Below are 144,179 nucleotides of genomic sequence, written 5' to 3' on the forward strand. Positions count from 1 at the left end.
TTTCTACTATATACACCGCACCTGTCATGAAAGAAGCCCCAAGAACCATTGTGCTTTTCCAATTACAATTTACACAGGTTCACACAACTAGGTCTAAGGGTTAGTCCTGGAGATACACCATTTCAGTGGGGCGAGGCAGAATGCTGAAGATGGTGAGGTTCCTTTGAAGTGAGATGCTCTCTTGTCAAACTCCTATGGTACTCCTCAGCATCAAAAGCTTGGAACAGGGCAAAGCATAATTTCATAGCTGCTGATAGAGCTTTATCATTGAGATGAATTCCTTGCCTCATCCCAAGCCCAAGTTCTATATTCAGACTAACAGGATATTTAGACTCTGGCCGACAGCCGTCTACTCAATAGATCTGCAGAGGCCATGACCAATATTGCCCTGATGGAGTACTGCCCACCGTGTCCCTGCCAGTAAAAGAAAAGCAGTTACATGTAATTTAAGTGGTCTGAATAATCCCCGAACAACACACCAAGTACAGGACTACTTGGACTGCCATGGCACAGCTGTAGCTTTATTACAAGAGACTCACTTGCAACCACATTATTTCTATAACATTGAGCTTCCTGCGAGCATGATCAACACTTTTCTTCCTAATCAACATAAGCTAGAAGCATATTTACAATGATTCGTAAGTCACTCAAATGAGGTTTTGCAATTGTTCATGTGGCATTTTCTTTTTAACAAAGTAAATGTAAATTAAACAGGTTTGGGGCATTTTTTTAAAACTGCATTTTACTTATTTCATGAAAAATTAAATTTGTTAGCTTTTTAAAATGTAATATTTAACGTGTCCCACTAATATACATCATGCACTAAAACCACATGGGTTCATAGAGCACATGTGGGGGTTTCCTAGCAAGGCTAAAGTTGTGTTTCTGAAGCAATACTTATCTAGTAATATATGTGGGTGGTGTAGACATACACTGCAGCCTACATGTGACATTTAACTTCCTCACCACTGATGCATTTCTTGTGCCCACTTACCAAGACCTTATTGGAGATCTAAACAAGTCACTTGGGTGTAACGGTGTAACCAGTGATCCTGGATGTGTGACTCTGAAAATCATTCTGAGCCTGGTGTCAAGTAGGGCTTTTACACTGCTCCTACTCTTCTTAGAATTCCGTTCGTTTTTTTTCAACTATATGGCTTGTCTTGGATTTGAGGAAGTAATTTCTAGACATACAATGCAGTTGACCCCTGCAACCTACTGGGAAAGTGTAAATCTCTCCCTATTAGAACAATGATCCCGATGAATGAACTAGACTAGTATGGCTATGAAAGAGGTAGATGTGAAAAATAGTAAGCACCTCCACTTTTGATTATCTTTCTAAACTTGTACTAAGCATTCAAAGATAAAGATTTGTTTGTGATTTCTAACACACCATTCTAGAATGTTCAGTAGCATCACCCTATCAAGTGGTAGCCCACCTCTTCACGACACAGAGCATACTAAGTCATGGGTAGCTCACCAACACAGAGCTAATTGCCCTCACTCCTTTTGGGAGTTTTGGAGATCAGAAGTGAGTGTTTGGCTAAAAAATTGTCTTTCTATTTTCATTTGTGTCCACTCCATCAATGACACACAGAGGATGGAATTATATAGTTTCCTACCCTACATACTGCACTTGAGGATCACACATTACATATCCTATCAGCCTAGGAAGGACTAAAACCAGAAGTGTATGAGGACTCATAAAGGTAGTAGAAGAAATGGACAGACCATATTTCACATCAAGGTCAAAACGGTGGACTGAGTCACATACCCAGGTTCTTGTTTTTTACTATTTTGAAAATAGGTATCACGGGTTCATATGTTTTTCATCCCTCGCTGTTTTGTATTTTGTAGGTTTTCAAGACAGTCATTGGCTGTATAAATGATTTATTTTTAGAGTCCTTGTAAGAAGATTAATCTGGTGTGGATATCTGGAAAATATGGCATGCACAAGATACTTGAGGATCAACATTGTACAACCCATACAGTGAAATGTAACTGCTTCTCTGTATGTATAACTGCCAGGATCCTTTCAATTTGATGTCTCTCTCTCCTCCCCCCCTCTCTCTCTCTCTGTCTGTCTCTCTCTATCAATCTCTCTATCTCTCTCCCTCACTGCATGTCTCTTCAGGTACAGGCCAAAAAGCAGAAAAAACAGCACTTTGTTTCCTTCTCATGGGTTGGATCATTTTCTTTGTCATATGTTGGTATAATGGGTATTGTAACACAAAGTGGGTTAGATAATATTCTTTTACTTTCAACCATTGGTCTCTATCAGCCTTTTCTTCTTGACAGAGTGGGGTTAAAAGCAAACTGCTACTTTTGGTCTAAAGCAAACATTCTACTCTTCTGAGGATTCACTGCAAAGAACACATGCTTGTGCAGAAATGGCAATACATTCTTTGTGTCTGTTCATGATAGCATTCCAATGTTGAACATTTTGGTTGTGTGTACATCCTTCCAATGATTATACCATTTGAGATCTTAATACTACTATTGTTATCTACTGCTAATTAGATGTTACGGTTTGGCCATTGTCCACAAAGTTATGATGGATTTTTTTTCATGCTCTGTAGGACAACATCAGTTGCCGAATTTGCAGCAGGAGGGATTATCAAAACTACATTTTTCATGATGGTGATGAAGGGAGTGGTAGCTTCTATTTTATTCTTTCTCTTAAGATTAATTTGAACAATGTAATGAAACCTAAGAAAAAGACTTATATAACTGCCTACATTTGACCTCACTAGTCTTCAGAATACTGTGACTAAAAACACAAGATCCATAGTAAATAAGCCTCAGTGAATTTTTTGTTTCCTCTTACCCCATCCCCCACCAAACTCCCAATAGACAATTCAGCCACAGTTTACGTATCAAATCAAAATTAAATCCTTTGATTTCATAGGAAAATAATTTTTACCTGTCCTTAAGTCCCTTCCACTGCACCTCCAATAATGTGAGGGTTTTATCTTCTGATTTTCAATTTAACAAAAGGAGCTGGAGTAAATCTCTTACAATTTTCAGGAGGAGAATGACATCCAAAAATCCTTTTCAATACTATCAAACAAATACATTTGTAAGTCTTTGCTAAAGTTTATGCTATTCACTGTCCCTGGGATATGTTTTACCCACACAAGAAGCATAAATAAACATTTTTCCAAATATAAAACTACATGTTTTGAATAGTAAATATTGCTTCACACTTATATAAAAAAAGATTATTACAAGTTGAACTGACAAATACAATTAATTCTGTAAATTGGGCTATGGAGACAATATCGCCTGTGGGATTTTGCTTGATCTGAGAGAGCCCTTTTAGGTCGAGCCTACAGTCAGCATATAGGCTGCTCTGCAAGGCATGCTGTAATCCCTCTGAGGTCTTTGGACACACTCACCACTGTTTCATTGGTTGCTTGGTCTGCCTTTACAGATTTAATGTATTTCCTTTGTGAATAGTGTACATTTGTACCGCCTGTGGCTGTTTTGTTCCTGCCCTGGCGACTGCCTGGATGCTTTCGCTAGAGGCCATATGTTTTGTTTCAGTGCACTACTTTTACGCTCCACCCTCTCCTTGCAGCTCACGTGTTTTTTTAAGGCACTGGGGGAGCCTACACCGAGGCTTGGACTCTGTTCTCCAGTTTTGAAGTCAGCAGCTCTAGATGTTATGCCACATCCTGCCTCAAAGAGGATTGGAATATTTTTGGCTTTTAGCTACGTCTCTCTCAGTGAGTCAACCTCCCAGTGCACCCAACCTTAACCCTTTCCTCCAGTTTGTTCCCTGTTTGTACAATGCACACTGACACGGTTTTGCGCTATTTTCAATGCAGCCCTGCGGTACTTTGAAAAGGGAGCAAGAATGGGAGGGCATTTTTTATGCAATGGAAGCTTCAGCTAGAGCAGAGGAGTAGAAGTGTGAGGAGGGGCTGAGATGGGGATCCAAGCCTGTAAACTCATTTCTCGTGCTTGTGTTGATCTCCACCTGCGTTGCTTCTCTTACTCATCAACAAAAGACTGTAAGGCCGCTCTGGATGTGAATTGTTGTTTTGTTCACCTCCCCCACAGCTTATGGTAAATCTTCGACTTAGAGACATCTGTTTTCTCTTGCTCTGTTGTCATGTTTCGATCTGAGCGGCAGGGGGTGCAGGCCTATTTTATTATGTAGTGCTCCAAGGAAACTCGTTTACAATGTTGTTAGCATGTGAGAGATTTAAGAGGGGAGCTGCGAATCGAAGCTAGTGAGCACAGCCTGGAGGAAAGGGTATGTAAGCAGGTTAATGAAATCAGGTGACTGTTACACTTTTGTATCATTTTTATATGCCTTCATTGTTTCAAGTTCTTAAATAGTCTAATGATATTTTTGAATTTCTCAGTCTCAACGTATCTCTTTTGGCAAGGTTGAGATAGTGACCAGTTTACGCATTCTTCATGCCCGTTGTTTTTAAAAGACCTGTAGAGTGTATATATGTGTGTTTATATAGAGAAACATAGTGCGCAACGTAATTCATTTTAGCTTAAAAGTGTAATTAATACTTAAGCCTAAATATGGTGGATGCAAACAAATCAGTTGTTAAAATTCACAGACGGTACATGATGTAGTATCTAACGTACACATAGCTCCTCATACTTGCTGGCATTCTCTGACCATAAATAGATTGTTTTAAGTTTAGAACCTCGAATTTGCATACTGATGAGAACACCAGACACAATTTAGTATTTTATGACTTTAGACCTAACAACGTGATCACAGGCAATTACATAACATAAATGTTTGCGAGAGAATCTAGGTGAAGAGTGGAAATGGAAAGGGACCTTTAGAGCAAAAAATCTAAAAGGACATACAAACCGAAATTAAAACATTCTCCAAGAATGTAGGTAATGTGCACAGTTTTTAATACTAGTGTGCACTGAGATATTGCAAATCATAAAACAGATTTATTAGTCTTTTTCTTCTAACAGGATGGCGACAACGCCATCACCCCAAAATAAGCAGGGTGGGTCAGTGACATGCCCAGTTAGTGTTGACATGCATTTACCTGCTGGTACTGTGTTGGAGTAAATTGGACTCGGCCTTCCACCATTCTGAAGTTGATAAATTCACTTAATGTAGCACCTATTATTCACAGCTTCTCAAAGTGTGGTAAGGAGCGCTTCATAAAAAGAAACAGGCAACTATAAACAGGAAGGATTGATCAACGGACTTGGAACCTGATGCAGGGATGGGGTGGGTTCATACATGTGCATGCATGCAGGGGCACACATGTCAACAGACCTCATCCAGGCAGAAGACATACGATGTTTAATCAAAAATGGCTTTATTTAATCTGTCTTCTGCCTGAAATTGAGTCTGAATCAATCATTATACGACAGAGATTGAGAATGGATTCCCATTAATGGTTGTGCAAAATTTCTCACTTTCCACTTGTAAAATGTTAGCATGTATGTGCATGTAAGGAGGCAGACATAGGTCTGAACCTTATTGGAGTGAACGTTTAAACTAAAGAGGGCGAACCAGGGGGCATATTAACAAGGAACAGGGAAAATTAACGCTAAGGGCGCTTAGCGTAAAACATTTTAACTCCCGCTATCGCTGGATTATATCGCCTGGTTATCACGTTATTAACAACGCAAACCGCCTAGGCGATAAAAAATCCAGCGATAGCGCCATTTTGGGAGGTTATCGCTGGTAATGCAGCAATAAAACTACAAGGATAGGGATATCCTTGTTGATAGCCCATGCTGGATTTAGCCATGTAATCCACCTCCCATTGGATTACATGGCTAAGTCTGAAAATTAGCAGACGTAAAAAAGCAGCGTTAACCGTGGTTAGCGCTGCTTTTTTTGTCTCTAACATGGTTAGCGGGAAGCTTGATAATAGGAGAAATGTCGCTTAGAGACATTTCTCCTATTATTTTGCTCTGGAAGGCCCACTTTGCATCTCATTAGAGATGCAAATGGAAGCGTAGTGAAAAAGGGTGCTAACATGCTATTTTGCATGTTAGCACCCAGTTGTTGATAGGGCGATATTTTTATCTCTGCTTCTTTGGCTTTTAAAGCCAAAAAAGCGGAGATAAAGCCCTTGTTAATATGCCCCCAACAAATTAACAGTGAGAGCTGAACCACGACTGAGCCAATGGCCTAGCTTGGCTCTGGGAGCCTGTGCACGATGGCTTTTCTTATGTTTCCTGCTAGCACTTAGAGAGTTGTCAGCCACAGGTGGTTGCCAGCAAAGTGCTGTGACACAACCATTAGATGTTGTAGAACCCAGGATAATGTGCTGCATGGCTAAACATGTATAAGGTCCCAAATTCGAGACCTATTGGCATTGTCAATGCTTGTTACAAGGTTGCACCAACATGCTACTTATAGAAAAGGCTAACACTGGCATAGTTTGTTAATTAGTCGATAAGTGGATTACTCAGCCCATTTAGCAGTGTTTGATAATGTGACATTTGTCTCATATTTTTCTACTTGTTAGCCTCATTTGAGAGATGTCAGGTAGGGTGATAAACATAACTTCTGGCTCCCTGGTAATCAGATTTTACGCACACCTTCAGGCCACAAATTATTTGAAGCCCCCTTGTTCCTTCTGTTGTGTTGGCTACAGTACATTTTGAGATATGCAGGTAACCTGAAACGTTCCAGACTTTTGCTGTCTAGTTGCCTCCATTTGTAACATTTCATATCCATAATGAACTTTCATCAGGTCAGGTACCTCCATGAAAATAGAAATCCAACCAAAATGTTTTCTCAGCCTTTATATTCTGATCCACTTCTTTCCCTATAAATATTTGATTTGCCCCTCGTTTACGACATGCTTCCCGTTTGAGGATTATAATTCCGAATCGCATTTCAGGATGCCTTTAATTGTGTTATCTTCCTACACTGAGGGTCTAATTTATGGCATTTTGGCATAGGACAGCACACCCAGGCACCTTGCGGCGCTTCCCTACACCAAAGTGAAAGGGCACGAATGAAGCATATTTAAGCAATATGGTGCATGACTGTCCTCTCTGCCTGTGCAGTGCCTTTTTGGCAACCTAACACCAATGTAGGGACCGTTGCACCATGTTTCAAAGGTGCTTTTTTTGTAGGCAGGATTGTTTTTGTGCAGGAAGGGGCACCTTCTTGCGCAGAACAATCCTAAAAGGAATTTTCCTCTTTTCATGTGTGCTGCAGAATGCAGCACACATGGGAGGAGGAAAAAAGGGGGAGAAATTAAGTTATTTGTCCTCATTATGCCTCGCCTCAGGAGGCATATTTATTTGGCACTTCTCCAGTCTTACATGTTTTTGTTAATCTGGGGCACTGTCAAGTTTCATGGGTGTTGTGTGAGAAAACCCACCCTAATCCCCATGGAATGACTCCTGGGCGCAGATTAAGGTGACACAGCGATTTATGATGTGTTGCCTTACTCATGATTTATGAGGCCACTCAAAGCCATACAAATGGCTTTAAGTGGCTTCATTACTCTCTATGAGAGCCCTGCCTCATGCATATACCACTTTATGTGGTGCAAAAGTGAAGCAGGGATCTCAGAAAAAAAACCCTGAGTATTCAAACGGACTCCACGCTTTACAAAGTTAATACTATTTCCTCTAGCTAGAGACATATAGGCATATTTTAATTCTAAGGAGCCCAACCATCTCTCCCACTGCTTTACTCTTGCTCCCCTTTTCAAAAGGGATTTGATGTCTGGAGCATGTATCTACTTCTCCGACCCTTTCATTGATCTCTTATGGGCTGGTAAATCCCATGTTTGTGTTATGGCAGTCCAGAAATCCATAAAGTCATACTACATCTGAATGGGCACATCTGGCTTTTAATGGAAATATGGCATTCCCCTTAAATTTCCTTGTTAAATTAATGAGTCCCCAATTACTCTCTCATTAGGTGAGTTACTAGGTGCCTTGGTGTTGGTCGAGGGGTGCCAATTATATTAAAAGATGATTTGATTCTTGGGCGGAGTCTCCACACCTCATGTAAGGTTTGAATCTCTTACAGTAGTATGTCTAAATTCGTCTAAGAGTATTAAAAATTGCTAGCTGATGTATCACCTCTTGATGTAAGATGGAAATGCAGAATTCTTTAATTATGGAACAACCAGTTCCTTAGTCAAAAGAAGTACGTTTGCATTTTAATATCCCTATGATGTCTGACCTTTCCTGGACTCACTCAGTTAATCAACAACATCACTCACCCACTAGAACTATGGAACTTATTTCATTTGTAAAACGTTAACATTGAGGACACTAAATATTGGGTATTACTCAGATCTAACAGGAGACATTTATTGGCAAGGTTTTTCTTCCAAGTCCCAATGCAAATGAACCCACAAATCAAATTCACTAAAACAAGCCTATTGTAGGGTAAAATGAATGTGGTATAAGAAATGCAATTGCCTCAATCTCTTGGACTAATAAAATCACTTAAAATAGGCCATAACTTGGTAAGGACTCAGGTATAAAAATTATTACCATTTAACTTTGCTAAAGCTAAGTAATCGTCAACTCATTTAAAACTTGATAAATCCCACTGTTTCCGCTGGCATCCCATAACTCTCACACAAACTGTGTGATCCTGTGGCTCAATTAAAAAAAAAAATGTGTGTGTTCAAGACATTGCTCCACTGCAGTTGTTGCTTCCCTGATTATGTCTTCTTCTCCTGACTCTTAAAGGCAAGTTGAGGTTACAGCCAACCTAGAGCACATCAGTCTTACTCCAACGTTAAGATTTGTTATGACATCCCATTTTGCTACTTCTTATGTCAAAAACAATGGATTCAACTGTGACCGAACGTGAGGATGCAATTTTCTGGACATCTTCATTTCTCTTATTGCTGGCAATCCTACTTAGCTGGACAGTGTGATTGTTTTCCCCTACTAAGCATGTCATCACACCTATTCAAAAAGACTCAACCAACCATTCCTAATAATGACATACCTATTGCAATTCTACTGCTTGTAAGGAAATTACTGGAGAAAATACTTACCGGCCAACTTCAGGCACATCTCAGTCATTTTGATCATTAAAACAAGAAGCAAGCAGGCTTACACCTTGGTCACAACACCAAGACCACCTTGGTTGAGGTTGTGAATAACCACATGGCTAACATTAAGAAGTCAGTTTGAATTTCTTTGTTCCTGATGAACTCTCTGTTGTTTTTGATACGGTTGACAACAATCTGCTGGGTGGCTGGCTTATTATAGTTGAGAGGACAAATACGTTGTTTTCTTTCTACAAGAAATATGTGAATTGAACGGTCTCTTTCATCTATACTAACCTTATTGGTGATGTTCCTCATGGCTCTCCTTTGTCTTTGTTTGTGATCAACATTGATATGAAATTGTTGATAGGTTGTATTAAAGAATACCATCAGTGTTGTCATATATATGAAGCCAACGCTTAGATCATGTTTAAGATTAACTGCCTTCAACTAATATTATTTGTTGCCTGAAAGATATTAAAACATGAATGTCACATACTGAGCTCCAACTCAACAGGGACTAAATGGAGTTCATAAAAAGTTCACAATTAATACCACAAGAGCAATGGAAATACATTATTGCTCTCCTTTTCTCTCTCTCATCATGTTTGCACATTTTACTCTTGTTAAATCCGAAGTCCAAAAGGGGTTTCCTTTGATAACAGTCACTAAGTCATTAACTTGAGGAAGAACATTTTGATCCATCTTTCATGACATCATAAGTAATTGAGGTTGCTCTACCTCAGCACAGGCTCATCTTTATAGGCACATTAATCAATGCCAACATTGACTTCAGTACATGTCTAAAGTCAGACTTGCCTGGTTGGAGATGGCTTGAAACACATGAGTCGGAAATATATAGAGATTGGTGGGAGACTATGTCCCTTTGGTCAGCCGTGGTCCATGCAGGTAACAGCGGTAGGGCGGTGGGGCCATGTAAGGGGTAATTTTGAGGGACGATGCAGAGGGAACATTAATTATTTATTTCATTTTCCCGCGGCATTGTCCCTTGAAATCCCCCCTTACCCGGCCCCACCGCTGTTACTTGCACAGACCGGGGCTGCCTTTGGTGAGAACAGCTATGCACTGACTTCCATTGAAAGCAAGATTTCCCTTTCAGTATTTTTAATCAATTAATCAATTTAAAATCAAGTTGGTCCACAAATATCGGATTCACAAGACTGTCAGTTGTATCCTGATAGATACCTTTGGCAGCAGGTTACAGTCTACTCTGTCAAGATAATTAAAAACAGACAATCTTGGAAGTGTGCTATTGGAGGCCCTCGGATTGGCGATCATGGGAATCCCTGCTAAAAAAATACTCTATAAATGTGCTTAATCTAATTGGACCAATGCTTATTCTGTTGCCAATCACTCCATATCTTGTATTGTTTTTATTCTTTGTAGGGTGCTTCATTGCATCATGTCTTTATGTGAGAAGTTGGCCTGGCATATGCTGTCCACTAGTTATAGGGGACACCTTGCACCAGCCCAATTCGACTCTTATGGTAGTAGGTTAAAAGACAACCTTTAAAGAAAGCTATCCTAGTGGTAGCTGTGGAGAGCAGCCTTCATGCTAAGTCTTGAAGGAGTGTTAAGCTTATTGTTTTACCATAGATAACCTCTTGAATAACCAAATGAAAGAGTAGTACACACAGGTATATATATAAATATATATGTATTTATTCTAAGAATAATCCCACTAGTCTCTTTATGAAACTGGAGGTAAAGATACAATTCAAACAAGCATTGATAGTTACAATAAATAGCACTGGAATCATAGGGCCCCAGGGGGGGACCAAACCATATATTAAAAAAGTGGTATAAGAACCACGACAATTCTACAGAGCACTTCGGGTCGCTGGCCTCTTAAGAAATCACCCAAGGTAGTGAGAAAGGGGGCCCACGGGAGACGCGCGCAGTGGTATAAACTACTGTCGGGATCTCTATTAAACCCTATGGAGAATGTCGCGGTTGGAAATTGCAAGAATTAAAACACTTCTAGCAGGAGTTCAAGTTCAGCAGCTTAGAGTTAAGCTCTTGGAGGGCCCACACCCACGAAAGTACTGAGGTACCACTGTTACCTGCCCCAGGGAAGCCGGGTGCATAGGTCGTTTTCGATGTCGGGTCGCGATCTCGTTTTCAATGGAAAAAGGTGAATAACTGCTGCTGGCGTGAACCGTCGTCGATCTCGTGCAGATTGAAGATGTAGATCTTGAAGGTAAGGACCTGAAAGCAGAGGGGACAGAGTCTGGGTCACGGCACAGTGACCAGGGGGCTCAGGAGAAAGAGCCCTTCAATGTCGGGTGCTTCCAGGTGGAAGATGGGTAGCTTGGATTGGCAGCCACGGGGTCCAGGAGGCATAAAGGAAGGCCAGCTTCTGGAGGACGACTATCCCACAAAGGATGAAGGCCGCTGCGGTGTTAGTGTCTGGATTGGATCCACTAAGCCTTGGCAACCGCAACCTACGCAAGGATCACAAAACAGCTACGGTGCAAACATACGAGGTCTGAGCAAGGTCTCCAGCAAGGAGACTTTAGAGCAGGCCTGGAGCAACCAGGGGAGCCCTTTAAAGTGAAGGTTGACCTCCGCTAGGGCCCACCAGTCGAGAGACAAGGGACCGCGGGAGGCAGCAATTTGGCGTGCGTAAAGATGCGCCCCCAGATCGCCGGAGCAGGCTAGGGTGTCGATCTTTGGCACAGATGATGCTGAGAGGTTGACTCAATAATGGGCCAAAGCACAACTTCCCCACTGGTTGGGTCGTGTGCTATGCAAGAGGTGGCCGGTGTCCTGGGGTATTGGGGATCTCGGCACCCACGGGGTCCATGGTGCTGAGCTTTGCTGTGCACACTCACTGGCGTCTGGGATGCGTGGAAACCCACCTCAAGGTTGGCAGAAGTCTTCGATGTCCGTAGGAGCAGCGTAGTTCCAACTGGGTCACTTGCAGTGTTTCAGGTGCCTGCCAAGCAGGGGGGTAACTCCTTTACCCCAAGGGAGATTTCTTCATTCAGCTGTGCGGCAGCAAGTCGAAGGTTCAATTCTGTGAAGTCCAAGATTAATCTGAGGCTCTGGGGACCCTGCATTCACCTTTATCCAAGGAATAGGGAAGTGTCTAAATCAGAGCCCACCAATGAGAGTTCAGGCGGGAAAGGGTGGCTACACCCTCTCCCCTTTGTGTGTTTTCCCGACTGGGCAGGGGACAGGATGCCCCTGAACCGGTTTGCGGTGGTGTATGCAGAAGTAGGCACTGGAGAAGCCTACGTGCAAGTCTGAAAGACATCCTATGGTGCACCCACCCAGTTCCAATCCACATAATCTGTCTGGGGAGGTGGGAGCAGCTCCCTGCAACAAGATCCCTATTGTCCAGCTGCTGTGGCTGGAGTTCTGCCCAGCAACAGGCGGCCAGAGTCGTGTGGGTGGCGGGTAGCATCCATTTTGTACTACGTGTGCACTTTTAAATTGGTGTCTAAAATCTGCCGCTTTTACCATATTGCCCCTATAGCAGGGGGGAATCATGCCCTCACTCCCATGGTTGGATTGGGGGTATGATTCCTACATGTTTGACACCAAACACGACATGGTTCTGTGCAGCCACTCTCAAGGTATCACGCTATCGCGATTTACTTATAATGCGGTTAAGAGTATATGGTATGGCTGCACTACAAACAACCCAGCAATAGTTTTATGAAGGTTGCAGAGGGGCCCTACTCAGGTAGGGGTTCCCCCTCACCCATATCTCTGCACCCTTCCTTGTAGGATTAGCAAGGCCTGCCTTAGGGGTGACCTATGAGGATATATGTATTGTATTAAGTGGGATACAGGATACCTATATCCCTGTAAGGGGTGCAAGCACCACCTTACCCAGACTACAGTAGTGGTCTGGGGGTGTCAGTTTGTATGGCTGTCCCAGGGGTGGCACAATAAGTGCCCACGTCGCCTTCGACCACACCTCCGAACCCCACTGGACCGACCACCGCTGCATCCACTTCACCTTTAAAAAACCAACCACACACCACCGCACCCAACAGCTGCCGTGCCGCTGCTGCAGCAAAGTCACCGAAGACCAGCTGACCAACACCCTTGCCCAGAACCTACCTATCAACCCCACCTGCCCTGACGCCGCAGCCCGCAACCTCAAACAGTGGATCGACGACTGCGCCAACTCCCTCTCCCCACTCAAGAGACCATCCAACAGCCACGCCAGCAGGAGAGCCACCTGGTTCACCGACGAGCTCCTGACCTCCAAACGCGCCTGCCGTAAGCTGGAGAAGAAATGGCTCCACAAATGAACGCCAGAAAACGACGCAGCCCACAAGGACGCCACCCGCAGACATCACCACCTCATCAGACTTGCCAAGAGATCCTCCCTCAAAGACGGCCTGGATAACAACGCACACGACAGCAAAGAGCTTTTCCGCATCGTGAAAGAACTCTCCAATCCCGACGCCAGCGCCAACGTCATCCCGCCCTCACAAGAACTGTGCGACTCACTGGCCACCTTCTTCCAACACAAGATCGCTGACATCCACGACAGCTTCAACTCCACGACCGCACCAACGACGCACAACTCCACCCACCCCGCGATCACCAACAGCGCCAACCGCCTGACCTCCTGGGCCAACACCAAGGACGACGAGACACGCAAGATCATGAACTCCATCCACTCAGGATCTCCGTCAGACCCATGCCCACACCACGTATTCAACAAAGCAGACGCGGCCATCGCACCCCAGCTACGGAAGGTCATCAACATCTCCTTTGAAAAAGCGACATTTCCGGAAAGCTGGAAGCACACCGAAATCAATGCCCTCCTCAAAAAGCCCAAGGCGAACCCCAAGGACCTCAAGAACTTCCGACCCATCTCCCTGCTCTCGTTCCCGGCAAAGGTCATCGAGAAAATTGTCAACATTCAACTGTCTCGCCACCTCGAAGACAACAACATCCTGGACCCGTCCCAATCCGGATTCAGACGTAACCACAGCACCGAGACAGCCCTCATCGCTGCCACAGATGACATCAGACGCCAACTGGACAACGGCGAAACATCAGCCCTTATCCTCCTGGACCTGTCAGCCGCATTCGACACGGTCTGCCACCGCACCCTAAAGACACGCCTCCAAGAAGCCGGAATCCAAGAGAAGGCCCTTGACTGGACCTCATCCTTCCTCTCTGGCAGAACCCAGAGCGTCCGCCTCCCACCTTTCCGGTCAGAAGCCACTGACATCATCTGCGGCGTCCCCCAGGGCTCATCCCTCAGCCCGACGCTGCAACATCTACATGGCCCCCCTCGCACAAGTGGCCCGCCACCACAACCTCAACATCATCTCCTATGCCGACGACACCCAGCTCATCCTCTCCCTCACCAAGGACCCTCACAGCATCAAAACCAACATTCACGAGGGCATGAAGGCCATCGCCGACTGGATGAGGAGCAGCCGTCTGAAACTGAATTCGGACAAGACAGAGGTCCTAGTCCTCTGACCCACCCCCTCAGCCTGGGACAACTCCTGGTGGCTGACCGCTCTGGGGACAGCACCAACACCAGCCGACCACGCACGCAACCTAGGATTCATCCTCGACTCCTCCCTCTCCATGTCCAAGCAAGTCAACGCCGTCTCCTCCTCCTGCTACAACACCCTACACATGCTCCGCCGGATCTACAAATGGATCCCGACCGAAACAAGAAGAACAGTGACACAGGCCCTCGTCAGCAGCAGACTGGACTACGGCAACGCACTCTACGCAGGAATCCCAGCCAAACACCAACGGCGGCTACAACGCATCCAAAACGCCTCCGCCCGATTGATCGTCAACGCCCCCGCCGAAGCCACATCACCCCCGTCCTGAGAGACCTGCACTGGCTCCCCATCGACTAGAGGATCACCTTCAAGCTCCTCACCCACGCACACAAAGCACTCCACAACGCCGGACCAGCCTACCTGAACAGCAGACTCAGCTTCTAAACCCCCACCCGCCAGCTCCGCTCCGCCAACCTTGCCCTCGCAATGTCCCCCGCATCCAACGTACGACCGCCGGCGGCAGATCCTTCTCTTACCTTGCCGCCAAAACCTGGAACACCCTCCCAACCCACCTACGACAGACCCAAGACCTACTCGCCTTCAGAAGACTCCTCAAGACCTTGTTCTTCGAGCAGTAGCGGCACCCCACCCACCCCCCCACCCCTCAGCGCCTTGAGACCCTCACGGGTAAGTAGCGCACTTTACAAGTACCCTGATTGATTGATTGATTGATTGCTGCAGCCCCTGGTAGGCCTCTGAGGGACCCATGCCCTGGGTACCTAGGGTACCATTTACAAGGGGCTGACAGGGTATCCTCAGTATCAAATTGGTATGTACCTAGGGTACTCACATCAGTTTAGAGAGGAAGCAGATAGGCTGGGGTCCTGGATATCAGGATCCCAGCCAGACTAGTCAAAAACCATTCAAATACCAGGCAAAAAGTTGGGGGCAACCATATAGTCAGATTCCACCTTTCTACATAACCCCCCCCCCAAACGAAAGGAGATAAGGCTAACCTTGTCCAGATAAGCCTTTATTTCCTGAGTGGCCATATAAGGAAGAACCTGCACTAGCATGGTTGCTCCCTGTCTCATGGTCCACTTGGGAAATCCTACCCCAAGGGGTTTTAAAGTGTCTCCAAAGTCTAGGGGAATTACCTGCATTGAGTTTTGGTACAGAAGCAGGCTGGTGGGGTGTCTGAGTCTGGAAGTGAGGCCCTATTTGGGGTGGTGTCAACCTCCTCAGGCCACTGGTCACCAGGGAAGCCTTTCTGTCCATGACTGTGTCATATCTGGCCCTAAGGGTCACCCTCTGGCTGCCTACAGCTGGGGGTAGGGTCCCTCTGGTTGGAATAGTGGAGGGCACTGCAAGGTTTGGGGCAAATATGCCCCAGGCTTCCCTGTGCCCAACAAAGTCCATCTGGGGGGTACCTGTACCTAGGGGTAAGGGGGATCCCTTAGTTTGTAGAGGAATTTTCACCTGGCTAGAACTACTCTGCTGGGTGTCCCCAATCTGCTGATGAGGGGGTTCCTCTGGACAGGGTCTCACTAAGGGACCACTGACCTTCCTGTTCTCTGCAGCCCTGGACTGACTGAGGCAGGGTAGAGAGGGGCAGGATACCCGCTCCAGACTGGGTACCACCTTGGAAGGACCCCCTGCCATCAGAGCTGTGGCCAGGACAGGCCTGACCACTTCTGGGGCAGTTACTTCACAAGGGGCAGGATCAGTTACCTTAGAAAGCTGACCCTTACCTTTATTCTGGTGGGGTAGGACTGTTCCTCACCCCCTATGCTCTCTGTTTGGGTGGAGTGATCCATTGTTTCAGGCTTCACTCCCTTTAATTCTTCCTGGGGTGGAGGTCAGGGTCCCATCCACTCTCTCAGGGATGCCTAACATTCTTAAATGGGCAGTGTGGTCTACCTCAGGCTGAGATTTCCAGGTCATTCCCCAGTAGACAATCTACAGGTAAGGTTGGGGACACTGCCACTCTCTTTGGGCCAGTGACCCCTCCCCAGCTGAGATTTACCACGGCCATGGGATGGTCTGTCCTAATTCCATCAATATTGGTCACCTGGTATCTAAACTCAGGTAAAAGCTGTTCTAGGGGCACTAGTCTTCTTGTCACCATGGTGACACTAGCCCCTGTGTTCCTGTAGGCCACAGCCTTCTGACCATTGATCATGGGCTCTTATCTGTACCTGCCCAAAATATTGGGACTCATGGTAAAGTTGGCAAACCCCATGCCACTATTGTGGTACTGTAAATTTCGGAACCATGTTGGAGGCATGGTCCCACCATGCCGATTTTGGTATCAGCGAACCGCAAATGACTATTGCGGTATGTATGAGTGTTTTCGTCACGTTTCACTGATGAATTCACCGTGTATACGATACTACATATCGAACCCTCGGGTTCCATTTTAGAACGGTAACCATTCTGTGGTTGCCCTCACAAAGGCAGCGAATTAAGGCCATGCCTAGGCCTAAAGGACACGCACACCTTCTGTGCCTTCTTGGTGACCTGTGCAACCTGACTCCACTGCCCGAGGTCAGTCCTGTTCGGCCGGTTCCTTTTACTGCGGCCAAATGGGATTAGCACCAGGGCTTGACACACCATAAAGTCGTTCTTCCCACACGAACCCTGACTAATCTCTTTCACACCTGACTCTGTTTCCTACTTTATGGCTTGCTTTACGAGGAGGAGGTGCCCGTTTTATTGGGGTCCGCTGAAATCCGATGAAGGTTCTGAGTCTCGCTGGGTAGATAATTATGTGCTGACCGAGCTGAAATGTGGGATTATCATCATGACTTTGCTGTTTCTTTGAAGCGAAAATATGTGAACGACCACTTGTAAAATAGGGGCGGTGTTGCCCAGAGCGTAATATTTTGTATATAAGAAAAGACTGGTTTTCGGACAGGAGCAGTCTCCTGAGAACATACATCGTGGTGTACTTCTCGGATACCTGTGATTGGTCTGCAGCCAATAAATATAATCTTTGACTTCACCTAGAAGACTCTGTGTTTCTGTGGTCTGAGACAGGAAGAACTCAAAGTCTTCGGGTGTGTTCCCTGGCACCACTGGGTTGGTTCTGAAAAACCCAGTACTTCAGTTGGCGCCCAACTCGGGGCAATTTCAGCGGTACCGGTCCAAGCAGAGGTTTGTAAGGAGCTTTGTATGAAAATTCTGGAGGAAGGCCGCCATTTCATCGACCTCTGCATGTCGACGTGGTCCGAAAGTCTTTACTGCAAGGTTCTCCCCGTCCCGACGGCTAGAAAGGACTGCTGCCCTGACTATCGCCCTGTTTTGGACCCTTGATAATTTGGTAGAGTGAAACGATCTAACGAGTCTTCTGGTGACGTCATCGATACCTCAGTTAAGTATAAGTGGAGCGTCTCCCAGTTCTTAGTTTGGTTCTTAGTTTGATATCCCTTCGGGATCGCTTTGATTTGGAACTTGCAAGTGCCAAAGCCGAAGGTCTCGTGTATTCACGAGACTATCGTATTCAATAATCCTTTGAAGTTTGAAACTAGACTAGTGAGCGACGATGCCTGGTTCTAGTATATTTGGAAATTTGTTTTGTTTGGGTTGTAATAGGGACTCCCGATTAGAGGATTCGTGTCCGGTTACTCCAATTGGAACTCCAACGTATGAGCTTTATGTGAAACATGGCGTGGGCCCCATTGCGTATAATGAAGTATGGATCCGATACACCAGGAAGGATGGTGTTTTAAAATGGCCCCAAAATGGTAGTTTCGACACAGAAATCCTAGATAACTTAGAAGTTAAATTATTTAAAAAGAAAGCCCGGCCGGCGATGTTTGATTCTTTCCGCCTATGGCGAAAGGAAGCCAAACAGAAAGAAATTAAATTAGCGAAGAAAAATAAAAGAGAGAAAGGTATGTCGATAATGCAAGCAGCCTTACAGTTTAAAGATAATGAAGAAGAACAAATGAATGAGCAGCTGCACAGGCAACGTAAACTAGTGATTGATAAATGCTACCCAGTTTTGCCTCCCCTTCAGCAAGATGCGTCAAAAGAAAAGGAGAAAGATCCCCTAATGTCACATTTGCTGAGTTCACCACCCCCGTATGCGCAGAGTGCTACAGCACCTCCGCAACCCTTAAATGTACAGCCTCTAGTTAATTTGCCGCAAGCCTTCCCGCAGCCGCCAGCTTCCCCTCAGCCGGCTCCTATCCCTACGGCGCAGCCCTCTCAAGGGCCGCCGGTTTCGCTGCCTATCTCTTCTGCGCTTCCTGCGACTTTACCTAGTACATCAGCTGCCTCCCTCGGCGCTCTTCCTGATACGACCCCTGTACCTGTATCTGCACCCATTTTTCTTCCCTCTGTCTTTCCCCCTGTTCTTGCCTCAACTACTCCTTCTACACGACAACGAATAGCTAGTGCGGTCACTAGTTTTATGTCGACTCTCTTCGGGTCATCTAGTACGACCCCTGGTTCACAACGTACGCAGTTGCGTAGTCAGCTGCCAGGTTCTGAAGAGAAAGAAGTATTAGACCGCATGGCACATAAATGGATTGTTTTTCCTTCAAGATATGATGTGGAATCTGTTGTAAATGTTTTTCATCAATGGGAAGCACCAAAACAGAGATACGTTTTCGAGAAAATTTGTGAATTCCTCTGTGAGGAATTGGAAGATCATGGTCTAGATTCAAGCCCGCAGGAGTTGTGTCATGTACGGTTCGATTTTGAGAAAGGCACGATTGTGGGACGCGATGTTGATAGAGCAGTTACGACATTGTTGTCCTTCAGGAATGGGGATTGTCATCAGTCATTGTTCGAACAGGAGTTCCCTGTAGGGAAAAAGGTAAAAGCGCGCCAATATCCGATGCGTGAGGTTCCTCCAGTTTGGAGACCTGCTGATTTAAATGCTAATCCACCTGTTCAGCCACATTTTCAGCGTGTTTGGGTACACGTGCCATGGAAGCGAGGTGAAGTAATAGCGCTTAAGCAGACATTGCCTGACCCCCATAAAAACCCTGCAGGATATTATAAGGAGTTATCACAAACCGCAGAATCGTGTTCATGAATTTAGCTGACATTGATATGTTGTTCGGGAATGTTGTTCCGCAGCCTTTGTGGGGATTGATTCGTAATAAAGATCATGCTGCAGAACTAGGTGGCACATTGGCTAATATCATTGCTACAGACACTAGACAAGTTGGTGGTGCGAAACCTGAGCCCTTAGTAGCAGAACTCCCTGGTAGAATTATTACCTACATGAAGACGTTAATGCCGGCGATGCATGTGAATTGGGATAAATTATCCGCATGCAAACAAAAGAAGGACGAAACAGTGTCTGATTTCTTCACCAGGTTTGAAGAAACATTTATCGACCACAGTGGTCAAGACATGAGTACAGAAGGTGGTCAACGGTTATTTGTTGATAAATTTGTGCATAATTTGCTTCCCGAGTTGTGTAAGAAATTAAAAGATTCAGAGAGTTCTTGGGCTGTTTCCTCATCAGCGCAAATACTGGCTACTGCACAGTATTACGAAAATAGGGATAAAGATGAGAAGGATAGAGCAGACAAGAAAACAAAAAAATTAAAGATGAAGGTTCTTTTACAGCAGGCTTACCTGCCACGTGGAGATCAGAATAACTATAAGCAAGGTCAGAGTAACTATCAACAACCCCAACAGTTTCAGAGTAACTCGCAAAGGTTCGGGTATTCCCAACCGCGTGTTCCTGTGGGTCCCAATCAGTGTTCGTATTGCAAACAAGAAGGTCACTTTAAGTATAGTTGTCCTACATTGTTGCAGTGCACGAATAATGCTTATGGCGCGAGAGGTAGAGGTGGTCAGCAAGCTCCTAGAGGTAGAGGGCGTGGGAATGTTCCCCAGAACGCGCGTCCTCTTCCGCATCAAAATACGATGAACAGTTTTGATCAGCAGGCCAATGTAACTGGTGGGACAGCTCAACTTGGCACTGGAGGGGGTTCCTGGGCGGAATGAGGGCACGGGAGGCTAGGGGCTAAGGGCTAAAAGCTTGCTGGAACAAAAGAGTCTTAAGAGCCTTACGGAACTCCATATAAGAGGGGGAGAGGCGAATGGAGAGCGGGAGGGTGTTCCAAAAGGTGGGCGCGAGGACTGAAAATTTCAGGCCTCCCAAACGACTATTATGCAGAAGATGGAAATGCGGAAGGTAATGATTACTAGGACAGCCGTAGACAAAGAGAGGGAGTTGTTTCAGTGCCAGTGGATCAGAGTGGACTGTATGTTAAGGTGACTACAGCGGGTGTGTCAGAGCCTTTTCTGTTGGATACTGGTGCTGCAAAGAGTTCAATTATGCACTCAAAACTCCCTGGCGCGGCTTTGTCTGGCGAAATGAATGTTTCAGTAGGTTTTTCTGGCGCCCCGGTTAGGAACCCGATCTCTAGTCCTATGCCCCTTTCTGTTGGACCTTGTGAGCTGAAAGCACCCCTTATCCTAACGACAGGATGTGGTGAAAACCTGTTAGGATTGGATTTGTTAAAGAGATTACATGCGACATTATATTGTTCCCCCTCGGGAGTACAACTTACACTGGGTAGGGAAGTGATTTCTCCAATGTATTTGTCGAAGAATAAACTGCCAGCTGAATTGTCATCCCTTCCGGATGTCCTTTGGGCTTCTGGTCCTAATGATGTGGGTCTCTTAGAAATACCGCCATACGTGGTCACTTTGAAAGCCAATGTTAAATTGCCATGCATTCCCCAGTACAAGATCTCTAATGAAGGTGAGAAAGCGTTGTTAGCTATCATCTATGACTTGATTGAAAAGGATGCAATCGAAGAGACAAGAGGCAACGTTTGCAATAGTCCTGTTTTGCCTGTTTTAAAACGTACTGACCCCTCTCAGCCACCTGTTTACAGATTTGTGATCGATCTTAGAGAGGTCAATAAGATAGTTGTGCCACAGTTTCCAGTTGTCCCTGATATAACTGCCTTGTTAACTATGATCCCAGATTCCGCTGCTTGGTTCTCAGTGATTGATTTAAAGAATGCTTTCTTTAGCATTCCGATTGCAGAGGAAAGCAGGGATATTTTTGGTTTTAGTTTAGGAGGTCGCAGCTTCCGCTTTAAACGCGCTCCACAGGGCTACTGTGAAAGTCCATCAATATACAGTCAGGCTTTAAAAGCGCAGCTTGATGCAATTGTCTTGCCTAGTGGTGCTACCCTTATTCAGTATGTTGATGATTTACTAATCGCCGCGGATACTGAGGAGATTTGTAAAGAAGCTACATTGTCATCGTTGCGTCATTTGTCTGCCTTTCATCACAAAGTGTCTCTCTCAAAACTGCAATATTGTTGACAAGAAGTGACCTACTTAGGTCATCTCTTGTCGAAGGAGGGAAGGAAACTGACCCCAGAAAGAATTCAGGCCATTGCACAATTGAGCGTGCCAAGAACACAGAGAGAAGTGCGTGCTTTCTTTGGTATTACTTCATACTGTAGGCAGTGGATCCTGAGTTTTTCTCTGCTGGCAAAACCTTTGATAGCATTAACATGCAAAGATACACCGAATCCCATCCCATGGTCTGAAGAGTGTCAGAAAAGTTTTTCGGAATTACGTAAGGCATTATGTTCGGCTCCTGTGTTGGGTACCCCCGACTACAGTAAACCTTTTACATTGTATGTTCACGAGAAAGAAGGTTGTGCGTTGTCAGTGCTGACACAGTCTTTTGGAGACAGACAGCGTCCATGCTCGTATTTTTCGTCGACTTTGGATCCAGTAGCTAAGGCATTGCCAAGTTGCTTGAGATCCACAGCGGCAGCAGCTGTGTCTATTCGACAGTCTGCTGGGTTAGTAATGAATAACACGTTGATTGTAATGGTTCCACATGCAGTGGACACATTGTTAAATAGGACCAAGACACAGCACTTAACTAGTGCTCGATTGTCAGGGTACGAGTTGACACTGCTAGCGAGTCATGTGCACATAAAGAGGTGCAATACGTTGAATCCAGCTACATTATTACCGATTTCAGCAGACACAGATGAGATTGAACAGCATGATTGTCTGTTCAGAACAGAAGAAGAAACAAAAGGGATAGTGGATCTTAAAGATACTCCCCTGGTTGAGTGTGATGGTACCTTATGGGTGGATGGCTCGCCAAGCTTCCGAATGGTGATACGACTGCTGCATATGCTGTCACGACTTTGCACACGATTGTTGAAACTGCACGTATACCACATAATTCGGCTCAAGCAGCAGAATTAATTGCACTTACAAGAGCATGCGTGTTGTCGAAAGGAATGAAAGTGAACATATATACTGACAGTCAGTATGCCTTTGGCGTGGCCCATAGTTTTGGGCGCTTGTGGAAAGAACGTGGGTTCCTGACTCCGCATGGAACTAAGATTCAGAATGGTCAGTTGGTGAATGATCTCCTTGAATCACTGACCTTACCGTTACAAGTCGCGATTGTGAAATGCAGTGCCCACAAGAAGATTATTGATGATGTTGGTCGTGGTAATGCGTTTGCTGACGAAATCGCGAAAGAAACAGCAAAAGATGTGACGAATCGAATGTATGTTGCAGGCCCTGCAAGATGGGTTGGTGATGTTGGAATGTGGGAAGACACAATAGAGAGTGTGAAGTCCATTCAAGCTGAAGCCACAGAGAAAGAATTGAGCATGTGGAAAGAAAGTAAGGGAAAATTGGATGAAAATGGTTGTTGGATTGATTTGTCAGAGCACCGGCGATGGTTGTTACCTGATGCATATGTGCTTCCAGTGGTCACGATGGCACATGGAATGGCGCATATCAGTGTGAAAGGGATTTGTAAGTTGTTAGCTCTAGTATGGCAGAATGCTGGAATTCCCAAGTGTGCAGAGAATGTGGTCAAAAATTGCATGGTATGTTTGAAATACAATCCTGGTAGGGGAACCCCAACTCCAGCAGGTCATTTTGCGCCTCCAACGTATCCGTTTGAGGTTTTGCAGCTAGATTTCATCCACATGGAAAGGTGCAACAATTTGAAATATGTCCTTGTTGTTGTCTGCGCTTTTTCAAGATGGATAGAAGCATATCCCCTAAAAGACAATACTGCCTTACCCACAGCTAAAGCCCTTGTCAAGGAATTTTTCCCTAGGTTTGGAATGCCAAGAATGGTATGGAGTGATAATGGGAGTGAATTTGTGGGACGAGTGATGAAGAGTGTATGTGAGGGACTAGGTATAAAGCAGAAATTCCACGCTGCAAATCACCCCCAATCAGCTGGACTAGTAGAGTGTTACAATGGCACTTTGAAACTTAAGTTGGCTAAGATTCAAGCAAGTTCTGGTCTTAAATGGCCTGATGCCCTGCCCTTAGCACTCCTATCAACAAGAATGACTGTGGATTCACGAGTGGGACTTAGTCCCTACGAAATCGTGTTTGGCCGCCCGGCCAATATATGGGGAGTGCCAAGGCCTACAAAATTCAGTGAGATCGAACATATAGTACTGCTCGATTATTTGTATGAATTGACGGCTAAATTGCGTGTTTTACACCAACAGGTGCATGATACTCTGCCTCAGGTCTCTGAAGCTCCAGGACATCCTATCAATCCTGGATCATGGGTGCTGGTCAAAAACTTCAAAAGGACGAAGAATGATGAGCCCCGTTGGACCGGCCCCCATCTCGTCCTTCTTTCCACGAGATCGGCTGTTCGAGTAAAAGGGAAAAAGAACTGGATACGCGGCGTTCACTGCAAGAGGGTCCCTTTGCCTTTGCCTTACGACCAGTGGGTCCAGAAAGGGATCGCTGACTCAGAGACTGAGACTGTGCCTTGTTTTCTGCCGTTTAGCGATGCATGAGTAAAAGGAACGCTTTCTAAGAAGAAAGGCGATGACATCTTGCAAGAAACTGTGCCACCGTCAATTCAATTGGACACTACAGAGCCTGAACTCTTGTTTCAAGACCAAACAGTAGGGGTGGGCGGAATTTACGTAATCGCGTTACGCAAATCTCTGCGAAACGGTAAAAAATCTCCGCAAACATGCAGAAATTCAGCGAACACGCGGAATTGCTTGTTCGCGATGCTTTTTTCCTGTTCACAGTTGCTGTTTGCGTGCTCGGGGAGAAATATCTCGCGAACACGTATTTTGAGAACGCGAACAAGAAAAAATTTCGCGAAGTCGCGGAAAGCAGATTTTTGGGCAATTTCGCGTTCTCCGCGGAACGCAAAATTACCAAAATTCCGCAAATTCCGCGAGCGGAACGGAATTTACCGCCCAGGCCTACCAAACAGTACCTACAAGAAGTCGCTACAATTTGAGGCCGAGAACTATGGACAGATAAAAATATTTTTCTTTGATATTTTTTTTTGAGAAGTGCAGCTCTCTCTTCCATCTGAGAAACTTTCTTATTTTTGCTTTTTCGAACCGCCATCCGGGTTCAGCTGCAGGGTCGCGGTGCCAAGACTTTGGGGTACAAGCCGGAGACATTAGGTCAACGGTCTGGTTGATCTAGGGCGTTCCCTGGACTGACAGGTGTACTCCTTAGCAGAAGACACTCATCCGCCGCGAACAGCACGATTAGAGGATGGAGTTTTTCGAGATGAAGAGACCCGCTGAGGAAATAAATTTTAAGAGCAGAATATGTATAGTAATGAATAGCAAACGTTTTGTAATATTATGTCTGTCCTATTTAGCATGATGATGTTTTCTGTAGGTTATGTATTATTGTCTTTTCAAGTGCCGTTTGCACCCACTATACAGCCCATACCTCCTTCTACTGTTTCCTCACACTCTTTCCACCCTCTGCCTGAACACGAACAAGCTAGACGTTCTGAGTTCGTAAACAATTCGTTTATTCAACTTCTGCACCAGCACCAACTAGTTATGAATACGACAAATTGCTAGGTGTGTGGTTTGATGCCGCATACCATTAATAAGGGTATCCCATATCTAGTGCTGCCGTTTAGCTATAATGGGTCATCATGGGCATTCCAGACTATGTTTCTTTTTGCACTTGAGACCTATTCCCCACGACCACCGCGTTCCATTAGACCTAGCACGAACAATAAGGCCTTGATGAAAGGAGTTGCTGGTATGAGCAGAGATATCGATGCATATTCATCTATTCCCAAGGATGAGTTGCGAGCTTATGTGGGTTGGAACGCGACGGGGTATAGCATTAGTCTGGGCGAGAAACAGCGTAAAAGTTCATCCCCAAGTTGGGTCGTACCCCACGTAGGTCGGTTCTGTTTACAAGGTAATGGTCAGAATCCAAGAGCTCATTTAGGGAAGAGTGACTGTACTGAAACATACATTTTTCCGTCACAGTTTTCCCCTGCGTTTTTGGCTGCCAAGGGTACATACTTTGTTTGTAATGATCGAGCATATACATGGTTGCCCCCTGATTTCTCGGGCACGTGTTATGTTGCAAATTTGCTACCGCCGACATTTACTGCCGCCTCTGATTATCACAAGACCAGAGTTGTGAGAGGCGTTGTTAGTAAGGAGGATACTGCCGGTCAGGAAACGGGAGACTTTTTCCTCGGTTTCCTGCCGTTTTAGAGACCAATGGTCAATAGTAGGAACCTGAGACAACTGACTCGTGTAGTTGAAACCACTGTTAATGTAACGGCTGGTGCCCTTGGTAACTTGACAGCTGAGCTCCAAGCGGATCGCCTCATGACGTTGCAGAACCATATGGTTCTAGATGTCATATTTGCAGACCGTGGTGGGGTATGTAAGGTTATCCAATCAAGCTGCTGTATTTTCATACCAGATAACGCTCCGACAGTCTTTCAAGCCATCTCCAAACTGCATAAGATTTCCGAATCCATTCACGTGGATAAAGGAGATTGGTCGATGATGGGGTGGTTCTGGGGACAGATATCAGCTTGGGGATGGAAGATTCTAATAGTCACTGGGAGGATCTTAGCCATTCTTTTCCTCTTCTGTCTATGTGTACAGTGTGCTCCTGTAATGTGTAGCCTCTGTGTTACATCATGTGTAAGGAGACCTGTATCAAGGGATGAGCTGAGCAATAGGATGATGCTACAGCAACACCTCCATGGCCTTATGAATATAGACCTGGACTCAGATTAGTATGAGTATAGTTATTGCCTATGTAAGGGCAAAAGGAGGGTCTGTGGTACTGTAAATTTCGGAACCATGTTGGAGGCATGGTCCCACCATGCCGATTTTGGTATCAGCGAACCGCAAATGACTAATGCGGTATGTATGGGTGTTTTCGTCACGTTTCACCGATGAATTCACCGTGTATACGATACTACATATCGAACCCTCGGGTTCCATTTTAGAACGGTAACCATTCTGTGGTTGCCCTCACATAGGCAGCGAATTAAGGCCATGCCTAGGCCTAAAGGACACGCACACCTTCTGTGCCTTCTTGGTGACCTGTGCAACCTGACTCCACTGCCCGAGGTCAGTACTGTTCGGCCGGTTCCTTTTACTGCGGCCAAATGGGATTAGCCCCAGGGCTTGACACACCATAAAGTCATTCTTCCCACACAAACCCTGAGTAATCTCTTTCACACCTGACTCTGTTTCCTACTTTATGGCTTGCTTTACGAGGAGCAGGTGCCCGTTTTATTGGGGTCCGCTGCAATCCGATGAAGGTTCTGAGTCTCGCTGGGTAGATAATTATGTGCTGACCGAGCTGAAATGTGGGATTATCATCATGACTTTGCTGTTTCTTTGAAGCGAAAATATGTGAATGACCACTTGTAAAATAGGGGCGGTGTTGCCCAGAGCGTAATATTTTGTATATAAGAAAAGACTGGTTTTCGGACAGGAGCAGTCTCCTGAGAACATACATCGTGGTGTACTTCTCGGATACCTGTGATTGGTCTGCAGCCAATAAATACGATCTTTGACTTCACCTAGAAGACTCTGTGTTTCTGTGGTCTGAGACAGGAAGAACTCAAAGTCTTCGGGTGTGTTCCCTGGCACCGCTGGGTTGGTTCTGAAAAACCCCGTACTTCACCATCACAGACTAGAGTTGCTTGTGTAGGGGATCTGGTTAGGCCAGAGTCCACCTGAGTTCCCCAAGAAAGCCCAACTAAGTTTTTGGGTGCACTCCCACCACCTGGGGGATTACTACCAGTAGTAACAGGAGGTGTTGGAGCTGCAATGGGAGGAACATTTTCTTTATTGTCTTTCTTTGGACAACTGGAGTCAGTTTTCCAGTGGCCAGGTTGCGTGCATACATGGCAATATGGTTTCTTATTGGAAGAGGAAGGATTTTGGGACCCACTCCCAGAACTGGATTTTGGGGGCCCTTCAGAGGACTGTTTTATTATCCCCACCTTTCTCTTTGGGCTTTGTGGAATCTTTCTTCTGGTCACCACCTTGGTTCTTGGGCCTAACCCTGGTTCTGACCCATTTGTCTGCCTTCTTTCCCAATTCTTGAGGAGAGGTCAGATCAGAGTTGAAGACATCAAAAACTCCTTCTCCTTGTTAAACTAACAAAAAGATGTTGGCACAGAAACTGAAATATAAAAGAATATCTTTATTAAACTCAAAATGAGTGTGACTACGTCACCCAGAAGCCGCAGCAACTGAATGAAGCAGTCCAAAGAGAGCAGAACACTGGGGCCGTATATATGTGAGGGTTACATACTCAGCATAAAAGAAAGGGGCAGTCCTGGCTCCTGCAAGCATGAAAAATGCCAATATGGACATACAAGATCTGCCAAATATTAGCCAATAGGAAAACATTCAAAACAAGGCAGCATGTAACCAGAACATCCCCCTTGAGTCGTGTTTTTGCCCAACCCCATGAGTCAATCAATGACAGCACCTATAGGTCAATCAGTAACGGCAGGACATGTTTGTGTGCTTCAAAGGACAACTTGCAAAATAGGATAATGCAGAGAAAGAATACCGATACCGATGGCCAACAGATAGTTGGGACAAGGATTAGTCAGTCTAGACAGTTCCTGGAATTGGCTTCACAAGGAAGGGAAGGTTATTTGACACGTGGCAGTACAAAGGGCAAAAACACTCGGTTTACCAAGCTGCCTGAGTGAGGGCAACGAAATGGCGACAGAATACAGAGTGGAGTTAAAACTGAATTACCTCAGAGTCCACCAGGTAAGAGTTGGTTTTGACAATTATTAAGGATCTGCTCCCTCATGATGAGATTGTATAATCCCTGATAATCATTTACTTTAATGCCATTTAACCAACCCTCCAGAGCCTTGGTAGCACAATCTACCCAATCTTGATTTGGTGCTTTCTGGGTATCTCTGAACTTTAACCTGTATTGATCAGTGGTTAGACCAAACCCATCTATCAAAGCATTTTTCAAGATATAATAATCATCTGCATCCTCTTCCCTAACAGACAGGAGCTTGTCTCTTCCTTTGTCAGCAAAGGAGAGCCATAAGATTGCTGCCCGCTGATCTACTGGGACGCTCTGAACTTTACAGGCCCTTTCAAGTGCAGTGATCCATTTATGGATGTCATCCCACCGCTGCCACCAATGTGAGAAGTTGGCCTGGCATATGCTGTCCACTAGTTATAGGGGACACCTTGCACCAGTCCACCTCGACTCTTATGGTGATAGTTTAAAAGACAACCTTTAAAGAAAGCTATCCTAGTGGTAGCTGTGGAGAGCAGCCTTCAGGCTAAGTCTTGAAGGAGTGTTAAACTTATTGTTTTACCATAGATAACCTCTTGAATAACCAAATGAAAGAGTAGTCCACACAGGTATATATATAAAATATATGTATTTATGCTAAGAATAATCCCACTAGTCTCTTTATGAAACTGAAGGTAAAGATACAATTCAAACAAGCATTTCTATTTCTATTTCTATTTCGGGAGTTTTGTAAAGCGCTTGGTGACGCACAGCGGCGTGTCCCCGCGCTAAGGAGCGGCTGCTAACTGGAACCTACAGATGTGGATACTTTACTGTTCGAATAGTGCAGTTTTGAGCTTGGCTCTAAAAATTAGTTCAGATGGTTCAAGACGCAGAGTTAAGGGTAATGTGTTCCATCTGACGGCTGCAAGGTACCTAAAGGATCTTCCGCCCATCCGTGCTCTAGATACCTTGGGGACAACAAGGCGTCCTGAGCCAGAAGATCTGAGGGAGCGTGACGGTTCATAAGGCGTCAGCAGTCCTTTCAAAGGGAGAGGAGACCTCCCGTTGATGATCCGATGGCACATGCAGAGTGCTTTGAAATCAACCCTACTTCTGATCGGGAGCCAGTGCAAGGACCGAAGGGCCACCGAAGATGCGGCTCTTCTGGGTAGTCTAAGTACTAGCCTAGCGGCGGCATTCTGTAGTACCTGTAAACGGCTCAAATTCTTTTTCAAAGTCCCTAGATAGAGGAGGTTGCAATAATCCATCTTTGAGGTGACTAATGCATGCACAAGGGTTTGACGGGCCTTTACCGGTAGAAACTTCAGTGCCTTCCTGAGACTTTTGAGGGTCCCAAAGCATGATCCGACCACCCGGTTGATCTGAGGGCCGAAGGTTAGGTCGGAGTCGAACCAGATGCCCAAGTTCTTTGCTTTCAGGCACGGGATAGGTGTTGAACCTAGGCATGGAGGCCACCATGCCGACGTCCACGCCGACCGGTCTCCCCCTACGACAAGCACCTCGGTCTTATTTCCGTTAAGCTTAAGGCAGTTAGCGGACATCCAGGCAGCTAGATCTTGCATGCAGGCTCTGAATGTGTCCGCCGAAAGATCGGGTGCGCGCGACAGGGAGATCACCAGCTGCGTGTCGTCGGCTTAGGATACCATTCGAAGGCCGTAGCTCTCTACCAAGGAGGCAATCGGGGCTACATAAAGGTTAAAAAGTGTTGGCACCCCCTGGTCCAGAGCGATTCGCTCAGAGTAATAGTCACCCTGCCTCACTTGGAAGCCACGGCCTACAAGAAATGAATAAATCCATTTCAACGCTGCCCCTCTTACCCCACCTTTGCTCAGACACTGTAGCAAGATGGAATGTGCCACAGTGTCGAACGCCGCGCTAAGATCTAAAAGGATGAGAGCCATGGTTTGACCCTCGTCAGCGCCCTGCCTGAGGGTTTCGGAAGCCCTAAGAAGGGCGGACTCCGTGGAATGGCGTGGCCGAAACCCGAATTGAGTCGAATGAAGGAGGTTACTGTCCTCCACATATTTCATTAGCTGCTTATTTACCACCTTCTCTGCCACCTTCGAAAAATAAGGCAGGAGAGAGATGGGGCGTAGGTTATCCAGCTTATCGAAGCCAATATTGGGCTTCTTCCGGAGAGGAAGCACCACAGCCTGTTTCCAGTCCTCAGGTAAAGAACTGGAACGAAAGGAGACATCTAGCAAATGCCTGATGTAGGGTTCTAGTGTCTCTAGGCTGTCATTCAACCTTTTTGGGGAAGCAGGATCGCGAGGGGAGCCAGATCTGACGGATCTGCAGATTTTGACAAGATCCTCTGAGGGAGGAGTGGTGAAGTGAAGTAGCAGATCTAGATCGACTTCAGCTCCTGCTGAGTCTGCAGGTTCTTCCGCTAGGGGTGGCGTGTCGGGAAAAGCGGAGTAAATCTTACGCACTTTGTCTCCAAAGTAATTGGCAATACGATTACATGCTGTTACTGAGTAATCTTCATCTCCAGTAACGGTTTTTGGGGTGGATAGGGATTTATATATACTAAACAATTCTCTGGCCGAGTTTTCTGCCCCATGAATTTTATCTGCATAGTAGGTGGCTTTTTCTATCCGGATTTTATTATGATAGAATCGTCTCTTTGTGAGGTAGGCCTCCTTCGTCCGATCATCATAAGTCATTCTCCATTGTCTTTCTGCTAGTTTGCAGTCCCTTTTGGCACAGCGCAGCGCCTCGCTGAACCAGGGAGCAGTTCTTTGTCTGTGGACAGCTTTAGTTGACCAACCCAATGGGGCTGTGTGGTCCAGAGCAGCCGTGATACGGTCAATGAGCAATTTATTTGCCGTTGTCACGTCATTTCCTCCTGGGGGCCCTTCCACCGTGAGAGCCTTATTAAATTCTCGCAAGGAGAATCTTGCCCACCTACGTCGAGGGTAGTTAAGTGGGGTGGGAGAGCTAGCTTTATCCTTGGACAAGTCAATAGTGAACGGAACGAGAAAATGATCTGTCCAGGGCAGGGGCACTGGGGAAGCGGCTAAAACACCCTCCCAGTTGGCGAATATTGGGTCTAACAGGTGCCCACGATTGTGTGTTGGCAGCTGACCTTTTGGTTCTAGCTGTAGGGTGTGAAGTTCTTCCCGGAACTCCACCGCCCCTTTATCTAGTGCGTCTAGCAGGTGGATATTTAAATCTCCCAACAGCAAAAACTTGTCTCTCCTAATCGCTGTTTCTGAAACCCACTCTAAGAGATTTCCTTTAAAACTGGCCATAGGTCCCGGTGGGCGATAAATTAGCAGGCCCTTTACAGTCATGCTCCCATCGATTGTTATGGAGAAAACACCCGCTTCACATCCCGCCAGGTCAACTAGTTCTAGTTTGCAAGGCCATCGTTGTTTAAAGGCGATCGCAATCCCGCCTCCTCTGCCTATCGGTCTGTCCAAGCGCACCATCTGATAGTCATCAGGTAAAGCCTGGATGATATCAGGATCAGAATTGGCGTCTAGCCACGTTTCAGTAATAAACAGCAGATCATAGTGTTTATCAATGAGAAGGTCATATATGTCATATTTGTGACAGCTAAGCGACCTCACATTAACGAGGCCGCAGGACAGCGAGGGATTGCTTGCCCTGGTGTCTGGTAGGGCTGTGCTGAAGCGGAATTGACAATGGCTACATCCTTCATTCTCCCCTACCCTTACCCTATGGTGACCTAGGGTGCACACAATCGAGGAAAAACTTACTAAGTCACTCCTATTCCAGATCCACTTACGATTAGGGCCAAGGGTTGGGGCCCTAGGCCGTTTCCGGTCGCGGACGGGCGCAGACGGGCTTGGCTTTGGCGCGGCTTCGGCACGCATCCGGCGCGCCCGCTGCGCCAGCCCGCTGCGCCGTCTGGCCGGGATGCACATTATATGGGGTGTGAGGAGGGTGGGAGGGCGGCGCGACAAGAGCGCACCCCCAGCCCTACCTAAAATGGCGCCCACCGCCTCCAGCAACAAATAACACAAGACGGCTGGGCGAGGCAGAGAGAGGAAGATCAGCGTCTTGGAGAAATGTCAGTGTGCCTAACTCAATTCCCCAGCTAACTGTTCAATTTAAAACCCCCAGGTAAAAAGTTATAAAAACGATCTATTTACAGTTTTAAATCACAGTTTTCACAAATACATATGCCAGCAGGTAGGTTCCAGGTAAGAACGCTCGCAGCCCTAGCGACTCTCCCTAGGGAGAGCTCTAATTAGGCAACGAGGGCTTCAAAGAACCACTCTAAATAGCCTGGGAGGGCGGGAGGGCGGCGCGACTAGAGCACACCCCCAGCCCTACCTAAAATGGCGCCCACCGCCTCCAGCAACAAATAACACAAGACGGCTGGGCGAGGCAGAGAGAGGAAGATCAGCGTCTTGGAGAAATGTCAGTGTGCCTAACTCAATTCCCCAGCTAACTGTTCAATTTAAAACCCCCAGGTAAAAAGTTATAAAAACGATCTATTTACAGTTTTAAATCACAGTTTTCACAAATACATATGCCAGCAAGTAGGTTCCAGGTAAGAACGCTCGCAGCCATAGCGACTCTCACTAGGGAGAGCTCTAATTAGGCAACGAGGGCTTCAAAGAACAACTCTAAATAGCCTGGGAGGGCGGGAGGGCGGCGCGACTAGAGCGCACCCCCAGCCCTACCTAAAATGGCGCCCACCGCCTCCAACAACAAATAACACAAGACGGCTGGGCGAGGCAGAGAGAGGAAGATCAGCGTCTTGGAGAAATGTCAGTGTGCCTAACTCAATTCCCCAGCTAACTGTTCAATTTAAAACCCCCAGGTAAAAAGTTATAAAAACGATCTATTTACAGTTTTAAATCACAGTTTTCACAAATACATATGCCAGCAGGTAGGTTCCAGGTAAGAACGCTCGCAGCCCTAGCGACTCTCACTAGGGAGAGCTCTAATTAGGCAACGAGGACTTCAAAGAACCACTCTAAATAGCCTGGGAGGGCGGGAGGGCCCTGATAGTTACAATAAATAGCACTGGTATAAGAACCACGACAATTCTACAGACAGTGCCTAGGGCACTTAGGGTTGCTGGCCCCTTAAGAAACCACCCAAGGTAATGAGAAAGGGGGCCCACGGGAGACGCGTGAAGTGGTATAAACTACTGTCGGGATCTCCATTAAACCCTATGGAGAATGTCGCGGTTGGAAATTGCAAGAATTAAAACACTTCTAGCAGGAGTTCAAGTTCAGCAGCTTTGAGTTAAGCTCTTGGAGGGCCCACACCCACGACAGCTCCGAGGTACCACTGTTACCTGCCCCAGGGAAGCCGGGTGCATAGGTCGTTTTCGATGTCGGGTCGCGATCTCGTTTTCAATGGAAAAAGGTAAATAACTGCTGCTGGCGTGAAGCGTCGTCGATGTCGTGCAGATTGAAGATGTAGATCTTGAAGGTAAGGACCTGAAAGCAGAGGGGACAGAGTCTGGGTCACGGCACAGTGACCAGGGGGCTCAGGATAAAGAGCCCTTCAATGTCGGGTGCTTCCAGGTGGAAGATGGGTAGCTTGGATTGGCAGCCACAGGGTCCAGGAGACATCAAGGAAGGCCAGCTGCTGGAGGGCGACTGTCCCACAAAGGATGAAGGCCGCTGCGGTGTTAGTGTCCGGGTTGGATCCACTAAGCCTTGGCAACCGCAACCCACGCAAGGATCACAAAACAGCTGCGGTGCAGACCCATGAGGTTGGAGCAAGGTCTCCAGCAAGGAGACTGTAGAGCAGGCCTGAAGCAACCAGAGGAGCCCTTTAAAGTGAAGATTGACGCACCAGTTGAGAGACAAGGGACCGCAGGAGACAGCAATTTGGCATGCGTAAAGATGCACCCACGGATCACCGGAGCGGGCTAGGGCGTCGATCATTGGCACAGATGATGCTGAGAGGTTGGCTCAATAATGAGCCAAAGCACAACTTTCCCACTGGTCGGGATCGTGTGCTATGCAAGAGGTGGCCGGTATCCTGGGGTATTGGGGATCTCGGCACCCACGGGGTCCACGGTGCTGAGCTTTGCTACGCACACTCACTGGCCTCTGGGATGCGTGGAAACCCACATCAAGGTAGGCAGAAGTCTTCGATGTCTGTAGGAGCAGCTGAGTTCCAACCGGGTCACTTGCAGTGTTTCAGGTGCCTGCCAAGCAGGGGGGTAACTCCTTTACCCCAAGGGAGATTTCTTCATTCAGTTGTGCGGCAGCAAGTCGAAGGTTCAAGTCTGTGAAGTCCAAGATTAATCTGAGGCTCTGGGGACCCTGCATTCACCTTTATCCAAGGATTATGGGAGTGTCTAAATCAGAGCCCACCAATGAGAGTTTAGGCGGGAAAGGGTGGCTACACCCTCTCCCCTTTGTGTGTTTTCTCACCTGGGCAGGGGACAGGATGCCCCTGAACCGGTTTGAGGTGGTGTATGCAGAAGTAGGCACTGGAGAAGCCTACGTGCAAGTCTGAAAGACATCCTATGGTGCACCCACCCAGTTCCAATCCACATAGTCTGTCTGGGGAGGTGGGAGCACCTCCCTGCAACAAGAACCCTATTGTCCAGCTGCCGTGGCTGGAGTTCTGCCCAGCAACAGGCAGCCAGAGTCGTGTGGGTGGCGGGTAGCATCCATTTTGTACTACGTGTGCACTTTTAAATTGGTGTAAAAAATCTGACGTTTTTACCATATCGCCCTTATAGGAGGGGGGAATCATGCCCTCACTCCCATGGTTGGATTGGGCGTATGATTCCTACATGTTTGACACCAAACACAACATGGTTCTGTGCAGCCACTCTCAAGTTATCACGCTATTGCGATTTACTTATAATGCGGTTAAGAGCATATGGTATGGCTGCACTACAAACAACCCAGCAATAGTTTTACGAAGGTTGCAGAGGGGCCCTACTCAGGTAGGGGTTCCCCCTCACACATATCTCAGCACCCTGCCTTGTAGGATTAGCAAGGCCTGCCTTAGGGGTGACCTATGAGGATATATGTGTTGTATTAAGTGGGATACAGGATACCTATATCCCTGTAAGGGGTGCAAGCACCACCTTACCCAGACTACAGTAGTGGTCTGGGGGTGTCAGTTTGTATGGCTGTCCCAGGGGTGGGACAATAAGTGCTGCAGCCCCTGGTAGGCCTCTGAGGGACCCATGCCCTGGGTACCTAGGGTACCATCTACAAGGGGCTGACAGGCTGTTCTCAGTATCCAATTGGTATGTACCTAGGGTACTCACATCAGTTTAGAGAGGAAGCAGATAGGCTGGGGTCCTGGATAGCAGGATCCCAGCCAGACTAGTCAAAAACCATTCAAATACCAGGCAAAAAGTTGGGGGCAACCATATAGTCAGATTCCACCTTCCTACACTTGTAGACCCTATTTGTCAGAGCTCCTTTGTATTCAGATTAATTTAGGTTTGGGTTATGAGCTGTGGGACTCTGTCCTTACTGTGAGAAAGATGTATGAATTGTTTTGACAACTATTGGATTAGTTGCACTGTTTGCAAAGCCTTCAGCTGGCAGCCTAGCCTGGAGTAAGTAGAGGTGTCTGCAGTAACATGATTTGTGTGTTGAGAGTTGCTGAGAGCCTTCAGCCAGTCATCAGCCGAGCCTGAAGTCAGTAACAATGTCTGCAGTAAAATGATTTGTGTGCAGGGCCGGCTCCAGTGTGGTGCGACCGGTGCCACCGCAACAGGTGCTGACTTCGCATAGGGGCGCCTGTTTGTTGGTTTATATTGTGCTTAAAAGCACCTGCTGCCGTGTTCCTGGCCTCCAGCAATTTTCAGGCAACAATTAATATGTCAAGAAAACTCCACTGATTAATGTTGTTCCATGTGAGAGATCGGAGTTTTGTCTAGTAGAAGTTTTGACTTGTGGAAGTTTTGATTCATGGTAAGGTAGTTCAGAGGGTTAATATGCCTGCTGCAAATAACATGTACCATGCAGATCACGAAGTGAATGTAATGTAAACAAGTCAGTAGGTTACTTCTTTTGTCAGAGACTTCCTTTTGTTAGGCGCAGTTTACAGTGAGCTATTAAGTTTCAAGGACCTGCGTGCAGACTTCAAGGTATATATTAGAGCATATGCAGTTGTTCCCCAGACTTTCATCATTCTTACGTTGCAAAAGGGTTAATTTGGGTACAAATCAGTTCTTGTTATTAAAGAGAGCCCCAATCCATTGTGTTACATTTTAAATTCCAAGTTTGTGCTTCTCCAGACCAAGTCCTCTTCAACTATACTGCCTACCTGTATGGATATTATGTGAATCCACCCCTTGTTGTCCTCTGCCTTATGTAACATTTCCTAAACACTGATTTACACACCTATGATTGATAGTCTCTGTGTAATGTGTGTGTTATGTAAAGTGCTCTGACACCCTTCACTTTTATGAGTGACGCTAACAAATTAATTAAATGCATCTGATAGAGAGTGGTTATGGAGATTGTTAAAGGGTGATGTAGAGAGAATCCATAGTGGAGGTGGTAATTGGGGGGCATCCAAAAACATTGTCACACTGGGCACCACCAGTGCTAAAGCCGGCCCTGTTTGTGTTTTTCTGAGGTGCTCAGAGCCTTCATCCAGTCATCAGCTGAGCCTGGAGTAAGAAGCAGTGTCTGCAGTAATATGATTTGTGTTTTGAGAGTTGCTGACACCTGAATGTATGGAAGGTCTGAATGTTTTCAAAGAGTTCAAGAGATAATTATAAAGGAAGTGCTCTAAGGGACGCAGAACGAAGGGCATCCCTGGCTAGCCTCTGCCTTCCCCTGATTGGCATGCAGAGGAATAGGTAACCGAGGATCTCCTCATGCCAGGACCTCAGTCAAGTGTTGTTTCCTTCCTGGAGATTGGACCAAAACACTCTGGGAGCAAGGACTTCAAAAATATGAGTGCTAGTGAATCTGGTTGGCAGATACTATGAGCAACTGTGTCAGAGCCCATCATAAACAACTGTAAAGCACAAAGAATGAAGAGAAGTTGCTAAAAACAGTCTGACTAGATATTGTGCTGACAGTAAATGGCTGAAGATGTATTGGTTACCAATGTTGGGGCTACAATTCTAGGTGACACACCAGGTAGAATCCTGCCAGGGAATAACGCACACTTACTTTAGCCCACAAACATGCCAGATGCCTCAGATATTCTAATAGAAAGGAATTCCATGAATTCCAGTGAAAGTTCATCAATTAGCTGAACCTTTTGGGGAGTTTAGGATGAATAGGCCTCACACCTGCTCGAAATTCCTGATGCAGTTTCGCTCTACTTAGGCCCTCATTGAGCCTTATTTTGATGTAGTAAAACCATACATGGCAAACAACGTGTCATGAGCTGCATTATTAGCACACCATTCTACACCTCAGAATAGGGCATACCATACTACTGTACATCAGAACAGTGTTTTCCTGTTCTGAGGTGTGAAACAGGACATTTTGAGATTTTTCTCTCCATAAATTCCCTGTTTTTCCTGGCAAACTATTTGTGGTAAAAAGTGCTGCGTGCAGTGATTCCTGCTAATCTTGGAATTCTGTCTTCACAAAGGGTCCTGTTTGCACTCAAATTAGAATGTTCATGGCCTGTGGAACGCAGGTGTTATTGGTCACCTTCCCAGAATAATTACATGGCCTTTCTGTGCTATGTGCCACCACAAAGGGAGTAGTAGTCCATGTCTTCAGTGATGAGACCTGTCAAGAATGTAACCCTAAAACAGTGAAACCCGCATATTTAAGGAGGAACCACTTTTTTACTATGCATAGGGCCTACTGGACTCCACGAAGGCTTTCAACATTTGGATCAGGTGGAGTGTTGGTCAGAGGCGTAGCTAGAGCTTGTGGCGCCCGGGGCTATCCCTCAGATTGCCGCCCCAGAGGGGCGGGGGGGGGGGGGTTTGCTTGGGAAAAAGGACGGCAAGCACTTGAAAGAGGACCGAGCGACACGTAGTTTCACCACTAATAGTTACCTCAATCATGCAAGTTACATGCACATACATGACACAGTCCAAGGCTACACAGTTGAATACACCGGTGACTGGCAGTGACTGGCATTACAAAAGAGAACACACAGACTACATGATCTATCTGGGGACTCAGAAAAAGCGCATGTGACATCCATCAGAGATCTGCGTGAACAATTACTCGGTAATCCCCTCAGCACAATGCAAACATGCACATACATGACACTGTTCAGGGATCCATCATCTACAGCTGACATTAAATGACCATTCATCATGGTCCCCCCATTAAAGCAGTGCACTTTGTGATCTGCATGGTACATGTTCTTTGCAGCAGGCACATTAACCCTCTGTGCTACCTTTCCAGGAGTCAACCCTTCCACTAGACAAAACTTGGATCTCTCTCTAGGAAGAACATTAATCACCGAAGTTATCATGACATTTTTATTGTTTCTGAAAATTGCTGGAGGCCAGGAAGGAGGCAGCAAGTTTTTTTTAAACCATAATATACTTGCAAACACTAGCACCCACCCGAAATAGGTACCCAGTGCGGTCACACCGTTCGCACCGACCTAACCTGCTCAAGGTTCATGTGACCTCAGTGACAGAGTCACAGCGACTGGATCACTGTTGCTCTAGGGTGTGCTGCTTCGTAGGCCTGCCCGCAAGACTGCAGATGAACTTCAGTATGGATTGTGGTGGATAGGCCTTCAAGGTTAACCCACAATTGACACCACTAGGGTACACCTGCTTGTGCTAAGACATCAAGCCTTCTAAGGTCTAGTGGGGGCTTCTAAGGTCTAGCATGGGAATATGCTCCCTCAGTAGAGTGATCTGGTGGACTCGTCATGAAGGCTGAACCCAGTTCCCCAGTTCCAAATTCGACAGCTCTGGCCATAGTGTCACATCCTCTTCCCCACTGAACACCATACTGCCCCACTGAGAGAAACTCGCACTGCCTTCAGCTACAACCTAATTGAGCCCGCTATAAACACTTGGATGTGGCTCAATTCAAATTATGCACTTGATAAGAGTAATATGCTGCCTAAAAAAAAAGTAAAAGCAAACACTCATAGGGAATGCAAGATTAAGTAAAGCATGTGAAATGTAAGCAGAAACAACATGGTTACCTTAACGTTCTCTCACTCACTATTCAGAAATTAGCGAGTGGTTTTACCTGAAAAGTTAAGGACATAACTACAGGGCCCTGAAGGGAACCGTTTCAATGTCCAATGCTTATATCCTTACAAAACGTAAGCAGTATGGTTTAAGAAGACCACATCCATAAACACAGAGCCATGGTACACATTTTGTTTTCCAATCCACCCATCAACCAGGTATTGCAGTCCCTCCAGGAATGGTGCACTTCCCCACCTGGGGACAAAAATGCTGTTCAAAGAAAGACGAGAAAACGAAAGTAGCGCTTCACTGCAAAGTCTGTAAAGTGAGTCTGATGTGTTTGGATATGAATAAAACCAATCTGGCCACTTTGCAACCACTCTGTCTTGCTTTATTTAGTTATGTATTTATTTTTCATATTTAAAACCTTCTATTTCTCTCCATCCCGCTGCACTTTGCAATAGAAAAATGTCAGAAAAAGTGCATTTCCCGCAAGAGTGTTTTTCTTTTTTGGATCCATTTCACAGGGAAGCAACTAAATTAAAGAAGGAAAGAGAGGTTGTGAACCGTTTCTTCAAGTTACGGTTTTCAGTAAGTGAGGAGCAAGACAGAAAGAGAGGGAACACAGCTGCCAGCACAAAAAAGAAGAGGACATTGCCCGAGTCCTATTCCTTTTCTGCCCGTCCCCGAACGTCCACGAAAGCAAGCCGAGCCTTATCGGAATGCCTTTGTCCGCCCCCAAAATAGTGCCTCCTGGGGTGGACCGCCCCCACCGCCCCCCTTAAGTACGCCACTGGTGGTGGTGTGTCCCAAGTGCAGAAGCCCGAATGAAGATGATTTGCACATGTTTCTGCAGTGCCCGAAGATTCAGTCCTTTTAGGAGGCCGTGGGTAGCTGTTTAACAAGAGTTCTAGGCTTGCAGATATAGGTAAGCCCTGAGTTGGTTATATGTGGAAGATTAGAGCTGCACGGTAAGGTCATGAGGGACAATGCAAAGCTTATATTTGATGCAGTATTGTTGGCTCGAAGAGAGCTATGCAAACTCTGGGTCTCCCCTGCCAGTCCTACGGAGGGTGGTTGGTTACAATCAATGAGATTTGCTGTTTTAAAGATTGCAGTAAAATAGCACCAAAAAACACAAAATGCCAACAGTGGATATCTTGTTGCGTTGGACTCAGACAAAGTCAAATGTTTAGGCCGAACGTGATGGAGCTTGGTACAGCTACAGGGACCGAATTAGGGCAACTGAACAAGAGTACCTTAAATCCTGGTTACGTGGCATTACGAGGTGCCAAGGATGCATCGTGCAGCGGAGGGAATACATCAGTCCTGAGGAGCTGCAATGTGAGGTCATGCATCATCATTGAGGATCTCATGGACAAGAGTTTGTGAAGTCCGGCATTGAGGGTGCATCGGTTCCGAAGAGCTGTAAGGCTGTGATGCAACAACCTGCGTCATCGTCGAGGCTGCCGTCAATAACAGTTTTGCAATGCAGAGGCTTGCGTCGGGGTTCCGATGCAGGCTGCAAGGTTGATGCATAGTCATTTCACTGAGAGAATCCTTGCAGCAGAGGTGATGCGCAGGTTCTGCTCAGGTATGCACAGTGCAGCAGAGGAGAGGCATCGGTTCTGCTGAATCCACAGATGGGCTGACAAAGAACTTTCAGGCTCACTTCCAAGAGTCCAGGACTGAGGTTGCACCACTTGGCAGGGTAGGACTCACAGATGGTAGAGTCCAGGTGCTGAGTTCAAGGTTGTTGGAGCCTTCTTCTCCTGAGGCGCTAGGCAAGAGGCCAGCAAACGTGCCGTTGGAGTCCACACAACAGCAGAACTGGGTGTTGGTAGGATGGGCCATCCAAGCAAGATGGGTGGTGGAGCTGTGCCCATATGCAATTGCACTTCAAAGGCACTGCCTCAGCACACACACAAAGAACTTCACACCAGAATATTGTGACTGCAGACAGACTGGGACTAGAGCATGGAGGTAGGAAATTCCAGACGCTTCTGTGGGGGGGACTTCAGAACTTTGTTCCACTTCAAATGTGGCACCAGGTATTAAGATAGGACCCTTGGACCAACTCCTCAGTTCAGGTCTTGATTTGCAGAAGGACTCTCAGAAGATTGCCCTGCTGTCTTTAGTCTGCTGTGTACTTAAGAGGACTGCATTGCTTCTCCAAAAGGACTGCCCTGTTTCCTGAAGCCTGCCGTGTTCCCTGAGAGGACTGTCCTGCTGCTTGAGACCTTCTTTCATGCTTGAACCCAAGACTTCCACAATGACTCCAAGGGCTAATTGGCTCTCTACCTGAACAGAGCTGACAGAAAAGGCTCCAACCATCTTGAACCTGCAGCCGGACCAAGCCAGAGTGAGTCCTGATCCTCCCAGTGGTGCCCGTCCAGTCCTGGACCCTTGGAAGTTGTGCTAAGGTGGTCAGAAAGCCCAAAACCAAAACTTTGGACTTAAAAGATTTTCTGCCAAAAATTGCTCTGAAAAACAAGAGGAGACTGGGACCTACGTTCTTGCTGATCCACCCAAGGTACATTGCCAGTCAGCCTGACTTCACAGGGGCTCCTGCTGCGCAGATCTCCACAGCATCAAATCCAGTTCAAAGGTTCCTTGTAGAAGGGGCATCTGGCCTTGTGGGACCCCACTGGCTACAGCCTGCAGCTTTGTCCCCGTGGACATTTCTGACTTCCATAAAAGAGACTAGGTCCAAAAGTAGAAATTTTCAATATGACTTCGTCCATCGGCTCCCAGATGATGACATTGTATGATTATATAGCCTATTCGGAAGTGGAGGAGTTGTCTCTGTTCAGCCTCCCTTCCTCTTCCACCTTGCCTAATAGTTCTGATACATTTACCACCCTTCACAAAGTTTGTCACCATGTTGTTCTTGGACTAGGTTTTTGTCTGTTATAGCAAGACAAGCAAATCTTGACTTTCATTTGAATAGAACTCCTCTTGCTTCAGCTCACCAGATTTTTATCTTTATACTCACATGGAATGAACACCTTACTAAGGAAGTTGTGTATTTGTGACTGATTTAGCTACAGCTATATGTCAATCCATCGATCAAGTAGGAGTTTATGTAGCATGGCTATTCACCCATGAGGGTCCCAAGGAGCTGAGGGGGGGGGGGGCTGCTGATCCGTCTGGGCGTGGAGGTTCAGTCAAAAAGCCGGTCTTGAGGTCCTTCTTGAATTGTGTCAGTGACGCGGATTGCCTGAGGTGTGGGGACTGCGTATTCCAGGTCTTGGCGGCGAGGGAGAAAAAGGATCATCATCTGGTTCTGGTCTTGTGGATCACCTGGGACGAAGGCCAGGGCAAGTTGTGCAGGGTGGAGTTATCTGGCTGGTATGAGGAATGCGAAGTGGTGGTTCAGATATTCTGGTCCTGCATCATGGAGAGCTCTGTAGGCATGTGTGAGGAGCTTGAAAGTGATGCTTTTGTTGATTGGGAGCCAGTGGAATTGTCGTAGGTGTTGTGTTATGTGGCAATGGCAGGGGATGTCTGACGACCAGTCTGGCTGCGACGTTTTAGATGTTCTGTAGTTTCCTGAGCTGGCTCTGGGTGGTGATGCTGTAAAGTGCATTGCTGTAGTCAAGTCTGCTGGTGATGAGTGCATGGGTGACCATCTTTTTGGATTCTGGGGGGATCCTTCTGAATGTCTTTCGCAGCAGGCTAAGCATGTGAAGCAGGATGAGGATACTGCGTTGATTTGATGGTTCATTGTGAGCGAGGATTCCAGTATGATGCCGAGCTTTCGTCTGTGGTCCATTTGGTTGGGAGTGGTTATTAGTGCGGCAAGCCACCAGGAGGCTGAGGGTGCAGGTCCCAGGAGGAGTACTTCGGTATTGTCCAAGTTGAGCTTGAGGCAGCTGTCTTTCATCCAGGTAGAAACAGCCTTCATTCTGCTGTGAAAATTGATTCTGGCTGCTGTTGGTTCCTTGTTGAGGGAGAGGATCAACTTGGTGCTGTCCCATGTTGAGTCCGTGGTTTCTGATGATGGCTGCGAGGGGGGCTATGTAGATGTTGAAGAGGGTGAGGCTCACGGAGGAGCCTTGGGAAACTCCGCAGATGAGGAATGGCGGTAGTCTGACTGGCTGTGTTTGGCCGGTAAGGAAGGAGTGGATCCAGTCCAGTGCCTTGTCGTGGATGCCGGTGCTGTGGAGTCTCATGATTAGGGTGTGGTGGAAAACGGTGTTGAAGGCGGCTGGGAGTCCAGTAGGATAAGGGCTGCAGTTTCTCCCTAGTCAAGGAGGGAGCAGATGTCGTCGGTGGCCGGAGTAGTGCTGTCTCTGCTGTGGTTGATTCGGAAGCCGCCTTGGGAGTAGTACAGGACCTGTCCTCATCCTTGCTGCTTTGAGGGGCACTTGCTTTTCTTTTCCTGTCTTTTTTCTGCCCTCTCCATAATCAAGGATGCTCATTCTCTCAGTGCCTTTTAATTGTAATTGCAACATTTTGGTCTCGTTATCATTTTTGAGGCTCACTCCTTTCTTCCTACTTTCCTTCATTTTGGGACACTTTAAAAATGCTACATGGAGGAACTGTGTGGCATGGTAGTGACCACTGACACAACAACCTAGATACACTCTTATACAAATGCCTCTGGTGAATGTTTTGGATGGAGGATTGAGATAGAAGTCTGGGTTTGTGAAGTAAAGCTTAGAAACTTAAGGGTAAATCCAGGCATCTCTGTTTCATCAATTTTGAAAATTTTCGGCATTTTCAGTGTTAATTTTGACAAAGGTTGCTGAAATTCCTCATCCTCTAATTTTCCCTTTGCACACATGCATGCCCCCAGTGGCTTCCTTACTGATTCAGCATGTTACATCTAGATCAAGATCAAGATCAAGAGAATTTATATTGCGCACATATCACTCAACATGGGTCTCATGGTGCTTGCAGATTGCTCGAGTGGACGAATCATGCTAATTGACATAGAGCCAGGTTTTCAGCTCTTTACGGAATTTACCATGTTCTCAAATGCTACGGAGATGGAAAGGCATTTTGTTCCAGAGCGATGGTGCCAGAAAGGAAAATGAACGGCCTCCTTGTCTGACGGTGTTAATTCTTAACAGAGTTAGCAATGCCGCATCACTGGAACGTAGCATTCTGGACGGGCGATTCCACTGCAGCTTTTTATGCCAATATTTTGGCCCAATTCCATGCATGGACTTATGCGTAAGACACAGCACTTTAAAGCGGACTCGCTTTTTGATCGGGAGCCAGTGGAGAGTGTTAAGACAAGCTGCAGAAGGTGATCTATATGGACGGTCAAGAACCAGTCTTGCAGCTGTGTTCTGTAGAACCTGGAGTTTGTCTATAAGATCTTCATTTATTGACAACAGTAGTGCGTTTCCATAGTCCATTCTATTTGTTATCAGACCTTGTGTCAAGGGTTTACGCGCCTCCATCGGGAGCCATCTAAAAACCTTTCTGAGACTGCGCATGACACCAAAACAGGTGCCAATAACGTGTTTAACATGGCTACGCATGGATAGACAGTCATCCATGTGAAAACCCAGATTGCGGACTGTGTTCTTTGGAGCAGGACAGAGTCCAAGCTCAGAAGGCCACCAGTCATGTGACCAATGGTTGATAGCTTTTCCAAAAAGCATAATCTCCGATTTGGCCCCATTTAGTTGGAGATGATTGAATCTCATCCATTCGTCAACATTTATAAGACAGTCTTTAAAACGCTTTTTGGTATCGCTTGGGTCTGGACCTAGGGTGATCAGAATCTGCGTGTCATCAGCGTAGGATATGACATCAAAACCGTGCGATCTGATCACCCCAGCCAAAGGGGTCATATAAAGGTTGAAAAGCGTGGGGCTCAAAATAGAGCCTTGTGGGACGCCCATTTTTACTGATCTTACACAGGAAACAAAATTTCCCATCTGGACAGTAGTGGTGCGTTCGGACAGGTAACTGATAAACCATTTCAGGGCATTCCCCCTGACACCAACCTCCCATAGCCTTTGCTAAAGGATTTTATGGGAGATGGTGTCAAAGGCAGCAGATAGGTCAAGCAGGACAAGGATAGCCGATTGGTGTTTATCTAGGGTTAATCTGATATTATCAGTAACCTCAACCAATGTACTGTGTGCTGCTCTAAAACCGGATTGAGAGGGGTCCAGAAGATCATGCCTCTCCAGATGGCCCACCAGTTGCTGATTTATAATAGATTCCAATATTTTTCCAAAATAGGGAAGCAGTAAAATTGGACAATAATTCAGGAGCACCTTAGGGTCAGAAGTTGGCTTCTTTAGAATTGGTCTAACACTAGCTACCTTCCAAACAGAAGGGAAGACCGCATCAGACAGAGATTGATTAAAAAGTGCAATCAAGCTGTCTAGGACAGTTGGTGCCATTAAAGAGAAATATTTAGAAGGAAAAGGGTCGGCCGGAGAGCCGGATTTTATTTTTAACATAGCTGAGGTGACGGATTTATAGTCACATTCGATAAATGTATCTAAAAGACCCAAAGGGTTTGATAAAAAACAGGGTGATTCTAGTAAATGACTATGATTGGGTATAGGGGCGAAAGTCTTGTGAATAGTCATAACTTTTTTCTCGAAAAAATTTGACAGCGAATCGGTCCAATCTTGGGATGTGGGTATAATGGGTGAATTTGTAGAAGTAGTAACATCTCTTAAAATATGAAAAAGTTCTCTTGAAGAGTTCTCTGCCATAGTTATCCGGCTTAGCAAATAGGATTTTTTTGCCTGTTTTATTTTGTTCATATAGGAGTGATGCTGTTTTTTATAGCCTTCGTCATTTGCAGGGCTTCTGTTTTTCCGCCATAGTCTTTCGGCCCTTCTACATCGATTTTTAGCAGTTTTTAATTGATCAGTAAAGCAGGGAGCGATTCTGGTCTTAGGGTTTACCCTCTTCAAAGTAGCGATTTTATCTAGAGTAGCCAGGATATCTTTATTGAATTGTAACGCCCTTTGGTTAGTGCTAGTTTCCAAGACCTTATGATCAGAACAAAAGAGTTTTTGAAAAAGATCGGGGGTAACCTTACGCCAAGATCTGCGCAGGACAGTTTCATTATCTGAATTATTTTTCCCTATTAAGGCCGTAGAGATAGCAAATTTCAATAAATAATGGTCAGTCCATATCAATGCTTCTGGGGGTTCCATAGTAATTTCAGAAATATTCGTAAACAAGAGGTCTAGCGTATGCCCGGCCATCTACTCAGAAGTAAAAGGAGTAGAGACGAAAAAAGTAACAGGAAGTGACAGAAAAGTAGAAACATAAGATATGTAAGATAAAGGTGTTGTTCACCACCTTTCACCACACGCTGTCAACTCTCTTGCGACTCCCGAAGAACACTCACCACTACACTACTGCTTATTCAAGATTAGCGTGGCAAAGATGTGGCCACACCAAATAACAGCTCAGCAGAAACCTGCAGAGCCACCAGCCCTAAGCACTTGTGTATATTGTACCGAGGTTCTGGAGTGCAAACTGGATCCCTGCAGGCCACGCTGTGCAAAGCAACCCATCACTGAATGCAAAGCGCTATCAACCTAAGGTGCTCCAACAAATGTCAGCGGCCTGACTTACTTACTGCTCGATAGTTGCACTGGAGTAGACACATTGCATAATGTTTTGTGGGCCCTCACCAAAGTTATGGTCATTTTTGGTGTGCCACTATTTTGGTGACATCCTTTGCTTTTTGTTTTATAAAAATTGAGGAGATTTCTGCCCCGTAAATCTATTGGTAGTCAGTAGTAAGCACACAGGATTTTTTTCCTGTAAAGAAACACATCGTTAAGTCACCTGCTTTCGCATGTCTTTCAGAGGAATTTATTTTGAATTCAGAGAATGCTACCTTTGCAATCGTTCGTTCCCCTTTCTGTGTTCCAATGCTTCTTACAGTTGCTGCAGTCAGCCTTCATGTTGCACAGGGGTCTGTTATGAAGTTCCAGACATCCCTCCTCTCTTTTTCTTGTTGCCCTGAACCTAATTTTCGGCAGGAAAGTTGTGTTATTAATTTGAAGCAAGCAACATTTACATGCTGAATTATGCATTGACAAGGAATTTATTAATTCATGTTCCGAATACATGAATGCCTCATGCACTCTCTGTTCTTGCATTGTAGAGTCTGAGCGAGAGAGATAGTCCCTAGTGCATGCTGGGGAGGCGCATCATTATACCACACAACTGCTGAGAAGAGTCACGGTGCCTGCTGGGGACAAATCTATTGAACTTATGTGCTGCATCACTGGTTACAATTACCGCAGCAATAGGTTGACGAACCACTCATAAGATGTCCATGATGTCAGGACCACAGGCCCTAAAACTCAGCGAAGATAAAAGTCTTCAGGGATAGATAATTGAGATGGCAATCGATATCTTTTTTTGTTATAGTAACTTATTGCAAATCACTTTTAAAAGCAATTCTTATGAATTTATTACGACCTGGGACCTGCACTGCAATTTTCAAGATAGGCGTATGACTATTTAACATACTACAGTAGAGGCCTACATGCTACTTTTTTTTACTAACAAAACTTTGGTCACTTAGGGGCATATTTATGAGCCCCTTTGCGTCGCTCTTGCATCACGCAACGTGGTGCAGGAGCGACGTAACTTAAAAATTACATTTATGAAGCCACACATGGCTACCTTGTGTGGCCCTTAGTGGCTTTATAAATCTAGTGTTGGAATGGGTGAATACGATGTCAATGAATACCATGATATGTGCAGGCCTGACAATGGCAATACCAATAAACATTCTGTCTAGACTCTCCTGCTGCTGTCTTTAATTAAACCAACTTGTTCCTGTTTTGCTAAACAGCTCTTGTCTTTTCATTTTTTTTAAGGTAAATTCATATCCGATCAGCACTCCAAAAATGCAACGCAGCTCAAATTGCTGCTTTGCATTCCTGTCTGCCAAGTAGGAGTTTCCATGGGTGTTGAGTGGATGCTCCTTCACAACGTCCATGGATTTTGACTCATTACCAGATTTACCAGAAGTGGCAGACCTGGGAACATGCTGAAAACCTATGCCTCCCCAAGTGAGATGTAATCAGAAGTATGTTTATTTCTACTCGTTTTTCCCTGTTTCTGTGTGTGGTGCATTCAGCACGTGAAAAGAGGAAAAAGCCTTGGAGGATTGTTTTGTGTAGAAAGGTGTCCCTTCCTGTACAAAATCAATCCTGAATACAACACAGGCACCCTTGCACCATGGTGTAAGAGTGCCTGCATTGGCACTAAGCAGTTGAAAGGGCACTAGCGCAGTGGAAAAGGTAGGAATGCATCGTATTGTCTTAATTACTGCCCATCCCTGTCTTTTCTCTTTCACATAGTACAGCACAACAAGGTAACTTTCTGTGCTGAGCTGCACTGCGTGACTAGCCCATAAATATGGCCCAGAGTATCTATGCTCATAGCCAGGAGACTGTGTGATACTTGGAAGTCCTGACTTGGTCTCTGCTGTACATGGGCAGAGCAATGGATTAAGAAAGAAGCTGCTGCCTGATTTTTAAAAGGTGGAATGCATACATTGATGTACTGAAACACACATTGCTAATTACTTTTATATGCAGGCACGGCCCGCAGAGGTTAACGCGGTGAGGCGGGTGCTGGGCAGGGCGAGGGGGAGTTGACAGACAACAGGATAGGGAAAGTAAAATAGAAAATAAATAAAACCATTTACCTTGAGCTCACGCACCGCTGACCCAGCGTTGCGGCGAGTGGTTTTATTTATTTATTGTTTTTACTTTCCCTATCCCATTGTCTGTCGACTTCCTCTACCCCCACGCTCTTACCTGTGTCACCGTGTATGTTTATGTGAATAAATGTGAAATGTACGTTTCCACAGATGTTTTTTCTACTCGTATCAGTGTGATATATATAGAAAATATTAGTGAACTATAGCAAATATTTCATGAAAGTTTCTTATAAATACGAAGCAATACAAGAGCATGTAAATACTTATAATCATTTTATATTAAGTGTATCTAATTTGCGGAGACATATACAAGAACACCCTGCTTTAATATGCACATATCTCTAGGCAGAACAATTGCACTATCAGATTATTTCATACCTAAACTGGCCCTCGCGTTGATCGAATAATTCAGTCATCCTCCTCATGGGCAATTTTAAAAGGGAGCAGTTAGAGAATGAATTCAGTTACACAAGAATGCATCATTGTGGATAGGTGATAGACAGGGACTGAAATTAGGAAAAGAAATAACAGATTTAGTAGTGTCGGATATTCCTATAGTTGGCAGCAATAACTGTCCATCACCAAGAGATAATTTACCAATTGAAAAAGTCTCACTTGTCCGCCATTGCGGATGTACTATGTTGACAGTAGAATCATCCATTGCTGTGGTTACATGATGCAGCCGTTTCCAGATACAAAGATGTTGTTGAATGTCATCTATGAAAATTGGTGTAATGTTTCCTGATATTTGATATTTAACTCTCATCCTCTAAAATTCTCTGACCGTTAAACTGAAAATATTGAAACGTTTTAATGGTACTGTTTGTGGGTTTTTTTAATGCACACTTTCTGTTGAATTGCATATATGTGCTTGGGTGAGGGTGCTGGATTGAGGCCAGTGGAGGACGAAGTATTGTAGAGCAGTGATAAATTCTTACTCTCCCATTTAAGTTCCATGTATGATGGTAGTGAGTTCTAAATAAACCTTGTTGAAATTTTAATTATGCCAGCATAATTGGTATAACTTTGGTAATCTCGAGTAATAAAAGTTATGCGTAACTACCAAGATTATGCCAGTATACCACATTGTGTATTTAGACCCCTGTTCAGGGAGAAATTGTAATGCGATTGGCATCTTCCCAAAGCAAGCTGCAGAACAAGGGCGGTAAACAAACACTTTACGTACAATTTTTACCTGAGAGGATAATGTTTGAGCAAAAAACTGAAAATCCAAATGCAAGCAGCAGTGTTGAATACGAGCAGCAGTTCCTTTAAAGATAAAGATCACAAACACTTCAGGTAGATCTTTTACCCAAGTGGAGCATTCAGCTAATTTGTGAGTGCAGAATTACAAATTCGAACATGAATGGCAGGGTTTTGAACATGAGAAAATGGAAATCAATTAAAAATCAATTTTGTTTAGTTGTATTTTTACCCCAACACACCATTTGGGTAGTTTTTGGAGCGCAACACGCATCTCACAGAATTCTGCTAACTTTTGGGTCATTTTGTGATAATATTGCGTAGTAACTCTAGAGCAAATTATGCAAGTTACGCACAACCTGAGTTCTAAATGTAATATAAGAAATGGTACAGAGCAATTTAAAGACTAAGGGCATAAATATGAGTTGTCTGTTATTGTGGGAGAAAATATAGCACCTGTTGACTACCCACATTATGTACATGGTGAGGTGTGAATTCTGCATTATGAGGTCAAACTTCCAATTGGATAATCAAGATCCCTTTTTATATGCTCAACACTGCAAGCGGAGTGATAGCAAACAGTCAGTCTTTCCCCTCCGAGGTGGTAAGGAGACTGAAACTCAGATACAGTATGGCAAAGTAATCTCACTTAATAAAGTCAATGCCTGGTTAGATCTATATGCCATATAGAGACCAGGGGCCTAAGTGGGCGCAGTGTGGTTTAGAATTAATCCTTAAAAAACATTAGGTGACTCATAATCCACCCAATGAACATTTCCTTCCACTCCCGCCTTATTCAACCTCTGCCAACATTAATAGGTCACACCCAAAAGCGTACTGTTTAGCTCCTATAAAAATGTTTGTGATACCAATGGTATACACTATCAATCACCCTCCCCAGCATTATTCTGTACTTTCTCACTAATGTGGAAATTCTTCACCTAAATACATTCTGTATTCACTCTTACCTACCTCTCTAGCATTTGGTGCTGGTAACTCAATGTTGTGATACAATCCTTTGTTTTTATTAGAAATCATTAAAATACGATCCTCCTACTTTTCCCTTAGTGTTTGATGTAAAAAAATGTACCGCTTCCTTCCTCCAACATGTGTATTTAGAGGCAGATATAGGTATGGATGAATGATCAGTGATGAACTGTAGTGCCTGTTACTCGAGTCACTTAATCAGAGAACTTGTAATATGTTAAGGTGTGAGTCCAACATTGCCCAGGTATTTGGTCTGTAATGGTTGTGCTTTTAACACTTTCATGACCACCTCATAATTACTCAAGGCAAAGTAGCTTGTGAGTCGGTACTCCCCATTGACAGCTGTTATAAGTATGAATCCCAACAAGTCTTACTGAGCCTTTAATTTTTCCATTGTGGTTGAAATATGTACTGCTTAAGTAGTTAGAGTTTGCACAACATTTTCAATACATGTTGTTAATAACATGCTTCTGCAGTGCCCCAGTTGATAGCTTTTCTTGGGCGGGACACCATTGGAATACTCAGGGTGGGAAATATGTGGGGGACCTCATGAAGCAACACATTCATTTGATTACAGGATGAATTTGGGTTACACAAATCACAATTCTTTCAAATATTTACATATTCACCATGCCCTCGAAATCTCCCAAAAACAAATAATGGCCTTCCTGGAATTTGACCCGCTCGAACTGAAGCTTTTTTTGGAGCAGATGGAGAAAAAAGCTATATCTTGTCTGTACAAAACTCTACTTGTGAATATACCCACCTTATTCTAAACCGCAAGGAGAAATGGAAAGCTGTTACCTTTACAGAAGGGGGAGTGGATTGAGGTGAAGATGGCCTCCAGAGAACACGTAATTTCGGTCACACTCGATCTCATCCAATTCACTTACTTCCATAGAGCTTACTTCACTCCTGAAAGTCTTCATAAAATGGGTAGAAGCTACTTCCCGATGTGCCCCTGCAACACAACATAATTGGATTTTCCTTCATGTGGTGTGGGAATGCTCCACACTTCTGTCATAACAGCATCGGATACATGATGCTCTAGCTTTAGTTCAAGTGCTCAGGAGTCTAGTACCAAGAAGTCCTAAGATGACACTACTGGGGAAAATGTCAGATTGGGATGGGGTATGGGCATGATAGAAGTTGGTGGCTAATTGCTAAAAGGGAAATCTCCTGTACATGATGGGCATTGACTGCTCCTCAGCTGCATGGCTGGTTTAGAGGGGCCAGGCAGTGTCCCGGTGGACCTGCATAAAACAAATATAATCAGGGTTGCCATATCAGGAAAGCTAGTACCTTCATGGAAGGAGGCAGTGGTTTCGCCCATTTTTTAAAAATGGAATAGACGTTCCCCATGTTGTCACCACCCTATCCCCCCCACCCCCAGATAGTTCCCTTAAAATAGTAGGTAGTGGTTTTGCCACAAAAATCGTGGTTTGGTCAGAGGGTAAGCAGATTCAGATTCTCTCGAGAACACAGTATGTTTTCTGTCCAGGGTTTAGTACTGTAGAAGATTGCCTTAACCTTCCGTTAATGACGGGGAAATATGTCAAGGCCAGGAAAGTTCCTTCCATTTACCTTTTACGGACATCTCCTGTGCTTTTGCATGGTTAACCGAACCAAATGATGGGTTATCATGGAGAAGATGGAGATAGAACAAACATTGATTAACCTTTTACACAGGAAACATTGGAGACTTTGTCCAGAATTAGATACAGAGTGAATGGGTAACTTTCACCTCCAATGAAATCCTCCTCATGGTATGCCAAGGCTGCACAATGGTGTTTATATATATATACATGTATCTTCACAAACTTCCCAAGGAATAATTCTACTCGCACTCACGGGTTGAAATTGTCTTTCATTTATTGAGACAACAACGTTTTAACAGCTCAACAGCTCAACAGCCCAACGTTTCGGTCTGACCTCAGACCTTGATCACGGGTACAAAGCGTTTGATCTTATTTTCACATTTTTAAAGGGACATGCAATTGATATTACGTCATATCCTATTGCAGAACGCTTTGCATTATGGACATTGTAGTATCTCTTTACAGTGCAAATGAAAGGTGCAAAAAATAAACCTGATATTGTCAGTACTCATCTTGAAAAATTCAACTCATTGCATCTTATATGGCCATATATTGTTATTATTGTGGTCATCTTAGTGATCATTTTTACATTCTTGCGTTTTTTACAATTTTTTTTCATTTTTTCCCCGTTATTTACAACTTAGTTGAATTGATTCCCTTTCAATATTTTATATATATATATATATATATATATATATATATATATATATATATATTATATAATATCCTTTCATATCAGCTTGTGTGTATTACCCTCTGGTGCGTGAAAGTTGCAAATTAAAAAATTGGAAAATTAAAAGATTCCAAGATCCTAAAGTTTGAAAATTATACCCTCCGGTGGGTGTAATTCTTTCAAAAAACAATTGGAATAACGTTTCGGTGTATATATATCCACCCATAGATGGAGTCTATTATGTTATTTATGGCCTATACACTATTTTTATTTGTGAATGCAACTCTGTTACTGACTAATTAATTTGCTAGGGGCCTAAAAAATGTGAACGGTGAAATACCTAAAAGGTGAAAGAATAATAAAGTTAATCAAAATAATAAAACTCATTAATCAAATTGGAATCCCTGTCTTTCAGATGATGATTCTTTGCAATCCCATTATCATTCTGATATTTACTGTTAACGTATATTAGATTCCCCCTATCTAAGAAGGTGTAATACATTTTGGTTCTTTTGCATAATTACAGATACTGATTATAAATGTGAGTACATTTACTCATCCTTGTTGAGTCCATCCGGAGTTAGAGTTCTAAAAGACAATATGTGGCGAGATTCTTTCTGTCTAAGAGTTCTTTCCGGTTGCCTCCTCTCACATGGCGTTCAACCATCTCAACTCCATAAAATTTCAACTTTTTCCAGTCCCCCTCATGATGTTTCTCCATATGTTGTAATAAAGCACTTCCCTCATGGGCTGTGTCCCCCTTGGGCACTACTTTGTGGTACTTTTTATCAATTTTTATTGTCGAAATAAACAAAGTTAAATATCAGTTTCTGTTTTTTATTCTTCGTACTTCATTGTGAAGTTCAATCATTAGTTTGGTAACTCATGATGTACGGACTATTTTTTATCCAATGCATTTCGGGTTATTCAAAAAAAACCTTCATCAGGGATTAGTCCTAGGATAAATATTAAATAATAACATGAGGAATTGTCATTCATTCTGTGTTAACGAAACTAGATTTTGTCTATTATACATGTATGCAATACATTTACATTTTAGTAGTTCAAATCATTGTGTTCTGCATTCGAGTTTAAATAAAGCTCTAAGTAAAGATTTGAGGTAGTTGAAAAAGTTTGGTGATGTGGCGATGGTTGTGATTTAGATCAAATGGTTAGGTGGAGATTGGTAGTTGGTGACTCAAATAAAGCTTTTAAGTGCTCATAAGAGAAGTTCGTGATGGAAATTGTGGTTGTGCTCGCATGCCAAGACGGTATCTAAAAAGGTTTTATAAAGTTTAAATAAAAAAAATAATCATGCTCAGGTGACGGTATAAACCGGAAAAACATGCAAAGGCAGGATTTTAATCTAAAGTAGTCATAAGAGTAAGTGGAGTTAAGACGATAGTGACATGAAGAGTAAGTGAAATTGAATGCGTGAGAAATAATATTCGTACCTCATTCGGTTACGGTCATTTCGTGTGTCGCTTTGCCGAACTTTGGTTGCAGTGCAAGCGTTTCAAGTGAAGTTAGTGTCAGCGCGTTGAGGGTGAAGATAGAAATAGGACTGTGTATGTTAATTGGAAGTCGAAAAGGAGACTGGATGTTTGAAACAAAGGTGGCCATTTTGTAATGAGTTTTAAACATAAAACATGGGCATATATAAACATGTTTAAGCCATAGTACAGTCACAAGGTATAAATTATAAATAACATGATAATTCGATGCGTTCATTCATCCCAAACGGGTGAATGCTCTCCAGTCTTTTGATCCAATGATTTTCACGTTGAAGTAAATGTTTTTTATGATCACGGCCTTCTTGTTGTGTTGACTTATATGGTGATTGTTTGATGTAAAATGATTAGCCACAGTTGATTTCATATTTTTTGTGCGAATGTTTGATTTGTGTTCATTGATTCTTATTTTTATTTTTCTCTCTGTTTTTCCCACGTAGACCATGCCACACGAGCATTTTAGTAGGTACACCACATTCATAGTGTCACATGTGGCTGTGACATTGAGTTTGATGTTATGACCTTTTCTGGGGTGTGTTATGTTGGCTCCAGGAATGATATTGTGACAATTGTTGCAGTTTAAACACGCAATGGTTCCTTTGAATGTTTTTATATCTTTGGTGGTCTTGTGTTTTAGCATTTCCCCCAGGTGTTTATTCCTGGTGTACGCAAAAATTGGCATGTTTTTGAAAAGGTTTTTAAAATCTGGTTCCATTGTTAGGATCAGCCTAACAATAGAGCTTGCCGTGGAAAATTTAGACACCATCGTGATACGGTTTTGTTGGTAATGGTTGGTTTTGATAGTAGTTGTTGTCTGTTTTTTGTGAACTTCGTTTTTCTTCCTCTTTCAAGCACTTGTTTGGGGTAGCCTCTTTGTAGGAATCGTTCCTGTATTTCGTTCAATCTAATGGTTGATGTTTGTGGATCAGATACAATTCGTTTAGCCAGTAACATTTGTGAGTAAGGTAAATGTCGTTTCAAAGAGTCCTGATGGAAACTTGCATAATGTAATGTGTTGTTTCGATCTGTGGGTTTGCTATAGATGTCTGTTACAAAGATATTGTTGGACAAATTTTTGAGTACATCCAAAAATGTAATTTGCTGTTTTTGTACATCATATGTGAATTGTATTCTGTTGTCAATGAAATTCAAGTTATTTAAAGCTTCAATTAATATGGTTTCAGGGCCATTCCATATGATAAAAATGTCATCTATGTACCTCAAAAAAAGTTTGCAGCATTTCTTCCATGTGTTCTTATTTAAGATGTGGTCTTGTTCAAATTTGTCCATGAACAGGTTCGCGTACGCCGGTGCGGCGCAATTTCCCATGGAAGTGCCTGTAGTTTGTAAAAACCATTGGTTTCTCCAGGTGAAGTAGCTTTGGAACAAGGTGAAATGTAGTAGTTCCATTAGGAAGACTTGCATTTCTAGATTTATTTCTGAATGTAATAGTGCCATCTCGACGGCTTCTATACCTAGATTGTGTGGTATTGAGGTGGACAGCGCTTTTACATCTATGGTACACATAAGTATCGTGTCTTCTTTATCGATGTTGAGGTTGTGGAGTTTGTTTAGGAAATCAGTGGTGTCTTTTATGAATGTTTGAGTTTTCACCCGTTTGGGATGAATGAACGCATCGAATTATCATGTTATTTATAATTTATACCTTGTGTCTGTACTATGGCTTAAACATGTTTATATATGCCCATGTTTTAAAACTCATTACAAAATGGCCACCTTTGTTTCAAACATCCAGTCCCCTTTTCGACTTCCAATTAACATACACAGTCCTATTTCTATCTTCTATCTAAAATCTTTACTTAGAGCTTTATTTAAACTCGAATACAGAACACAATGATTTGAACTACTAAAATGTAAATGTATTGCATGCATGTATAATAGCCAAAATCTAGTTTCGTTAACACAGAATGAATGACAATTCATGTTATTATTTAATATTTATCCTAGGACTTAGCCCTGATGAAGGGTTTTTTTGAATAACCCGAAATGCATTGGATAAAAAATAGTCCGTACATCATGAGTTACCAAACTAATGAATGAACTTCACAATGAAGTACGAAGAATAAAAAACAGAAACTGATATTTAAGTTTGTTTATTTCGACAATACAAATTGATAAAAAGTACCGCAAAGTAGTGCCCAAGGGGGACACAACCCATGAGGGAAGTGCTTTATTACAAATTAGTCATATTGACGTCCGAATGAAGACGCCACCCCTGGAGCACACACAAATATCTACAAACTCAGGAAAACATCTATGAACCAAGATTGTAGCGCGTATCTCCACCCCATTGTTATCTCCATATGTTCTGCCACCGCATAGCTCCGATCTCTGTTTATTGTTGCTCTTACATGTTCCAGTATCCGTTTTTTAGTGCACACACTGTGCTCCCTACATATTTTAATTTGCAGGGGCATTCAATTATGTAAATTACATATTGGCTTTTGCAATTTATTAGTTGGTTAATTTTCCACATTTTTTTGTTTGCCATTGGTGTTTCTTTTATATTTTGTGCAATCTGGCATACTATCCATCCCATATTATCAAGAGATCGTCTATATATCTCAGCCAAGATCTTGTTTTTTCCACATATTTGTCATTTTCTGAGTTCCAGGCTACCTTCTGTTCCCACCATCCCATGGTGAGACAGGCGTAGCTCGGACTAAAGGAAAAACCCATCGCTGTGCCTTCCTTTTGCAAATATATCTCCTCTCCAAACATGAATACATTCTGTGTCGGACATAGTTTAATCATTTCCATTACCATCGCATTTTGCTTAGAGAAGTGAATATTTCGTTCTCTTAGGTAATATTCGCATGCTTTCATAACCACTGAATTCTGTATGTTGGTGTATAGCGAGATCACATCCATAGTGATTCGTTTGTAAGTTGGTTCCCATGTGATATCTTGTAGTATTTGTAATAAATCACTTGTGTCTCGTAGGTATGATGTCAAACTTTTTACGTATGGCAGCAAATAACCATCTATGTAGTTTGCGATTGGTTCTAGGAGAGACCCCTTGGTGGAGATTATTGGTCTGCCTGGGGGTCTGGTTGGATGTTTGTGTATTTTTGGGAGGAAGTAAATTGTTGCAGTAACTGGAAAATCTGTAGTTAAATATTTTTTCTCTTCACAGTCTAGGAGTTTTTTCTCAAACCAATTTTGTAATTTCATGTCCAGATTTTCTTTATATTGAGGTGTTGGATTCTCTGATAAACGTTGATAATGCTTCGTATTTGTTAGTTGTGAGTGGGCCTCCTGGATGTAGTTCTCTCTATCCTGTATGATGATGTTTCCAGCTTTATCAGCCATTTTTATTATTATGTTTTCATCTTTTTTAAGCATTTTCAAAGCATTCAGTTTTTCCACAGTGAGGTTATGTTTTCTTTTTCAGGTTTTCAGGTTGTATAGGTCCTTGACTATTGCTTCATGGAATATATCAATTTTATTTCCACTTTGTAACTGGGGATAAAATTTAGATTTACATTTCTTCCCACTGGTTCCTTCTCCCAATTGTGGGCAATATTCCTGTAGATCATGACTTTGTTCATTTACACTTTGATCTAGTTCCATTAGTGTTACAAAGTGTTCTGCATCTTTTATTTGTAATTCCATTGTGGGTGTTTCTTTTTGTTTCTCCGAGGCATTCAGTTTCCATTTCTCTTCATAGACTTTAGCAAGTTTTAATTTTCTAATGTATTTGTAGATGTCTATCCTAGTTTGTGCTATATCCATTTCATTGGTGGGACAAAACGACAACCCTCGTTTAAGGACTTTGATCTCCATTTCATATACTGTTCTTTTTGATAGATTGATAACTTCAAGTTCCTAGTCATCGTTGTCTAAGGCCTCTTCTGTCTCATACTCCTTGTTGCTGTTCCGGGTTTTAAGGGGTCTGCTGTTGCGCTTGCCTCTCCTTGTTGGTTTGTCCTTGGGCGACCCCTTCCTCTGCCCCGTCCTCTGTTTGTTGCCGGCTGTGCCCCCATGCTTTTTTCCCAATTCCTTTGTTGTAAGGCCAGCCTCATTTCTCCTAAAAAATTACATTTAGGACGTGCCCCTCCTTGTTCCGATTCATTTTAGTTTGCCTCAGTTGATGTTAGTGATGACATACTTCCTGATACATTGGTAACCAAATCCAACTTATCCTGTTGTTTTAGGATATCGAATTTCCTAGCATATGTAAAGATGCGTCCTTCGGAGTAGTCGTCCTTGTCCCTTTGGAATTTGGTCTGTTTTCACAATTGAACTGATTCCTCGTGTTTGTCTACTTGACGTTCCAATTCTTGTTTAAATTTTAACAGGTCCCCACTTAGTTCAATTTTGTCAAGTTCCTCCTCCAATTCCCTTAATTGCGTGGTTGTTTTTTCTAGTGCTATTGTGATGTGCTTAATTAATATTTCTATCAGTCCCATTGAGGATGCCAGAATATGCTCCCCCCATTCATGTAGCATTTCATTGCTGGTGTCCTGGTGATTAGGCATCAAGTTTATACGTAGCCACCTTGGGACTCTCTTCACGTCTAAATATTTTTTCAGTGAGGTGACTTCCCACCATTTGTTTATTTCTTTTTCGATAGCCTCTCCCAAAGTCTGATTGCACTCCATTACCTGTATTATTAGCCGCTTGTTCTTCGAAAAATGATTCCAAAATTTCATTTCTTTTGGCCCCTCTTTTATCCATCATTGAGCCTGGTAACGTTGTCTTTATATAATGTTTGTTATTTCCATCAATTAAATTTGTACGTTACATTGATACAATTTCAACAAATGAAAGACAATTTCAACCTGTGAGTGCGAGTAGAATTATTCCTTGGGACGATTGTAAAGATTTGAAAACGGCTTAGCTCCGCCGTGTCTACATTACCGCACCGCCGAGAGATCGCCATATGCCTTGGAAAGGGAGCCAAAACCTGAGCGTATATATACATATATATATCACCTCGGACTCGTGACACCTCCCTCTGCTTCGCGCAGATATAACGAGTGCAGACCAACAATAGTGCAATTATTTATTCCAGCATTTGTCTTGACGCGTTTCGGCCGTACAGGCGGCCTTGATCACATGATATATATATATTCTGGAGGTGTTAGGCAGGGAAAGATTTGCTGCAAATGAGTAACATGTGCAATACCGGTGTTAGTTTATGCAGATGATGCCGTTTTAATTTCTAGAACAGCTAATGGTTTGCAACTCCTCCTGGATGCTTTTAATACTTTTTTGAGAAATTTGGACCTTTAAAGTAATCTTTATAAATCTTTTATTATGAAAATCGGTCCACAAAATTCTAAAACAAGGAAATTCCAATTAGGAATGCTAAAGTTATAAAAGTGTTACATTTGAAGCACCTGGGAATCCCTTTGGCACTAACTTAAATTGGAACCTTTTACTCAACTCCAGGGCAAAACAATGTCAGAATGCTATAGTGTCTATTTTTAGCTTTGCACGCGGACTAGCACACAAACTGATGAAGGAGAGTTTGAACATTTTTAATAGCAAGTTCTTCTCACTGGTGGTCTATGGAGCAGGGGTATGGGGTTATAAATCTGTGGACCAAATAAATCCTCCAGAGGTTGTTGTATGTTTCCTAATTCTCACTCTTTTTTATGTGCCTTTCTGAGGTGGAGCTATATTAGATGATAGATGGGATCAAATTAGGCCCCTTACTTCTCTGGCTTAGGATCTGGGAAATCAAGAGGAAGTTTTTTCAAGGAAAATATTGTCTGATTGTCTTTACTCATAAAATGTTTTGAGGAGCCAATGGATAAATTAAGTAAAAAATTGCTTTGTTGATTTGGGTATGCCAGAGATATTAGATAAACCAGAGGATGTAAAAGCACGAGAAAACCAGAGAATCTAAAAGAATGAGATAGGTAAGAGATTAATTCCTGGAGGGGCGTGCTTACGGCACCTACCAAGATGGTGGCACCGTTCTGAGCTCCGTGGACGCTGAAGCTCTATTCTCTCACGGGGCGGTTTCAACACTCCCCAGGGCAGTGAGGTAAACATGTGTCTCACGCGGTTGCTAAGGTGAGTCACCAGAACCCTTTTGAAGGCTCTGTGCTTCCTGCTCTGCTCCCAGCTGGCTCCAGGGGATTCCCACACGCTAGTAGAGGTTGCGCCCTCCATTTTGAAATGCGGAGGGCGTGCTTTCAGTCAGACTGAATTTTCCCCTCAGGGGAATCAATTTCTTCAATTATATTACTTTAGGAGCAATATTTTCAACACTCATTATTTTAAATGGCTCCTAAGTTATTCAAATGTGTGTAGCATTAACTAAGTATTGCTCACATATTTTTATTTTACTCTATTTTCTATTTGAAGTGAGCAATTGCTTTTCATCATTTTTCTTCTACATACTCAATATTTACTTCACACTGAGCAGCTATTCAATATTTGTTGTGGGCTCTATGACCATTCCCTTAGTGGATTACTCTCCTCCCAAGGAATATATTTTGGGAAGTTGTATTGGCTTTTCTCTCATCTTCCTTTAATGGGAAAAATACGGAATATTAAGCTTTTAGGTGCTTCAAATTATCACTTATTGTCAGATTTGGATCTCATCCACAGAGACATGAATGACGCTATTTCACATAAATCTGACTCTCCTTCAGGTACTCGCCCTAAATCTTTTTCTTCTGCCAAACGGACAGTTGGTACAAACAAAAGGCCTAAAAAGATCCTCCCTCACCAACAAAACCAACGCCAGCTTTTATGGATTTTCTCCTTGACGAAATCCGAGCACTGCAACCATTTATGGAAGAGATCACTAAAACACTGCAACAGCTAGACAACAAATGGTCCTCTTTGGAGTCTTGTGTTTTGTTAGTGGAAAAAAATACTGAAAATCTACAACATGAATCTCTGCGTATCTCACACCTGTAGTCCAAAGTATGTATGCTCAAAAAACACACTGAAGACCTTGAAAATCAAAATCGCTGAAATAATTTACGCATTTGTGGGCTTTCAGAAAATGTGGAGGGATCTAATCAACAACCTACTTTCAAACATTTCTGCCAAAACTTCTTTGTATCTCTACATCCACTCCTCTTAACATCCAAAGAGCTCATAGACTCGGTCCTAAGGTTTTTGTGAAACCAAGAGGAGTCATTCTATTTTTCCTGCAGTATACTGATTTCTTACAAGTACTATGTGCCATTAAATAAAAAAAACAAATCATCTGGCATGGCCATAAGTTGTTCTTTTCTTAGGATGTTGCTAAAGGTACTGCAGACCGTTGGAAACTATTTGTGGATTTGCAACTCCAGTGAGAGCCATGAATGCACGTTGTGGTCTAATTCATCCCTGCATATTTTAGGTGACATATAAGGATAAGACAACTACTTTTGAAGGTCCTGCTGCACCCAAGATGTTTCTTCAGCTGCATGGAGGAGATGATATGGACACTTCGATGATTACTTGATATCTTTTTGCATTCTTTGTTCATGTAATCTGCTTAAGGATTCTATATTGTTTGTCTCTATTTTCTTTTCTTATGATGCTGTTTATCTTTCTCTTTTGCATTTCCTAATTTGGTGTTGTTTTTCTTTCAATACAGGTCAGTTGTCCTTGCATTATGTCCCCATATCATTCTACTCTTGTGTGTTCTTCCCGCCTATGTCAAATTTGTCCTGTCATCCTATTGAGTTAGGCTGTTGTTGTTGTTGTCGTCGTCTTTTGGTGTCACCAACCCTTCTCACGTTTACCTGTTTTATAGGTATGTTCCTCAGTTGTCATTTGTATGATTTGTACTGTTTTTTTGTTTCTTGTTTCTCTTTTTTCCTGTCACTACTACATTTTATCCTCCTACTCAATTTCCTTTATCCTCCCCATCTTCCCTCCCTCTTTATTGAGCGTTCTCTACTCTTCCCTTTTTTTCATCTACTATATGTTATTACTTTATCCCTCTTACAATTCTGCTCTTTTCCCATTTGAGTATGATACTATAGGTGAGATACTTGTAAGTTCTATTGCTTTAATATTCCATTTCGGGTCACGTCATGGAATATTAAATGGTTAAATAACCCTGTTAAGCGGCAGGGAGTCTTAGCTCATTTATCCAGACTCAATACAGATTTTGCCTTATTACAAGAAATATATCTTTCAGAGACAGGAGCAGCTAAGTTGAGAAAATGTTGGGTGGGAAATGTATTTGTTGCTCTTGCCAAAGGGAAAACAATGGTGTACTTATGCTTGGTCAAAAGAGGCTTTATATCATTGTTGTTTCCTAAGAGCCCGATTCTGAGGGTCTTGGATTCTTGTTAAACTCCTGCTTGATAATATACCTTTAACAATCTTTAATGTTTACGGTCCAGTTTCAGTTGATAATGCCTTTTGGACTCATATATCTGATAAGTTAATAATGTATGATGATGATTATATTATACTTGGTGGTGATTGCAATCAAATTCATCCTTCTGTATTAGGCAGGAACTCAAATGTTAAATTTATTCATACTAAAATGTACTCGCAATTTCATTCCGTTATTCATCATAAATCACTAGTTGACAGTTGGAGGTTATGTCACCCTGACCTCCGAGAGTACACTTTCTACTCAAATTCACATCACTTACAATCCCATATAGATTTTATCTTTCTTAGTAAATCCTTGGCTCAACATATCATTTGTTCTGAAATAGGATTCATACTCATTTCTGATAATGCACCAGTATGTACAGATCTTGATTTTATTCCTTTCTCCCCTCATACAGGCATATGGTTTTTCAATAATTTACTTCTTTTAGATAATGCATTCACCTCTCAGTTTGAAGCTTTTACTTCAGAATTCTTTCTTTTAACAATACCTCAGAAGCTTCTTTTGTAATGGTTTGGGATTCCTTTAAAACAGCGGCCAGACTATATATAATTAATATTGTTTCACAAAAGACAAAGCATATGCAATCCCAATCGGATCAATTCCTTGCTAACATTAAATAGGGAGAGGATGTAACCTTATGGCTAGAGCTGTCGACGTTTTGGAGCTGGAGAAAAAGGTTTGAGCCTTGGTGTCGGCTCAGCATCCTGTGATTCTGGGAAAATCACCTAATATCCCTGCACCTACCAAAACAATGTATGTTTCCTTGTATAAGGTAACTGGTGCTCATTTAAAGCACTCCAATATCTTCGGTTCAAGTTTGCCTTATAGAAATCTATAAAAGAAGAAAAAAAATCTTTGGAACATGCTTACTATAAATCCAAGAAAGAAAACTCCTTGACATAATTAATCGAAGCTAAAATGCAATTTAATAGGTTGACGACTAATGCTGCTTCCAATTTCTTACTGAAATGCAGTACAAGTTACTATGGTGGTCAAAACAAGATGGGGAAATTGCTTGCAAATTATTTAAAAATTAGGAAATATAGAACCTCAATTGAGGTTATCCGGAGCGATGCTTGGACTACTCTCTTTAATTTTTATACTATATTAAATTCTCCAGAATCACAACCTACAGAATCCGATCTGTCTAATTATTTTCAGTGCATTCCTTCTCTTCCTTTCCATCATAATTATTTTGATTAGTGAGAAGCTGATATTACACTCTCAGAAATATCTCATGCAGTCTCTGTCTTACATAGATTGAAGGCTCCTGGCCCATATGGCATTACTATAGAATTTTATAGTCATTTCTCTAAACTTCTTTTTCCAGATCTCGTACTTCTTTATACCTTTTTTTTGCTAATGAAGGGGCTGTCATGGCCCCTTCCAAGATGCTATGATCTGTTTAATCTCTAAAGAAAATAAAGTCCCCTCACTATGAAAAAATTATCATTCTATCTCTTTAGTTAACACCACACAAAATCTTTGCTAAGATCTTGGCCTTACGCATTGATTCTATTTTACCTGATTTAATAGGATCTGAACAATCAGGTTTTATTAAGGGTCATTTGGCTTAAGATAATTCTAGGCTTCTTTTCAAAGTCCGCAGCAAAGCTTCAGCGCTAGATCATTATTTTGCTGTCATTGCCTTAGAAGCGGAGAAGGCTTTGGATCACCTTGGTTGGGATTTTATGTTCCAGGACTAAAATGGATTGGTTTTCCTCCCAAATTGATTGCTGTAATTTCATTGCTTCACACAGGTCCTAGAGCTGCTATTTTCATAAATGGTATTTCTTTCAGCTTATTTGACCTTGTACAGAGGTGTTCGTCAAGGTTATCCTCTATCCCTTCTTTTGTTTATCATAGCACTTGAATCTTTTTTAAACAAAGGTAAGGCAGGATAATCTCAATGGAGGTTTATCCCTGGCATCACAACAAATTAAAATCTCAGTGTATGCTGATGATATTCTTTATACTGTGATGATCCCATCACTTCTCATCCGCCCATTTTTCAACAAGTATCTACCTTTTCTCAGCTGTCAGGGTATCGGCTTAATGATGATCAGTGCAAAGTGCTACCCTTAAACGTTTTGTGTAATAAGCAACATTTTGCCCACACAGGGTTTACGTGGCAAGTTAAAATACTTAGGAGTATGGTTCTCTAACAATACACTATATTCTTAACTCATTGGATGATAGCATTGATCGTTGGAATACACAGTTTTTTTTATCTTGGTGGGTTAGAATGGACTTTATTAAAATGATGCTTATTCCCCATATTTGATATATTCTTGCACTTATTCCTATTTCTATACCTGGTTATTATTTTCAGAGAATATATTTCCTCTTATTAAAGTTCTTATGGAAAAGCAAACCTTCTCTTATTGCCTTATCTGTATTAAAAAAAGATAAATCTAACGGGGCCTTACATTTTCAAATTCTAAACAATATCATTATGCTTTCTCTCTAAAACAGGCAAAAAGGTGGATCTCTTCTGATCTCCCCACACATCTTCTTTATGGTTACAACTAGAAAAATCCGTTATTGCTCCCTTTGCTTTTGAAGAGATCTTGCCTTCACATCACCTATAGTTTAATTACATTCTCCTGTTATTCGCCATTCTTATAAATTCTTGAAACCTCTTTTACCCTTATCATATCCTGCATATACCAACTATAAACAATTACCCATTTGGCATAATAAAGCCTTATGTATGAAGAGTCGCCCCTTTTGCAAAAAATCTTGGCATTCCAAGGTTTTATGTTGGATTTCTCAGCTATTTTCAAACTATTTTCTTTCTCTGAACTTCAATCATAATTTTCTTTATCACTCTCTTCTAAAAAACAATATTCTGGTCTATGAAATTCCCTTAACCAATACATTTACACTCTTCCATCTACTGCTTCTCCTTTGTTAATCTCTTAGATGCTCTTTCCCTTACTTACTACCAACACATCAGCATCTACCATTTATAAATCCCTGCAGTTTACTCCAGATAGACTCAAATCAAAAGTTGAACTTACTTGGGAGCAGGTTTTGGTGGAATGCTGGGCTGCCATTTTTGGGACAAGATGTGAATTAAACACAAAAGTACATGAGCTGCCAACACTACTCAGACTCTTTACTGTTTAATGCCGTTTACATTTTACTCCTGCTGTCTTAAAATCCTTTGCTCCAAATAATACTTCTTCATGCTGGTCCTGCTCTTGTCCCATTGCAAATCTTAAACATATATTGTTTGAATACCCAGCTATCCCTCATTTCTGGAAATTAGTCTGGTCTCAAATTAACAAGATTTTTAGGGTCACCATTTCCTTTACCTTTACTAACATTTTCTTAGGTAGCTTGTCACCTCATTGGCCTCACTCAAATCCTGGTTTTCGATTAATAGATTTGTTATTGGCTGTTGCATTTGACTTAATTACATTACATTGGAAACAAGCTCATAACGTTACTTTTAGGTCTTGGTGGAATGACATTTGTTTCCCTCATAGATTAGATACAAATTACGTCACCCCTATTTCCCTTGCCGTTAAAAGCGATCTTTTATGGCTTCCACTAACCACATATTTATCCCTTTGTGCCTCTTCCAATAGGATTAATGTCTCTGTTCCAGATGAAGTACACAAACCACATTGAATTTAGTTCTCACTCTGCCTGTGCCCAATTTTGTTATTGTATTATTTCAAATGACAAAATTGACAAACGTTGACTTAGATCTTTTTGCCTTAGGGTCTACAGTTTATTAAGTTATGTTTCATTTTCTGATTTGATATAACAAGTTACAATTTGCTCTCTCCTTTCTCCTCCCCCCATTCTTTATGATGTGGAGTTCTGTATCTTTTATTACTCTGTTCGCATATCATTTTTCTCTAAGAGCGCTTTATACATATAACTTTTAAATGATATATGCGTTTAATAATTGTTGAATCTCCACGCTTTCTATAATAAACGTAAATTTTTAAATAAAGAGGTTATTTCATTTATATCTACAGCCAAACCCCCCCTACCGCTAAGCAAAGTCATGCCTAGCCCTCCTCAACAGGTGGGGGCAGCTCCCCCAACAGACACATCGAACGCATTACAGGCACCCCCCGATCTTTCTCTCATTTCTACGCCTAAAGAGAAGGTGGGGAGGCCAGTAAAGATTAAGACAGCCAAGAAGGCCACAGTTAGTAACAATAGGGGTCTTAATCAAGAGCTAAATAAACAACATGCAAAATTTACCCCTACAATGTCATTAGAACAAGATCCGCCTACAGGAACAGTCCTCTCCAATAGATTCTCAGTGCTAGAGGTTCAAGAGGAGGACCAAGAGGAGGAAGTCCATAATAAGGATCAAGAACAAGGTGAAATGGAAAATGGATCAGCGATCAATCAGAGAGAATCAAGCTGTCCGACCTCAGATACCTCAACATCAGATCCACGCTCATTAGCAGATCTGTTGTTAGCAATGAAGGAAGAAATGACATCCAGGTTTACTATTTCAGAGACAAACCAAGCGGAGATGGCTACGCGGTTCTCCGTCTCAGAGGCAAACCAGGCAGCTATCCGGGTCTCATGTGATGCTCTGGCTAAAAAACTGGAAGAGATCACGGCTAGAACCGAGACACTTGAGGAAGAGATACCAAAACTGAAAGATTCCTTAGAGACTACCACAGCAAGGTTAGATTCCCTCTCTGTTGAGAACAAAGAACTGAAGGACGACCTGGAACGTCTAGAGAATCACTCGAGGCGAAATAATCTAAAAATTTTAAATGTCCCTGAGGCACTTGAAGGGGACGATTTGAAAGGTTTTCTGATCACTCTGTTAAAGGCTACTATCCTTAAAAACTTGCCGAATATCGATCTCAATCATGAGATTCAAAGGATTCACAGAGACCCCTTCAAAAGAAAGATTGGGAAACAGAAGCCACGTAAAATACTGGTGAATTTCTTAACCTATTCCGTCAAAGAGTTAATCCTTTCAGCAGCATTAAAAGAAGGGACACTATCTTCGCCACCAACGGTAAACCCCACATTTTCCTTCACTATAAGATCCGATATCTCCCACATAACAGCCACAAGACAGTGGGAGATGGGGAAGAGGCTAGAAGAGATAAATAGCTTGGGGGCAAAAGCACAATTAAGATTTCCAGCCACCCTTCGGGTCATGTGGAAGAACCATATGCACATGTTGCGGACACTGGAAGATGTCGATACATTCATTGCCAAAATCCAGCAAGAGAAAAAGGGTGGGTAACAAAACAGGAGGGAGACATAGTTACTAAACCGGAAGGTTCCGCCCACAGTATATATCTCAGTTTTTTTAGATAGGGGAGAGCACGAGAGGAAAGCACCCGAACAGGCTTAGATCAGCCTAATAGAAGGGAGGGTTACTCAAGGGTTAGGGAATAATGGGAGGGTAAAGGGTCACGTGGGGGAGACTAAGGGGTTAAGAGTGGGAGGGGAGATGAGAGGGGGGGTAACACTAGGTGGAGGGCAGAGTAAGGGGAGGAAAAATAAAAATAAAAATACCTCATCGCACCAAGATTTAGGTCTAGTTAACAGTAATAAAGCAATAAGGAAGAATGTTTACTCTAAAGAAAACTCATGGCAACAACCAGTAGAATGAATAAAGTCCATAAAATCCAATATATCTCCTGGAACTTAAACGGCCTGAGGTGCGAGAGTAGGCGTAGATTGAGATTAAAATATTTAGAGCTCACACCTGCACAGATATGTCTACTGCAAGAGACACACTTAAACCCAGCTGAATTTCAAGCGGTCTTTTTAAAGACCCCATGGGTACAATGTTTTTGTGCCTCACAACAAGTAACGAACATCCGAGGGGTAGCAATCGTCGTAAAAAAGGGGTTCCCATGTAGGATCAAGTCGGTCCAAACGGACCAATCAGGTAGATGGATCATTGCCCTCCTAGATATCGGGGGAGTCGAAATGACTTGTTCATCCTACTATGGACCAAATTCAGATGACCCCTCATACTTAGCTAAATTACAAGGTAGCCTAATGTTAGTAAATCCCCCCCGATAGTAGGAGGGGATTTTAATGTAAAACTCGATCCAGTAAAAGACAGTTCCCACGCAAGTCACACAATAGCAACTCCAAAATCACGAAGGGTCTTGACAAACTTAATTTCAAACTTAAACTTAGTCGATCTATGGAGAGCCAAGGTAAGCAACACCCAGGGTTTCACCTATTATAGTAAAAAATATAATCATTCCTCACGGATCGATTATATATTGGTGAATAAAGAAGCGTTAAAAAGTTTTACAAGCATTATGGTTTTGCCGACAAATTTATCAGACCATGCACCTTTACTAGTAGCTTATGCGATCAGCGATAAATGTTCCCAAACCCGATGGACCCTGAATAGAGCAATGTTATTGAACCCAGAAATAATTCAATCTATTAGTAGCTCTTCTTCAGAATTCTTTTCTATTAACCTGGGATCAACCTCCATAGATCACGTATGGGATGCCTATAAGGCTAACTTAAGAGGTTTAATACAAGCACAAATAAGTTTAAAAAATCGAATAAAGACCCAGGAACTGAATACCCTTGAGGGAAAGATTGCTACGTTGGAGACTGAGATGAGAGAGGCTCCAATCGGAGCTGCGCGGGAACTAGATTTGATAAATAGTAAACTGGAGGAGGCAAGACAAAACGTTAGGCTCTTTTTAGATGAGAAGTGTAAGGTGCAATGGCAGACTAGAAACATGGAGGTCTTCAAATACGGGGAGAAAGCGGGGGCAATTCTGGCCTGGAAGGCAAGATTAGATAGGGCAAAGAACGATATCCATGAGTTATATATTGACAGTAGCGGAAATAAATCTAGTAACCCAGAAGAAATACAGAAGACTTTGTTAACACTATTTTCAGACCTATACAAGGAAGACCTTGAACCCTCCCAAGCCCAGATATCTAATTGGTTAAAAGATAAGTCTCTTCCAGTCTTAACGGAGGCCTCCAAGATGGCTCTGGATGCTCCCATTACTACAGAGGAGATATCGATTCAAATAAAGCGGTTAAAAAACAAAAAAGCAGCAGGGCTTGATGCCCTCCCCAACGAAATATACAAATTACTTCAAGATGACCTTTTACCAATACTCCACGCCCTTTTCAACTCAATCTACTGTCCCAATGGGGTGATGCCTAGATCATGGAGTGAGGCCACGTTGGTGTTAATTTTAAAACCCGGGAAGGACCCTTTGGCGGCGGATTCCTACCGTCCAATTTCTCTGCTCAATGCAGATTATAAAATCTTCATGGGTATTTTAGCAGAGAGACTGGCGAAGTTAGCTCCTAGTTTAATTAACTCTGACCAGAAAGGCTTCATACAAGGGAGGGTTATTCAAGATCAAACCCAACTTTTGATTGGAAACATAGATCTGGCAGAAGCAAGAAAAGACCCCCTGGCAGTAGTGGCAGTAGATGCCGCCAAAGCATTCGATCGCGTTTGTTGGAGATATCTGTGGCAAGTTTTGGAGGTCATGGGAATAGGCCCTGTATTTATACATACTATTAAGCACTGTTACTCAGGCGCCTCGGCTAGTTCACTAACTCCTAGCTTTCCTATTCAGAGAGGGACAAGGCAGGGATGTCCCCTGTCCCCAATTTTGTTCAACCTCTATATAGAGCCCCTAGCCCAAACAATCAGACTGAATAATGACATTACCCCTTTTAAATCATTAAGCTATGAATGTAAATTGGCACTTTACGCTGATGACGTGATTGTTTACACTAACGATCCTGAGAATGCAATCCCTCAATTGGAATTCACGTTAAGGGAATTTGGTAAGGTATCGGGCCAACTCAGATAAAACCGAGATAATGTGCTGGAACACCACATACAATAGTGGCCCCCTGAGTAAGGAATTTAGATATCTTGGAATAAAAATCGTCAAAGATTTAAATAAAATTACATTAATAATTCTTGGGAAAATCGAAAAGGACATAGATTATTTATTTGCCAAATGGAAGAACCTCCCTTTTACCATCTTTGGAAGGGTAAACTTGCTCAAAATGTCTGTGCTCCCTAAATTAACCTATATTTTCAATGCTATTCCATTAACCTTTCCTGGTAAAACCATAGCCAAGATACAGGGTAAAATAGGTAGCTTTATTTGGGGCCAAAAAACATCTAGGATGTCGTGGAAGAAGCTTAGGAGGAAGTTACTTAAAGGAGGATTAGCCTTGCCTGACATCAACTGGTATCTAATGTCCTTCCAGTTTAAAGCTGTTAGAATGCTATTAACCTACCCAGATACAACTGCATGGGGGAGAGTACTGGGGTAAATGGTGTTAGTTGAGGGCGGCAGCCGGCAAGGCGGGTTTTTGTACAAATATGGTGCACCAAGGTTTTTTAAAAGGGTCCGGCTAAAGGTATTGAAATCTGCCTTATTAAATTGGTATCAAATGAGGAAGATATAGGGTATTGGCTATTTTTCGAATTTTGCTCCAATTTGGGATTCTCTGGGGACCCCCCCTTGTATGTGTGACAGTTTGGCAATACCAATTAAAAACTCAGGTATGGAGAGGTGGTCAGAACTGGTTGACTCAGAGGGTATCCTTCCTTGGGAAGTACTCTCAGTTAAAGTAGGCCCTCACCTCTCAAGGTTTAAATATCTACAACTAAAAAGTTGGTACGAGTCAGAAAAACATAACATCGTCGGAAACTGGGAACTAGAGCAATTATTACAAGATACATCCCCGAGGAAGAAGGAGATAGCCTTATGGTATGCTCGAATTCAGGAAGCAGAGGAAATCAAGACCTCCTCTCCCTCCTCAGTTTGGAATGGATCACCTTTAGACACCTGCATTGAGTAGCTATTTTATCCATCATTAAAATTATTGTATAAATATATAAAGCCGGCATCCCTGAAGAAAAATCATTTTTTTGTAATAAACAGACTATACTATACCCCAGCCAAAATTGCAAAATTTGCACCAATCCCGCCCCCAAGCTGCCCAAGATGTAGTCTTGTACAAGCCAATGATCTACACATTTTCTTCCAGTGCCCTGAATTATCAACATATTGGAAAGGCTTGAAAGATATCCTCTCATCCATATTAGAAGTAGACATAGTTGTAAACCTATCCCTGGTGTTTTTTAGTAAGAACGATTCTACCAATGGCGTGCTCCCACAGGATCACATGATCCTCGTTCTATATCTGATCCTCCTGGCAAGAAGAGAAATTTGTATCAAGTGGAAGGATAACATCGCTCCGGGCAAGGAAGAATGGTTGAGAGCCGCCATAAGAATGGCGAGATTAGACCAAGACACCAGGGATGACATTCATCATAACATTTGGCAACCCCTGACAAGTTGGGCACGGCAGAGATATCTGATTTGATTCAATCTACCAACGAATCAAAAAAACAAAAAAAAAATAATCTCCACTTAAAAGGTCCTATGATTACACCAGTCCTCAAATACGAGAGGAAGGCCATGGGGCCTAGACAGAAACAGCGAGCCAAAGAGGCCCCCAGGAACGAGACAATGTTGGCTTGTCAAATCTGTGGAAGTCTTTGGTGAGATGAGGATAAAAAAGAAAAAAAAAAAAACAAGTTACAATTTGCTCTCTCCTTTCTCCTCCCCCCATTCTTTATGATGTGGAGTTCTGTATCTTTTATTACTCTGTTCGCATATCATTTTTCTCTAAGAGCGCTTTATACATATAACTTTTAAATGATATATGCGTTTAATAATTGTTGTATCTCCACGCTTTCTATAATAAACGTAAATTTTAAAATAAAGAGAGATTTATTCCTGCAGAGGCATGCCAAAACCCGCTTAGAGGCTTTCAGAAAGCTAAGTTCTGGTTTTAGCTAAAGTTTTATTAAGCAGTCATTAGGGTGTGAGTTTTATCTTTTTGCCATTTTAAATTACAAGTATAGATTTTAGCTTCTGAGACTCCGTTTTAACATTATACATTTTTAGCAGTGTTTCCTATGAAGGGTGTTTGGTCTCCAATTCTTCAGAATTGTCCCTGTGACAACGTTTCAATTCAAAGCACATCACACGTTATGCTTTTCTGTAAGCTCTACTTCTGTCCACAAAAACATTTTTAGGTTCCAATTTTGCGAGGAATAGACAGTATAAGATAGCTCTCCCTTTTCTACAGTAGTTAAGTAGCATAAATACCCGTATTGCAGTGCTTAACTTTTTCTGCTGTGCTCTGGTTATTAGAAAAAGATATGGGACATCCTAATAATGTTTTTATTCTGTTTTGGTAATGGAGTAGGCATTGATATTCAATGAACTAGAAACAGTCTGTTCTTGTCTATGTACATAAATGAAATGTTTTTAACTTTTTATGTGATAATAATTCCTTTTTTTAAAGCGTAAACATATAACCTCTTAAGGTTTCAATAGGCCAGGAGCCGTCAGGGAGATTAAGGGCCATATTATCAAGAACGGCGATAACATTATCGCAGCTTTAGCGGCAGGAAACTGCCGCTAAAGCGGCGATAAGGGGCTTAATAATATGCCCTAGAGAATTCCAATAGAAGCCCTGGTTCTGGTGTGAAGGACCACAAACATGGGCTTCTATTGGAATTCTCTAGGGCATATTATCAACCCCATTATTGCCGCTTTAGCGGCAGTTTCCTGCCGCTAAAGCGGCGATAATGTTATCGCCGTTCTTGATAATATGGCCCTTCGTGAGCTATTGCCCAGAGTCACATGATGCTGAGCTGAGCTGCCGCTGGCGATATCACCATCAGCCGCGCTCCAGACTCTACCTCTCTGGCCGCTACGCCACACCTCTCCTGGATATTTGTATTTTTTTTTCGCCGAATATGGTTTGATTGGTGATGATAGTGACTAGTTCAGAGATATGGACTTTTGCACCACCACAGAAGAAAGAGTATAGAGGGCGAGGGGATGCCTCAAGAAACTCAGTAAAATTTGGGGTACATGGTTGGAAAGGCTCCATCAAGAGCAGCTCTAGTGTCAAAGTGGGGAAGACTCTACGACCAAGCAGGCTGATGGTTAAAGTTCAGGCATGCATAGGAATTGTTACAAATGGTTCTAAAGACTCTGTTTTGGATGGATTCTTTGTGTACTGCTGCATTTATTTTGTTACATTATTGCCTGTTTATAAAATACTAATAAAAAGATTTCCAAAAACATATTTCTATTATTCTTGTTTTCGCACTTGCAGTAGTAGTTAAAACAGTGCTAACATGTTCCTTTTAGTTTACACATCACTTTCCATTTCCTAAAACGATGAGTATTTTCAATTTAAGAGTGTTATCCGTTATTTCTATCCTACATCCAAGCAGTTAAGAGAAATTATCTGTCGCCTTTTAATCAATCAAACGTTTTTTTGTCCGCCTACAGAAAATGCCCTAGGGTTAGGCGAGCAAAACGTACAGATGAATTACCTACAACCTATAGTGTTTTAAAAAAAAATTATTCTCATAAAGTAACTTAACATGCAACGTATCACGTTCACATGCAAACCGCGCTACTCTCAGGCAGGCTCTAATTATAATTGCTACTTTTAAAACAGTCATTAGTTCATGAGTGATTTAAATGTTCTGTAATTATGCTTTCAATGGTCTGGCTCAGTAAATACTTCACTTAATTGTGAAGTTTTCTGAAAGCCCCGGTGCCAACAAAAAGGTCAAGATATTTTCAAAGCTGTTTACAACATGTCAATGAGATTTTCTGTTTTCTGATGTCTTTTTCCTTTATATTTTTGGAGGTCGTGGCAGGACAACACATTTATGTGGTTCTATAGTTTACTGTGGGGATTGGTCCATCATCAGCAAAAATAATTATCAAACCATTATGTTTGCAATCAATTCTCAATGTCAGAACAGGGAGCCAGAAATGGGCAGCATTCAATTGGTGTTTACCTCCATAGAGGGAGGCCTGGCAGCTTACTGCTTTAACATTCCATTGAAGCCATGTGGATAGCAGATGGTAGCCATTCCTATATATTGAAATAAAAGAAAGAATACTGGGCTAGGTGTATGAATTAGGCATATTGCAAACAGTGAGTGAAAACTGTACACCGACTTTTTGCGACCTGCTTCTTATTATGTGATGGGAACTATGTACTACTAGGTCTATTCCAAAATTGCAATTTTCAGTGGTCGCAGAAAGACCTGCCAATGAATTTTAATTATGAAGGTTGGTATTTGTGATCCCTTGCAAATGGCTACAAACGCAGGGATGGTAGCCTGCAAGGAGCTGCAGACCTACATCCCTGCCTTTGCATTCCGAAAAAGCAAACAATTTAGTTTTTTTAGAGAAGCCCATATTCTTAAATGAACTGGTGCTGCTTTAAAAAAATAAATAAGACACCAGTGAAGAAAAGAGCGGTTCCCCAGACCACTGCACTGAAATCAGCCCCCTGCTTGGCAGCACACCTAAACGCCCAGTAGCCAGTCCGGCCCTGGCCCTGTGGGACAGCTTCCTCTTTGCAACTCACTTGTAATCCATCTCCTTAGAGGAGTCAATAACTTTTCAATTAATTAAAAAAACAAATTGCATTCACAAAACATTGATACATTTCATTGTAAATCCCGATTAGGAGGATTTACTCTTTCAGCCCCCTCCCAATTACATTTCTGAATGAGTTGGAAGATCCCTTTTGCCAGTCAGAAAAGTCCTTTGAACTTACAAAAAGGTGTTTAGAAAATGGTTAAGCTTGATTTTGCAGTCACATAACATATGATTTTGTGAATTGACGGGTTTGCCAATGCAACATCTTTTTGTACATCTAGCCCATAGTTATTATTGAACTGTTAAATAGCAGAACTTCATTATTTTTACTATGTTTAGAATGGGAATCAGGAAGAGAGATATTTAGAAAAACCTGCAGCGGCCTTTTTTCTCTGTAAGTCTATAATGGAGACTTTGCCTCGACCAGAGAGGTTTAAAAAGTTAAGAAGCTGTAGTTCGGAGACTCCAAAAACTCATTGGGTTTCTCAAGTCTATGTAGACCCACCGATTTTCCGGTGATGGAAATGGGGGATCTTACATGTGACAGTCTTTATGACCCTCCTCCCACCTTGTTAAGATGCCTGGCAAAAGTTCATAAATACTTTCTCTTGGGGCAGGACTTCATAAGGTAAGACCTGTTGTAGAAAGTGTGAATTGATTATAAGTGAATGCTTAAAAGTTCAATTCCTCACAGAAACTAGGCTAAAAGAAGATAATAATTCATGAATGGAAAATCTGGTTGCCATCAACTGTAATATTTTTAAATGTGATTGAAAAGGTTAAAAAGGAGCAGGAGCAGCAGTTATCTATCAAGACTCGCGGCAAATAAAAATAACATGCTCCTAAGGCCTAAGTGACTTTAATATTCTGGCTGAAATGAGTAATGGTTCATTAGGATTAAGTGTGCTTCTTTTCTTCTCACACATAGCATTTGACAAATTATCATCAGCATGAAGAACTAACTGTCTCAGGAGGTGACTAACAAACGTAAAGATTATTTCTATCAGAAAGTGGCAAAAATCAGAGAGAAGTTAGCTTCAACCCAAACCCTGAACTCGGATAATAAGCTACCTGAATTGTCCTAAACGGTTAGTTTAAAAAGGAGTTCAATCCTTTTGAGGACCATGAATATCTGGGGCAAACTACTGCATTTTAAGACACTTTTAAAAGAGGACATTGAAAGCCTCATGGGGTGTATCAGACCTGGGAGTTGCTGACAGATGTCTGATCTGCCCACATTTTCAAAGAGGCATGTGTGGAAGTAGCAACATCAATCTTAACAATCATAAATGTTTCCTTTGAGTCTGGTACTGTATGAAGAGAGTTAAAAATGACATAGTGCATCACTTATTAAAAAAAGCCTAGCCTTGGTTCAGATGATCCAGCAAACAATTGTTCTATCTCTCTGTTACCTTATTTGGTAATCTGTTACAGAAAGTGATCACGGACCAACGTCAGGACTTCATAGAGTGAAATGGCATCTAAGACAAGTCTCAAGCAGAATGCCACTCAAGGCTTAGTCTGGGTAAGTGGTCACATCAGGGACTAATGACCATCGGATGACACTGGGAAAGGGGAGCCCAGGGTGGTTGTATTGTTAGAGTTGTCAGCTGCTTTTGATCACCGAGTTATGACTTAGCAGCTAGAGAATGTTAGTATTGGGGGGGGGGGGACACTCTTTGGCTTGGTTTTCCTCCTTCTTAACTGAGCTAATCCAAGTAATCCAGCTGGATTTCTCCAATCCAGAGGTCAATGATCTCAGGTGTGTGGGGGATATGCAGGGCTCCTCTTGCCCTATCCTAGTTAATATCTGTCTACCACCACTTGCTGCTTTACTGCATGAGTTCCTGGTCGTAACCTACATGTATGCAGCTGGTATGCAGCTAGTGATCAATCTGAAAAGAAATGTATATGCTGGCATGTGTGAGCTCTCAGGAATCGTTGAACTTCACAAGGAATTAGATGGGTAGCAATTTTCTGAAGCTAAACCTGCCTACATTAAGTACTGTTCCAGTATACTGGAAAATCAATCTTTGAAGGGCTTCTCTCTGGCCATTCTTACTAGAAAGCTGCACCATTTCGGTGAGAGTGGTCAGGAATGTGGGCATCGTAATGGACGGTACTCTAGTTTTTGATGCACAAATTAGAGCAATGGCAAAAGTGTGCTATTTTAGTCCCAACTTTCATAAATGTGTCTCCTCCTTCTGAAACTTTCTTCAAAATGTCACAGTAGCAAATATATTTGATCCAATATTATAGATTTGGTAGAAGAACTTGTTAAGTGGTAATGCAATCATCACCCACTCACTGTGTGTGCTGAGTCATCTCTAAACAGATCTAGGAAAAAAATAAAAAGCTGGCTGGACGCAATCTAACTTTCATCGATTGACCTATCAGGTTCTCTTCCTCCCGTATTCATATTAGATGAGTATGGAATGTACCTGCGGTCTTTCCCTATTGGCATAATTTATTATCTGATAGTGCCAAGAGACTACTGGGGTGCTTATAAGGCACTTTAGAAACAAATACATATAAACCAATAATTAGGTAAAGTTTAATGGCCACATTACAATGTGTGGGTGATCAGATTCAGGTGCAGAAAGGGGTGTGGCCCTAAATTGGGAATATAATAGATGCAATTTTACTCAGATTTTTCCCTGCACATATTACACCAGGTAAAACATAGCAAAAATTGTTCAGGAGAATCTGCACAGAGTTTTTTACATTGGAACGGGCGAAAAAATAGGATGTTACCACATTCTTCCCCATTTACCTAATGTTTTTGAGTAATGTTCTTGGATCTTTTCTCTGTTGTAGTTTGCCTGTTATATCTTTTACATTTGCGAAATAATCCTCTCTCATGGAGCAATTCCTTAAGAACTGATTATATGGCAAGTTGTCTCCTACGTGCCATTTGGTGGAAGCTTGAGTATTGAAAGAATGTATTTCGTTTTATTACGTTTTCAAAGCTTTTATTTGATGAAAAAAGGTATAACAGAATACAGTAAATGGGAGTGCATATCATAAAATATAAAAAGAGAATGGTAAATCATATATGAAGAAAGAAAAAGAGGGGGAAGGAAAAAAGAGGTTAGGGAAGGAAAGAAAGAAAGAAAAAGGGGGGAAGGAGTATATAATATCAACTTAATCAAAGCAGTGATACATGAATGTTCCTAATGCATTAGATTATCATGTAACAATAGAATATAATGAATGAAACAAGCGTTTTATAAAAGTCAAGGCGGTTTTGGTACTTCTTTAATGTAGGGTTTATGGTGATAGGTAACCAAAGTAAATCTCTTTTAACCGCAAGCGAGATGGGACATACATAAACTCTATCCAACATATGATTGTAGCAGACTCCATACCACCATCTCTGAAAAGAGACCACAGACGTATCTTTTCATGACTTTGTAATCTGTTGAAAAGCAACAAACAGCAAGGAGTAAATCAATGAAACGTACCTCGGTGGCTTGAGATGACCAAACCTCAGAAGTGTGCCCCAGAAAAATATGGGTGAAAGAAAAAGGAATATGTGTATGAAAAATATTGATGATTTGTTGCCAGACTGGAGTCCAAAAGATATGAATAAATGGACATTCGAATAACATATGTTTGAGGTCTGCTGGAGAGGCAGTACAAGACCAAAAAGTAGCAGGGATGTTGGGGTCAATCTTGTATAGCTTAGCTGGGGTGATAAGAAGCCTATTATAAACAAAAAAACTGAGTTTGAGTTGTGTTTACTGCTCTAGAACCCTTCCTTATTTTAGCCCAGAGTGTATTCCATAGTGGAATAGGGAACAATTTACCCAGATCAGTTTCCCAACTACATTCTATTTCTAATTTATCTTGAGCGAGGGGAAAATCTGTAAAATATTTATAGATTTGAGAAGCGGAGGGAGTGTTACATAACATTGATCTTAGGGTAGGGGGTGATGGCACATGCGTAGGGTTAGAGGATAGAGCATTATAAGAGGTTTGAGCTACTGCAATCAAGGACATGTATTTGGACTGATATGGCGAAGGAAGAGAAAAACAGAATTGAATTGTTGAAAAATGAATACAGATTCTATCTGGAAAAAGCTGATAGGTCCATTTAAGGCCGTAAGCTAACGAATCTTTCCACAAGCTAAATGTATTATTAAGTTTGATATGTTTATTATACCAAATTGCTGAATTTAAAAACTGTGTACACTCATGTTGCGGAGATGAGAAGAGATGGGTGGAAAATATTTCGAGCATTTTTAAGAATAGGAAAAGATAATGTTGAGGGAGTAGGGAAAGGGAAATATATTCTTCAAAGGAAACGGATGTAAAAGCGATTTTTCAACCTCTACCCACAAGGGGTAAAGTATAGAGTCATTCGTATTGTCGGATAATAGAAAAGAAGACTGTTTATGAAAAAATGCAGTATGGTAGGAGTGAAAATCTGGAAAATGATCTCCTCCCATATGCTTAGTTTTTTAAAGTTTACAAGGAGACATTCTAGCCTTTTATTATGCCATTAAAACTTTGATAGGATACTATATGCAGTAAGATTTAGGGATATTAATCGGAATATTGAATAAATAAAACAATATTACAGGAACTGACATCATTTTTATAGTATCTAACCGACCCCACCATGATAAATATAGGGGGTGCCATTGCGATGTAGACAGAGATATTATTGATTATAGCTGCTTCAGATTTAGAGCAATAGTGTCTTTAATAGAGGCATTGAACCCAAGCCCAAGGTATTTAATTTTATTTGAATTCCATTGAAAAGAGTAGGATGAAAAATCAGCATGAAAGCATAGTTTATTCAAAGGTAGAATTTTGCACTTATCAGCATTTAATTTATAACCAGAGACAAGGGCAAAGTTGTCTGCTTCTGACAGAAAACCTGGTAAGAAGTAAATAACAGAATGTCATCTGCATATAATGAAAGTTCTAAATGTTTGTCACCATACGGGAACTCTTTAATAACTTTGTTCAATCTAATTTTGATTAAAAAAGGTTCCAGGGCAAGAAAAAATAATAATGGAGATAGCGGGCAAACTTGCCAGATACTCTATGAAGCGTGAAAGATGAGGATACAACTCCATTAGCTAAAATAACGGACCTGGGAGAGGAATATAATAAAGAGAGATAATTAATGAACCTTGGACCAAAACTGAACCAAGGAAGTGTTGAATAAATAAAAGGCCAACTGATTCTATCAAATGCTTTTTCAGCGTCTAATGAAATTGCAGCTAATGAATTTTTATATGTTTTGGATTTGCTTAAGACATTAAAAAACAATCGAGTGTTATCAGATAAATGCCGTCCCTTGATGAAACAACATTGTTCCTTCCTAATCAAGTCGGGTAATAAACAATCTAAACAAAGGGCAAGTATTTTTGCAAATATCTTATAAACTAAATTGATCTAAGAGATTTGTCAATATTTTTTGCACAGTGAATGGTCTTTGTTTTCTTTAGGGAGAAGACATATTAAAGCCTCTTGAAAAGATCCTCCCGATCTCTGGATAGAGATAAAATATTGAAATAATTGATACAATTTAGGAAGAAGAATCATGGAGAAATGTGCATAAAATTCAATAGTAAAACTGCCGGGTCCTGGAGCAATGCCTTTTTTAATAGTCTGCATGGCAGTCAGAATGTCGTTAATTTGAATATCTCCTTCTAAGGAAGAAAAGTCCACATTAAGAGGCGAAGGAGGAGTGGTAGAAGATAAATAATGAAGAATATCTTCTTGTTGAGAAGGTGATTCAGGAGTATAAAGGGAGTGATAGAAGTTAGTAAATTCTAAAAGAATATCTTCATTTTTATGAAACCTAGTGTTGCCTGAAGTTAAAATTGAATCAATTTTAGTGCGCTCTTTTTTAATTTTAAGGTAATTGGCGAGAAGCTTCCCAGGTTTATTTTGAGCTCCATAGTATTTAGCACTGGATTTAAGCAAGAATAAATTACCGGATTCAGTTGAAAGTTTATTAAACGTAAACTTGGCTTTGATAAGTTCATCTAAATCAGATTGGGATTTTGTAGAATAAAATGAGTGTTCTAGTTGCTTAATATGTGAATTAAGTGATTGTATGTTTTTAGAAGAGGATTTCCGTTTCTGGGTTACTAAACAAATAATGAAGTCCATTGAAGCAGCTTTAAAGGTGTCCCAAATTAGTTGCGGCAAGGCATGTGGGGATTCATTTTCTAGAAATAATGTATCTGCAAAGTTATGAAAGGCCGGGGTAAACGTAGGGTCTAATAGAAGGAAGTTATTGAATCTCCATCTTTTTGCTCCTTCAATAGGGGGGAGTAAGTCTAAATCTAAAGAAACAGGAGCGTGGTCTGAAATGAATATATATCATGTATCAGAATGGGAGATATGTTATGTAAGGGCTTTAAAGATAAACAAATAATCTATGCGGGAATGAGTGGATAAAAAAGAATATTCTTGAAGAGTGGGGTGGCATAGTCTCCATGCATCAACGAGCGATCGTTGAGCAATAGTAGATGTGAATTGAGAGTGTACATAAGAGGGAATACATTTAGAATGAGCATGCGTATCAATAAAGGGGTCAACAACCAAATTACAATCTCTACCAACTATCTGCTAATCATCACTATATGTCATTAATTCAGAAAAACGACTAGGGCCAAAAAAGGTATTCAGAATTAGTAGTTGCGTATAAATTAAAAATAGTCAACGGACTCTATTTGACTAGCAAAGAGACTGTGACCCATCTACCTTCAGTATCCGCTTCTTGATTTACAACATGGATATCCAAACGTTTATGACAAAGAACTGCTACATCATTACGTTTCCCTGAACTAGGAGAAGCAAAGACATGACCCACTCATTGTCGCTGAAGCTTGGATATCTCTTAATGCGTTACATGAATTTTTTGTAATAAAGCAAAAACACCAGCAATGTGTGATAAAACCCTTTGACGTTTTATAGGTGACCCAAAACCTTTAACATTCCAAGATAAAACTTTTAACGACATCTTATATTACAAGGCATTTTTTAAATGTTGATGTAAATAATTGCAATCCATGAAATACATTAATGCAAAATAAAAACATTTCCTAATAAGAGAAAAACAATAAAATAATAGTATAGATCGATATGAAATGAAAGAGGAACATAACTCCAAAAAATAAAGAAACAACTAGTGAGAGAAGAGTGAGGAAAAGGCCAGTAAGAGGAAAAGAAAGAGGGAAAGGGAAAGGAAGAAGAACTTAGAATATGTATGAAGAGAAAGGAAAAAGAACCAGATGAGAAATATATCGTCAAAAAGATAGACTAAAAGGGGATAGGACAGAGAAAAAATAAAGAAAAAACAAAAAGACATACCACAAACATACAGTGAACACAGGGGTGGTGGAGCTACATAAGGAAGATGGCACAGCCAACCGGGAAACTCCAGGATGAAGAGGGGAAAGGGGAAATATCATCCAGGTTGAGTGAAAATCACATATCAGGGAACCACGAAAACCATACCTGATAGTAAAAAGAAAATGCGTTATATAGGAATATAACAGCGCAACTGTAAAACAAGACAAAATAAGGAGAATAAAGATAACAACAACATTAACAAAACAGTCAAATCATCGATGAACAGGCAACTTTCATGTCCGCTTCCTTACAGGTATCCAAAAATTGCTGTAGTAGAACAGGATCTTCATAGTTAGTGGTTTTATTTTTGTAAGTCACCTTAAAGAGGCATGGATGAAACAAACCATATCTGGCATTCAAACTTCGAATCACAGGTCTCATGTTGAGAAACTGCTTCCGTTGATCTGCTGTCGCTTTTGCATAGTCTTGAGCAAAGAAAAGAGTGGATCCTTGCCCAGAAATGTTTCCACTAATTTTGGCAGCTTGTAAGACCTTTAGTAAATCAGTATATTTAAAAAATATAAAATAACACCTCTTGGCTTGGTTGATGGAGAAGAAACTTGTGGGCCATGCCCCAAACGATGTGCTCTTTGGATATTTAATGGTGGAGATTCCGGAAGACCAAGAAGCTTTGGGAGAAAAGACTGACAGAAAGTAAGAGGATTGGGGCCTTCAAGCCCCTCCACCAGGTCATAGATATGTAGGTTGTTACTCCTATTAGGGTTTTCAAGGTTCTCCACTTAGATGGGAAATTTCTATATTGATAGAAGACACTTGGTCGAGAGCAACTTGAAGAGTCAATTCGATTTTCCAAGTGAGTAACTTTTTGCTCTGTATGTGACCAATTGTCCTCAAAACTTTTAAGGCGAACATTTGTTTCTTCCATGTAAAGTTTTAGAGCACGTATTTCCTCAAGAATTAACTTCATAGATATAGATGATGGAGAATTAGTAGGAGAAAGCGGGTCTTTTTTAACTCGTTTACCTGATGCTGAGGCAGATATCAGTTTAGGCACATTAAGAAGAACAATTCCATCGCTTTCAATCCACTTTCCTGTGGGATGCCAATATATAAACTGACAATGTCTAAAGTGACAAAAGTGTCAGTGGATTCATCAAACAGGCAAGCCTTCTAGGGTATTGATTACAAGCATGGTATCTTTGAAGTAACTGGGAATATCTAACATGAAAGGTTTGAGGATTACATCAACATATTTGGCCAGGTGTTCTAGTATCGAATTGACTCCTGAGATGATGGGTCTTCCTGGGAGGTTCTGTAGGACCTTGTGTACCTTTCGAAGGATGTAAATAAAAGGGATCCATGGGTTTTTATTGAGCAGGTATTTCTCTTTTTTTTACAGCCTGCCTCCTTGTTTCCCTTCAGTGATTAGTTTGCAGATCTTTGTTTGAAATCATTCTGCTGTGATTTTCTTGAATAGCCCTATAGTTTTCTCCATCTGTAATTGGCGTACTATCTCTGCTTTGTACTTCACTCAATCCATAATGATGATACCTCTGCCTTTGTTGGCAGGCTTTATGATTATCTCTTGATCATTTTTCAATCTTGTTTTTGATTCCTGTTCAGCTTTTGAAAGATTCCATTTGGTGTACTACGGTTTTTTCCAAATATGTCTATATGTCGCAGGGCGTTTTTTTCGAACATTTGTAGTTTAATCAGCATGTTGGCAGTAGGAGGCTAAAAATTGGAAGGTTCATTGAGTCCTTAAAGATTTCTCTCATATTCGGATGGATGTTCAGTGAATAATGTCTTCAGGCACATTTTTATGAACAACTACAATACCTCTAATCTGATTTGTGTGTAGTTTGGCCATGTTGTAGGTACAAATGACAATCCTCTGTAATCTTGTCTCGTCATGATCCAACTGTCTAGTTGAAAGATTATAGATGGTAATTAGTTCCGTCATTATCACCTGTATGTTTGTCCTCTTGTTGTAATTTCGCCTTGGAATTGATTGTGGTTGTACCATCATTTGCCCCAGTTGCCTCGTTGTAAAAAAGAAGACATGGAAGATGATTGGCCTGGTTGATTTTGCGCTACACTTATTGAGGGCTCTGCATTGCTGGAGCTGTCTGAGAAAGAGGATGTGTCTGAAAAAGAGATGAATTTATGTTTACTTCTTCCCTAAAATTGTGTCAGTGCATTCATATTCTCAGTTTGGTCATAGAAGTCCTTATCTAGGTAGGAAAATATTCGTTGGACGTCAAAAGTACTGATGTCCCTTTGTAATTTTGCTGTCTTGAAATCTTCAGGTTTTTTTGGGGAAGATTGCAGTATTTTTCTCTATTTTACTCAGCAATGCTCTTGTGCCTTCAACCACTGCATTATTCAAAAGCGCATCTTCCAATTCTTTAATTAATTCCAGTTCTTTCCTGGTCAATCTTTCAGATGTCTTGATTGATAGAAACATCCAATCGTGTGAGCATTTGATACCAACCAATATGGCTAAAATTGCCAATGTGTTCAGGGATATCCACAGATATGACAGGCATTTGTTTAACTTAAAGTCCTAAGGGAATTGTACCAGCTCTGAGGTGCTCCAATAGCACCTCCCCATGTAATGCAGGCCTGATTTGTTTTTTCTTCAATCCAGTAATTTTGTTGACCTCAGTCCATTGGTACAAGCTTTGTATATTGCCCCCAATATTGAAAGAGGATGACCTTCTGAGAAGCTCTTCTAGCTCTTCTGCTCTAAAGCTCAAAGTTTTTGGCTCTGTCATGCTTTAAAGAGACTATATACCCAAGTGAGTGTGAGTGCTTTTATGTGGGGTACTATCAGTGTCATGTGGTGACTAGAGTGGCAAGACCTTTAATTTATATAGATGCCAGGGCAAGCCATATGGTTGGCAGACATTTTGTGTGTCCAGTCAGTGCTTTTTCCATTGGCTTGCCTGTGTTCTTAGTTCCCCATACCTCCTTGCTCAGTGCTGTTGTTTGACCATGTGGCACTGGCTGGCAGACGTTTTGTGCATCCAGGAGTGTGCCTCTGCCATATGCTTGCATGTGTACATTTTACCCATGCCACCTTGCTCAGTGTTGTTTGACCATGTGGCACTGGCTGGCAGTCATTTTGTGCATCTAGCCAGTGTGGTTTTCCCATCAGCGTACATGTGTTCTTTGTTCCCCATGCCTCCTTGCTAAGTGTTGTTGTTTGACCATGTGGCACTGGCATGCGGCCATTTTGTGCATCCAGCCAGTGTGTCTTTGTTATATACTTGAATGTGTTCTTTGTTCTCCATGTCTTTTAGCTCAGTGTTGTTGTTTGACCATGAGGCACTGGCTGGCAGCGATTTTGTATGTCCAGCTAATGTGCAGTTTCCTCATGTTGGAGCAGAACAGGAGTTTGAGTTTCCTTCTGAGCAACAACTTCCTCTTTTAGAATAATTGTCTCCCAGATCTACAGCAAGGAAAAGGAAGGGTACCACTCTACCATCTTCTCCAAGCACCACTCCTGTTGATGATGATGATGATAGGGACATGAAGTGAACCCCGGCAGAGTCCAGGACATCCCAGGAGAGGCAAGGGAAAAGAAAAGTTCCGGAAAGCCTTAGAATTATGGAACGGGATGATGATGCGGAGGATGACGATGATGATTTAGTCAATGTGGAAGGTGACACGGAGGAGTCCGACATTGCTTTTCAACCTTCTCTAAGGGATGTGGCACAGCTAGCACTACCAATTCCTATATTTGCAAAGCCCCAGCAGAGACCTGCACTAGTAATCACTACCTAAGTAGTAAAATGCACTGCAGAGAGGGAATCGACAACATGCCCACCTACCTCCAGTTATTTTTAAGGTTTTGACAGTGACACAGTAAAAAAAGTACTCCTCCCCAGTTTGGGACATTTTATAGTTAGCAAAGAGGGGGAGCACATTGCAGTATGCACCAATTGCCACACATATGTTCATCGAGGTAAGCCTGGTACACATTATGGTACTGGAGGCCAGATGATCTATACGAAAAAACACCACACAATCCAGTGGGAGGAGTACCTTAAAAATATTGCTGAATGTGGTCATCATGGTAAAAGTTTGGAGAGCCAAGAAATATCAGCTGTAAGTCCAATTACGGTGGGAGGTGATGTTGATAAGGAAGGAGAGGGTGACATCCTCATGTGAAGCAGTCCTGTCCCCAGCAGAATACCAGCAAAATCAGCCACCTCAGCGACTTCACATTGGGACAAGACTCAGAGTCAGATTGAGAAACCATGGCATATAGTGACTGCCCCACCATGACTTGCACTGAGTCTACCACCACCTACTTCTCAAAAGTTGCCTGTGACAGTGGCTCCAGAAAAGAAGAAAAATACAGGCTTCCACTACGGGCATGTTCAGGCAGGAGTGGGCTATGACCACCCAACGGCACGTTTGTACAATGGGAATCTGGCATAAATGTTAGCGTTCGACCTCCTTCCTTTTTTCTTTTGCGGAAGGAGTGAGATTCTTAGAATATATGGCAGCCATCTTCCCAAAATGGAAGGTTACAAATCAGACATATTTTGCCAGGTTTGCTGTTCCAGTGCTGCATCATGATGTGCTGCAATTTGTTGGATAACCTTTGCAGCAAAGTGTTGTTCAGACCATTCACCTGACAACAGAATTGTGGACAAGTGGTCAGGCGACTGATTACATATGCATCATTGCACACTGTATCTCTTTTTTGGGGATAAAGCAAAAGATATCTACAGGTCTTGGCCTTGAAGAAAGTTTTAAGAGTGTTTGGTAGCATGCAACAGTGCCCATGTTTGCCATCGAGAAACCACATACAGCTGTAAACATCTTGGACACATTTAACAGCAGGACAAATTTAACAGCAAGGTGTATGAATGGCTGCGACCCAGAGGTCTCAGAATTGGATTTGTTGCCATGGACAATGGCAGTAACATAGTCAAGGCCATGTCAGTGAGTGGCTATTTTACTGTCCTGTGTTTGGCCCATTGCATTAACCTGGTGGTGCAAGACTTTGTCAAAAAATAAGACAAAATACTGACCACCAGAAGAAGAATCGGCACTCATTTCACCCATTCTTTCAAAGCCCAGAAGCAGCTGTGGATTATTCAGTGTGCTAATAGAGCACTAGTTAAAGCCCTGAGACAGGCGGTGCCAACACATTGGAACACGAACTATTGCATGTTGCAGCATCTGTTTGAGCAGTACAAGCGGATCAATGACTATGTTATTCTAAGAGGAGGGGATGCAGTTGAGAAAGCTATGACCATGGATGCGGATAAATGGGGCCTATTCAAATGACACAGATGTTGCTCCTTTTTGAGGTTTTCAAACTGAAGGTTAGCAAGGAGGACATTATTATTGGCCAAGCTCTACTGTTGTTGCATCTGCTACAGGGCCAGCTAAGGAAGGTGTCTTAAAGGTTCGCCCTCACAGGTGTGAAGGAAAACACAGAGATTCATGCCTTGGTTGAGAGTTTACTCTTTCGATTGGCTTCCAATGCAAAGTTGCAAGAGAACATCATCTCATTCAAAGAGTACATCTGTGCCACTACTTGATCCATGGTACAAACAAATCCTGCCCACTTTCATTCTTTTTTCTGAAGGGGTGATTCAAAGTACAAGAAGTAGATTGGTGAGAAAGCCAGAGACCTGGAAGAAGAATGGCTGGGACTTGGAATCTCACCTTGCAATTTTGAGGTGCCGCCTTCAACTTCCAGAGAGGGCAGTCTTGTCTCACAGCAGCCACCAATACCATCAACCAGAACACCGGCAACAACAGCAATAGAAGCACAGAACCCAACCGCTGTATTGTATTGATCTCAATTGACCGAACTTAAATCCAGTACAGAGGCAATAGCAAAAGAGGGCGAGGGGTGGGTTGAATTTGCGTAGTCGTGCTATGCCAAACTCCACGAAATGGTAAAAATTCTCAGCGAACACGCAGAAATTCCGTAAACATGCAGAATTGCTTGTTCGCGATGCTTTTTTCCTGTTCCCGATCGCTGTTTGTGTGCTCGGGGGATATATCTCACGGACACGCATTTTGAGAACGTCAACTAGCTAAAAATTCCGCAAAGCAGCGGAATGCTGAATTGTGGGTACTTCCGTGTTCTCTGAGGTACGCGAAATTACCCAAATTCTGCAAATTCCGTGAGCGGAAAGGAATTTACCACCCAGGCCTAGTCTCAAGGCACTGAGGGTGGGGTCCGCTGGTCTGTTCAGCCGAAGAGCCAGGTTATTGAGGGTCTTCCTGAAGGTGTTCAGGGAGGGGGAGAGTCTGATATGTGCCGGTTGCTTGTTCCAGGTTTTGTCTGCGATGTGAGAGAAGGATCTTCCGCCTGCTCTGGCTCTGTGGATGTGGGGGGGTTTAAGCTAGTCCGAGGATGGCAGATCGGAGGTTTCTTTTGGGTACGTGAAAGTTTATTCTGTCATTGAGGTATTTGGGTCCATTGTTGTGTAGGCATTTGTAGGCGGGAGTGAGGATCTTGAAAGTGACTCCCTTTTCCACGGGCAGCCAGTAGAGTCTCCGCAGGTGTTGGCTGATGTGTTCGTGCCGGGGGATGCCGAGGACGAGTCTGGCCGCGGTGTTCTGTATTGTCTGGAGTTTGCGGAGTAGGAACTTGTTGATACCATCATAGAGAGCGTTTCCATAGTCCAGTCTGCTGGTGATGAGTGCATTGGTGACTGTCTTCCTTGACTCCGGGGAGATCCATTTGAAGGTCTTTCGAAGGATGCAGAGGGCATTGAAGCAGCTGGAGATGACGGCGTTGACCTGTCGGTTCATGGTGAGTAATAAATTGAGTACAATGCTGAGGTATTTGCCGTGGTCTGAGGGGGTAGGTGGGCTTCCGAAGGCGGTGGGCCACCAGGTGTTGTCCCATGCTGAAGGGGTGGTTCCAAGGACTAAGACTTCTGTCTTTTCGGCATTGAGTTTTAGGCAGCTATTGGTCATCCATACTGCGATGTCCTGAATTCCTTTCTGGAAGTTGAGTTTGGCGGTGGTGGGTTTTTTGGTGAGGTAGAGGATGAGCTGGGTGTGGTCCGTGTAGGATACTATGTTGAGACCTTGTTGTTGGACGATGGCTGCGAGGGGGACCATGTAGATGTTGAAGAGGGTTGGGCTCAGTGATGACCCCTGTAGAACTCCAAAGGTGATTTTTGTGGGATAGGAGAGGATGGGTGGTAGTCTGATCCTTTGGCTTCTTTGGGTGAGGAACGATCGGATCCAGTCCAGGGCTGTTCCTTGGCTGGTGTCTTTGAGGGGCGGGGGGCCGGATGCTGCTTCTGGGGGATGGTCGACAAAGTTGTCGTAGAGGTATTTGATCTTGAGGTGGAAGTAGGTTCCATGCTTGTCGCACAGGTCTTGGGACGGGGTGATATCTGTGGCCTCACTGCATGGGCTGGTGAATTCCTGAATGACACTAAAGAGTTCCTTCGAGTTGGTGAGGATTTTGTTGTGTAAGAAGTTCCTCTTGGTGGTTCTGATTTGGTTGTGGTAGTCCTTCATGGCGTTCTTGTAGGTGAAGTCGTTTTCGGTGGTCCTGGTGTTTCTCCAGTTCTACTCCAGACATCTGCAGGTGCGCCTGGCTTCTTGGAGGTCGGTGGTGAACCAGGCGGCTTTCCTTGTTTATCGAGGATGCATAACGGGGCGAGCTCATCTGCGCAGTTGGCGATCCAGGTGTGGAGTCCTCTGGCGGCGATGTTTGCGCCGGGTACCTAAGAGTGGTTGTCTCTGGTGAGGGTGGCGTTGAGTTGCTCGACTGTGACTTTGCTCCAGTTTCTACGTGGTGGGCGTGGGGCTGGTGTGTGTGCCTTGGGTTTGTCGAGTGTGAAGTGTATGCAGTGGTGGTCGGTCCATGGCGGTTGCGTTGTGTGGCTGAAGTGAATGCTGTTTCCGGCAGTGAAGATGGGTCGGGGGTATGCCCTTCTCTGTGGGCCGGTGTGGAGATGAGTTGTTTCAGTCCAATGTTGGCAAGGTTGTCACAAAGGATGGTGGAGTTGGGGTTGTTGGGGTTGTCGAGATGGAAGTTCAGGTCGCCGATCAGTATGTAGATTGTTGAGGTGATGGCGTGGGGTGCGATGAAGTCAGTGATGGTGGTGGTGAAGTGTGTCCGAGGTCTGGGGGTCTGTATATGAGGGTTCCTCGGAGTGTGGTTTAGGGGCTGGTCTGGATCTTGAAATTCAGGTGTTTGGCGGAGGAGAAGGTTTCGCTGGAGGTGGTGAGGCGGAGGGCGGTCTTGTGGGTGATGGCAATGCCCCCACCCGGGTGGTTTGGGCAGTCCTTCCTCAGGATCTTGTATCCGTCCGGGATGGCGGTGTTGATGTCGGGGGCGGAGTAGGCATTGGTCCGGGTTTCCGTGAAGAAGGTGACGTCGGGCAAAAGAGAGTTGATTAGGGTCCAGATTTCTATGGCGTGTTTGTGTATAGAGCGCACGTTGAGGAGTATATCTTCTATGTGTGTGTTCAGTACAGATGGTGCAGTTGTTACAGTGAAAAGGACCAGCCTCTAGGTTCAAAACGTGGAGAGATTGACTATGATCAAAATGAACCTACATTTTATACCACACAATTACACCATTCCTGAAACAGCACCGGGGGAGGATGATTGGTCTGATTCAAGTGTGTTAGCTGACCAACTTCTGGGTGAACCACCTGAGTTTTAGGACGGACTCTGCTTCCCGGACTAAGTATACCAGTGCCACCATAGAACTTTTAGAATTATTTCTCATTGAATGTCTTTCATTGTGTTAGATTTACATGCTGCCCTACCATTTTTTGTCACATATATTCGGGGTTGTAGTTGGACCAGTGTGCAGTGAAGAACGCTCCACAATTCCTTCATGACATTGGAGACAATATCTGCCTCCCTCACATACCTATCCTTTTTTGCATCACTTAGAAATGCTGAAACAGAAGACCATTGATTTACAAGAGTGTCCATGCCAATTCCAATGTGTTGCATGTGCCAAAGATGCAATTGTGTAACTCCTACCTAACCTACCCGGGCTTGGATCGGAAGAGGTACCTACAATTGCAACGGTGAGTGAGTGACTGTGAGTGATGATTGAGGATTCATGTGGGGGCAGATAGGGATGGTGTTCAACTGTAATTTGGGAACTTGCTTGAGATAAATTGCAATGTTTGGGGCTTGAATGATGGAATATATATTTTTGTAGAGGTGTATGGCCTTTATAAACTTAGATAGTGTAAATAACCTGTATAGTCCACTCCTATGATCCTTCTGTTTTTCCATCACCTAGGAGGACTGCCCCAGATGATCATTTGATTTACAATACTGCCCTGCTTGGATTGGAACAGGTAACCCTTGCACCAACAAGTGATTATTGAGTGATTGTGGGTCATGATTATGATTTATGTGGTGATAGACAGTGAGGGAGCGTGTTCAACTGTAATTAGGAAACTTGCTTGAGACGATTTGCAATGTTTGGGGCCTGAATGATGGACGATAATTCTTTCATGGTAGTAATTGGCCCATTCACACAGAGCCAGATTTACTTGCAGGGTCCACTCCTTTTTTCTGTTTTATTACAGACTAGAACAGTCACTTTAATTAACAAGCAAATACCTAAACAAAATACTGCAATTCTGTTTGTCTAAGTGTTCTTCAACAGCTGTGCACTACACGTCTATCTTGCTCTGGTCGTGACTGGGATGGAGTTACTAAAAGTCAGGAGGATGATAGAAGAACTCAGGGCGGGACTACCTCATGAACAGCTAGAAGCAAGAAGTTATCGACAAAGGGAATCCATGACTCTAAGTCCAAGTTCTCAGCTACGTGGAATGGAGAGAGGTGTGTTGATTTGTGAAATGCTACTGAGTGAGTGTGTGTTTTGCACTGGTGGCAAAAGTGAAACTCTGAGTCCTCTTGTTTTTTTTTGCTCTATCTTTGAGTCTTCTTGGTACACTCCTCATGACACTTACTTTCCTTTTGTCCTTCTCCTTGACTCTAAAATACAGTTTCTGTTTCACAATCACCAGGCCTTCTTGGCTCCTGCATGAACGAAAGGTGAAAGCTGAGCCTAACACTCCTACTTACTTATCGGACCAGTCACGAGAGGCACCCAAGAGTGATGGACATTGCCAAGGAGAATGCAGATGCACCACCTAATTTTGCAATACAGTATAATTTTTCTTTTAACAATCATATTTGAAGAACTGGGTGGGCGGGTTAACTCCTCCATAATAATTTTTTTTTGCAACCTATGAGACAGAACATTTAGATATCTGATAACTTGGGTCTCTGGGGCAGAAGGACTGTTTTCAATGCATTTAACTGTGCTGTGTCATTCTGATTCCTTCGTTTAATTCCACAACAGATTGATGACGATGATGTGCTGCCCATCACCCATATGAATATTGTCCTTGTGTAGTGTTTGTCTTCGTCAAACCTTACCCCAAATCCCCTTTCCCACTCATTCACAAAACCCCTAACCCTGTTCCCCCAGGCTGTGTGATTTATTGAGGTGTGGCTCAATTTACACGATTAATCGATCACACACTTGGTGGGGCGGATGTGGTGAACGCAACATCAACTCACAGCAGGATCTTCTTTTACATAATCAATAGCTCACACTGGCCCCTTTTACCCACCTGCACATAAAAGTGATCCATATTTTAGATATAGAATGAAGAACACCAGTTGTCAGCATCATCATTCAGGCCTTGTGTGTGTAACTTTAAACACCTAACCTTGTCCACTGCAGACTTTGAGTCCAGTGTGCGTGACTTGAGGATTCATTTTAATTAAGTAGTAGCACCCCATTCCTCAGAAGTTGCTATTGCTATTTTTTTTATTATTTTATCTCTATAAGGAAGTCTTTTTTGTGTCATGTAGTAGTCTGGTCGCAATTCTTTGTAAAGCTTTGATATCATTTATAAACCACTTACTCTGGGTTTTTGTTTCCATTTAATTGCCTGCAATGGATAATCTTTCCTATTAATCCTATGGTTAGAGCTCACCTGGGTGGGAGTGGGAGCTTGCTTGTGAAGTTGTGATGTCTTCTGTGTTATCGATTCATATAAATTCAGGTAGGACAACTTTGGAGTGAAGCAAACTAGTTGAGTTAGTAAGTAACTAACTAACTGATACTGCAAGTAATAGTTCAACTAGGATGTTGTTGACAATATATGTCATGGCAGCATCCCCCCTAATGGTTAAGATAGTTACAGAGGTATAACTACCTATAACCAAGCTGAATTCACACCCAGAAAGCAGATAAACAGGATGCGTAAAAACTAAAGGCAGCAGTGCAAAGTAAAAGCAAAACAAACAAAAATACAGGTATAAAGTTTGATGAAATATAATAATTTTCCCCTTTATTTTTTTTACAAACAAACTAGCTCTCTCCAGATCATGAGGGTGAGGACGGTGCACAAGAAACGAAGTCAAGGGAAAGCCTCAAGTTCATTCAAAATATCCTTTATTCTATAAATTAGTTTTTAAAATTTTCTTCCACAGCCAACGCGTTTTGTTCCATAGGAACTTCGTCAGGGCTCAAAAAAGTGCCTCACGAGGGCTCAAAACAGTCCTATGCCCATATAAACAAGATCATAACCACCTCCATAAGTATCCGGAGGTTTGTTCCAAAAAAGAGTAGTCACCCCAAGTTAGTGTTGGGAGAAGAGTGGGCCAGTGTAGTGGCCTGCCATCCTTTTCGATAGAGACGCGCTCTTCGGTATCGTATTCAGGACTAAAAATGCGCATTGTCCATTTGGGTCTGAAGATGGTCCTGACAAACTGGCTGTCCATAGAGTCCAGCCACAGTAGGATGCGCTGCAACAATGACCACTGAGAGCAGGAGGGGGCAGTAACAGTTGTTGTCAGGGCCCCTGTCAACTGGCAGCAGTGCCGGTGATGGGTTGGCAGGGAGGCAGGAGGCTGGAGGCTGTGGGTGACAGACTGCACTCTGGCCCGGCTGAGAGGGAGCTGTTTCTGCCTCTTCTTCTTCCAGGACCACCAGCTCTAGCAATCTCACTGGATAAGGTCCAGGCTCTGCCACCGCAGACAGACCCCTATCTCCTGCTTGGTGGGTGGTACAGATGGGCCAGCAGGAGTAGCTATATTGAAAAAAAAGACAAAGGTAAATTATTAATAATGCTCTGTGTAAAAAATTGTTTAATATTAATTGTTGGCACAGTAGCATTACATTGCTGGTCCTCTAGGTCGATTGGAATTTGAAGTGATTCTGATTAGGAGCATGACCAAGAAAAAGAAAGCCTTCTCAACAAATATACATGGTGCATATTTTTTATAATACTAGCTTACGTGAGCCTGCAATCTTCACGGTAGACAGTAAAATACCAATAAAGTGTTCTTAGTCTTACAGTACCACAAGATATATAGGGGAGAGGGAAAGATTATCAGAAAATAAGTGAACTGGAGACTAGTAGAGACTGGAAAAAGTCAGCTACAAAAATATAAAACATGAACTAAGGAAATAAAAATGCAGGGATAACAGGAATGCAACCTACTTGTCCTTGGGTGCTGTTGTAAGAAATAAAGAATATAGAAAATAAAATAGATTAGTGCTTCAGTTGGTCTCCACAGAATTAATATACCAGGGAAATGCAGTCACGTTGTACTTATCTAAAACAGATCACCTATAGTACTAGTTTCGGGTCTATCAATTTATCGTTGAGTTGGCCATGGGGAGACCTCGGAGTTTGAAGGAGGAAGAGCACTTTTTGCACAGCCCCTGGGCATCCAGGACCTGCACAGAGCAGTTTGTACCCGGTCCCTTGCGGAGCCCTCATTACCGGCGCCGAGGTCCCGCAGTGCGGGAGACCTCGGAGTTTGAAGGAGGAAGAGCACTTTTTGCACAGCCCTTGGGCATCCAGGACCTGCACAGAGCCCTTTGTACCCGGTCCCTTGCGGAGCCCTCATTACCGGCGCCGAGGTCCCACAGCGCGGGAGACCTCGGAGTTTGAAGGAGGAAGAGCACTTTTTGCACAGCCCCTGGGCATCCAGGACCTGCACAGAGCACTTTGTACCCGGTCCCTTGCGGAGCCCTCATTACCGGCGCCGAGGTCCCGCAGCGCGGGAGACCTCGGAGTTTGAAGGAGGAAGAGCACTTTTTGCACAGCCCCTGGGCATCCAGGACCTGCACAGAGCACTTTGTACCCGGTCCCTTGCGGAGCCCTCATTACCGGCGCCGAGGTCCCGCAGCGCGGGAGACCTCGGAGTTTGAAGGAGGAAGAGCACTTTTTGCACAGCCCCTGGGCATCCAGGACCTGCACAGAGCACTTTGTACCTGGTCCCTTGCGGAGCCCTCATTACCGGCGCCGAGGTCCCGCAGCGCGGGAGACCTCGGAGTTAGAAGGAGGAAGAGCACTTTTTGCACAGCCCCTGGGCATCCAGGACCTGCACAGAGCACTTTGTACCCGGTCCCTTGCGGAGCCCTCATTACCGGCGCCGAGGTCCCGCAGCGCGGGACGCGCGCGGGCTCGGCCCGGGCCAAGACCGGGCCAAGACGGGCCCGTCTTAGCCCGTCATAGCCAGGAGTAAGCTGGGCTGGGCCACAGACTTTGGTTCTCCGTTCTTGCTAATACCAATGTGACAGATAAGTACTTGTTCTCTATTAGCTTATCTGTCTGATTGAATGTCTGTTGGAAGCATTTCCCCCGACGTGGTCTGGAGGTGTACCTCCAACTGATTGTTGTTAGCTATTTATATATTCCATTATCTATGTTAACTATATCCCAACACATTTGGCTTGGTGTTGTTATTTACTTAACTGTGTCCCCCTTTATAGCATTGTTTTTCTTTATCACCCGATTTACTGCCCCTTTTTCCTTTCCCTCTTTTTCTTTGTTATAATGGTGAAAAGAAAAGCTTTAAGTTCACAACCCAAGAAGCAGACGAAATCTGGGGAGGGACCATGTGTTGCTATCTTAAACTACCTAACGGGCGCTATGGGAGCTTTGGAGGAGCAAATTGTGTCTGTCGAAGAAGCAATCTCCCGTGATAGCACGGTTGCCACAACTTGCTCGGGGGATCCATTATTAATCCATAATAAGCAAGTAACAGATGATCCCAGTGTCGTTAGTAATGGGTGTGTTTTAGATATCTCAGATCATATTTCTTTTACTGATCAGGATGTTGAGTTCCAGCCACCCACTAAACGACCAAAAAATCCAATTTCTACATCGGAGGTAAGGGCAGAACTCACATCTAGGGCCAAGGTTACCCTGCAGAAACCTGATAATAAGGGAACTCACAAACCCCCCCCCCAAATCGAAAAAAGTGATCCGTGGTGCGGTGTTAACTCCCACCCATGCTTCACCACATCCTAATGTATTGGCTATACAAACTAAGATTGAGGCAATGGACATGTTCCTTAGAGACTCCCTGAGTCATATTATTACAAGGCTTGGCGCAATTGAAGAAATACTATTTAAATATTCGAAACCTTTATTAACCACTGAAGCGCCATTATCCATCCCTAGTGTTCCTAAACTGAGGATAAACAAGGATCAGGGTAAGCCCTCTTTACGGTTAGGGAGTACCCAGTCGAATTCAAGACATTTTGACGATCATGCAACTTCTTCCCAGGGTAGTTCTACAAGCTATTTACATTCTAGGCAAACAGTGGCTGATGGTCACGTTGACGATGGTAATCGACATAATGCCACACTAGCTGTAAACCGAGTCCACACTTCACCTGCCTCTCTGCTGGACTTACCACCTGCTGCTACGCCATACACAGTCATATTAACCAATGTCCCAAAATTGAGAGATGATTTGCTTGAACCCTGGCAGGTGCTAAGAAACAAGTCCTTAGCTTGGTTGGGATCTAGGGTGGGTGAAACCGATAGGTTGTTCATGGAGTTCAAAATGGTAAGAAGGGTGAGGTGGGTGGGAAAAGACCCCAAAGTTTTTCCAGGTGATTGTGTGGTCCTGAATTTTAAGACTCCCCAATTTGTCCATTGGATTTTGCGTAGCATGGATCACCACGCAATGGCTCCAGGTAATATTGGTGTGGTTCCTTTGGGCTTCTTTTATAAGCCCAGTGCCCCGCAACCAAGAGCCTCAACTACAGATTATGGCTATAAATATTCCATCCAAACATATAACCGTTTTGAGCATCTACCTTCATTAGAAGAGGTAGATTGACACAGTAGATTGGTCAAGCAAGGGGGTAATTTGGCTGAAGATCCTGGGGAAGGGCCATCCACCATGATTCATGAAACTCGTACGGCACAACCTGTAGTCAACTTTATGCGAACCGGTGTTCATAATGCGACCAGGGTGAAGAGAACCTGTAAGGCTTGTATAAGGCCTTCTCTCCCTGCTGGTACCGATAGACCTAGCCCTGACCCTATGACGCCTATAACCCCTCCTAAGGTTAAAAATATGACTTTGGGTTTGGGGTCTACTACTGACCCTCAAACCCCCTTGTATTCATTGTCATCGTTAACAACTCTGGGTGCTGGGAGCGGGGGGAATAAACCAAGAATAGGTCTTGAGGGACTTCAAATCGTATATTGGAATGTCGCAGGACTAAAATCGAAAATTTCTAACGATTTGTGGTTGGATTTTATAGGGAACTTTGACATTCTTTGTTTACAAGAAACCTGGTTAGTAGAGACTGCCCATCTGGCAGGATATAGAACTTTCTTTACACCCGCTGTTCCGTCTCCCAGTGGTAGAGCAAAGGGAGGCCTTTGCACTTACATCTCAAATCTTGTGAACTACGATAACTGTAATTTTCTGGATGACCTTTATTATCAAGTCATTGGTTTAACTTGTGATTTACATGTTAAGGTGATCATTGTCAATTTTTATAACAACATCCCACAGCATCTTCTCACAAGTATTCTGAAATCTTTACTAGATGGTTTAGAGAGGTTCCAGGATTCAACGGATAAGGACGTAGTTATTTTGTGGGGGGTGATTTTAATTGTTCTTTATGCAAATACATAGGTAAAGGGATATGTGGTCTAACGTACGATCTTAATGATGAAGATTGCCTTTCGCACTTTGCGCATACGGTTCAAGGGGATCTATTTAATGACATACTATTAACATATGACATGGGTTTTTGTAACATGCTAACAACTCCCACAACAGATTTTTCTCCAACTTTTAACGGCCGTGGTGTCTCGTCCACAATAGATTTCATTTTGACGTTCAACAAGCACTCTTCTAGAGTCAAGAAATATAACACACATGATCTGGCTCTAAGTGATCACTTCCCAATAAGCTTAAGTCTGATGATACAATGTCAATCTACAAAAATGAGGGGTAGTAATATCAATGATATTAATAATATTAAACTTAGTAGGCAGAACGGCTATGCATTAAGTTGGGAACGTGTGAATCACGAAGAACTCTTGAACAAAATAGTTAAAGATTGCTATAGCAACTTTATGTACTGCCTAAAAGAAGAGGGCGATCCTAGCGACACTGTGAAGAACTTTTCAATTATTGCTGCATCCATTAATTCAGCCCTCTTTGTTGAAACCAATAAAAGCAAATCAATGAAGCCTGGATGGTTCGATCACTCGTGCACTCAAGCTTATTCTAAGCTGAAGCATGTGCTCCATGCCGAAATTAAAAATTCCCTTAACATTAGTAATGCTAGAAGGGAGTACAAAATTGCCCTGAAAAATAGGAAACTAGAGTTAAAAAAGTCAATGTGGTCAGCACTACAGGAGGCAGCTTTGTTGAAAGACTCGGCAGCCTTCTGGAAGGCTGTTAATGCTCCTTTTCTAATTAACTCGGATAGAGCTAACATAGAGATTGCAATTTCTGAACGTGACTGGATTAATCATTATACCCATCTCTATGATTGCCCTATCATTGCTTTGGATCCCCTAGGGCCCCAGGTAATTGAGCCATTGCCCCGGGGATCACAAAATCAAATGCATCTGGTTTTCAAGTTAGAGGAAGTAATCGAGGCCATAATGACTAGTCAATGGGGCAAGGCACCAAGCCCGGACGATATCCCTGCTGATCTTTTTAAATCTAATGTTGAATTATGGGGACCACTTTTAACTTCACTTTTTAATGCATCTTCAGAAAATAGTCTTCCTTCAACCTGGCTCGTCTCCATCTTAGTTCCCATCTTTAAGAAAGGAGACAGAGCCAATCCGGCTTGCTACCGCCCCATCTCCCTGCTAGACTCCTCCATGAAAATTGCCGGTAGAGTTATTTTAAATAAGTTACAAGATTGGGCTGAGGACCGGGGAATATTATGTGACATCCAGTATGGCTTTCGCAAGGGAATGGGGACTGTGGATCAGAGTATTAACTTAAACCTTTTAATGAATAAATATACGGTGGCTAAAAGGGGTAATTTATATCTGACTTTTGTTGACTTATCATCGGCTTTCGATTGCGTCGTACATGCAAAGTTATGGGAAATTTTAGATGAGCTCGGCGTGGACATTGTTTTAGTTACTTTTCTTAGACAGCTTTATGCAGGGGCCAAGGCTAGGGTAAGATATGGAGTGGAGGGCCAATGTACAGCTGATTTTAAGATAGGAAAAGGAGTGAGACAGGGTTGTGTTCTCGCTCCCTTCCTTTTTAACTTATATATTAATGGCCTAGAAAAGTATCTAGTACAAAACTGCAGCGACCTACCCCAAATAGATTCAAGAACCATTCCGGCCCTTTTATACGCTGACGATGCCGTGCTAATGGCTCGTACCCCACTCACCCTACAACGACCAATCTCTTCATTCGAGAAATTTATGTCCAATTTGGGGCTTACTATCAATGTCTCTAAAACCTTTGCTATGACTAGTGGCAGTAGTACTAGCAAACGTTTAAAGACTATGTTTGTGTATGATAAGCAAATAGAATATACCAAGTTGTTTGCTTATTTGGGCATTTTATTCGATAATAAATTAAGTAGGCAACTTGCTGTTAAAGCCAGGAGGGCTTTGTTTGCTAGAACTGTGACCGCCCTTCATAACTTTAGTAAGAAACTGGGTAGGAGGCCCCCGTCTGAATTGCTGAAAATTTACATTGCAAAATGTGTCTCTGTTGCCACTTATGGCGCAGGTGTTTGGGGGATTGTTGATGTTACCTCCCTGCAGACGGTAGAAAACAAATTCTTAAGGTTCTTACTGGCGGTTCCAGATTCTACATCAACCTATATATGTCATGCTGAACTGGGAATTGGTTATTTAGAAGATACAATTAAAATACAACCAATACTTGAATGGCACAGGATCTGGACCTCGGATAACCTAGCCTTGAATCGTATTATTAATATAGATCTTTTAAAGTTGGAAGGGGCGCCAAGGATAAGATGGCTAACTCATATTAAATTGTTTTTCTGTAAACTGGACCACTGTGAATTTTATGATGACCCTACCACCTTGTCCCGGATTGCGAGAAAGGACTTGAAAAAACTGTGCTTGGACTATCTAAACGATTGCAGACTGACTACAGAACTGAAGAAGATTTCTGTTCAGGCACATCAGTTGATCTCCATTCATCCCTCAATACAACTGTATATAACAACTGTTACTGGAGATTTTGATAGGTTTTTGCTAGTCCGTTTCCGCCTGGGAATTATTCATAGGTTATTAAGCTTTCCGGCCTGTAACGACTGGTCTAAATCTCTTTGTAATTGTCCATGCGATGATATATCAACCCAATCTACACTACATGTTGTCTTTTTATGTAAATTCTATACCATTCCCAGGAAAAGATGGATTCTGCCAGTTTTGAAATCTTTTGGTGTTAGGCAGTGTCGACCTGCACTTACAAATGTTAGACTCAGCCTATGTCGTAGCTTCTGTTACTGCATTTTTAAAATTTATTTTTAAATCAAGGAATCGATTATTAATGTAGCTATGTTTATTGTCTTTCTATGCATTGTGTTTTGCTTTTATGATTAATGATTTTAATTGAATAAAGCTGTATTGATTGATTGATTGATTGATTGATTGATTGATTGAGTTGGCCATAGTAATCCAAAAATCCCAATTCTAAATTTCTTTAACAAAAACTATATTTGGAACTAATGTATTGTAAAAAATTATCTTTGATTCTATTCTCATTTCTCAATACCCTTGACGGACCAACTCAGTCTCCCTTTTTTGCAATGCATGGATTCATACTACATATTACTGTGAAGTAGCTTGGAACAATATGAGCTACATAAAGAAAGTCACAGAGAATGCTAACTCACTGATATCACTGATTCACTAGAGTGACAAGAGGATCAAAGAGTCTGCAAAGGCTTCTTAATTAATCAGTCAAAGCGAGCACCGTTGATGAGTAAAATTCGGAAGTGCTGAGCACCAGCCTAGCTGAAACTGGATCACACAATAATATTCTTAATTTAAACTAAATGTAACTTACCACTGAATGTGAGCAACATGCTTTTCTGGAGAAAATGTTAGCATTGCAGAATATAAACACAACAAATATTTAATAATACTCTCCTAGCCCCAGTATCTCAACACAGAGCAGGTTAAGCAGGTTCTGCTCCCAGTCAAGAATATCCACTCACGAAGGAGTCAGCTGATGGAGGGTGCACTGGACCTGGCCCATGCGTTGCATGCACCAGCACACCCTCCACCAGTGCAGTGGACGCTCCCACAGAGGGTATCCTATGCCGGGCCTGCCGCTTGCTGCCAGCATGGAGGGAGGTGGCTCTGCACAAAAAAACTAGTGTCAATGACACTGTGATCAGATCTCTAAGCTCTTTACAGTGATTGGCCTAAGGGTTAAATCCACCACCAATGGAATATGGTTTGTGTATGTCCGCAAACTGATCTGGAAAAGGATCTGCATCAAGTCCCAAATTTTTAGCACTTTAGTAGCGTAGAAAATTTGTGTTAAGGCCTGAAGTCACGTTGAATGCAAATATGTAATACTTATAGAATGTTAATATTATTGTACTGTAATTTAAGTCCTAAACAAGCCTAACATCTCCTACCATGGGTAGTGAAAAAGCTTTTGATGTTACAATAGACACGTGCTATTTTTATATTGCAGAACATGAGAAGTGCCTTGTTGTCTCCAAATGCCATATTGTATTTTCCTAATAAAGATATGATATTTTTCCCAGATAAGTTTTCTGGCAATTCAGAACTATGTTGTAACGGAAATATAAATAAATATATATATATTATATATATTCACTGAAAAAACCATAGGTTTCACACATGTTATAGTTAGCTGGACATTTTACTGATAAAAAACCAATGAAATTCCCCCGTTATAGTTAGTGCAGGCAACTGTAACTCACGCGACCGCAATCCTCTGCTGATGCTAATACTGTATTTAGACACTTATTTGCCCATGTCTTCTTCCATTAAATTTTAGCTATACATATATTACAAATATTTTTTTTTCATAAAGACACATATGTCATCAGCAGAAGATTGCGGTCGCGTGAGTTATAGTTGCATGCACTAACTATAACGGGGAAATTTCATTGGTTTTTTATCAGTAAAATGTCCAGCTAACTATAACATGTGTGAAACCTATGGTTTTTTCAGTGAATTTGCAAGGTTTTTTAAATGCTAATTCCTAACTATAACGTGTGTGAAACCTATGGTTTTTTCAGTGAATTTGTACGGTTTTTTAAATGGTAAGTTACTTTACGCCATTCGTGGCGTGCGCGCCCAGTTAACGCAGTTCGTTCAGTGCGCGCACGGTGCGCTTCGCGCACCGTGCGCGCACAGTGAGCATGCGGTGCGCTTCGCGCACCGCGCGCCCACTTTACGCAGTTAGTGCCGTGCCCACGTTACGAGAGATGGGCCATGTACGCACGATGCGCTTCGCGCACCGTGCGCACATGGAGGACATATTATGCGCTTCGTTGTGAAAGGTAATCTTTTGTATTTCCATTGATATAATATATGCCATGCACAAAAGTTGCCCTTCGGGCACCGTTTGCACACGGGGTGGAGATAGTGTGGATAGTATTTTTTTTTTAATTAATTTTTACCGTACGCGTACGGTAAGCGTAATCGGCATTTTTTGGAAAAAAAATAAAATAGAATTTTTGGCCTTGAGAGGCCTTTGGGGACATCATCATCAATGCTAGGTGGTTTGGAACTTAATACATTGCCCCTTTAGATGTTTTTTGCCTTTGTTTTTGCTGCCTCACTCAGAGTGCGAGAGAGAAAATGGCGGCCGCCGCTTCCTGGTTTCGTCTGATTCGAATGTTTACTAAGATCTAACAGCCAATCAGAATCGCGCTCGCGCACGTCACCGTACGCGTACGGTAAGCTTACCGTAAGCGCACGGTAAGCGCACCGTAAGCTGGCTCATGTATATATATTGATTTAAATGCTATTTTCTCAGGAACTACTGAACAGATTTACACCAGACCTACAAAAGGCACTTCCTTGACCTGAGGACTACCTCTGTGCCAAATTTCAAGTAACTCTGTTCAGCCGTTCGGGCTGTAGCTGTGTCTAAAGGTCCCATGGAAAAATGCATGGGAAAAACGCGTTTCGGGACCCCCCTTTTTTCTCAGCCCCCGCTTGATGAATCCCCCCGAGACTTTCAGGGTAGGAGCGTAGCGTAGCGCCCCACCTATTTTGAAAATTTCGCGAGGATTCTTCGACCGGCGCCAAAGTTATTCCAAATAGAATGTTGCGGATTTCCTATGGAAACAGGGTCCTAACTATAACTATCTACTGGCGACCGCCAGTAGATAATATATATATATATATATATATATATATATATATATATATATATATATATATATATTCACTGAAAAAACCATAGGTTTCAGGCACGTTATAGTTAGGAATTAAGAATTAGCATTTAAAAAACCTTACAAATTCACTGAAGAAACCATAGGTTTCAGGGGCGTTCTAGACTTTTCACTCATACAAAACCATTGAAATTCCCCCGTTATAGTTGGTTCAGCTAACTATAACTCGCGCGGCCAGAATGCACTGCTGATGACGTCACATATTACATCACTCATGACATGGTCAGTGACATCACTCATGACATTACTGATGATATCGCAAATTACATCACTGATGACATCATCCTTGTGATAGAGTGGCAGACCTCATCTCCCCCTAATATAACCTTTGATACACACATTCAAAATTAGAAACTACAATTTTCAAAACAATGGACATACCAATACCAGTTACAACAACCTATTCAGCGATTCTAAGATCCACATACACAGACACTAATTCACCAACAGTCCTATACAGTCACTCATACAGGTACTCACTCATCATATGTACTCATACACCTATACATCCTGTTACACAACGCCACTCATCCATAGAGTTACTCACACACATAGTCACTCATGCTAATAAAGAATCAAACATCCATTTACTTGCATATACAGTTATACACACACCACCACACTTACTTCTACAGAAACGTACACATACTTAGTCTTTGAAACACATACTTATTCATACAGGAACTCTTCCAATCTCTCACTCTCACATATACTCACTTATATACACCAATAGTCAAATATACTAGTTTAAAACATATGTAGTTACTCATAAAGACACTATTGAGACAGTCATTCACTCACTAACACACCCATGCACACACTTATCCACCCATACAGTCCTGCACACATGCTGTCTTCAACACATACAAACAGTGAGTCACTCATTCATGCACCTATGCACTACGTAATATCCCCCACCGAACCATACAGACACTAAGACACTCATACTGATACTCAAAAAACCAACTAATAACCTATATAGACACTCATGTAGCCCAAGGTTTTTTAAATGCTAGTTTCTAACTATGCCTATAGAGATAGGACATGTGAAGAAAGAAGAAAAAACACGCAGAAAGAAAGAAAAGAAATGCAGAAAGAAGCACCAGAAGTCCTCAAAGAGGAAGAAAAGTGCAGGAAGAAGGATAACGTACAGAAAGAACAAACAGAAGAGCAGAAAGAAGCCTTGTTGCAAAATCATCCTGTACCCTCAACTTTTTCAGACGGATACTGGTGGTAACTGAGTCTGACTAACCAGTCCTAGAGCCAGTGCTATGTTAAAAGACACTCAGAATACAGTGAAAACACCTACATACACTAGGGAACACTATGCGTTGGGGTCCCCCTGTGATTATCATGACCTCCTCTGTAAGCCCCTAGTATATAATAGGGCAGGGGATTAAAACTACCTCTTAAAACACGCCACAGGGCGTGTTTGAACACGTTAACTCAGGCCCCGTCCCCTCCCTTCACCACTGTGTAAACACTCCCTGTGGCCGTTTAAATCCTGAGGGTCCCTAGGGTCCAACTAGCCCAATAGGTACCTCCAGTAACTGCCACAGAGCTGCGTTGCAGAGAGGTGTAAAAAGTGGCACGGCCTGGACCACCTCTCTGCAACGCAGCTCAGTGGCGCTTACTGGAAGCACCTGGTGGGCTAGTTAGCCCCCAGGGGCCCTGAGGATTGAAGGGGAATTATTTCCCCAACTTAAAACGCGCCATAGGGCGTGTTTGCACACGTCACCTCAGGCCCCGTCCCCTCCCTTCCCCACTGTGTAAACACGCCCTGTGGCCGTTTTCAGTTGGGAGATTAAGTCCCCTTGAATCCTGAGGGTCCCTAGGGGCAAAATAGCCCACTAGGTACGTCCAGTATGCGCCATTGCAGAGAGGTGTAAAAAGGGGCACGGCCTGCACAACCTCTCTGCAACACAGAGCAGTGGCGCTTACTGGAAGCACCTGGTGGGCTAGTTGGCCCCCAGGGTCCCTCAGGATTGAAAGGGAATTATTTTCCCAACTTAAAACGCACCACAGGGCGTGTTGCACACGTCACCTCAGGCCCCGTCCCCTCCCTTCACCACTGTGTAAATGCGCCCTGTGGCCGTTCTAAGTTGAAAGATTAAGTCCCCTTGAATCCTAAGGGTCCCTAGGGTCAAACTAGCCCACTAGGTACCTCCAGAAAGCGCCACAGAGCTGCGTTGCATAGGGGTGTAAAAAGGGGCATGGCCTCAGAACACCTGTCTGCAACGCAGCTCCCTGGCGCATACTGGAGATACCTGTTGGGCTAGTTGGCCCTCAGGGACCCTCAGTATTGAAGGGCAATTAATTCCCCAACTTACAACTGGCCAGGGGGTGCGTTTGCAGAGTGCTGCAAGGAGGGGGCATGACCGCCGACGCGAAACCGGTCTTTTATTTTATTTTTGTAAGAAGGAGGGCTGTGTGGCCTCCCTTCTTTTTATAATTTATTGGCCCTGGGGACCCCATTCCCCAGGGCCTGCACCCTAATTTTTTTTGTTTAAAAAAATTAATTTGGAAGGGGGCTGCGTGGCCGCGTGGCCTTAATCGGCCCCGGGGACCCCATCCCCCGGGGCTGGCCTTTGTTTTTTATTATTTAAAAAAAATATATATTTATAGAAACACCTAGGACATGCTGGACAAACCGGATGTACCTATCACCATGACGATTTGCGTGATATTCATTAAAAGGCGACTATGCATACAATGAATCCACGTGAATGTATTTACACCGCTAGTGGGTACTCTCCAAGTAGACACCCTTGTCGTTTATTTATACAAACATGGGTAGCTATTGACGGGCACATTTAATACACACGCACACCAAGCCATTCAAAGGGGATTCAACAAAAATCCGACCAAACTATGCAAGAAACCCCACTCACGGTTAATAAAACACACATCCACCGCCGGATGTGTAATACTTTTTATTTTACTCTCTGGAAAGGAGACGAACCTCACTTGAGAGTCACAGCGTGCTCCTGGCTGAGCCCAATGCTGTGTTACATCCACCAGTGCCCTCCGAGTGCCACACACTTCTGTGTTGTATTCCACCAGCTAGTGCGTATGCTATGACACTCTCTAGCTCATGTGCACTGTAACACCACCCCGTGAATATGTCATGCCACACTTGCCTTTGCACGGGTTACATTGCCCAATCTAACGTGCCTACCTCGATGCCTATGTTATAACGCACAGCGCTATGCCATACATATTACAATCTGGGATCCATATCTTTGTCACAGTGCATATGCAACGTTACACTCCCCAGCACATATTTTATATTACAACTTTAGAGACTAGTTAGGTTACACAACACTGCCCTGTGCATATTACACTCCAAGGCGCATATCGCATAGCACGCGCTAGTGCCTGTGCTATCTCGCGCTCTCCAATGAATCTGTCATTATACACAATGTATTGCATAATATATTTCACGCCCGGTTCATCTTATATCACACTTTTTGGTGCATAGTTTATACCATATACTATATCTAGTTTTCATTTTCAATCGTGCTCTCAGCACTATGTTCTATATAACACTGCGTCCACCTACCCTTTTCACGGGCATTACATTTTGCTTGCAGCCCCATCCACCTCCTCCCTATCCTCTGTTGCCTGAATCCATGGACTAGCCTCCTCCCTCCTGCCATACATAGTCTGATGTGCTGCCACTGCCCTCCATTTAGCATGATGTACCAGTCCACTCCCCCTGCCCTCCATTGCCAAATTCTATGGCCCATCATTGACCTCCTGCTTAGCCTCTGTGCTTAGCTTGCTGCCCCTATTCTCCTTCCCCCTGCCCTCCGATGTCTTTGTGCATGCCCCTGCTCTATCCTTTTTGCCCACCATGTTCCATGGACCTGACACTCATATCTACTCTGAGTGTTCTGTTGAGCTGCCACTCCCCTCCCACCTGCCTAGCATTGTCAGATGACTGTAACCTGCCCCTGCCCCTGCCACCTCCACCCTGCCTCTCCACATGCCATGCCCCTATCCCCTTCCTCCTATCCTCCATGGTCCATTTTACTGCCACACCCTTTGGCCCTCCCTGGTCTGTTGTGCTGCAACTGCTCCTCCTGCCTGCCCCGTGCGGTCTGTTGTGAGGCCCCTTTCCCTGAACTCGCTTGTCTGTGCCCAGATCCTGACCCTCCCTTCTATCCTCCATGGTCCTTTGTGCATGCCCCTGCACCCTCCTTCTTGCCCATCATAGCCATTGTGCTGCCACTAACGCTCCCGCTTGCCATGCATGGTCTTCTGTGCTGTCATGGCCCCTCCCACCTTCCCTGTGTGGTCAGCTAGCTGCCCCTGACCCCCTCCCACCTTCCCTCCATGGTCTGTGTGTATGCCATCATAGTCTCACTGTTGCTCTCCATGGTGTGTCTGGTTTCCAGTGACCATCCTGCCTGACCTCCATAGTCATCTTGCTGCCTCTGCCCTGCCCCCTTGCCCCCAGCTCTCTGTTTCCATGTGCAATCCCCTAATCCCTCCCTCCTGGCTTTTCTGTTCCATTGTAATGCCCCTGATCCGTCCCTCCTGCCCTTTATGGTCTGTTATGCTGCAGCTTTCTCTCCTGTCTGTCCATTATGGTCAGCTAGCTACCATTGCCTCTTTCCCCTCTGGTCTCTGTTGTCCATGTGCATGGTCAAGTCCCCTCCCTATTGCTTTCTATGGATTGTTGTGCTGCACTCCCGTCCCGCATGCCCTGTGTGGTGTATTGTGCTGCTGCAAACCCTGATGCCTGCCCTGTAGAGTCAGTTTGGTGCACCTCTCCATGTCCCTCCTGTCCTCTGTTATCCGAGTCCATGTCCCTACCCCAATTCCTCCTGCCTACCATGATGCAATGTACCATACTTGCGAACATTTTGAACTTGGTAAGAGAGAGATTTTGAAAAAAAACTGGGGTATTGATTTTCCCCTTTGAGTTACATTGAAAAAGAGGAGATTGTAGACCGGAGACAGATAAAATAAAGCCCATTTGAGCTTAAAAACATTGGACGTTTCCTGGCTGAAACGGGTCTGTTGGCATGTATGGTTATACTACCACTGCCTCTTCCTTCTGCCCACAATGGTCTATTATATTGCCACAGCCTCTCTTGCCAGTCCTGTATTATTGGTTTGTTGCCCCTGCCCCTCTTTCCACTGCCCTCCATAGTCTGCTGTGCTGCCTCTGCCCTTCCTACCTGCCCAGTGTGGTCAAATTGTTGCCTCTGCACTCTCCTACCTGCCTTCAATTTTCAGAGTCCGTGCCCCAGGCCTCTGCCTCTCAACAGTATCCCAACGAACAACTAGATTGCTAACATACTATATTTATTACAAAAGTGTGGAACACCTGATGTCATCTTGATGTAATCAAACGTGTAATACCTTGAGCATTTCCTTTAGAAATTGCATATATGAGAGGGTCTTTTTTGCATCAAAATTATGGTTAGTGCTCTAAAAAACAAAAATGAGGACATATATTCTGAGTTTTCAAACAGCGACAAAGAACTTTTAAATTATTTGTAATCTTTATGTTTTTTTATCTAGTTGACCACTTGATTAAATGTTGCACTTAGGGGAGAGGATGTGGTGTTACATCCAGAGCTGCAGACTTTGCAACTGGGGAACCAGGTTGGAGTTTCTGCTTCAGCTCAACATTCTGTGATTCTGGTCAAATCACTTAATCTCCCCATGTCTACAACCAAAATGAATTTGATCTTGTGTGATGTAACCAATGCTCATGTAAAGCACTCCAATACCTGACAAGTCTGCACTATATAAAACTGCAAATACACAAAAAATAAGTGTTTTGTACACTTCTGTCATTGGGCTACATGAGGGCTACATCTGGGTGATATTTGTGCTGCATTTGGGCTCTTTTGTCTCCGGTGGCCATCTTGGGAGATTTATTAGTTATGAAGTTTCCTAATTTACTAATTTACTGCAGTCTCCTCCAGTAGGAAATGCTTTCAGTTTTTTACTTTGATTCCATCAAGAAGGTATTCAGATATGTCACACATTTGCCATAAATTCTGAATGTTAGCACTCTAGTTGCTCATTAGATCACTGTAGTAAAGCTACTGCTCACCACGGAAGTCTGCAGCTGGTATTAAAAGTACATGTTTCAGTCTGCATATCAGAATTTGTTAATAAAATAGAAGAGGATTTGAGAAGTCACTCAAAATATGCCCTAATTTTTCTTTCTTCAGCACTAATCATAATTTCTATGGCAAAATGAACCCCCCTCATTGTGTTCCTTTTTAAATTAAATGTATTAAGTGTTACCAGTTTATTCCAATCAAGATGGCTTCAGGTGTGCCATACTTTTGTCAGAAGTAAGACAGTAAGTGCTCTAGTTGTTCTTAAGAACACTCTGGGACATTCTGTCATTGGGCTATACTTGGGCTACATCTGGATGATATTTGGGCTACATTTGGGCTCTTTTGTCTCTGGTGGCCATCTTGGGAGATTTATTTGTTATGAAGTTTCCTAATTTCCTCATTCACTGCAGTCTCCTCAGTAGATAATACTTTCAGTTTTTTACTTTGGTTCCATCAAGAAGGCATTCAGACGTGTCACACATTTGCCATAAATAAGTAGGACTGTTAGCGCTCTAGTTGTTCTTTAGAACACTCTGGGAAGCTGCAGTAGAACACAGAGGAATCAACTGACAGTCTCTACCCTTGTTGGATGTTCATGTTTTACTGAGAATGTCAGACTTCACTCTCACATGACTGAGAAAGATAATGTGAATTTACAGAATATATGCTCTCAGTTTAGCCTATAGATCACCATCCAAACCTCTGTGGGAAAAGCATGAGAAAATAGTTTTCTCTCAAACATGATTCTTGATATCACAGCAGAAGGCTTTTGCACATGGTAAAATCACCTTAGAACAAACCACAATTCCTAAAATGAGTATGGTACCATCAACAAATGATTTATAATGTAACTAAAGTCTTAAAACCTTCTATTAACTGCAATGCTTTTTAATGATGTGCTATCATGTATATTGGTCCCAAGATGGCTGCCAACACTTCTTGGATGAAGTACTGACAGCCAATCAGATCTCACGATGAGATGTGTGGTTAGGCTCCGCCCAGATATATCTATCTTTTTAACTCTAATTTTCTCAGGAATTATAAAAAAACAGATTTACACCATTTAAGCAAAAGGCACAAGTCTGAACTGAGGACTACCTCTTTGCCAAATTTGGTGTAATTCCGTTAAGCAGTTCGGGCTGTAGCTGCGTCAACCGGTCCTATGGGAAAATGCATTTGGAAAATGCGTTTTGGGACCGCCCTTTTTTGTCAGCCCCCGCTTGACGAATCACCATGAAATTTTCAGGATAGGAGCGGACCAGAGCTGGCCAAAAGTTTGGAAAATTTCACGAAGATTCGTCAATCGGCGCCAACGTTCTTCCAAATAGAATGTTGTGGATTTCCTATGGAAAATAGGTCCTAACTATAACTACCTACTGGCGACTGCCAGTAGGTAATAAATATATATATATATATATATATATATATATATATATATTCACTTAAAAAACCATAGGTTTCACACATGTTATAGTTAGATGGATATTTCACTCGTAAAAAACCAATGAAATTCCACCGTTATAGTTAGTTCAGATAACTATAACTCGCGCGCCGGCAATTCTCTGCTCATGACGTCACATATTACATCACTCATGACATGGTCAGTGGCATCACTCTTGACATCACTGATGACATCATCCTAGTGATAGAGTGGCGGTCGGGCGAGTTATAGTTATCTGAACTAACTATAACGGTGGAATTTCATTGTTTTTTCATGAGTGAAATATCCACCTAACTATAACATGTGTGAAACCTATGGTTTTTTAAGTGGATTTGCAAGTTTTAAATGCTAATTCCTAACTATAACGTGTGTGAAACCTATGTTTTTTTCAGTGAATTTGTACGTTTTTTTAAATGCTAAGTTATGTATGTATCATTATTTGTTTTATGTATTTATTTTTCAATAAACTACGTATTACATTTTTTTTTGTTATGGTTTTTCACCGTGCGCGCACCCCCGCAATTTTTAAAATTTTTTTTTTTTTAAAATGTCTGCCTTCGGGGTCCTTCAGGGACCCCCTGACAAAGGCTAAGGGGTCATGAACTCTTTACCCTGCCCCCTTTTCACGTTCACCACCTTCCTTTTCCACTCTCGCACTGAAAACAAACAAAATGGCGGCCGACACTTGCTGATTTCGACCGATTTGAACGTTGACTGACATGTAACAACCAATCAGAATTACGCTCGCGCACGTTAGGGTGCGCGCACGGTGCGCGCACGGTGCGCGGCTATAGATATGTATGTGCTTTTAAATCCAATTTTCTCAGGAACTACTGAACAGATTGACTCCATATATGCAAAAGGCACATCCCTGACCTGAGGACTACCTCTCTGCCAAATTTCAAGCAATTCTGTTCGGGTTGTACCTTCGACTAAAGGTCCTAGGGGAAAATGCATTGGGAAAACGCGTTTTGGAACCCCCCTTTTTTCTCGGCCGCCGCTTGACGAATCCCCCCGAGACTTTCAGGGTAGGAGCTGAGCGGAGCGCCCCATTAGTTTTGAAAATTTCGCGAAGATTCGTCAACCGGCGCAAAAGTTATTCAAAATAGAATTTTCAGATTTCCTATGGAAACACGGTCCTAACTATAGCGACCGCCAGTAGATAATATATATAATATATATATATATATATATATATATATTCACTGAAAAAACAATAGGTTTCAGGCACGTTATGCTTAGGAATTAGCATTTAGAAAACCTTAAAAATTCACTGAAAAAACCATAGGTTTCAGGGGCGTTATAGTTAGCTGGACTTTTCACTCGTACAAAACCATTGATATTCCCCCGTTATAGTTAGTTCAGCTAACTATAACTCGCACGCCCGCAATGCACTGCTGATGACATCACATATCACATATTACATCACTCATGACATGGTCAGTGACATCACTCATGACATCACTGATGACACTCAAATGACAATTACAAATAACTCAGGCCCCGTCCCCTCCCTTCACCACTGTGTAAACACGCCCTGTGGGCATTTTTAGTTGGGAGATTAAGTTCATTTGAATCCTGAGGGTCCCTAGGGTCCAACTAGCCCACTAGGTACCTCCAGTAAGCGCCACAGAGCTGCGTTGCAGAGAGGTGTAAAAAGTGGCACGGCCTGGACCACCTCTCTGCAACGCAGCTCAGTGGCGCTTACTGGAAGCACCTGATGGGCTAGTTAGCCCCCAGGGTCCCTCAGGATTGAAGGGGAATTATATCCCCAACTTAAAATGTGCCATAGGGTGTGTTTGCACACGTCACCTCAGGCCCCGTCCCCTCCCTTCCCCACTGTGTAAACACGCTCTGTGGCCGTTTTAAGTTGGGAGATTAAGTCCCCTTGAATCCTGAGAGTCCCAAGGGGCAAACTAGCCCACTAGGTACCTCCAGTAAGCGCCACAGAGCTGCGTTGCATAGAGGTGTAAAAAGGGGCATGGCCTCAGAACACCTGTCTGCAACGCAGCTTCCTGGCGCATACTGGAGATACCTGTTGGGCTAGTTGGCCCTCAGGGACCCTCAGTATTGAAGGGGAATTAATTCACCAACTTACAACTGGCCAGGGGCGCGTTTGCAGAATGCTGCAAAGAGGGGGCGTGGCCTCCGGCGCGATGCCGGTCTTTTATTTATTTTATTTTTTTAAGAAGGAGGGCTGTGTGGCCCCCCTTCTTTTTCTAATTTATTGGCCTTGGGGACCCCATCCCCCAGGGCCTGCACCCTAATTTTTTTGTTGCAAAAAATTATTTTGGAAGGGGGCTACGTGGCCCCCCTCCCAAGGCCTTAATCGGCCTTGGGGACCCCAACCCCCGGGTCATGGCCTTTTTTTAAAACTCTTTAGGAGGGGGCTGCATTGCCCCCCTCCTCAGGCCACTTATGGCCCCAGGGACCCCATCCCCCGGGGCCGGCCTTTGTTTTTTAATATTTTAAAAAACATATATATTTATAGAAACACCTAGGACATGCTGGACAAACCGTATGTACCTATTACCATGGCGATTTGCGTGATATTCATTAAAAGGCGACTATGCATACAATGAATTCACGTGGAATGTATTTACACCGCTAGTGAAGCTCTGACGTGTCTGACGCCCTACCGTGCCTAATCCCGGCGCCCCCTAAGTAGACATCCTTGTCGTTTACAAGCATGGGTAGCTATTGACGGGCACATTTAATACACACGCACACCAAGCCATTCAAAGGGGATTCGACAAAAATTTGACCAAACTATGCAAGAAACCCCCTTCACGATTAATAAAACACACATCCACCGCTGGATGTGTAATACTTTTTATTTTACTCTCTGGAAAGGAGATGAACCTCACTTAAAAGTCACAGCGTGCTCCTGGCTGAGCCCAATGCTGTGTTACACCCACCAGTGCCCTCCGAGTGCCACACACCTCTGTGTTGTATTCCACCAGCTAGTGCGTATGCTATGACACTGTCTAGCCCATGTGCACTGTAACACCACCCCATGAATATGTCATGCCACACTTGCCTTCACACGGGTTATATTGCCCCATCTAATGTGCCTTCCTCGATGCCTATGTTATAATGCCCAGCGCTATGCCATACATATTACAATCTGGTATCCATATCTTTGTCACAGTGCATATGTAACGTTACACTCCCCAGCACATATTTTATATTACAACTTTAGAGACTAGTTAGGTTACACAACACTGCCCTGTGCATATTACACTCCAAGGCGCATATCGCATAGCACGCACTAGTGCCTGTGCTATCTCGCTCTCTCCAATAAATCTGTCATTGCGCACAATGTATTGCATATTATATTTCACACCCCGTTTCATCTTATATCACACTTTTTGGTGCATAGTTTATACCATATACTATATCTAATTTTAATTTTCAGTCGTGTTTTCAGGACTATGTTCTATGTAACACTGCGTCCACCTACCCTTTTCACGGGCATTACATTTTGCGATGGGGGGTGGAGGGTCAAGGGTTGTTTCTGCCAAGTGAGCCCGGAGTCACAGTCACAAACGTCCTCTTCTTCCTGAATAAAAGTGATATTATGCTGCATACTTGTCCATATTTTAAGTAGTTCGCACAGACACACATTTTAAAAACAATAAAGTTCCTAATACCCACCTTCTCTGAACAGTTAGCTTGCTGCCCCATCCACCTCCTCCCTATCCTCTGTTGTCTGAATCCATGGACTAGCCTCCTCCCTCCTGCCATGCATGGTCTGATGTGCTGCCAGTGTCCTCCATGTATCATGATGTACCAGTCGACTCCTCCTGCCCTCCATTGCCCAATTATATGGCCCATCATTGACCTCCTGCTTAGCCTCTGTGCTTTGCTTGCTGCCCCTATTCTCCTTCCCCCTGTTCTCCGATATCTTTGTGCATGCCCCTGCTCCATCCATTTTGCCCACCATGTTCCAGGGACCTGCCACTCCTATCTACTCTGAGTGTTCTTTTGAGCTGCCACTCCCCTCCCACCAGCCTAGCATTGTCAGATGACTGTAACCTGTCCCTGCCACCCCTACCCTGCCTGTCCACATGCCATGCCCCTATCCCCTTCCTCCTGTCCTCCATGGTCCATTTTACTGCCACAACCTTCGGCCCTCCCTGTTCTGTTGTGCTGCAACTGCTCCTCCTGCCTGCCCCGCTCGGTCTGTTGTGAGGCCCCTTCCCCTGAACTGTCTTGTCTGTGCCAGGTCCTGACCCTCCCTTCTATCCTCCATGGTCCTTTGTGCATGCCCCTGCACCCTCCTTCTTGCCCATCATAGCCATTGTGCTGCAACTAACCCTCCCGCTTGCCATGCATGGTCTTCTTTGCTGCCACGGCCCCTCCCACCTTTCCTGTGTGGTCAGCTAGCTGCCCCTGACCCCCTCCCACCTTCCCTCCATGGTCTGTGTGTATGCCATCATAGTCTCACTGTTGCTCTCCATGGTGTGTCTTGTTTCTAGTGCCCATCCTGCCTCACCTCCATGGTCATCTTGCTGCTCCTGCCCTGCCCCCTTGCCCCCAGCCCTCTGTTTCCATGTGGAGACCCCTATTCCCTCCCTCCTGGCTTGTTTGTTCCATTGTAATGCCCCTGATCCGTCCCTCCTGCCCTTTATGGTCTGTTATGCTGCAGCTTTCTCTCCTGTCTGTCCATTATGGTCAGCTAGCTACCATTGCCTCTTTCCCCTCTGTTCTCTGTTGTCCATGTGCATGGTCCTGTCCCCTCTCCTCTTCCCCTCTGTTCTCTGTTGTCCATGTGCATGGTCCTGTCCCCTCCCTATTGCTTTCTATGGATTGTTGTGCTGCACTCCCGTCCCGCATGCCCTGTGTGGTGTATTGTGCTGCTGCAAACCCTGATGCCTGCCCTGTAGGGTCAGTTTGGTGTCCCTCCTGTCCTCTGTTATCCGAGTCCATGTCCCTACCCCAATTCCTCCTGCCTACCATGATCCAATGTACCATACTTGCGAACATTTTGAACTTGGTAAGAGGGAGATTTTGAAAAAAAATTGGGGTATTGATTTTCCCCTTTGAGTTACATTGAAAAAGAGGAGATTGTAGACAGGAGACAGATCAAATAACGCCCATTTGAGCTTAAGAACATTGGACGTTTCCTGGCTGAAACGGGTCTGTTGGCATGTATGGTTGTACTACCACTGCCTCTTCCTTTTGCCCACAATGGTCTTTTATATTGCCACAGCCTCTCTTGCCAGTCCTGTATTGTTGGTTTGTTGCCCCTGCCCCGCTTTCCACTTCCCTCCATAGTCTGTTGTGCTGCCACTGCCCTTTCTGCCTGCCCAGTGTGGTCAAATTGTTGCCTCTGCACTCTCCTACCTGCTTTCAATTTTCAGAGTCCGTGCCCCTGGCCTCTGCCTCTCAACAGTATCCCAATGAACAACTAGATTGCTAACACTCTATATTTATTACAAAAGTTTGGAAAGCCTGACGTCATCTTGATGGAATCAAAACTGTAATACATAGAGCATTTCCTTTAGAAACTACATATATGAGAGGGTCTTATTTGCATCAAAATTATGGTTAGTGCTCTAAAAAACTAAAATGAGGACATATTTTCTGAGTTTTCAAATAGCGGCAAATAACTTTTAAATTATTTGTAATCTTTATGTTCTTTTATCCAGTTGACCACTTGATTAAATGTTGCACTTAGGGGAGAGGATGTGGTGTTACTTCCAGAGCTGCAGACTTTGCAAATGGGGAACCAGGTTGGAGTTTCTGCTTCAGCTCAACATTCTGTGATTCTGGTCAAATCACTTAATCTTCCCATGTCTACAACCAAAATGAATTTGATCTTGTGTGATGTAACCAATGCTCATGTAAAGCACTCCAATACCTGACAATTCTGCACTATATAAAACTGCACATACACAAAAAATAAGTGTTTTGCACACTTCTGTTATTGGGCTACATGTGGGCTACATCTGGGTGATATTTGTGCTGCATTTGGGCTCTTTTGTCTCTGGTGGCCATCTTGGGAGACTTATTTGTTATGAAGTTTCCTAATTTCCTCATTTACTGCAGTCTCCTCAGTATGAAATGCTTTCAGTGTTTTACTTTGATTCCATCAAGAAGGTATTCAGATATGTCACACATTTGCCATAAATTCTGAATGTTAGCACTCTAGTGGCTCATTAGATCACTGTAGTAAAGCTACTGCTCACCACGGAAGTCTGCTGCTGGTATTAAAAGTGCATGTTTCAGTCTGCATCTCAGAATTTTTTAATGAAATAGAAGAGGATTTGAGAAGTCACTCAAAATGTGCCCTAATTTTTCTTTCTTCAGCACTAATCATAATTTCTATGGCAAAATGTACCCCCTCATTGTGTTCCTTTTTAAATCCCATGTTTTAAGTGTTACCAGTTTATTCCAATCAAGATGGCTTCAGGTGTGCCATACTTTTGTCATAAGTAAGACAGTAAGCACTCTAGTTGTTCTTAAGAACACTCTGGGACATTCTGTCATTGGGCTATACTTGGGCTACATCTGGGCGATATTTGGGCTACATTTGGGCTCTTTTGTCTCTGGTGGCCATCTTGGGAGATTTATTTGTTATGAAGTTTCCTAATTTTCTCATTTACTGCAGTCTCCTCAGTAGGAAATACTTTCAGTTTTTTACCTTGGTTCCATCAAGAAGGCATTCAGATGTGTCACACATTTGCCATAAATTCTGAATGTTAGCACTCTAGTTGCTAATTAGATCACTGTAGTGAAGCTACTGCTCACCAGGGAAGTCTGCTGCTGGTATTCAAAGTGCATGTTTCAGTCTGCATGTCAGAATTTTTTTATGTAATAGAAGAGGATTTGAGAAGTCAAAATGTGCCCTAATTGTTCTTTCTGCAGCACTAATCATAATTTCTATGGCAAATTGAACCCCCTCATTTTGTTCCTTTTTAAATTAAATGTTTTAAGTGTTACCACTTTAGTCCAATCAAGATGGCTTCAGGTGTGCCATACTTGTGTCATAAGTAAGACTGTTAGCGCTCTAGTTGCTTGTTAGAACACTCTGGGAGATTCTGTCATTGGGCTATACTTGGGCTACATCTGTGTGATATTTGTGCTACATTTGGGCTCTTTTGTCACTGGTGGCCATTTTGGGAGACTTATTTGTAATGAAGTTTCCTAATTTCCTCATTTACTACAGTCTCCTCAGTAGGAAATACTTTCAGTTTTTTACTTTGATTCCATCAAGAAGGCATTCAGATGTGTCACACATTTGCCATAAATTCAGAATGTTAGCACTCTAGTTGCTTATTAGATGACTGTAGTAAAGCTACTGCTCACCAGGGAAGTCTGCTGCTGGTATTGAAAGTGCATGTTTCAGTCTGCATGTCAGAATGTTTTAATGAAATAGAAGAGGATTTGAGAAGTCACTCAAAATGTGCCCTCATTTTTCTCTCTGCAGCACTAATCATACTTTCTATGGCAAAATTAACCCCCTCATTTTGTTCCTTTTTAAATTAAATGTTTTAAGAGTTACCACTTTATTCCAATTAAGATGGCTTCAGGTGTGCAATACGTTTGTCATAAGTAGGACTGTTAGCGCTCTAGTTGTTCTTTAGAATACTCTGGGAAGCTGCAGTAGAACACAAAGGAATCAACTGACAGTCTCTGCCCTTGTTGGATCCACATGTTTTACTGAGAATGTCAGACTTCATTCTCACATGACTGAGAAAGATAATGTGAATTTACAGAAAATATGCTCTCAGTTTAGCTTATAGATTACCTTCCAAACCTCTGTGGGAAAGGCATGAGAAAATAGTTTTCTCTCAAACATGATTCATGATATCACAGCAGAAGGCTTTTTCAAATGGTAAAATCACCTTAGAACACACAACAATTCCTAAAATGAGTATGGTACCATCAACAAATGAATTATAATGTAACTAAAGTCTTAAAACCTTCTATTAACTGCAATGCTTTTTAATGAGGTGCTATCATGTATATTGGTCCCAAGATGGCTGCCAACACTTCATGGATGAAGTACTGACAGCCAATCAGATCTCACGATGAGATGTGTGGTTAGGCTCCGACCAGATATATCTATCTTTTTAACTCTAATTTTCTCAGGAACTACTGAACGGATTTACACCATTTAAGCAAAAGGCACGAGTCTGAACTGAGGACTACGTCTTTGCCAAATTTGGTGTAATTCCGTTCAGCAGTTCGGTCTGTAGCTGCGTCAACAGGTCCTATGGGAAAATGCGTGGGGAAAACGTGTTTTGGGACTCCCCTTTTTTCTCGGCCCCCGCTTGACGAATCACCGTGAAATTTTTAGGATAGAAGCGGACTGGAGCTGGCCAAAAGTTTGGAAAATTTTGCGAAGATTCGTCAATCGGCACCAATGTTATTCCAAATAGAATGTTGCAGATTTCCTATGGAAAATAGGTCCTAACTATAACTACCTACTGGCGACTGCCAGTAGGTAATATATGTATATGTATGTATATATATATATGTTATTATTTTTAATTACGTACATGTAATAAGCAAGATTGTCCCATAAGTCAGTTATATACATCAAAACAAGTATGTCTACTACCAAGGTTTCATCGGATGCATTCCTTGTATCTAGCGGTACCATCAAATTAGTAGGTGGTTGAGATAATCGTCAACATGCACATAGGTTTCATTTTGCGAACTCTTATTAGTGAATTTTTGAGATTCGCTATTAGGAAATAGCAAACACCTATGTATATTGCATCTGTTTGCTGAAATAGATCCTCAGGAACTCAAAATAGCATATTTTGATGCACATACAAACATGTAGGTAGCATGATCCTTTTGAACATGGCTGCTCTGGCTAACTGTAGCAGAGGTAGTTTTCCCCAGTGATCTCTATGATATCTAAATTTGGTGAGTATCTATATTAGGTGTAAGTTTATGAAGATATTCTTGTCTTTAGAGCTGTATAATGATAGATACCTAAATGTCGTATATCAAATCTCTAGTGAGGCTTGCGTTACCCTTATACTGGATCCCTCACGGGTATATTATAGATTTACCCAATTAACTTTAAACCCTGAGTATTGGCCATATACTTTGATGATATACAGAAGTCTGTCTACTGACATTTCTAGAACCAACAAATATGGCAGAAGATCATCCACATTCAGTGATAAGTAGTCATCCCAGTCTCCTGTTCATCTAGGTCCTTTTATTAGAACACTAGTAGTTTTATCAACAGTGCAAAGAGGGTTGGCGATAAAGGGTAACCCTATCTTGTGCCCCTCTCCAGCGGTAAAGCCTTTGACTGTGTCCTATTCAGTGTGATTCTTTCAAGTGGCGTTTAATAAAGCAGTTTTACCTATTCTAAGATGTTAACTAACTCTGGTGTGCTCCAGAAGCGGCGCCAATATAGAAGTGTGCCAATGTGGAGAGCAAATCCTGGTGGTTTTTTTCCATGGCCAATTGCGATACAGAGCCACAGCTAGTTACAGACAATCAAAATGCGACTTCTAAAAATGGGGCAAATTTTTGGTACAAAATTGCCACTTTGTTCGTTGATTTTACAAAAAAAAAAAATACGTAGTCTCCTACCTCCTTCAATCGATACTAGGTTTGGGGTGGGGTGTAAGGATGTGCTTTGGAGGTCGGTTGACACGGGAAAGTCTATTTCTAGAGCCAACGGGTTATGATCGCTTTCATGGCGGGAGCTAACCGTGAAATCCATAGTCTTATACCATAATTGGACATCTACCAAGATATAATCTATTATAGATGCCTGTCCCGGCTTGTTAAAAGTAAAATTCCCAGGACTATCGGAGGGAAATCGGCCATTGCAGGCCCTTAGTGAGTGGCTAAGCAAAACTGCATTCATCTGTAAAACTAAGGAAGTCCATGCCTGTGTTGGCTGGATGCTAGTTTCTGGGATTGACCAAACCGATTCTTCCTCACTGGTAATAGTTGTAGTGAGGCCATTCAGGGGCTCGAATTGACAGTTATAATATCCGCCTATGATTACGTAACAATTCTCTGGTATAGTGTGGAGAAATGTGGTGAGGCAGTCGAGCGTCTGAGAGGTGTGTCCCTGACTCACTGGTCGGGAATAAACATTGATTATTGCAATCTTCAGGGAGTTATTAAAAGAAAGAAGAATGCAGAGGATGTCAGGGGAAAGAGTCTCTAACTTTTTAACATTGCATCCCAAGTGTACGCCAACCCAAGTACATAGACCCCGAGGGTCTCCCCCTAGCCCCCTGAACGGCTGGAATACAATGTGTAGCGTAACCCACTCTATATAGTTCTGTCCTTGACCATGTTTCCTGGAACATGCATAGCTCATGTTTATCTACAAAACCTCCCCAATCTGGGAAGTCCAGTTTCGAGCTAAGGCCTGCAATGTTCCAGCATAAGATCCGGGTGTTTTGTGGTTCATCTATATTAACTAACATGGTCTGGGGGGTACAACTTTCCTGTGATGGGGCTTGCTGTATCTCCTTATCATTGTTCCCTAGCCTTCCCCCTAGACTACATTCATTAGCCCAGTTTATATTACTCAAAGGGCTAAGGGTATGGGTTGTGGCAACAGCCTCACAGGTCTTCTCTAAGGCTTTTTTCGCCTCTTTCGTCCCTCCATTCGTTGGGGAATCAATTTGCTGTGTGTTTCCCCATTTATCCTCGTTATTATTAATGAGCCTTTTATTGGTGGAGTTTAGTCAGTCTACCAGATCCAGGGAACTAAATCTGTTATTGATAGGGATATTATACGCCATTGTTTTTTGGCATTCCTAGCCCGTATTTGATGTGGCACCATTCTGATCACTTGTTCCCCAGTTCTTATATATAGTTCCCTCATTGTCAAACATGGGCCTAAAGGGGTAGAAATACCCCTTAACTCCCTTGAGTGCCCCAATCCAAGATGTGTTAGACCATCCGGATATCTATAAAATTAATCACAACATAATCCCCGGGTATGTCCTTTCGTCTCCGCCCCAGCCAGCTGATCCTGCGTGTAAATAAGATCTCGCTTTGTTCTTGGTAGGGGAGAGCCCTATATTTATTTAACCAAAAAGTGGTTTGTTTTTGAGTTCAGAGTGTGTCTCCCTTTGGCCAATATCCAGCTCTGGTACACCAGCTAGAATGACGACATAGGGAATGGATGCTGGGAGCAGATCTATACAAGGAAGTAGGGATTTTATTTCCCTTGATTTAGAGTATGAAGGGGTCCTGGTGTAAACATCATGATTATCTTGAGTTTGGTGTTTATTAGATGGGCCTGATGTTGTTGCTATATGCCTAATGTCATGTACAATGTCGGGTCGATGGAGAGGCCTCTGTTGAGGTTTAACTAGGTCCTGGTTCTGTGGGGCAGGTAGTGTAAACGTGGGAGATGCGTTCCTTTGCCCGATTGGATTAGGCTCTACAGAAGGGGGTGGTTTATTGGGGACAGGTGGGGTTACCTGGTTTTGATGCAAAGCCAACTTTAAGATTGAGGATTTAATTGGCTCAATTGTATTGAAAATAACTTCTACTTTGCTCCCCCAAGAGTCCATCAATGTTGATAGATTGTCAATGCGTCTCATTACAGCATCAAGTTCGGATTTTATAACCAAAGCAAAATGTGCTTTGAGTTCCATTAACAAATTAGATACCCATGACGGGTGCTCCAATATTTTCTGCCAACACTCATTAGTGCTTTGTCCCCCTGGAGGCTGGTTGGATAGCATACCAGGGGTTTCTTTTACCTACGTTACTCCCTTATGTGTAGCTTGTTTTCGTTTCCCACCTTTCTTTTTCGCACCACTTCCCACAGGGATCTGAGTGATATGACCAGAGGCTATCTTTTCTTGTGCACATGGGGATTCCGGGTTTGGGAGCGCATTTGGTGTTGAAAGTAAATGCAAAGTCTCTGGCTCCGTAGATTTTGAGCTGTGGGCAAGGATCGGGGTTAAAGAGGGACGTCTCTCGGTGAGCTCAATTTCGCTAGACACTGCTCCTATGGCCTGCTGAAGCATTTTGTCAATTGCGGTCGGTTGGGCAGTGGGAATTGGCAAAGGGACTTTCTGCCTGGTGGTAGGCCTTGTTGCTGGAGAAGAACGTTTGCCCATGGCTGTTTAGGATCCAAACCTCTCCGGTCCTCGTCAATGGTTTGAAGTGTTGAAGATACGGCAAAAACTAAACACTTAAAGCTCCACCAGCCTTGAGATTTACTAATTGGGACTCTCCAACTCACTATCTCATTAACAGTTTTCTGGATATAAACAAGTAGACAGATCGAAAGAGGAACCAAGGGGGATGGCCCAGCCCAGTCTCAGTCAGTTTCAGATGGGTACAGACGGGCCCGCCCTTGACCTTCGCCCGGCATGTCCCGCACGTCGGGGTGCGAGACAGCGCTTTGTAGCGCGATGGAAATGCCTCTGCCCTCAGCAGCTGCGGGTAGTTACCGGCGTTGCACTCTGGGACATCGAGTCCCACCAGAGTGTAGCTGTCACGACACCAGCAGCAGCAGAAGATCCAGTAAGGCTCGGGGGCTCCTCCGGTGAAAAATAGAGAGTTCCACAGCTCCCCGGTGGTCCTACAGGTAGCGGACCCACAACCACGCACGGTCAGACAGATCCCGCACTGCGGGGCACGAGGCAGCGCTTTGTAGCGCGATGGAAACGCATCCGCCCTCAGCAGCTGCGGGTAGTTACCGACGTTGCACTCTGGAACACTGAGTCCCACCAGAGTGTAGCTGTCACGACACCAGCAGCAGCGGAAGATCCAGTAAGGCTCGGGGGCTCCTCCGGTGAAAAATAGAGAGTTCCACAGCTCCCCGGTGGTCCTACAGGTAGCGGACCCACAACCAGGCATGGTCAGACAGGCAGTATTTTAAATAGGAAGGGCCATTCTATAAAATCAAAAGTGTGTTCAGTGTCTAGTGACAGTACTACAACCAGTTTTCTCACTCTGCATGCCCTGTCTAAATGACAGTGAAATTATGTAAGATTGTGTCTTGCTGATCTCATCAGGATGAAGCCTTACTGATCAGGATTTGATTACATTTCCTACCTCCCCTTATAGCTTGCTTGTGAGTAGGTTTGCCAGTACCTTATTTTCCGTATATAGTAGATAAATTGATATATGTAAGGAGTGCTCATCGTGATTCTTACCTGGTTTGAGTACCATGAACACTGTACCCACCCTCAGGTCTTGGGGCAGGGCTCCATCGTCCCTTACCTTTTCAAACTTTCATCTCCGAGGCTCTGCTAATTTACTAGTCAGCCTTTTAAATAATTCCACTCATAGTCCTTTTGGCCCTGGTGTTTTCCCACTCTTTAGTTATTGCTTCCAGAATTTCATCTGTTGTCTTGTCCGCCTCAAGGTCTTCAGTTCTGTATTAGGCAAGTCTTGCCAGTTGTGTATTAGGTAAGTCCCTCACAAATGCATTCAAGGAGGCCTGATGTTCCTCCAGGTGCAAACAATAAGCAGTATGGAGGTATCTAGAAAATATTGCAGCAATTGTTATGCTATCTATCCCCTTTTGACTGTTTTTGTCTTTCTTCAAAGGATCTATGTATTGCCCTCTTCTTCTTCATTCAACCATGGTAATAGTTTACCAGTTTTTCCCTACATCATACATTCTTTTTTGCTGTGCTAAATATATATTCCTTGCATCATTTTCCAATATTGCCCTAAGTTCCTCTCTTTTATCCTCAAGCCTATGCACCCCCTCTATTTATGGGTCTTGTTTCATCTGTATCTCAAGATTTAGTATGGCTGCCTCTATCTTCAGGTTACTCAAATGCTTTCCCTCCTCTCTCCCACTACCAGTGATATAAGCTGACATCTCACTACGGTATGATATGCTTCCCATATAATCACATCCGATTCAACTGTCCCTACATTTTCCTCAGAATGTTGTTGGGTGGTCTGCAAAATTGATTTCATGGGGCTATACCTCTAAATCTGTGTCCTTATTACTCTCCCCAGCAACATAGTGATTCTCAAAGGTGACTGATCTGACACCCTGCTTGTTAAGAATGTTGAATTAGTTTAACTATGGGACTGCAGAACCTACTTAAATCCTCCATTCAGTTCTTCCCATAGGTCATCGAATCTAACTAACTAATATGCTAACATAAATCTTCTCTCCATCCTCAGGGTGTTGAAGAATGTTGTGGCTAATGCATTGAACTGGATGGACAAGTCCAGTTTGCTGGCCTTGATGATTCTGAGGTTTCTTGCTTGTGTGCTGGGGGTAGGAGTGGGCCGAGGTCTGTGGGCCACCAGCTGGAGTCCCACGACAAGTCATCTTTCCGATGATCACCACTTAAGTCTTGTCCGTTTTCTTCTTAAGGTAGTTGGACTTCATCCAGCTGGCCACTTCAGCCACGCAAGAGTTGAAGTTATTCCTGACGCCAGGGTTTTATCCAAGAAGGACAGTATCAGTTCTGTGTCATCAGCATTGGTCACTATGTGGATGTTGTGTGTCAGCGTAAACATGTAGCTGTTGAAGCAGTTCGGGCTGAGCAAAGAACCCTGTTAGAATCTGCAAATAATTTCACATGCTTCTGAGGAGTATGGTGGCATGGTGACTGTTCGGGTTCCTCCAGTGAGAAAGTCTTTGTCCACGTTTCCTTAATTGATATGCATTTCAAGATATCCACCAGTGATTTCACCACTGCACCTCAGGGTCTCACAACAGAGCCCCTCCAGCATTCGAGGCTATCAGCCTTTCAGTGCTGAAACCACCTCTCTCATGCACCATTTCTCATTTCCAACTGCCCAGGATACCGTCTCTCCACATTATCTTCCATTGTCCAGGAAGCAGCAAACGACTCCACCCTTCCTTCCTACACCTAGGTGATGATACATCAGCCTCCTCTCAGGTCACGCACTACATCCATTTTTTTTTAATATATATATATATTTTAACAGTGTTTTATATAGCGCAAACTTAACCCAAATTGGGTATCAGAGTGCCTTACATAGCACCAGTTGCATTACACGAGGACACATTCATTCTTTGTGATTTGCCCAAAATCACAGGACGTTCAGCGTCCTTGCTGAGACTCGAACCCAGTTCCTCAGACTCGAGGTTGACCACCCTAGCATAATAGCCATTATGCCAAATTCTCTCCCCTATCCATTTGCCTCCCCTACTAGTTGGTTACTATGGTGATATTGTGCAGGTAGCTTCACTGATTAGCTGTCTGCCATTTTCAGATTTGCCATTGTGTCACCTGAGCATAGGGGCAAACACCAACAGACTGGTTAAATAAGGAGGTGGTGGAAAAAATACAGTCAATCCACCTGTCACCTGTTTCTTTCAAGTCAGGAGGCATTTGCCACCCTGTATTCAGTAGTGGTGGTCGTTCTTCTGCTCAGGATCACGCTTGTTATAGTATTTGGAGCCCAGCTTGGACAGGAGTTCAACCTTCAGGGCGCCATCATGGTCGCCCTCCAACCCATGCCCCTTGAAATGTAAAAAATGTAGCATGTGATGATGCATCCATAACATCTGGGGCTCTATGACATAAACTAAGCACTGCAAGTGCTAATTTAAGAAACAGTCTCTACCAAGGTTTTGGGAAGACTGATGTCTTAAATAGTTGATGCGCTGGAGAACTATTATTTTACCACTTAAGACAATGGTAAATGGTTGCTTGTCACAACTACTTCATATGTAGGTCCTTCTTTTTGCTGGAAATGTTGTGGCATTTGTTGAAATATCTAAGGTAAACTAAATATAACACAATAACATGCACAAGGCACCATAACAATACAATTCAAACAAAAGGCATGAAACAACAAATCATTCAAAACAGAACACAACATCCAAAGTACAACACAACATTGCATTTCAATAATGCAGAACACGTTTTTTTGGGGGGGGATTTTGAGAGGAAGAACATGGCGGCATGCTAGAGGCGGGTCGCTGGAGCTCCTACCTAGTGAGGATTTGAAATGAAGTATAATCACAGGCTTTATTGTTAAAAGTGTGGAATTTGGAGCGGAAAATAGGCGGAAGATGACCGGGAGATTTCTCGATGGTGGAAATAAAGTTAAACATTGAATTTGGATCGGAAAATGCTGGACAAGGTAAATCGCTTACAAGAGCTTGAAGTGGAGAGGAGAGAGCCGGGAGCAGCCGAGCGTGGAGTGTGGAGCACGGCTTAGGTTCTGCAAGGGGGTGGGGTTTTCAAGTTTGGAGGGTGGAAGCGGAGAGCCGAGTAGAGCCGCAGAATAGTGTACACTGAGGCGAGTCGGTGGAATTGGCAATTGACAATATTTGGATTGCGGTGATTAGAGGTAATATGGGTAAAAAGAAAATTAAAAAACGGGCTAAATACTGATTAAGTTCTCCCTGTCCCCTCATCGGGTTCTGCAAGCGTTTTTTCCTTTCCTCAAAGGTGTGGGCACAAAATACAGGCAGCCACAGCAGGAGGATGGGGGAGCGACCAGCGGTGGTTGAGAGCCACGCTGGAAGTTAAGAAAGGGAGGAAGGCAGCAGCAAGAATCCCATTCCGCGGTGGAGGGGACAGTCCCAAGGTACATACAAGAGGGTTTGTTAGGCAGGATTTAGAAGCGCCAGAAAGCGGGGAGAGAGATATAGAGGTGAAAAGATCTCAAAGGCGGAATCCGAGACAAGAGGAGGAGGAGGAAGAAAAGAAGATCAGAGGAGGAAAGGATAGTAAAAATAGAAAGCCAAGTGTAAAACAAACAACAAAGATCCCCACGGATAAGAGTGAAATTAAGCAGCTAGGGAGGTACTCCTTAAGGAGTACAAAATTGATTAAGATTGAAGAAGGAGGCGAAGGAGGGGGAGGGAGGAAAGAGAAGGAAGTTTCAGGGCTTAAAACACTTGGAGTAAGGGTTCCAATAAAAAAAGAACAAAGAGCCAACAAACAGGAGAGGCCGACACTACACGGCATGAGTAAATCGCAAATAAGTAAGGTGAAGCTAACACCCTCACTCAGGACCTTTTTTAAAGTATTACCTAGGACTTTAACACTGAGGGAGGGGAAAGCAGTAGGCACGGAAATGGAGGGGAAGGAGGAGAAAAATGAGAATGAGAATGTTGAGAATATGGGAAAACAGTCGGATCTAGAAGGAGTAAAGATGCAGGAAGAGTGGAGTGATGTTTATAGCCCAAATAGATTTATAATACTTCAAGAAAGAGGCCAAGAAGAGGATAGTGAAAACCCCACCACCCATACAGTGCAAGAGCAAGAACAAGGAAAAAGAAGAATCATTGAGGAAGATGGGAAAGAGGAACTTGCCCTGGTCCAGACACTAAACATAAAAGAGAAAAGGGGGCAAGAATCGAGTTCAGAGGGAGCAGATCTGGGGGGGCTGATAGTGTCACTCACTTCTGAGATTAGGAGCAGGTTTGAGGTGTCCGAAGGGAATAAGAAAGAGATCAAAATGGCGTGTGAGGTGTTAGAAAAGAAACTAGACGATCTCACAGAAAGAACAACAGTGTTGGAAGTGACAGTAGAGGAGTTCAAGGGAAAGATACAGACAAACGAGGAAGAAATAAAGAGCTTGAGATCGAGGGAGCAAGGTCGCCAGGAGTGGGAGGAAAGAATGGAGAACAATCAAAGGAGAAACAACTTATGAATTTTAAATGTCCCTGAAGGCACAGAAGGAGATGATTTGAAGGCTTGGATAATTAAACTGTTGAAAACGGAGCTCAGTTTAGAAGAAACGGAACAAGAGATGGTGAGAGACATACAGAGAACACATAGAGATCCCTTCAGGCTCAATCCAAATAGAAATAAGCCCAGAAAAATATTGGTAAATTTTCTTACATATGCTTTGAAAGAAAAGGTCCTGTCCCGGGCATTGAAAAAGAGAAAAGTAGAGGTAGATGGGGTAACATGCGAGATTAGGTCAGATGTTTCCTACATTACCTCGAATAGATAGTGGGAGTTGGGAAAGAGAATGGACCAGTTGAAGGAGCTGGGAGCCAGTGTTCAGATGAAATTCCCGGCCGTGTTAAAAGTTATGCTGAATAATAAAATGAATAATTTCAGGGTGGTGAGTGAAGTAGATGACTTTATAAGGTCATGTAAATAGCATGCTAAAGAGAAGAAAAAAAAAGAAAAAAAAGCCTGCAATTAAGAGTTGCATTAGATTGTTAAGAAAATTAGTTTGGAAATAGCAACAAAATAGGGATGGCAATTTAAAAACGATAAAGAGTAAAACGCACTCGGGGGAAAACCCATAGTCTTAGGTTAAGCTTAGGCTATTAGAATGGGGGGAGGGTTCTTCACGGGAGGGGAAGGGGGAAAGGAGGAGGTGAGGGAGTGGGGAGAATTAGGGAAAAAAGGAAAAAATCCTCTGAGGCGACTGGTTTGTCTGTTGAGATGTTTCTTAGAACACAAATATGGGAGAGAGTCAAGGATGGGTTTTAAAAATCTTATCTTGGAACTTTAATGGTTTAAGGGTAAGGCCAAGAAGAGAGCGTATCTTGCAGTACTTAAAAGATTGTAATGCCCAGATTTGTGTGCTTCAGGAGACGCACTTGTCAGAAAAAGAGAGTAAGGAAGTGTTCAAGTCTAGAAAGTGGGTGCAAGAGATGGTGTGACTAAGCAAACCGTAGTAACAAAGGGGGTAGCGGTATTAGTAAAACAAGATCCACATTTTTCAATTTTACAAAGTAATTCAGACGCATGTGGGAGATGGGTCATGGTGAAATTGAAAGTGAGGGGACAAGGCTTGACATTGGCAGGTTACTAAGACCGAATATAGACGATATAGCCCCATTGCAAGAGCTACTAACGGAGCTCTCTTGTTCTTCAGACCCAATTGTCTGTGTGGGAGATTTTAATGTGGCGTTGAATAGCACTTTAGATAGATCAGCAGGTAGTAGGGCATGTACAAACCAAAAAATGAAGGGGCAGATCAAATCCATGATGAGGCAATTGGGTTTATGTGATGGCTGGAGATGGTGGAAGGGGGATATAAGAGAATATACATATGCAAATAAGAAATATCATCACCAGTCGAGGATAGATTATATTTTATTGGACTTAGGTCTGCAGGAACAAGTTAGGAATCTGGCACATGTAGGGATGCACTTGTCTGATCATTCGGCTATTGTTTTAGAGATTTGTCTCAAGGAAGAAAGGCCCCCTACAAGATGGACATTAGACCGTACTTTGTTGATAGATGAAGAATTTGCGAGAAGATTAAAAGAAGATACAGTAGAGTTTTTCGACTTTAACTGGGGCACGGCATTGGGAGGGGTGGTATGGGATGCCTATAAGGTGTATTTGATTGGAAAGTTAATAAACTATGTGGTTGGAAAGAGGAGAGTCTTTAGGGAAGAGATAGGAGAAATAGAGAAAAAGATAAAAGGACTAGAAGGAGAGTTGGTTAATAACAGTTTGAGGGAGGCCAGACAGGTCGAATTAACAGATTTGAAAGTTAAACTTGCAGGTATTCTGGAAAAGAGGGTGAGGGAAAGGTGGGAGACAAATAAGCGACGCAATTTGAATATGGGCAAAACTGTGCGAAATTGTTAGCGTGGCGGACATGGAAAGATCAGGTGAGGAATGTAAAGCAAGAAATTGAGTGTCAGAATACAGGAAAGGTTTCAACCAATAAAAAATAAATTGAAGAGGCTTTTTATAACTATTTTGGTACTCTCTATGAAGATAGATTGGTGTCATCAGAAGAAGAGAGAAGTAGGTGGCTTAGAGAGGGGGAGGTAGCGTCATTGGAGGATGAAAACACTGCATTATTGAATACGCCAATTCTAGAGGGGGAGATAGAACAAATACTAAAGAAGGGTAAGCGGGGGAAGGCTTCGGGTCCAGATAGCATTCCCTTTGAAGTATATATTACATTAAAGGAGGTGCTGACCCCGTTTTTGTCGAGATTGCTTAATGAGATATTTATGCAAGGGACAGCCCAACTAGATTCCTGGTCAGAAGCTACAATTTCATTGATTTTAAAACCAGAAAAATGGTAGAACAGGTGTGAAGCCTATAGGCCGGTGTCAGTTTTAAACTGCGATTATAAGATCTTTTTTAAAATCCTGGCAGACAGGCTTAAAGGCCTAATAGGAGATTTGGTTCACACGGATCAAAAAGGCTTTATGACAGGAAGGTCGCTACATGAGTTAACCTATTCTCTGATAGGGACTATAGATTTGGCAGAAACAAACAGGGTACCTTTGGCGGTCATTGCCTTAGAAGCCACTAAGGCTTTTGACCGGGTAAATTGGGCTTTTCTGAAATCTGTTATGGAAACCGCCAAATTGGGGGATAGGTTTTGTAGAGCAATCACGGGGTTTTATAAGTCACCAAAAGCAAGAGTTTTAGTAAATGGAGCACTTACATCAGCCTTCAATATAAAGAGAGGGACAAGACAAGGTTGCTCGTTGTCTCCAATATTCTTTCATTTATATGTGGAACCTTTAGTTAATAAGTTAAGGGCAGAGCAGGAGATTGTCCCCTTTCAATGCAACAGTTGGTTAAAGAAGCTAGCATTATATGCCGACGACCTGCTGATATATACGGCCGATTTAGAGAACACAATGAAACATAGTAAAAATCGCAGAAACGTTTGGGAAGGTATCTGGGTACGAAATAAATAAAGATAAGTCAGAGATTATGGTGTGGAATGTAGATGGATTGACAGTAAAAATCACAACGGAAATGAGATATCTAGGAGTGAGAGTGACCCAAGATATCAATGAATTAGTAGAATCCAATTTCAATAGGGTGAAAAAAGAAATCTGTGATTTAATGACAAGTTGGATGCATCTTCCCCTGACAATTTTTGGAAGAGTGAATTTAGTGAAAATGATTATATTACCTAAATTGACTTTTCTTTTTAATGCTATACCTCTGCCATTTAAAGAAGTGGGTCTTATGAAGTTGCAGGGTAAGATAGGGACTTTAATATGGGCAGCAAAAGGATCCCGAATATCATGGAAGAAGTTACGCCGGAGGAAAGCGAAAGGGGGTCTGGCTCTTCCAGACTTGCAACTGTATGCATGGGCGTTTCAGTTTAAGAATAACAGGATGCTCCTAGATGAGGCATCGGATTCGGAAATTGGCAAGTTGTTCACGGCAATGTTAAAACAGGTAGAAGGAGGGAGCTCGGGATTTATGTTAAAATATGAAGATCCTAGATATTTAAAAAAAATTATGCTGAAAATTCTTAGAGGAGCGGCAGAAACTTGGTATAGGGTCAGAAGGAGAATTAATTGGATTGATGTACTATGGTAACTTTGCCCCGATATGGGACTCGCCCGGATCACCGGAATGGACAAAGGACAATCTTGCCGGGGCATTAAGGCAAGCAGGAGTGGAAAGATGGGAGGATCTAATTGAAGGAAAAAAGGGTGATTTCCTGGGTGAGATTTCAAAATAGAACAAACCATCGTGTTTCCAGATTTAAATATCTTCAAATCCAGAGCTGGGTCCAAGCATCAGAAAGTAAGATAGGAGTAGCAAACGAATTGGAGGAAATGCTGATTCTGGACAACCCAAGGAAGAAGGAGACTTCATATTGGTATTGCCGAATGGTGGAAGAGATGGAGGGGGAGCTTACTCAACAACAACAAAATATGGGAGACGGACCTGCCAGGAGCAACGCTGGAAAAATTATGGCAAGTATACTTTACTACACTTCATAAAATGATCAAACCTGCCTATTTAAAGAGAAATCACCTTTTTTCTATTTATAGAGTATATTGGACCCCGAAAAAGCTGTCGAAGGTTGGGAATAGAGGAGAGATGGCGTGCACTAAATGTGGGTTGAAATCGGCAGACAACATTCACATGTTTATGGGGTGCCCAGAAATTCAGGTTTTTTGGGGAGAGGTATGTAAAGCCACGACTGAAATTTTAAAGAAACAAATTCAGGTAAGCCCTCTCCTAATATTTTTTAGGTTGGATAATGATTCAGTTGGAGATGGACAAAAATTACTATTTTATGCTATGTTGTTGGCGAGAAGAGAATTATGTAAAAAGTGGACCAGTCCTCTCTGTCCAATGTATATAGAGTGGAAAACATCATTAACATATAACTTAAATTTGGATGCAACCTCATTAGATAAGAGGAGGAATGCATTTTGGCGTCCAGTGGCTGAATGGTTGGGGAGGTAGGAAGGGCTGTCCAATGATTATGTCTAAAAAGCAGGCTTCAGAAAATGCACAATCCATTCCTAAATTTCTCATATCTATCAAGCAAGGGCGGTACCAAAGAAATGAAAGTAAGTTGAGAGTGTCGTAAGACAGGGAGTTTGGCTTCATGAAGTGCAATTGATGGGTCTCTCGGTAAAGCAGATGAAAATCAGATCCTTGCTCTCACGGCACAGGGCGGTTATGGCTGGAGGTGCATGAAAGGCAATCTGGGGCTAATGAGGAAAAATAAAAAAATAATGCAGCACAAAAAGCACATAATCACAAGAACAAAATTCCACGTAATAAAAGTGTTAAAAAAATAGAGTCACACTTTTACCACCTCCAGAAGCCTGTTTTTATAATACGGAGGTAAGAGATGTTTACACTGTCTTAACTTACCACCAAAGACGAATTAGTGCCAGTGAAAACAGGTTTTGTGATCTGGCCATGGAATCATTTTTAGGTTTCCCCAATGTACACTTAAGCTTTCTATTGGAAACAGACCTACTGAATCGAATATGAACTTAGATTGGATTTTGTGTTTATCCGTTTCTCATGGTTCCTTTGTTTTCTTGTCTGTCTCAATTCCCTGCTTCTGATTTGTTTGCTTTGCTCATTATATTGTTTGTCCTGCTCATGTAGTATTTCTGTTTCATTGTGTTTTGATTGTAAGTGTTGTACTGTTGCGCTGCTGATGTCATAATAATCTTTCATTATAGTGCATGATGGACTATTTTCTCTCCTACTGTGTCTGTGAACTCCCACCTGGGCTGGCATTAAGGGCTGGTGGCACCCAGTGCAACATTGTTTGTTGGTGCCCCCTAATACTACGTCCGCCACGGCTTCTCTCACTACCACCCTGTAACAGTACCCCTGAAGTCTTCATAATCGCTCTCAGGTGCATTTAATTCGTTTTACAGTCCCACTCATATAAGTGCACGGTGTCAGAGCACTTTACATCACACACACTTCACAGAGACAATCAATAATACGTGTTTAAATCAGTGTATAAAATGTGTTATGTAATACAGAGGACTTCAAGGTGTAGAAGTCACATGTCATCCATACTGGTAGACAGTTTGTAGTTTAATAGTTCACTGGTCTGTTTCTAGGATTTTACCAGCAAGTAACAAAAAGATCTCTCAGACAAAAGCAGTATCCCACTGACCTATTTACATTATATGCTCTTTGTGATCTACATGGTACACTTGCTTTGCAGCAGGGATATTAACCCACTGCGCTACCTTACCATGAGTCAAGACTTCCACTAGACATAAATCCAATCTCTCTCTAGGAAGAACATTAATCACCAGAGTTATCTTGGTCCTTTTAATGTTGCCTCAAAATTGTTGGAGCCCAGGAACTCGGCAGCAGGTGCTTCTAACACCATAACCTTCTTGCAAACATGACTCCCCCACCCAAAGTCAGCAGCCGGTGCAGTCGTACTGGTCGTACCGCTTTACAGCAGGCCCTGTCTCTGACCTTTTGACTTCATACTCTCTTTATAACTTATTAGCCACCTCCAGTACCAACTTGGTTCCCAGCTCCTTGATCTCTCATTGCCACCCTAAACTGTATTGGTAGGTGGACACATTTAAATGGATTTTAAATCATTCCAAGATGGCTGTTTGTATTTGTGCCATGCAGAATGGTCATCTTTAAAAGGTTAAGGTAAAACATTCAAATATTCCCCATATGCAGGTACACGCATGCGTGGCAGCCGCATTTGAAAGACTTTTTCTTCATAAAACAAATTAATTTCAAGATGGCCAGTGTGTTAGGATGCATACGCACAGTATCCTTCTCGTAAAACAAAACAAACATTGGCAAAGCCTATATATTACATTAGAGACAAATTAACTTTGCTAATGTTCTTCTAAAAAACTTGTGACTTTTCACTTTTGATTAAAATAATACATTTCTACTGAAGTTCATTTCATCTGTGTAAAAAGCTATTTATTAAGACATCTGTTTGTAGTACAATTGCCTGAACAGGCAAATACAAGACGCTGAGCTCCAGCTCTTTGACCATGTGGTCATAAAACCACAAAATATGGTATGCACACAATGTATGGCACCAATACCTTATTGAATATAAAAAACAGATTACACAGATTTTTTTGAGTACAGGGCAGAATTGTATTTTCATTAGTACAGATAGACTACTGAAATCAATATGCAGTGAGTGACCAGTGTACAAACTGCCTTATGTGCTGAATAGATGTGTTTCTTTGTGTTGGTTGATCACTGCAAATGTCAATGCTAAATGGCTCTCAGGGGTTCACTAGTCTGGTACCTGGCCCTTATTTAGTTTTGATAACTCTAAATATACCGTAGGCAATTGTCAACCTGGGAATACCCTAAGCATCCATCTTAGACACCAGCTGAGATCTGCTGGTGGTGAGAAGCTAAACCTTGGCTCTACTCACTCCTCATTGCTAGGTCAAAAATGTATAAAGTACAGTCCATTGCTTCAAAAGGTAAGTGGCAGCAGGTATTCATCTGGTGTTACAGTTGCTTCTAGGAATATTATCTACCAACACCATGAGATTCTTCTTAATACTTATTAGGTTGTGATCAACAGCTCCCCCGTCCTAAATTCACATGACTATTTATCTTACAGCCTCATCCCTGGTGCTGTTTTCCAAAGATAGTCTTGCATACCATGTAGAGATGGAGGACCCATTGTCAAACGGTTTCCTCATTGAATGGGGATGACAGTAGTTACAACTTGCCCTAAGATGACATTGGCTGAAACCAATTACCATTTTCCTTTGATGCATAAATATTGAACTGCGAACATTAAAATTGGAAGCTTTCAAAAATCTCAGTCCAGGCAGTGTATACTCGCAGAGCCCCCACAAAATGGTGTGCATTATGCACACAACACAGTTCTATTGTAACACATCCTCATGACCTGTCTTGCTATCAGACTAAGCCGGTGGTTTTTTGTGCTTGGCACCAGCACTTAATTGTCAACCCCAACACTTATGACAGTCTGCCACATTGTGGCACTGTGTGTCTAATTTAAAGATGAGCACAACAACACTTCTTTATTAATTCAGCATGCAAAAAAAATTGCGGTCCTGGAATAGTCGGAATTGTCATACTAGTAGGAGTGTGATGATTAGTAGTTGTGATTGTACTGGCATTGGCAGCACTGAGAGGGGCAATGGGTGGTGAAAGCTGCAGTGGCCTCCTGACGGGAGACCTTGCACTTATTTTGTTACAAATTAAGCACTGCTTTGCTACTGTGTTAAAGACCTCCTGATTAATGCAGTGATGTTTAGGAAAGAGAGCCCCTCATACTTATTGGCATATCAGCAGTAGGAAGCTCAAAGTCTTGCATGCATATCAATAGTTGTAGATCCCTGTGAAACAAGAATGTGTTGATGGCCAGGCTGCATCACGTGAGGAATTATATAAAACAAGTGTTGGACTTGGCCCTTTTTGCCTTCCTCCTTTTTTTTTCTGACCTGTTGTTGGTGGCTTTATGATGGTGGGCACTTTATCACTTCTGATCAGTGCTAAAGTGTATGTGCTCTTTATGGTAAACTTAGTAAGATTGGTCTACACCTGTTTGGTATATTTAATTTAGCTATCAGTCCCTTGTACAGTGGTATCCCATATGCCCAGGGCCAGTAAATTAAATGCTGCTGGTGGGCTTTCAGCGATGCTTGCGCCACCCACCAAAGTAGCCTTTCAAACATGTCTCAGGCCTCTGCCACTGTAGGGCCTGCATGCACAGTTTACTGCCGCTGTGACGTGACACATAAAGTGGTGGGACATCTGTGACTCCCCTTTTACTTCATATCAGTCACCACTACGGTAGGCCCTAGTTATCCCTATGAGCAGGGTGCGGTGTAGGTAAAAGGTAGGACATGTACCTTAACTTTGTGGCATGTCCTGGCAGTGACAAACAGCCTATTTTGGCTTCTCACTGCTATAAGGCTGCCCTTTCATAAGGATGCATTTGGGATTCCCTGAAAAGTGCTTCAGTGATAATTCCTGACATGAGAGGGGTAGCGTAACCATATGTGGTATGTTTGGATTAGTAGTGAGAAATCCTGCTTATTGGTGAAAGCAAGTTTATTATTACTATTTTAGAAATGCCCCTTTTAGAAGTGGGCATTTCTGTGTGCTATGTGTCTTTGGGCCTGCCTGATGTGTATTGACCGTCTGGTTCTGACTGACAGAGGCGAGGGAATTTTCATTCACTCCAGCCAGTACCTGAGGGGGTTGAGGTGTGTCCCGCCCTGCCTGGGTGACTCAGCGCTAGGCTGAATAGGCCTGGTCTGCATTTGGAGTGGTGGGAAGAGTGGCACCTGCACCTGAATAGAGCTGTGCCTGACTTCCACAATGATGGCTCCGCCCCCCTGTAGTGTGTCTGGGGCCAAGGCTTACACTAAGAATGGAGGTTGTTGCACACTTGTGAATGTAATTGTAAAGTGCCCCCAGAACTGTTTTGGACTCGGCTCAGAGCCCTGTGGCAGGGGAGAACAAAGACATGTGGACAATAAGTTCTGGGGTTGTGACCCCATGTTTGGCTTGTACTGGAACAGAACTGGAAGAGGGAGCCACTACATGGAGTACTGTGTGCCAGGAGGAAGCGCAGTGGGTATCAATGACTGCCTGCTGGGGGTTAGAGGGACTGCCCTCTGCTAAGGGGCCCTGCATGCTGGCCTGCTTGTGCCTATGCCCTGTTCTCATGCCCTCTGCTAGAGGAACCATAGCCATACACGTGTCATGCCTTCACTTTGTGGTGAAAGACAGGTGAAGTACTTTGTTTGCCTGATTACTGATGTGGAGCTCTGTCCAGAGTTGGAAGGACGCTTCACCCTTCATTGACTAGGGAGCATTATTTTCTACCAAAGAACGCGTGGTGGGCGCTATCAACTTTAGTATCTGAGTCCGAGACATGGGCTAAATCTACCAAATGCGATGGGCGCAGAGAGTGATCACGCCATGAGAAAAGGCCGCCTAACAGGAAGCCACCGCAGTCGCCATAAGTCAGGCAGAGGCTAAGCCTGGTTGTGGGTGGGGCCGTGTTCCAAAAGAAAGGCGGAGACAGCGGGGCTGACGGAGACTTCGCTCCGCATCCAAAGTGGAGTGGCTGCACCGCTTGGTCGTGGGCTGCCGCCGGTCCAGGAGTCAGGGCAGAATGCCCTAAACTGCCGGAGATTTTTTGCCAAAGAGGAGAAGCAACGTAGATGGAGACTTCGCTCTGTGTCTGCCGCAGCCGCACAGAGGAGGCCGGGGTGGAATCCTTGCCCCTTACGGCATTTTCGAGGAAGCGTGGGCCACCTGGGGGAGATTGAGGTAATTTACTTCCCTCGTTTTGGGAGAGGGTGGGCACCCTTCCCCTGCACAGGTGACCCTGCCCCAGGGAGCAGTTACCGCTCAGTGACCAGATGGAAGAGAAACCTCTACGGAGGTCCTGGTCCGGCTAAGCCTGTTTTCAGCACTGGGTGCAATCTTCAGTAAGGGAGATAGGGTGAGCTGCACCCCACCCCCTTGCTTGTGGCGCTGGGCACCTGGGGAATTCTTTAGCAGCCGCAAGAGTGGCACGCAGTTGTCCACCCCCAAACAGCTGCATTTGTGCCCTAGGGTTGGGCACATGTTGGGTTCCCATTTGGGGGGCATAAAGGAGAAACCTTGGCAGAGGACCTCACTCCTCACTAAGGAAGAGGATAGGACTGATGATCCCCGATTGGGAAGGAGCCTGCGAGCATTACCCCATTTCTCATGGTGTAGGTGGGCATGCAGCCTTCGAGGGGGTAGGTGTTCAGTAATGGTGGTATGCCTAAATGGGCATGATATTACTGTAATGCAGGCTCTTCTAAAAGTGTTTACTATAGTGCACTGCTGATGTTGGCTATGTCTAATGTTTTATGCTAAGTACAGTTCCTACCAGTAGTTACTGGTCAACCAGTAATGATTATGACAATGGCCCGATTGGCCAAGTGATTTATGTAATCCCTGTGAAGGTATGACTAGTTCCTAGCGGCACAGTGATATAAATGTGATTGTGTTGTAATGTGTTTTTGTAGATAATACAAAGTCTATTTTTATATTACCTTGTGTGGAGTTTCTTTTGTGGTATGCCTAGTGCATCGCTGCTGTGTGAGTGCGTTGCGCAAATGCTTTACAAATTACCTCCGGGATAGGCCTGACTGCTCTGCCAAGCTACCAAGGGGATGAGCAGGGGCTATCTTGGGTGTATAACTCCCTTGCCCTGATTAGAGTGGTGGGTTCTGCCTGGCTTAGGTGCATATCTCAGCCAACCAGAAACCCCATTTCTAACAACATGTTATGATTAAGTTATTATTTTCAAAACACCTTTAGCTTACAAATATTTTTACAACTTACAAAGGATAAATGAACATTTAGGAATAAAGCTTATGTACCAATATACACAGCAATTAAGTATTAAATATTTATATTTTCATGAATGTTCACACATATATAATCCCCTACGAATCAACAATCAACGGAGACGCAAAAAAAACCATTCTTAGTAGACATAACTCTCCCAAACCACATTGGTGCATATCAAAATTATAACAGTTAAGACAAAGTCACAATAGTGGTTAGATCCATAATCTGTAGGGGGAATGTGATCATTAAAAGGAAATACAGGGGTGTGGCTTATGTTGGTGCAGCAGGTGCAGTGGCACTGGACCCATAGGCCTGAGGGGCCCACCGACCTTTAATATTGCTATATTTTAGGATTGAAACAGCAGCCAGGGGAGTCATTTCCTTCCTTGCACCAGAGCCCATGATACACTGGCTACAATACTGAGAACATAACATAAATGTGAGTACTTCTCGTAGGGAGGTGCAGAGATATTTCTGAGCAGACTGTGTGCAATACCCTAAAGTAACAGAGACACGGGAACTCACAAAACTCCCCTAACAGAAAATTCAAAAAGTAGGACCAATCTGTGTCAAAGGATTTGGATTTCCAATCTAAAGAAGTGATGCATTTAATTACCAAAATATGATAGGGATGCAACATTCAATCTTTTAGGTTAGGCCCGGGAGTTGCCCCAAGAGTCCATCATAAACTGTTTTGTTGCCATTAAGGCTATTGTCTTTGCTAATTTAACTGCGACTCCAGGGAACACTCTTGATGAAATATGAGATCTACGAGAACCACTCCTGGATCACATGAGATCTGGATCTCAAAACAGCATCCACAGCTTTTATGATATCACCCCAACAGTGCCTTGGGCCATGACAGCAGTTCTGTAATCTTCCGTTGACTTTCTCACGCAAAATTCCAAAATGATGTTAATATGCCACATTGTTTAATTATGTGCCATTTGCAACAAAAAATTAGAGGGAGTGCAAAGGAACATCACAAATTACCAAAATATGAGCGGCTCTCGTTCGATACAACAGTTTTTTGCTCTATATTTTTAGCCTGAAATGCGCCCTTTTGTCTGAAATTGACATAAGGGCACATTCCATGCTAAAATATTATGTCGAATGCTGGGTTTGCATTTCACGTAATTTCACTTAATCTTTCAGAAATTTCATGCAATGACGCAAAAGTAAATTATGCAAATTTCACATATCCCTAGGTTACTGATTATCTCAATTGCTCCACATCCCCTCCCACAGGTGTTCAGCTTTGTAGAAGTCCAGTAATGTATCTTTTCTGCTTTTTGGTATAGACATGAGGAGTGTATGTTGAGTTTCTTTCATTTCACATTACACTTTGTTGTGCACAACCTTTGATATAGCCTCTCCCATTCCCTTTGAGTGACCTTCTTACCAAGTTCTTTTTCCTAACCTTTCTGGCTAAAGCTTTTACCAAGTGATTTCACCAGCAGTATACGTCTATATAAGTGGTGTGGTTTGATGCCCTGAAAGATGGCCACACCTTGTTTCTGCTCCAGTGCAACGGAGGAAGCTGTTGACCAAAGGAGCATTTTCACCACTCTGATCCACCTCAGAGTAGAGCAAACTTGGAGAGAAATGTTCCTCTTTGGTCTTTGATGCTTCCGTTAAATAAGCATGATGGTGCTGCAGAGCATTCAAACCCTACCAGTGAGTGCACTGAGTGTGTCGCACCTGCCATTTTGTTGCAGTTCAGCGTTTCCCTCCACACAGACCGGCAAAAGATGGTATCATATATTTCAGGATGTATTTCTTCAAACAAAACAAATTCCTTTTATGAACCTGGTGGATTCAATACAGATATTCCTTTCTATATTTTTTCACTTCAGATTTTTTCATTATAAGCCTGTATAGCATACAATTTTACCTACCTCCAAATCTAATTTAGTTCCTCTTAGATAATCGCATGTGACTCTTTCTCCCTCAGTTTTTGGCTGCTATTGTTCTACATACTGTATAAGACTTAACAGATTTTTAAGGGGAAAACATGTAATTTAAAACTGCCTACACCTCCTATATAATTTGTTTCTACCATTTCCATGTTTTCAGACCCTAACCCATTCTCTGCCCTACTTACAAACATGGAGGGTTCTGATCCTCCCCCACAGACCTCAACATCTAGCTCACCAGTAATTCGTCAACAGGTGAAAGCTTCTGCCAAGCCTTCTTCTAAAATGAGTGTCACCTCCTCTCTTTGCTCACATAAGAGAGTTAAAAAGGACCTATGTTCTCCTGTTAAGTGTCGTTTTTCCAATTAGTATGGAGATAATCTTGGAAGAAATGCGTGCTCTCAAACCATTTATTCAAGAAACAAATCAATGCCTTCAGTACCTGGATAATAAATGATCTTCATTGGATGGTCCGGACACAGACGTGGAATAAAAACATCAACTTGACCTTTTACAGCATGAGGTATGTTAACTTAAAAATTAGACTGAGGATTTGCAAAAAAGGAACCAATGGGATAATCTACACACTTATGTACTGGCAGAACATTTGCAGGGCCCAGATCCTATTTTATTGTTGTAATCTTTTATTCCAAATGTACTTGATCTACCTAAAGACACCTCCTTAAATATTCAGCATGCCCATGATCTTGGCCATGCTCCTAAGCTCGCTACAACCCTGTTTATTGTAGGTTATTTTAGGTTATCTACAAGAAAAAAGACCCAAAACTTTTACAGAAATTTATTGACAGTTCCAAAAAAGAAGCAATGGATGTGTCAAGACTTGTTCCACCTTGATTTCCTGTTCTTTCTTTCAATATATTTAGTTTGTTGAGTATATTATTGCTATTTATATTTCTTTTACTTCATTTAGATACCCTTCCTCACTTTTGATGGCAAGCTTCTTAACTCATCTGTTGTGGAGCAACTGCTTCTCCACTGTGTCCTGAGGCCCAGTGAGTCTTCTTCCTCATGTGGTCTCACCATCCCTGATTGTCCTTTTTGTGTTCTAAGTATGTCCTATTTGTTCTACTATGTTTTTAATGTTATAATTCTG

This window comes from Triturus cristatus, chromosome 3_2 (assembly GCF_964204655.1).
Source record: "Triturus cristatus chromosome 3_2, aTriCri1.1, whole genome shotgun sequence".
Classification (NCBI taxonomy): Eukaryota; Metazoa; Chordata; class Amphibia; order Caudata; family Salamandridae; genus Triturus; species Triturus cristatus.